This window comes from Cololabis saira, chromosome 19 (genome assembly GCF_033807715.1).
Source record: "Cololabis saira isolate AMF1-May2022 chromosome 19, fColSai1.1, whole genome shotgun sequence".
Taxonomy (NCBI): domain Eukaryota; kingdom Metazoa; phylum Chordata; class Actinopteri; order Beloniformes; family Belonidae; genus Cololabis; species Cololabis saira.
Window position 1 is genome coordinate 14733248 of NC_084605.1, and position 144179 is coordinate 14877426.

A 144179-nucleotide genomic window follows, 5' to 3' on the forward strand; every position below is an offset into this window, starting at 1 on the left:
ACATTTCATGCTTTGTATTTTGCTCCTTTGCAGCCATGAAAACATTGTTTAGTGCAGCTTTAAAGAGAGTAACTCTTTATTTGATGGGATAAACGCACGGTCGGTTAGCATGTGGCTGACTTTGAACACAAACATTGTCACATCCAGCAAAAGCTGGTTCACAGGTGAACTGTTAGGACACGTAAAGCTGACGGAGGTTTGTTGCTTCTAATTCGGCAGTGGCCCTTTTGCCATTTCAGGCATTTACAGAAACTTTAGATTCTGATTAAAACTCACCTGTGTCTGGTTTAAAGGTAGGATAAGTAATTTCTGGATGACTTCATCTGTTGATATTTGAACAGGCTCCTCCCTCCCTTTGGAGAACACTGAGCCCTTCTTGAGGAGCACTGGAGCCCTGGTTATTATGGTCTGTGGGGGAGGTTGCCCCAGAGAAGCCAGTTTTTTGTTTCTTTTTTTGGGGGGGGGGGTACAGTGTATTAATGATAGGGGCAGATAGCGAGGAGATTTTCATGAGTGTGACACAAAGTATTTTTGGTTAGAAACCATGCAGGATTGCTTACCCTACCTTTAAGTAAACATTTTGGCAAAGGGAACATCAGTCGTTAATGTGATAGCTTCTTCTTTTCTGTTTTTTTTTTTAAATATTTTTATCCCGGTTTTTTTCCTCCTACCTAACAGTCCTACCTAACAGCATTGCCATCCTCTACCAACCCCGGGAGGGCCCTGCACTGAGCTCAGGTCTCCTCCTTAACCTGAGGAGTGAGCAGGCCACATCTTTTCATCAGGCAGGGTGGGGTTTCTCTGGCCAGACGTAGCGCGTGGAAGGATCACGTTATTCCGGCCAGATCCTCCCCACCCCATCTGGCGCCCCGGTTGGCCAGAGGGGGCAGTATAGCCCAGGACTGTGTGCATGTTTTTGTGAGGGTAGCTCACATTAGCTACCCAAGGGAACACGGGGAGAATATGCAAACTCCACACAGAAAGGCCCTTTCATCAACCCCACCCAGGGTGTGGGCACTGAAGTCATGGGGGAACTAACACGCACTTCAGCGCCCACAGCGTCCCCGGCGGGAATCGAACCCAGGACCTTCTTGCTGTGAGACGGCTGCACTACCTGCTGCGCCAGCGTGCCCCTTTTTTTTTTTTTTTTTTTTTTTTTTTTTGGGCTCTAGTGGCCCTTTTTTTATTGGAGATGCAGACTGGAAAGGGGTAGAGAGAGAGAATGGGGAAGACATGCAGCAAAGGTGCGCGGGCTGGATTCGAACCCGCGACCGCTGCAGGAGGAGGACTGTAGCCTCAGTATATGGCCCGCTGCTTAACCCACTGCGCCACCGAGCGGCCCCTTTTTTTTTTTTTTAATCACATAACTACTTCTAACCTTCAGCTATGGGTTTAGCCACCACTGCAACCGGATTGAAGAGTCTTACTTACCTCCACGGGGGGTTTAACACCAGGTTAAATGTTAAACCTTAGCTAAGCTAGCAACTGGGCATTTGTCACGTTTGAGGACAAAAGCCAGACGAGTGAGAGCCCAGATATACTTGCAGTTCAGAACGCGTACGCATCATGGCCGCCACGCGTATACTGCGTTCATTTGACGTGTCGACGTGCACGTTCTCAAATAGACACTGAACACTTACGCGACCTGCAGTTCTCGCTCTGCCCGCGAGTGGCGCTGGTCCCGGTCAGATACCAGCTGGCCACAAGTGACGACGTGGAGGTCGCTGGCGCCGTTTCCTTTGCAGAGATTGCAACCAAAGCAATGTTATAATCTCCTCTTCATCCAATGTTGTCATGTTAACTTGTTCGTTGTTCTAATCTGCTACTGCTACTACCGCTACTACTAAATATTTAATCACTTTTCCAACTGTTGCTCTGCTTACTGCCCCCAATTGGTTACCGCCGGTATGACGCACTCTCCTCGCGTACTACGCGAGCGACATTGCAGTTGGTGGTGCACGCGAACGGACGCAAACGCAAGCACCAACAAGCAAGTATATTTGGGCTCTAAGGCTGTACGCTTAAACATCCGAGTCAGTCTCAAGCCACTGACTCGGTGTGAGCAGCCCGTTTGTACTTGAAAGGAATACATTTCAAGAAATGATTAGTCTGCTTTCTCAAATCTCCACCACAGTTTGGCGAGGAAAAGGGCATTGAACCTTTCAGTATGTGTGATGGACGAAGAAGTTCAACACTCTTGTTTTTAATCTTGTTCATTGATTTGGTGACGGGCTGAATCCTGTTGTGATGGCTGTGATCTCAAAAGGGCAGCTTTTGCACCAACCAATCCCTTACAGCTGTTGGGATGGAAGCCCGGCCCATCAGATCGCCCTCCTCCTTTGCACTTTCGCTCACTCCTGTGTGCATGTGTGTGTGTGTGTTTGAGTGTGAGTGTGAGTGTGTGTATCATGCACATTTTTATATGCTCCCTGCTCCATCATAGCAAGAATTTTCCAGTCAGCAGCGGGAGAGCGGAGCAGCCAGCTGTGCTGTCAGTTGTAGTATGTGCTCAGATCTCAAAGACTGTTCCCAGACACCGTCATTCCTCCAGCTTCCCTTTTCAGGCTTTTGTGCCCATAGATGTGGGTGTATAGACAGCCGTCGCCAGGACGCCTATGGCAGGCTGTGCACGGTCCAGGGATGTCACCATGCAGCAGATCCCTCGTCTCTGAACATTGCATGTACGTTGTGTAGAATGATGAAGACTAAAAATAACTGTGTCTGTTTTGATTATTTGGACAGTGGAGCAGAAGAAGGCTACTCCAACTACTGGGACCCAGGAGAGATGCAACGCTCTATAAATATCTCTGTACCTATCCTTTCTAATCCCGTCAACATACACATTTTTTTTTTCTTTTTTTTTCATCAGTAACGCTTTGTGTTTCTATTTTCCTCCATCTGATCCTCACAGTCTCCAACTCTCATGTTGGGACGGACGTATACGTCGAGGATGTGACCCGTATTGCGTGTTATGTAAGTGTGAGCTCATCCGCTGCCCTTCCCCACACATTTCCTTGTTTCCCCTCAAATGAGGTCAAGTGAGGACTGCAGACTCAGAGCTGCTCTCAGCACGCTCCCGTGGCTGAAATATGCATGCGTGCATAATTGCAAAGGAACACATTAAAGGAGACAAACCCTGCCCTTTTTCAAAAGGTGATACGATTTCCTGACGTTTTCATGAGGTGAATGTGACATTTGTTGGTCAAAATGCCACAGAGATACCAGACGAAGACACCCTTTTCAACCAAGTCTTTTTTTTTTTTTAAATATGTTTATTGCTTTTCAGAATTTCAAGATACAGAACAGACAAATTAAAAAAGACCCCACCCTCAAAACAAACAAAACTTGAACAGATTCAGCACATCTTGTAAGAAAATAGTAAAGGTCACAATCACTACAATAAAGTAATTATAATTAAAGAAAACTGTACAAAGTAAAAAGTTAAATAAGTAGTACACACAGCAAGGAGGTTCCCATTGATACATTAGTCTTTTCTTTGAAACCATTGCAGTACAGGCTCCCACATTTTCTTAAACATGTCTTCCCTGTCTTCGTTACAAAGTCTCCGTCTCTCCAGGTGAAGCATACCTGCCATTTCTCTCAGCCACAAATCATGTGGGTGCAGTGTCTGCCCTCCATGTCCGGAGGGTAAGCTTCTCTGCAATCACAGTTCCAAATAGAATAGCCTTTTTTCTGATATTTGTTGGCAAAATAATTATATATTATATTTTATATTGATAAGACAAAGGGGTAGTTGCCCCGAGACAAGCGGATCCAGCTCCCAACATCTCCCATAAGCCATAGAGAAGCAATGGAAAATACCTTTCCAGTATGTGTGATGTTTACTGCATAACCAAAAAGAATGTACTAAATTACCAGTCACAGTCTTGCATCTCTTGCAAAGGGGTGAAACGTCGGGAAAGAAACTGTGCAGCTTTTCTCTAGAATAATACAGTCTATGTAACGTCTTAAACTGTATAAGACAGTGCCTGGCATTCACAGAGCAGTCGTGTATACTTTTCAAACATTCATCCCATACTTTTTCTTCCAATTCTACATTCAGCTCATCTGTCCATGTCTGCTTACAACCAAGTCTTTTCGTCTCCTTTGATAACAGCGAGTTTAAGGGGAAGGAGTGAGCATTTTAACTCCCCACCCCCTCACCTGTGGGGCGTGCCTGTTCCGGCTTTGCCCGACCGATTTCACAAAGCTTTAAGACGAATGAATGACTTTCCCTTCAGGGATCACTGAAGTGTTTTTGAATTTGAATTTAAATATTTAAAGTAGCAGGATATGAAAAGGGGTGGAGTCAAAGAAGTGGAGGCTGGATGAAGCCCTCTGATCTGGGTTATCTCAGAGTTTCAAAGCTGGTAGTAACCCCATGACTTTCCTGGAGTTTTCACTTTAACATTGAAATTCTGAGCCTAAAATATGATGCAAACATGAAGGTGACATGACCAATGAAGTTGTCCAACTCGGACTCCTAAGGGGCAATCCCAATACACCCCCTACTTTCTACCACTAGCCCTCACCCACTACCACTAGCCCTAAAAATAGGTAGGGTCCTTGTAAACTTCCCTAGGGATTGGGACACCACTTGCTACGTCATTGCGTGGTCACGTTCGGGTACGAAAGCGTAGTTACGTTTGCACATACGTCACACCATATCAGGAAGCCGAGAGCTAAAAGCAAGTTTTAATTTCCGCTGTAGCGCTGTTAATATGCCACTTTATTAAGTTTTAATATTTTTTCAGGCGTAAAAGTAACCGTTAAGATCCCCAACCTGGGCTCAGTTTATCCAAATAACGCCTGTTAAGAAATTTGATCCGATATTTTCGGGGGATGTCTAGATCTGCCGGCTCGGGAGCTGATTTATGGTTCTGCGTTAAATCGACGCAGAGCCTACGGCGTAGGGTACGGGGTACAGCACGCGTCGCCGCGTAACCTACGCCGTAGGCTCTGCGTTGGTGTAACGCGGAACCATAAATCAGCCTTTATTCTGGCGATACCTGAAAAAACGAGCAAGCGAATGATTATATACATTCACTGAGTGAATATTATGAAAGTAAAATATATATTTCTCGCTAGAAATGTAATCAAAACGCATTTTTATGCTGAAACTAACTCAAAATATTGATTTTATTCAATAAAAAATAAGAAATGTCCGGAAATGTTGGTTCACTTGTTGGTAGGGATGGGAATTGATGAGATTTTTTTTTTTTTATATTTTTATCCTGATTTTTTTTCCCATTTTATCACCCAGTGCTCCTACCTAAGTCAGTCCTGGGCATTGCTCCTCTCTACCAACCCCGGGAGGGCCCTGCACTGAGCTCATGCCTCCTCTAAGATTTTTACGATTCCAATTCCATTTTCGATTCTGCTTGCCGATTAGGTTCTTTATTGATTCCCTTATCGAATCTCATTTGGGAAAAAAGGACAACAATGAGGGAAATGGTGCTAATATTATAGGCAATGTTTGTTAGTTATTTAGTTACCTGCAGTATCATTAGCCAAGGACATGCTAACGTTGCTGCTGCTGGGTTGAGAATTACTGACGTTCATCCAGTGCGGATCGAAAAACGCGACATTCATTGATTGTTAATGCATGCTGTGTGCGCAAATGTTTTTGCATGTTGGTAGTATTTCCTCCTTTTGACGAAATATTCACTTAGCAAGTATTGAAAGTTGCCCTATTGTCGTCTTTTTTACTGAAATGTAATCAGACTCATGAGCGTTCGTATCACTTGGGCGCCATGTTTACGATTGTTTACATGTTTACTATTACACGTTACGCAACGTGCGTGATGAGATCATTCACGCCCAGCGTTATCGTAAAGGGAATCGTTTGTAAATTTTGCAAACAATTCCAAGGAATTGAAACACTGGGAACCACTGGGTTGTTCAGAACCGGTTCTCGATTCCCATCCCTACTTGTTGGTAACAGAAACACAGACTTCCAGTGCAGCTCGGACTCGTGCCATCTGCACCCGTCCTCTGACGACTGTGGCTCCATCACACGTTAGCAGAATCTGAATCATCTCCTCCTAAATGTCTCCAAGGAGGTGGTGGATGACTTACTTTGGGAAAAAAATAATCTTACAGTAAGCCCATTAGTTTCATGTCCAGGGTGCTGAAGAGTACACACACCTGGGTGTACATGAACACCACAGATGGAAGTAAAACACCGGACTGGACTGGAGAACAGCACCAACGCTGTGGGAGGAGACTGAGCAGGCTCTGCTTTGTGAGGAAGCTCAGATCTATCTGCGAGCACATCTCAGTACCCCTGCAGTGCAGTGGGACGCTGCAGGGGTGTGCCATGCACACACAACCCCACTGCAGCTCAGCTACACCGTGAGGGATGTGAGGATTAGACTGAAGGACTTCCCTGGGTGTGAAGGGGGGCGAGGGCAGACGTCACACACCAGCCTGGACGGAGCAGATGAGCTGTTACTGTAACAGGTGTAGCTCACAGCCACCAGATCTCTTCCACCAGATCCACAGCTGTAACTACTCTGTCGAGGTTCTAAGTCTGAGTCGGGCTGCATCTGACGTCATCACACTACACAACACCGATTGGTCCGGGGTCGGGAGTCAGACGTCTGAGTCAGGATGTGACATCAGTGAAAGAGAGACTCTGACGGCGGCGTCTTGTTCATTTTATTCGACAGGCAATGGCAGCACAAAAGTCTGTTTGGTGATCCAACTCTGAGGTGCAGATGTTCATAAACCTGGTGGCTGAGGAGAGAATTAAAAAGGGATCTAGACGAGCGATAAGGAAAGACCAGATCTACCAGGATCTCTGTCACTTCATAGCTGCTCGCGGCTCCAGCTGACTTTTCAGCAGCACAGAGACAACTAATTTTTTAAAAAGCGTTGCCGCTTGAACCTTCTCTCATTCTTATTTTTTAACTTGATATCGAACACAAGTCACAGACCCAGCAGCACATCTATCATCTCCTCCAGGTTCTACATCTTTAGTGTTGTTGACTTCTTCCTTTAGATCAGGGGTTCTTAACCTTTCTGACCTTGGGGCCCAATTTTTTCAGTACAGAGTGGCCCGGGGCCCATTAAATATAAACACTGTATAGCAGGGGTATTCAACTTTAAGAGTTGAATACCCTTTATACACTTTAAGAGGTCCATTTAGAGAAAATTTACTCAAGCGAAGGTCCAGAACATCATAATAAATATATATATATATATATATATATATATATATATATATATATATATATATATATATATATATATATATACATATATATATACATATATATATATATATATATATATACATATATACATATATATATATATATATATGTGTGTGTGTGTGTGTGTGTGTATATACATATATATATATATATATATATATATATATATATATGTGTGTGTGTGTGTGTGTGTGTGTGTAGCCTCATAGTTGTATCAACATCTGCATCTGACTGTTATATTAAAAAAAGTACATATTTGCCAATTAACATGTTTAACTTGAATTAAACATATTTTTTTCTCTTAAAAATAAAGTAGATTTTATTTTATTTTTCAAATGCTATCTTATTTTATTTCTCTACCAGCAGTTTGAATTTCCCCTTTTCTTTGTTAATTGTCTCAACACATTTTTATACTAAATTAATATAAACACATCTTAACAATTTAAGGTTCAGGTTCAGGTTCTCATATGCATGTGGAGGTGCTCATTGATGAGCCTGAAACGATATTTAGTTTTAATTGTGTTCACTGTGGAGAAAGCTGCTTCACAGCTGTATCTGGACCCAAACATGGGTGTTTTAAGATGGTCAGCTTATTTTTCTGTGACTTCAGTTCAGACTTGAGTGGATATGTTTGATGAAAAACTTTGTGTTTTGTTTCAGTGGCGTTTCACTTTCGCACTTTGAACGCCACGGTCTCTGAACGTATGAGACACTGGTTTTGTCCCAGTGGGAAGACTGAACAGGATGAATTTGTCCATTCCGGGTTGCATATTTAAAAATACAGCGAGGACAAAACTTAGTTTGATTTTACTTTAAGTTATTTACATTAATAAGTTGTCAGGACTCAGTGTGTCGGGTTCATCCGAGCCTGATCAGCTGCGACGGGCACAGCCCGCACCGCAGCTCTCTGGTCGCGCTGCAGCAGTTACTTTCTGATGCTTTTTTGAAAGCCCGAACAGTCCAGTCCAGCAGACACGACAGCCCACGCATCTACATCTACCATCTTTCACCAGTAACGACGGAGCCCACCGCCCGAGCGGCAGCCTCAGCCGACCTCCCCGGCCGCGGGGACGCGCCGGGATAAATGAGCACGCCGCGCTCGCTCGCTCTGGGCGCAGACCCAATTAATCGATCCCTAATCCTGGCGGATCTAAACCTACTCTGTGCAAAATGGAGGATTTTCTCTGTAAATACACACCATTTCTCTTACTATTACACGTACAGCTAGCTGAGTGTCTTCTTCTCCTCATTTGGTTGGGAGTTGCTATGCAGTCCCGCGGCCCTCGCGGCCCACACGTACAAAACTGAAATTTTTTTGGCGGCCCACTAGATGGCGCTCGCGGCCCAAGTGTGGGCCGCGGCCCTATGGTTAAGAATCACTGCTTTAGATCACACAATCAAATACGTCACAGCAGCTTCGCTCCAACCCGCCTACTTCTGATCTGGGTATTGAAAAGAAACGAGGGCAAGTCGAGTCGGGCTGAGTAGGTACTAGTGGAAAAGCGCCAAAATAGTCTAAATAAAGTTGTTCCGAGGACGAGCTCCCCTCACCATCTGCAGACCGGAGACTTTTGAATCTGGAGGACCGAGAGGACGACGCTGAACAAGCTGGGACGTATCACGGCTCACCTCGGCCGCCTCTCCACCACACAGACGACAGAGCTCCTTCTGCAGAAGCCTCAGAGTCTGTTGTGTAATTAGCTCTGTCTGACAGATAATACTCTCCACTCAGCACTTTAATAGACTCCATACCACATGAGCTGCACCATGAATGGCCCTTCTGCACCCACGTCCACTCATGTCATATACAGTGTTTTCATTTGGTCTATGGATGGAACTTAGTCTTTATATTCAGTTGCTTTTTATTCATTATGTCTATGCAACATAGCTACCTGACTTTACCTGAATCTACCTGACTTTACCTGAATCTACCTGAATTTACCTGAATCTACCTGACTTTACCTAAATCTAGTTGAATTTACCTGAATCTACCTCACTCATTTTCATTTGCTGCCACAGAGACCCCAACGTTTTCATTCTGAGCCTGGTCACAGATGGATGTGCATGTGGGGGTAGGTGTCACGGCTGCGGGCCAGTTCAGTGTGAAGGAGATGGCGCTAGCTTCGCCCACACTGTTATTGGTACATTGAACACAAAATGGCCTTGATTGTGGGCCAACACTAATGTAGCTAAGAATATTATTTTTCTGTAACATGACAACATTATGTATTATAAATACAACATAATGCTATCACACTACAATATAAGATATATCTCGTAAGGTATAAATACCTCGGATCAACGACAGAATATAACTTTTTTCATGTGGCATTATGTATTTAACAAACAGAAAAGAAACTAAGTAACCCTTTGGTTGGAGCCTTGTGCTAAACCCAAGAATTGCATGTCAGACCCGACGTTAAACATTAAATGTCAAATGTCAAATGTTAAATGTTAAAGGAGCTTGAGGCAGGATTTATGAAAAAAATTCGTAAACGTTTTAAGTTTTCTAGTAATAATGTCAGATGAAGCGTTCCAAACCAAAACGAATGAGCCCTCTAGTGTATCTCTCCTTTGCCTTGAACAGGCTGTGTGCTGCAAAATGTGCTGCAGTGCTGGGGCCGAGTTTCCCGCGCTGGGCTGCGGATGTGACGTAAAATGGCGTAAAATTACGTAAAATGACGCTGCATGCGCGGTCTCCCCGTTCTCCCGTGCCGGCTTCGCTGTTGGCTGCAGTACCCCCGGCGGCCGTCGTGGTGAAGGGTGGTGCTATCGAGTCTCATTTCTTAAAAGAAGCCTCATGCTCCTTTAAATTTTAAACTTTAAACATTTAACGTTAATGTTAAATGTTTGAAGTCCATGACGCCTCAGTTAGAAGGAGACACAACAAGTAGGATTTGTTTGAAAGGCTTGTGAGCTGAAAGCCTCTTCCGTCTTCAAAGAGCATGGACACATGACTGATGTGCACAAAAGAGCATCTGAACAAACCACGAGACCCTTGAAGCAATGGCCCGTGAATAAATGAGACCAAAGTCGTCCACGGGGGCTTGACTGTAATGCCGGCCGTTGTGTTTGGCAAGAGCTAGACACAGCACTCCGGCAGAAGCACCTGTCGCCCACGGCTAGGTATCGGCACAAGACCTGGGCACCTTGCAGCCATCGAGGTGCATTGATGGAACGTGAGCAGAATGAACGAGTGCACAGAGCTCATGCATGTTTATTAGGGGTGTAATAATATATCGTGCCACGAAATTTTGCGATACAAAAACGTCACGATACGTGTCGTGGAGGTTGACTAGTAACGCGCATCCGACCGCGGCCGCGGCCGCGCGGACCAAAATCTTACTCCGCCCAGAAGAAACTAGTCCCGTTTTGCGGTCCCGTTTTGAGCTCTGAACTTTTACTTATGTAAAGCTGGTGTAGAGTTAAGCCTTACCTTATTAAATTAATCTGGTCGTAAGTAGGATAAACACGGGGACAACTTCTGCTTAGTTCCAGTGTACTTTAATGTCCGCTCAACAGTGTAGGATTTTAGAACATCAACACAGCACCTAGTGCTGTATCACTCCGCCCAATCTAAAACAGACTAATCACTACAGATAAACTGACTAGTGTAATCATAGTCCCTGATTTACATCAGAATATAAAGAATATATTTATAAAATAATGAACCCTGAATTACCAAAATAACCTTCTTAACAAAAATAAATATCCTCTTACACTTATAAGGTGAGCATGAATCAATCTTTTTTATGATGTAAAATTGTATGTATTTATTTACTTTTATTTATTTATTTAATTTTAGTTGTTAAATTTCTGGAAAAGAAAAAAGTCAAATCATACATGAGAGAAACTATTCAGTTTGTGGCAAAATATTTTTACTTGTATGAAACTGAAGATGCATAATGCAAACCTGACATTTACTTTTAGTTCAGTTTGTGGAAAATGGTTGGCTGGCTTTCTTTTTAAATCTTAAACAGTTACAAAGCATTACAAACTGGAACAATAGGGCAAACGCAAAGCATTGTTTTGTATTTTGTGTCTTTCAAATAAAAGAAAATTTTTTTCCAGTCATATGTTCCTCATTCAAGGTTGTTAAAAAAATACTGCTATAATATCGTATCGTATCGTTATCGTGACCTCAATATCGTGTATCGTACCGTATCGTGAGATTAGTGTATCGTTACACCCCTAATGTTTATCCATTCTTGATGTTGGCAGCCGTGAACTTTTCACCGGGACAAACTGAATATTTCCTGCTTCTGACCACGCGCAGGCGCTGAGGAAATAAGGAGGGCACATAAATAGTGTCATTCAGTGTTTGAGCCTGATACAGACCGTCATTTTCACAAGATGCAGATTCCTTTAAAAGATGTGTTTTAAACATGAGAAAAAAAATACATATTTATCTTGATAGATGGGAATTTAACATATTCGAGCTTCAGATGTGTTTCTTAATTTGCTATTTGGGCAAAGAAGCTGGTGGGCTACTTAAACCTTTGGATGTAATTTTTAAAAGATAAATGATGGTAACTCATCATCATCATCATCCTATTTTGGGGTTAGGCTTAGAGACTTTTGTCTGCAAATTATTGGAGTAAGGAAAACAGTATAAATGTCCAACGGAGTGCTGATAACCTGTCCAGTCTGTGCTCATTTTTATTCTAACGCCATGTTTTAAAATGTATGTTAAAAGCAGTTCGTCCTCTGGGCACCTGGCCCGTGCCTCGCTGGTCCCTGTCACATCCGTGCTTAAAAAATGTTTTTTCTTTGCTCCACTTCATTTAAAATTAGCTCTATTGCCACGCCTGTTATGTTTTTCTCGTTCTTTCTTTTGCAATGTGTCAGGTAGACATACAGGTTGATGATGCACCTTTACACCTCCCTATATGTGGATGCCTGGTTGGGGATTCATACTACTTAATGAGCAAGGAGGGCTCTGCCAGACTTTAATCAGTAGGGTTTCATATCATATGCACTTCCTTCAATTATATCAGATTTTTCTGCAGCATTCGTGAATCTGGAATAGGTTTTTCATACGGAAGTGATTTATTTGCACATCAATCCAGAGATTTAACAAAGAATTTAGGAATGAGGTGCATTGAACAGACCATCTGTTCAATGCACCTTAGAATGGCTTTCTCAAAAGAAACGTGAGACCAAAGCTGCTGCCAGACGGTATTCAAAATATGTTCAATTTAAGACAAAGCCATTACAACCTTAGAGGGGAAAGCATATACAGGAAATCAACAATCAGAACCAACACCAAACTGAGATGCACTACAGTGGCAGCGGTGGATGTATGGAATAAATTAGATAGGGATTTGAAATTATGTAGAACCTTAACCTTATTTAAAAAAACATTGAAAAGAAGGATGATTTCTTTATATCAAATTAATGAGTGGTGATGCCTGCTATGTTGAGTTGGGTATTTATTTAATTAGTGATTTGATTTGATTTTTTAAGGATGAAGGTAACATGTAGACTGCACCTTTATTTTTAATTTTTTTTTTAATTTCTTGATGAATCTTTGTTATCCCCATGGAGGCAATTTGTTTTACTGTCAGTCTTTTCTCTTACTTCTTGCTTTCATCTCATTACTTTAATTAATCTTTTTGAGGGTAGGCAAATAATAAGCTTTGCTTCAGCCTACACCTTTTTCGGTCTAGATGGTATTTGTATATTGGAAATTTTTTGTAATGTTTTCTTTGAACAGTGTATTCGTTTTCTTGTTGTCATTTGTATCCTTTTTTTGTGATGTCATGACCGAAATAAACAAACAAACCAACAAAGTTGAAAAGCTTGAAAATGAAAATGATACAAAGAACATCAGCAAGTCTATATAAGAATGGCTGAAAAATAATAATAATTAAAGAAGCCAACGTTTTGAAATGGCTTTATCAAAGTCCAATCCAACTAAAACGCAGCAGTGGCACCTTGAAAGATCTGTATAAATAAATCTCCAAAAACCTCAATGAACTGAGGCAATATTCAAACATTCTTCTACATTCATGAGACTGATAAAACTAAAAAACGAGTACTTCAGTTAGCTGCTGATAAAGGAGGATCTAAGAGCTGTTGAATAATGGTTTTGTGCGTCAAAGCTGCGCCCACCCTATGGAATAACAAAATGAGTTATGACCTATTTTCGGAGTGACTTGGAGCTTTGCTGCCACCGTGTGGCCAGAAGGTGTAACCGCAGCGCGCCTGTGTGTGACGTATTATCCGGCCGAGGCGGAAGTGGAGCTCCTCGGGTCCAACATGTCCGCCGCGCTGCCGTGAGGAGGAAACATGGAAGACGTCGGCGTGGAGGAGCTGTCGCAGCTCGAATACCTGTCTCTGGTGTCCAAGGTTTGCACGGAGCTCGATAATCACTTGGGAATAAACGATAAGGATCTAGGTGAGTGTTTAGTACGTTAGATGTGACGACTAAAACCCAGCTAGCGTGTGTATGCTAACTAGCCCGCTGCCTTGTTTACAAACACGTTTGTAAAGTTTGGTAAAGTCCATATTAACTTGATTTGTGACCCTCACGTTCTAAAGTATGTAGTAAGTAAGTACTCGAAGCAGTGAAATGACGGTGGATCTGTGTTAAGTAAGTCCGTTACCATGCCAACCAGTGCTGGTTTTCAGACCTGAAACAGAATCAGAATCAGAAAAGGGTTTATTGCCAAGTTTGTTAACACGCACAAGGAATTTGTTGTGGTGAATGGTGCAACACAATACAAATATATAAGAGATAGAATGTATAAACAGAAATGTACAATATGTTATTAAACTTTTTATTGAAGAAATAAAGTCAGCCATACAGGATATACATAATCGCAGTATCAATATTAATTGATAAATAAAGTAAAGTAAAATACATTTTTCTTTGTTTCTTTTGTACACCATCAGCACCAGTTATCGGTCAACAACAATAGCTACAGAGTCAATATATATATATATATTTACCTCATGTAAACTGTTTGGCCGTCATATATATTTGTGAACAAAACCCTTGGTTGATAACTGTACTGACAATAATAATAATAATACAAATAATATACAATAATAAAACAAAATATAATTGTAAAACAGTAGAATATTGCATCCAAGTATGGCTCTTATAAAAAAAAAAAAAAAAGGAAAGTTAAGAAAAATAGAAAACAAACAGATGAACTGAACTGAGTGGAGTTAGGAACTGGGGTTTCGTTTTAATTATGTATCAATCAATCAAGTTTGATGTTGTGATAAAGCTTATCCAGTTTTCCCAGAGGTTATCAAACTTGTTCCGTTCCTGTCTTAAAAAAAAGGTTAGCTTCTCCATTTTAAAAATATCATGAACTACTTTCAATATGAGGTTTTTAAAGTGCCGGATATGAGTCTGTACAGAAGTTACTTAGGATGTGCGTTAATGTAACGCATAGGGTCAGGATTAGAATCTTTACGTTAATGTAACGTAGAGGGGGGTGGGGGGGCAGCCATCTAAAGTTTATCACTAAATCTGCCTATTACCACCTAAAAAACATTGCTAGAATTAAGGGGTTTCTGTCTAAACAAGACACGGAAAAACGTATTCGTGCATTCATTTTCAGTAGGTTGGATTATTGCAATGGCATCTTTACAGGCCTTGAGGTTCTGGCGCACAGAGCTCTGTAGCGCCGTCGCTACACTGGCTTCCAGTGAGTCAAAGGATAGAGTTTAAAATCTTCCTGCTGGTCTACAAAGCACTGAATGGTCTTGGACCAAAATACATGGTTGATCTGTTAGTTCCTATGAAGCTCCCAGACCCCTGAGGTTCATCTGGATCTGGTTTGTTGTGGTTCCAAAGAACCAGAACCAAGCAAGGTGAGGCAGCATTCACTTATTCTGCTCCTCACCGGTGGAACAAACTTCCTGTAGACCTGAGGTCTGCTCCAACTGTCAGCTCCTTTAAATCAGGGTTAAAAACATTACTGTTTACTGAAGTGTACTCTTAAATTAAATACTTACCTGCTGTACTCTACTGCCCTTATGTTTTCAGCAACTTGCGCTTTTTATTATTTTACCTTCTTTTCTCATAATTCGATTTCATTTTATTTGTTATTTACTGTCTAATTATGTCTTGCCGCTTTTAATGTTGATCTAAAGCACTTTGAATTACCTTGTGTTGAATTGTGCTATATAAATAAACTTGCCTTGCTCGTTGTTGTTGTCGCCTCCTCACAGCGGAGTTCGTCATCAGCCTTGCAGAAAAACAATCCAGCTTTGACGGATTCAAGGCTCTTCTGCTGGAAAATGGAGCAGAATTCACGGTAAGTGGCTCTGCCCCCGCCGTTAGCGGGTGGTTAGACCAGGACTTGGCCCTGGAGGCGTCTCCTGACGTGTGTTGTGTTTGCAGGACTCGCTCATCAGCAACCTGCTCAGGCTCATCCAGACCATGCGACCTCCGTCCCAGGCGTCGGGCAGCAAAGGTAGGTGCTGCTCCCCGCTCTGCTCGCTGCACGGCTCCTCACCACCTCGCCACCTTTCAGAAAAAGAAATAAGGGACCCCCCGATTTCAGCAGCGCACGCGCCAAAAAAAGGGACATCCCCAAAAATTCTAAACTGCATAGAAATGTATTTATTCTATATGAAAAAACAAAATGCTTTGATTTAAAGTTTAAAGTGCTTTAATAGCATTGAAATTGCATGACTGTACAGACAGCCAACCATACTAGCAACTGAAATATCCTCTGCTCCTATGGTAAATATAAATATAGCCTACAGGTGAAGGTCGGAAAATTAGAAGATGGTGTAAAAGTTAATTTATTTCAATAATTCAACTTAAAAGGTGAAACTTATATATTACATAGTCTCATTACATGCAAAGCAAGATATTCTAAGCCTTTATTTGTTAAAATTTTGATGATCGAATTGTTTATAGATTTCATAAAACATTCAAATTTTCTCAGATTTTTTTATTTGGGGGTTTCATAAACTGTGAGCGATAATCATCAAAATTATCACAAATAAAGGTGTGAAATATCTCACTTTGAATGTAGCTGGAAATAATATATTTGTTTCACCTTTAGTTGAATTTACTGAAACGAATAAAGTTTTGCAATGTATTAAAATTTTCCAACCTTTACCTGTATATTATGACATCAATAAATAACAGAGAGCGAACCAACATATGTTGCTGTCTTTAATAAATCCTGTCCTTTATTTTGTTCATTATTGTTAGTTCATTGTTCATGTGTGACAGACGTGCATGGGACAATTGTGAAATACGGAATAAACTGCGTTCCATATTGGTTCAATATGGAACGCAACTTTTAATTCCCAATTACATAATTCTGAATTTCAAGGGACAGGTGGCAAGCCTTCTCACAACTCTTCATGAAAAGGCCAGGCCCACCTGATCTAAACCTTCACTAATACATGTTCCCCTCCTCCAGATTCAGAGACTTCTTCGGCTAAGCCGAGATCAGAAAAGGACAAGTTGAAGGAGCTGTTTCCTGCTCTGTGCAGAGCAAATGATCCCGCACCAAAGGTGTGTCCACTTTATTTGCACAATATTAATAAACATGTGAAGTTGAAGAGTATTGTTATCATGAATGAATGAATGAAAAAAATGTATTGGTCACCACCAAGCATGAACACTTGGGTCACAACCAAAGGGTCGGGGCTGAAGGGCTGATCGATTCATTTAGAATCTGGTCAATAATTTGATTACTTCTGTCCTTATAAACACAGCCACTGTTGGGCTACGTCAGATTCTTGTGGTTTCATGCAATCATTTACATTCTAAACATTTAGTTGCAGCAGTAACTTTCATAAGACATTTTTGACCTTCCATTCTTTACTTTTAATAAAAGGTTTGGCATGAAATTAATAGATTTCATGAACACAGCTTTTTGGTCAGAGTTAAGGTATTAAGTGATACTGGATACAACAAATGTTGACAGTTCTGGACATTATTTATTTGTTTTGTAGCGGCTACTGGATGAAGATGACGTCAAAGTAGCTGCTGATGCAATGAAAGAACTGGAGATGTTTATGCCCAGTGTTAGTGAGAGCGACAGCAAGGGCAGCAAGCACAAGTGAGATGATTTTGTTTTCTTTTTTATGTTTGTGTATGTGAACTTCTATTTTTATAACTATTTTTGTCTTAAGTAGTGGTCGAGACTCACTTTTCTGCCCCTTTCCCCGCTCTCTCTCACAGATCAGATAAAATGAGGCGACACAGCCGAAGTCGCAGCCGAAGCAGGGACAGGGACAGACACAGAGACCGGGACCGAGACAGAGACAGGGATCGAGACAAGGACAGGAAGAGACGGCACCGCTCCCGATCACGTTCGAGATCCAGGTCTCGCTCCAGAGACCGAGACCGGCACAGAGACAGAGACAGAGATCGTGGCAAGAGAAGAGACCGGTCTTCTCGATGGTCTGATCGCTCACCCAGCCCCAGGAAAGAGCAAGAAAAAGACAGAGACGCTGACCGCTGGAAGGACAAACACGTGGACCGCCCTCCTCCCGAGGAGCCTTCTGTCGGGGATATCTACAATGGAAAAATCACCAGCATCATGCAGTTTGGATGTTTTGTTCAGCTGGAGGGATTAAGGTCAGTATTTAATCACATTTATGCGATTGCAGCAACTTTAACCTGAGTTCGGGGAGGCCTACTGGCTTTGGATGAAATTCTTTCCTAGTGATGCACCGATTGTTCGGTAACCGAAATTGTTCGGCCGAAAATGGCAAAAAAACTCTTTCAGTGTTCGGTGGAATAAGTGGGGGAAAAAACCAAACAATTAATAACGGCGTTGTAAAATAAGGAAATAGACTGGCCGCTCCGTCCCGTAACGTAAACTACATAAATCGTTGGCCAACCAAAAACTAACCCCATAAGAATTTTACCTAACATTCACCAGGAGGTGGAACCAAAACAACATAATGCTGGGAAATTAAAAAAATTTCATTTTTTTATGTTCAATAAATATTTTCTACCTTGTAATTTTGTAAAAGATTTTTTTCTTTGAAAAGCATGCCTAAATCAAATGTATTTGATTTATGCAATGGTGAAAATATTGGCAAAATAAATGAAAAACTGCTGAAGAACCATGTTCGGTATTCGGCCAAGTGTTTATTATTTTCGGTTTCGGCCACAAATTTTCATTTCGGTGCATCACTACTCTTTCCTCTTTTAAATATGCTTTCTTTTCAGAGATCAACAGAATATATCATCTGTCAGGAGTTTGAATACATTTAGCTGCACCTGTAAGTCTGTAGGAGGTTGTTTCATTCGGTTGACAAGCTTCTCCACCTGTTTAGAAAACGATGGGAGGGCCTGGTCCACATTTCTGAGCTCCGCAGAGAAGGTCGTGTGGCCAACGTGGCTGACGTTGTCAGCAAAGGCCAGCGGGTTAAAGTCAAGGTGTTGTCCTTCACCGGCTCCAAGACCAGCCTCAGTATGAAGGTAAGAAAACGGGCAGTTTCTTTGAATTAAAACAAAAAAAGAGGAATTAAAGTTTCTGCTCAGCAGCAGCGTTGGATCTTAATTATTCACATATTATTGAATAACGATAATATACTGAAGACGGTAGTTGATGAATGACTATCGAAGTCTAAGCTAGTTATTTTCCACAAGGAATATTTGCTCGACTTTTATCACCACTGGGTTTTATTTAAGGGTTGTTCGTTAAGGACGAAACTCTCAGAACATAAGTGTGAATCTTGGTTCACGTCATTGCCAGGATGTGGACCAGGACACAGGGGAGGACCTTAACCCCAACAGGAGGAGGAACGTAGGCCCAGAAGGAGGGGAGGAGGTCACTATGAGGAACCCGGACCGGCCGACCAACCTGAACCTCGGCCACGCTCCCGAGATGGACCAGGACGACACGCTGGAGCGCAAGAGACTCACCAAGATCTCCGACCCGGAGAAATGGGAGATCAAACAGGTGTGAGATGTTTGTTTCAGGTTGTTATTGGGTTATATTTTGTTTCTTTAAGTAGTCTGAAAAAAAGCAATTTAATAGAAGCAAAAGGCTGATTTAAATGTGGAAGAGCTAGCAAGAATTTTAAAAGAGGCACCTCTAAGCCCCGCCAATTCGGTCCGAATGAAACGGATTGGTCCAGGTCAAGGAAGGGAAAGAACCAATCAGATGCCTTCATTTTAAACCACTAGAGGAGGTGCCACTTTCAAATCTTGCTAGCTCTCAGAAGTTTCATAGAATAACTTTAAATAACCATTTGTTTTAACTTTGTGTCTGGTGGAGATGAAAATAAAACTGTTTGTAAGACGTCTGTCTGGAAAAAGTAAGCAAACATGCAAAGTTTGTTTACTTTTCCTATTATTTACCTGATGATCAAATAGATTTACCCACCACCTAATTGGTGTGTTTAGAATGAAGAATAATTTATTTACAAGGCTTCATCTAAAAAAAAAAAAAAAAAGAAACCCCAGTTTGTTGTTGGGGCATTGAACTTTAAGAGAACTTGAGCTGATTTCTGCGTTCTCAGATGATCGCTGCCAACGTGTTGTCCAAAGAAGAATTCCCTGATTTTGATGACGAGACGGGGATCCTTCCTAAAGTTGATGATGAAGAGGGTGAGGAATGCTTTTATCTTCCTTTCGTGGATATATTCAACACTTCACATTTTTTATGTTAGATACTCTCACATTTTGTTTTTCAAGTGGTCTACAATTTGTTCATTTTTCGTCGTAGCTCATGTGATTTTTGGGAGTGGGCCGCTTCCTCACAGTCTGTGTTTCTTGTCATGCAGATGAAGACTTGGAAATTGAGTTGGTTGAGGAGGAACCCCCGTTTCTGAGAGGACACACGAAGCAAAGCATGGACATGAGCCCCGTCAAGATCGTCAAGGTACACTCCGATTTCATTTACTGAGTTAAAGGGAAAGCATACTTATTAGGACTAAAGCTGTGCAACGGGCAGAAAAGGGCAGAAAAATGCTATCCTAAATATCATATGTGTGTGTGTTGTATGAAAATAGAGGGATGGATGAGGAGAAATGCTCACGTTGGCATGGCTTAGATTAAATCAGACTGTTTGAATAAACTTGCGTTGTCTTGTTTTTAAAAAATGGCAATACAAATTAAAAAGTTGGTGCAACAGCCAGCCCAGACCTCACCAGAATGATTTATTTTCCCTTAATGTTATGCCGTGTGAAGAACAGACCTTAATTTATCTACATCAGATCTTTTTCTGTGGTAGCGTGGGATTTTTTTTAAATTTATTTATTTTTTACTTTATTTGTATTTTAGTTTTTATAGTAACACAAATATAACACAGATGTACATGCTGATGAACATATGAACAGACAGGATACCAGGGTCGGCACAATAGAGTTTGTCTTTTCTGAGTTAATTTCTTGTTTTCTGTGTTACTTTTCCAACATTTCCACAGAGAGTAAAGGTGACAGGAGGCTTCAATAGGAGTGTGATTTGAATTCAGTCCATATCCTCCTTAGTCCATATTACTCTTGAGCACATAGTTTGCCTTAATATCTGATAAATAGGTGACAAAAAAATAATAATAATGAGGTGCATGTTGTAGTAATTGTTAAAGGAAAGAAAGAAAATGTTCATAATATGTTAACATAGGGCTGTGCGATTAATCGATTTTAAATCAAAATTGGATTTATTAATCAAAATCGATGTTAAAAAAGGAAAATCGGAAAATCGATTTTCCTTTTTTGCAGCTGGCTGCATTACAGACGGAGCTCGTCTAGTCATCTTTGTTTGGTCAAGAAAATTGTAAATGTTGTCACTTTACTAAACTCAAGGAGGATTTACAGTATCTTTCAGTTGCACTTCATTCCCAATAGGGAAATTTGTTTGCTATTTTTCTCTAAAAATAAAGATAAAATATTTGAAACAATTCATTCCATTGTCTTTTGTAGTTTTACCAAAAAAATCGAAATCGAAAATCGGGTTTTCAGAGAAAAAAATCGTGATTTTATTTTTGTCCAAAATCGCCCAGCCCTATGTTAACATAAAAGGTCTTCTTTTACAACATTCATGTGCATCACTCATTTGTACCAATACTCCTTTACAATTGTTACCCACTCTCTTTTTGTTGGTGGTTCTTTGGGCAGCGTGTGATTTTTTTTTATTTTTTTTGTATCTAATTTGATATTCTCTGGTTGGGATGAAGGCGTAGAGTATTGATTGATCAGTCGTTTCCCCGTGTTCCCCACAGAACCCGGATGGGTCTCTGTCTCAGGCGGCCATGATGCAGAGCGCTCTGGCGAAAGAGAGACGAGAGCTGAAGCAAGCGGCGCGGGAGGCAGAGATGGACTCCATCCCCATGGGGCTGAACAAACACTGGGTCGACCCGCTGCCAGACGGTTAGTAATCCATTAGACACGCTCATCAAGTCATATACGCTGCTGATTCTCAAGATATCTGCCTTCTTAAATGTAGGATTTCCATTATCTTAAACTTTTGTTTTTAAAGTTTATTGAAAAGTGTATCTCTTTGGGTTTTTTATTTATTTATAAATATCAAATTGAATTACTAGTGTAGCCAGTATGTTAATCCCCGCGTTATAAGAAGCGTAATCCAGTCCGAAGCAGACGAAAGACTTTCTTCATGCTGTCAGACAGCAGCCTCGGGCCTGCCAGCGCTGGAGATGCTTATCTGGCTTCCTTCAGCCTCCCATCTGGCCGGATGAAATCATCTCGCCATGGTTCAGAGTTTCTGTATGCCCTCACTGGCCCCAAGGTGGTCTAAACAGTTTCCATGAGATGGCATTATCCTTCCATCCTACCATATCCCCCCTGAAAAGGCTGTGATGTCACCGTTTAGTGTTTATTTTCCTCCCTTCTTCCCTTCCTCTGTTATCAAGTGGCCTTAAACACTGTCTTCTTTTACAGTTGATGGTAGGCAGATTGCTGCCAACATGAGAGGCATTGGCATGATGCCCAATGACATCCCAGAGTGGAAGAAACATGCTTTTGGAGGGAACAAAGCGTCCTATGGAAAGAAGACGCAGCTCTCTATCCTGGAGCAGAGGGAGAGCCTCCCCATCTACAAGCTGAAAGAGCAGCTCATTCAGGTTCCTGTCCATCAAAGCCCTCCTGACATGTCGAAAACAAACAAAACAATACAAATATATATACAAACACACACACATACAGCACTTAAGCAGACCTTACAGATCCACCAACATGCTCAAAACGGAGTAGGAATGAAGTAACCACTTATCGAGTCCTACCCCTGAATCTTACATACATTCTTACATATAATAAGACGAGTTTCAATAAGCTTACTTATAAATAACCCATACCTACTTTAATAACTGTTCTATACCGTGATATAATATTCAATTATATGTATATATAAATATAGTCAAAATCAAACAAATCAAGGCAAACAAAAAAAACAAACAACACCCATCATTTAGTTGTGCTTCTATGTATGTATGTATGTACTAATAGAAGTAATTATAATGCATAGTATTACATTATCATTACTTTACTATAATAATACAATGTAATAGAGAACAATAGACAGCAATGGTATAACAATATACTTATATAATATACAATATAGCTATGAGTAGATATGCTATATATACATTGGTTCATATATTTAGCTCCAATTATATACATAAAAATTACTATAAATCTATATATCAACATATCTACATATAACTATTAATCAATATATATTAATAGAGATATAGATACACAAATACTGTACGTATGATAAATAATAATACATTGAGATTGTGGTTATCCCTTAGCTGACACCTGTTGACTTGTGTCCGTCAGGCTGTTCATGACAACCAGATTCTGATCGTGATTGGCGAGACGGGCTCTGGGAAGACGACCCAGATCACCCAGTACCTGGCGGAGGCCGGGTACACCACCCGGGGGAAGATCGGCTGCACCCAGCCCCGTCGTGTGGCCGCCATGTCGGTGGCCAAGAGAGTCTCTGAGGAGTACGGTTGCTGTCTGGGTCAAGAGGTGAGTTAAAGCCGTTTAACGTTAGCCCTTTAATCACTTGTTGCCTGTAACGTACTCTTAATTCTAGAGACACAATACATTTTTTTAGTTTTTTTTTGTTACGGGGACTTCTGATACTGAACTGCTGAATCAATTTATTACAAATACTAACCGATCAGGCAATCGTTGGTACATCATTTCAATAAGCTAAGATACTGCCATCATATGGAGGGCAGTAAATCTGGATTCATCTAAACATTTGAGCCTTTTTCCATCATTCAGTGATCAGTCTTTACATTTCCTGTCAATTGAAGACTTAAGTCATCCCACCGTTTAGTCCCAACACAGTGCTAATTTGCATTACACTACTTTTATTAAGCATTGCGATGAAAGCGGGTTTGATCGTTTTGCCTAAACTTTTAAGCAATCATCCAACGTTATTTGTTCCAGTGACCACAGCTCACAGTCTCGTGAGTTGTTTTGTTAGCTTGATGCAGATCAATAATTTCACTTCTGAAACAGTTACAGTGTGATGTGTCTTTGCTGTGATTGTTCAGTTAGGGTTTAATAACTCGTTTCCTTTCAAGTTCAGGTCTTGTTTAGTTGTCTCATATAATTTCAAGTAATTACAGTGAAATTCTTATGTACCTTCGGTCAAATCAAACAATAAAACACAAATAAAAACAATAAGAACATTTAAAAGCAATATAAGAGGTAGAAATAGGTTTGAAATTCTAATACAGTGCAATGAACTGGGTGCAAGTAACTAAGCGGGTCAGATGGGAGGCTTGAATCCAGGCGGTGAATAGTTCTGGTCCAGGAAGAGCATGCAAGTGATCAGAATGTGGTGTTAATAGATAAATGAACTCCAACCGGTCATCCACACCAATGTCGTTTTTTAAGATGCAGCTGCAGTTACGTTTTAGGTCCTAGTTGCTACGAGAAGCCACGGGATTTAAGAGCCTTCACAATACATTTTCAGTTGGTTTCCATGACGTCGGCCCAGACTACACGGTGGAGCCTTTTCACATTTGTCCTGTTTGTTCTGTGCAGGTGGGTTACACCATCCGTTTTGAGGACTGCACCAGCCCCGAGACGGTTATCAAGTACATGACGGACGGTATGCTGCTGAGAGAGTGTTTGATCGACTCTGAACTGGGCCAGTACGCCATCATCATGCTGGATGAAGCCCACGAGAGGACAATCCACACGGATGTTCTGTTTGGGCTCCTCAAGAAGGTAAGCCAGCGCGACAACAGGTCTCCTGTTTTCATTTTACCTCAAAGTGGAGAACAACAGACTAAGTTTCACGGCTCTGTGAATCCCGTGTGACTGGGAAAGGGAGGGCAACCTGCAGCGATGTATCTCATCCCCTCAATGCAGAATATCTGCTGTTACCATCAGGACGGAGGTATAGGGTACCGGCTCTGCGGACCACCCGGGCCCAAAGATCTTTTATACCCTCTAGTACAGGGGTCGGCAACCCGCGACTCTAGAGCCGCATGCGGCTCTTTAGCGCCGCCCTAGTGGCTCCCTGGAGCTTTTTCAAAAATGTTTGACCTTTTTTCTCTCTTTTTTTTTCCTTTTTTCTCTTTTTTTCTTCCTTTTTCCTTTCCTTTTTTAATCTCCACATTTGGACTCTTTTCTCGACATTTCGACTTTTTTCTCGACATTTCGACTTTTTTCTCAAAATTTTGACTTTTTTTTCTCAACATTTCAACTTTTTTCTCGAAATTTTGACTTTTTTCTCAACATTTTGACTTTTTTCTCAACATTCATCTATCGCCTTTCGCCATTTGTCTTCATTCTAAGGCTTATACAAGACTTTTCATTTTTTGCGGCTCCAGACATATTTGTTTTTTGTGCTTTTGGTCCAATATGGCTCTTTCAACATTTTGGGTTGCCGACCCCTGCTCTAGTATATCTAGTCTAGGACTTCGCGTGGGCGTGAACCCCCGCGAAGTCCATATATTTATGTTAATGTACACCTCGAAGGGCATTATCCCGCTTATACCACGGTCACTTACCAAAAAACATAAATATTAAATCAGTTATTCATGCTTTAATGTCTTTTCAGTTGAAATCATTCATTTTATAACAAGCCACGGCTGAGCGGCTGAGCGGACTATTTAATCTCTCGTCTGCAGCCGTTGTAACCTGGTAAATTAAGTTTTTTTAACAAGCCATAACTCAGTTTCCATGGTAACACCTGAGGGTCTGACTAATACCTGGAACAATCACTACCGTCCCATAAGGTCCTTATGCAACGGACACAGTGTTGACTTCTCCAGTAACGAGGACGGACCAGAGATACGACTTAGCAACGGGAGATCAGTAACAAACAGTGAATATATTTGTTTCAAAGAATCAAAGTCCACAGATAGTTTCCTAAATCGATTTATTAAGCTACATATATGATCAACCATTCAAAAAAATAAACGTTTCATTAAGTTACAAATATCAATCATTCAAATAAATAAACGTTTCATTAAGCTACAAATATCAATCATATCACTCATGTCACCGTCCTGCTGTAGCCGGCTCTTCTCTGAATCTCCGTTGCCGTGGTTACCACCTGGCAGTTGATCCAGCGCAATGATATTAAAGATATCAGGCTATTTGACCGAACTTGTTTTCTAGGTGTAGGTTATCACTTTTAATGAACACCTGCCAGCCAATCAGAATCGAGTATTCACACAGACCGTGGTATGTTATTGTATAGTGTTGTAATATACTGCACTTAGTCGTTCTATGACGAATTGTCTTGTATATTGTTCTGTTTTATGTTTTGTATTCTGACTGCCACAGATGCAAAAATAATTTCTGAAAGGACAATAAATTAATACTAACAGGAACTATTTCCTGAGCATTTCTTTGTTTTCTGTTTGTACTCAGACCGTACAGAAGCGCACGGATATGAAGCTGATCGTAACTTCAGCTACGCTCGACGCCGTCAAATTCTCCCAGTATTTCTACGAAGCACCAATCTTCACCATCCCAGGCAGGACGTATCCCGTGGAGGTTCTCTACACCAAGGAGCCCGAGACGGACTACCTGGATGCCAGCCTCATCACCGTCATGCAGATCCACCTGACGGAGCCTCCAGGTGAGTCTCTGACAGAAACACACGCACGCGGCTCCTTCGGCAGACTCCTAACACTCCCCCGTGTGTATGTCCTCTCCGCTCAGGTGACATCCTGGTCTTCTTAACGGGTCAGGAAGAGATTGACACCGCCTGTGAGATCCTGTACGAGAGGATGAAGTCCCTTGGACCTGACGTTCCTGAACTCATCATCCTGCCAGTTTACTCTGCGTTGCCCAGTGAGATGCAGACCAGGATCTTTGACCCTGCACCCCCAGGCAGCCGAAAGGTACCGCTTCTCTCTGTTAAGACGCTTTTCCACTAGAACCTACTCGGCTCGACTCAACTCGGCCTGGTTTCTTTTCCATAACAATTCAGCACCTGGAGCAGAAGTAGGAGGTTGGAGCGAAGCTGCTGTGACGTATTTGATTGTGTATCTAAATGAAGAAGACAACACTAAAGATGTAGAACCTGGAGGAGATGATAGATGTGCTGCTGGGTCTGTGACTTGTGTTCCATATCAAGTTAAAAAATTAGTGAAAGAAGCTTCAAGCGGAGACGCTTTTTTTGTTTGTTTGTCTCTGTGCTGCTGAAAAGTCAGCTGGAGCCGTGAGCAGCTATGAAGTGACAGAGCTCCTGGTGGATCTGGTCGTTCCTTATCACTCGTCTAGATCCATTTTTAATTCTCTCCTCAGCCACCAGGTTTATGAACATCTGCACCTCAGAGTTGGATCACCAAACAGACTTTTGCTGCCATTGCCTGTCGAATAAAATGAACAAGAAACCGTCAGAGTCGCTCTTTCGATGATGTCACATCCTGACTCAGACGTCTGACTCCAACCCCCCGACCAATCGGTGGCCTGTAGTGTGATGACGTCAGATGCAGCCGACTCAGCCGCTTAGAACCTCAGCAGAATAGATACAGAAGAGTATCTACTCGGCACGTTAGACCCCTAGTGGAAAAGAACCAAGGCGAGGCGAGTCGGGCTGAGTAGGTACTAGTAGAAAAGCGCCATTAGTAATCTAACATGATGCTGATGCTTTACTAAAAATGTATTCCAGACCCGTCTTAAGTAGTTTTCATGGGTGTTTGGCATCGCTGGTACCAGCGAGTTTGCAACGCCTGCTGTTCACATCTGCTTATGTAGTTATCTCTGCCGGGCACTAGCTGGCCATTCTGTCTGTCTCTCCTTTCTCTGTTCTTCATTTTCCCTGTCTGTCCTCTTTTCCTGCTCTGCCCAGTCTGTCCTCCGACAGGAGGATTCCCCTTATGATCCAGGTCCTGCTCAAGGTTTCTTCCCTCCTAAAGGGGAGTTTTTCTTGCCACTGTTTGGCTTAAGGTTTTTCGCCCACTAGGGGAGTTTTTACCTGCCGGTGTTTGTTATGTTTATGTAATAATTGCTCGGGGGTCATGTTCTGGGTCTCTGGAAAGATCCTAAAGACTAAACATGCACCGATTGATCGGCAACCAATCGGTATCGGCCGATTATGCCCCTATCGGTTTTGTTCTCACAATATTAGTTAAAAGCAGGCCAATCCGATGAAGTTTACAACAACAACCCGCCCCCGGTGCGTGTGTTCCCACATCTCAGACCCAGGTCTCCTAAGGGGGCGTGACCGGCTTCGTCAGTACAGGAGTTTTACAATGTCTGAAAAGGACAAAAAATTAGCAATTTGCAAAGTGTGTGGAAAGGAAATACCCCGAGGATGAATGTTATCAGCTTTTTTGTGTTGAAATTCTTTTATAAGACATTTGAAAGTTTCTCACATCATGGAGTATATTGAGTTTTCAAAGTTGCCGCCAAGGCAGAGAAAGAGAAGGAGCAACGCGGCTAACTCCGCTGAACGTAACAGAGACCTATAAACGACAGCAACAACAGCAAGAAAAATAAAGAACTACATCGTAAGGTGATGGATTCATATGCCTTGATCATCAGCTGCTTTCTGTTTTAGAAGACATCGGGTTTAAACGCGACATTAGCTGCTTGGATCCCGGTATGTGCTGCCGAGTCGTAAATATTTCGCTGATGAATATCCGCCAGAGTTATACCAACTATATACAGTCACATCCAACCCTAACCTTAACCCTTATGCAGGACGACAGTCGTGTCAGTCGCTTCACGGGTGACATTTGGAGTTCTAGTGTGAAGAGTTGCACTTCACTACAAGGGTTTCCTCACACACGGTGGATGCTATCGCTAAAGTTTTCACAAAGCTTAATAATACATAAATTCATTTTTTATTTTAAGATTTAGTTCCTTTTTCCACAGGAAAACTAAGGTTTATAGTTTACTTAATTAATTAAGAGAGTGACATGTCTGCTGTTGTGTGTGTTGTACACATTTATTACCACAGTAATATGGAGCTAGAACAGTCTCATAATTCACAAATGCACAGGACAAGTTTTACAAATGCACGGACCGATTTGCAAATACACACACCGTTTCACACGTGCACAGGACAAGTTTTACAAATGCACAGACCGATTTGCAAATACACACACTGTTTCACACGTGCACAGAACAATTCACACGTGCGTAGGACAAGATACACAAATGTATTTTTGATGCACACACAAATATAACCTGATTTACACATGTTTTTTTGTCTGTGAGCTGCGCTGGATTTGTGTGTGAGTTTTGAGACTCTCCTGACGTGACAAGATCCACACGTAGGTTTTTTTTAACACGGAAGGATCTGCAACCAATCAGATTAAAGGGGCGGATACACCTGCTGTTAGAGCTGCGTTAGCGCTGGTTTGTCGGGCTGATCAACCAGAGCCGTCAGGAGACTGCACTCCAAGTCCTGCCGATGCAGCAGCTGATGAGAAACAGCGGAGATATATATATATTTGAACTACAGTCTTTCAGGAGAACAAGCCTGTTGACGGGGGTGAATATTGCTGCAGTCTCGTTCTGGCTCTGGCCGTGGGTGGCGCTGGTCCCGGTCAGACCAGCTGACCAGGGACCAGACACGGAGGTCAGAAACAAGCAGCTGTTATCCTCACATTTATGATGTGACATCGCCACCACACAGAGACAAACATGTGTCAAAACAGCGGTGGCAGATCAACACATTCCCGGTGCAGATAGAGTCATGCATGGGAAGATGCAGCCGTGATGATGCTGGTCGGGGTTTAGTCCACCGATCATCAAACATCTGAGCTGATACAGAGGTTCTTCGGTTATCAGTCGACTGATACCGACGTTACTCCAGATATTTGGGTAAATTAATCTCCTGACATGCGCGTGCTGCTCCACCTGGCCGCTGCTGCTCGTGAGCTGCAGCGCAGCAGCTCTCTGCTGTCTGTCTGGTTCTGAGATGAATCAGCGGGACAGTAATACTTCGTGAAACCAAACGGAGCAAATATATAAAAATCTCCGCTGTTTTTCATCATCAGTTGCTGCATCGGCAGGACTTGGAGTGCAGTCTCCTGACGGCTCTGGTTGATCAGCCCGACAAACCAGCGCTAACGCAGCTCTAACAGCAGGTGTATCCGCCCCTTTAATCTGATTGGTTGCAGATCCTTCCGTGTTAAAAAAAACCTACGTGTGGATCTTGTCACGTCAGGAGAGTCTCAAAACTCACACACAAATCCAGCGCAGCTCACAGACAAAAAAACATGTGTAAATCAGGTTATATTTGTGTGTGCATCAAAAATACATTTGTGTATCTTGTCCTACGCACGTGTGAATTGTTCTGTGCACGTGTGAAACAGTGTGTGTATTTGCAAATCGGTCTGTGCATTTGTAAAACTTGTCCTGTGCACGTGTGAAACGGTGTGTGTATTTGCAAATCGGTCCGTGCATTTGTAAAACTTGTCCTGTGCATTTGTGAATTATGAGACTGTTCTAGCTCCATACAGTAAAGCTTAAGCTAGTAAGCTACACGAGTCCAAGTCGTCTCTAAGAATCTCTAGAGCGTGAAATATTGCACTTTGCCTCAGCCTGAAATAAAACAGTCAATTCATGATACTTTCTCATCTCATAATTTTTATACCTAATAATACAATGTCAGTGTTGTGTACATGAGACAACAATATTGAAGAATTTATGGATTTCACGCTGTGATCGGTGATCTGCAATATCGGGATCGGCAGATACTGATTTTGGTAATCGGTGATCGGCCCTCAAAAGCCTGATCGGTGCATCTCTAGTAAAGACAACTTGAATTGAATTGAAACGCAAATATAAAATGGCTTTTGTTCCCTTCTTCAGGTTGTTATTGCTACAAACATCGCAGAGACGTCTCTGACCATCGATGGAATCTATTACGTCGTGGACCCCGGCTTTGTCAAGCAGAAAGTGTACAACTCTAAGACTGGCATTGATCAGCTGGTGGTGACTCCCATCTCGCAGGTACTACGACTTGCATTTCTACAGCAAAATAAATATATATATATTTTTTTATCGGGGTGCTGAGATGAATCAGGCGATAACGGTTGGTTTGGATTTCAGGCCCAGGCCAAGCAGAGGGCGGGTCGTGCAGGAAGAACCGGCCCCGGCAAGTGTTACAGGCTGTACACGGAGAGAGCGTACAGGGATGAGATGCTGACGACCAACGTGCCGGAGATCCAGAGAACCAACCTGGCCAGCACTGTGCTGTCTCTGAAGGTTCGTCTCTAAGAGTTCCCCTCGCTCTGAGCGGGAGCTGGTGTCGGCCAAGTTCAGTATGTTCAGATTCATCAAAGGTACAGAGTAGAGGGCTGCGTTGGGATTGGGTCCCGCAAATCTCGCCGGAGATCGGGATGTAGCCTAGCGACAAGATGGAAATCAATGACGTGGAAAAGAACCTCAAACAAGGTCTTTACAAGACAAGGCAAGTCAGATATTTGGAGAAACTGCGTTTAGGGTCTGTGGCGCATCTTGGAAGAGAGACGCAGGGATTGGGAACGCAGTCTGTCAGCAGCTTTCTCTTCCTCCACAGCAATATAATGGCCAAGGGATTCATTTGTTAAATTAATTTGTTTAAATTGTCAACTTTGTTCATTTTATGTTATTTATTAGTGTTATTTGAGCCATTCACAGCCTACGCTCATTGATATATCCCTGTGAGGAACCAGAGCGGCCCCCCCACGTACAAGGGGACAAGGCAAAACTCGACCTGGGTGAAGAGGTGTAAAAAAAAAAAACCTTGCAGAGCGTAGAATGCCAAAAAATAAGGCTTTTTATTGTGTGCCAAAAAGCAAAAAAACCTACAGGCGAAGGCAAAAACAGTATTCTGAAAAAATGGCACATGGGGCATAGCCTGTCAGCCAGCTACCTCCATTCAGCAGACTCCCTTCTGGTATGCAGCTGCTGTTTATAAACCCAGGCAGGGTGGAGAGGTTGATTGGACACAGGTGTGCCACAATCAGCAGAACCAGGCACACCTGTGTGCTGCTCCCCCGCAGACCACGCCCAATCCTCCACTCTGCCACACACATTAAAAAAAAGTCTGGTGATGGTGAGAAGGGGAGGGGTTGCTCACTTTCTCACAATCCCCAATCACATAATTGATGCGTGTGTGAAAGGCAAAATAGCTTGTGCGATGATGAATTTGCATCTAATCTTCAGTCAGGTGGCCTATGAACTGTCAATTATCCATCAAGCTCCACAATGATCATGTTAACATTAAATCAGATAGATTTGTCTGGGACAACATTTCTCTTGCGGGACGAGAGCAGATACAAAATCAGTGCATGTCTATTATTGTGCGGGCATGAACTCTGAGTTTTGCGGGAGCACATGGGAGTGTAACGGTGATGGTCGGAAATTCAGCGGGATGAAGAAAACAGTCCCGCGCAGGGCTCTAGTACAGAGAGTAAACCGTTATTGACTCTGTGGTGTCTCCACCAGGCCATGGGCATCAACGACCTGCTGTCCTTCGACTTCATGGACGCGCCTCCCATGGAGACTCTGATCACAGCCATGGAGCAGCTCTACACCCTGGGGGCGCTGGACGACGAGGGCCTGCTCACCCGGCTGGGTAGAAGGGTGAGGACGCTTTTACTTGTTCCCCTCGGCTGGAGAAATGCACTCCAAAATATTGACATCACTACTCGTGTCTTGAAAAGGAAACAACAGGAAAGAAGGGCGTTTGCTTGAATGATAATTGCAAACTGTTGTCTCCCAGATGGCGGAGTTTCCTCTGGAGCCCATGCTGTGCAAGATGCTGATCATGTCCGTCCATCTGGGCTGCAGTGAGGAGATGCTGACCATCGTGTCCATGCTCTCTGTGCAGAACGTCTTCTACAGGCCTAAGGTACAGTAATCCCTCGCTAGAACGCCGTTCACTTTTCACGGTCTCGCTGCTTCACGGATTTGCATTGTGCATTGTGTTCTGCATTCTGATTGGCTAAATACAGGGTCTGCATTGACGTGACTTCCCCACTGGACCACGCCCCCTTACTCGCACTGAGTGGCAAAATACAAGACGGGATAACAGCCAATTATGGGCTTAAATTAAAGGCAGTGGGACTTGACAGTGACCCGTACAGTTACCCCAAGAACCAGTGGTCCATGGACATTAATATTTGGCCACAAATCGAGTTTCCTGATATTTATATACTTAATTTCTACGCCGGGGAAATACACGAAGCAAAGCTTGAAGGCATTTAAGCACTTCCTGTGAAGCACTTTGGTTGTGGCTCAGCCGTTTGTATATGTGCTATACAAATAAAATTTGACTTGACATACTAAAGTCTTGACGCTTGGTCCTACTTCAAGGCAGGATTTGTTGGTGAAATTAAAGTAATGAGGACACTGAACTTTATGATTTGACCGTTTAACGTTAGCTACCCAAAGATCCAACATTACCTGATACAAAATGGGAACCGCAAATCCACGTTTCGGTGCCTGGAATCCAGTTGTTTCTGCAAATTGCAGCGATCCATGTGTCAATAACGTTGGTCGCTTAGCAACAGTGCTGAGAACGGCCAATGAGCTTCAGCGAGCAGCTCAAGAACGGGACCCTTTGATGAATCGTTCATTACAGTTCTCAGATATAATCGATGGTTGCATGTCGGTTTATAAGAATCTTTTTGGCCAGAAGAAAAAAGAGCGACAACGACCCATAACTATGTTCTTCTCTCGAAAAAACACTCCTGCACCGCGAGCTTTAGAAGAAAAAGATGCTACAGAGCGAGTCAGGATGCAGCGACAGTCAGAGCAGTGAACTACGCGCCAGTCACAATTTGTCCTACTGTACAGAATCATTTTTCATTTTCTCCGTTCAAATCCAATTACTCGGGTCGCAGTGGGGCTGATCTCTGCTATTTGATCCCTTGTATAATAATTGTAAAAAAAAAAAAAAAAAGAAGTTACTTTGCGGATTTCACTTACGGGTTCTTTTTGGAACAAAGCCCCCACGAAAAACCAGGGATTACTGTAAATACGAGAGATGTTTCTGTCGAGACCTTTAAAACTCCTGCGCTCAAGAGGAAGCAGAGTTTTCTAGAATTGCTCTGTTTTGTGTCCCAGGACAAGCAGGCCTTGGCCGACCAGAAGAAAGCCAAGTTCCACCAGCCGGAGGGAGACCACCTGACCCTGCTGGCCGTCTACAACTCCTGGAAGAACAACAAGTTCTCCAACCCGTGGTGCTACGAGAACTTCATCCAGGCCCGCTCCCTCCGGAGAGCTCAGGACATCCGCAAGCAGATGCTGGGCATCATGGACAGGTAGAGCTCACCCACAGTCACATGACAGGTGAACCAGGAGGACTCCCACTGTATAACTGATCCCTCTTCCTCTTCAGACATAAACTGGACGTGGTCTCTTGCGGCAAAGCGACAGTACGAGTGCAGAAAGCCATCTGCAGTGGTTTCTTCAGAAATGCAGCCAAGAAGGATCCTCAGGAGGGCTACAGGACCCTGATAGACCAGCAGGTGGTTTACATCCACCCCTCCAGCGCGCTCTTCAACCGCCAGCCTGAATGGTACGAACACACCGCACTACTAAAGTGGCTTTCGTCAACGAAAATTATGACTAAATATCATCGTCAATGAACCTTTATCACCTGAGGGAGACGAGACGCAACGGAAATGATGGTCATGTGTAATTAAATATATAATTAGGGCTAGGAATTGATTCAAATGTCAAGAATCGACTCGATTCCGATTATCACGATTTGATCCGATTCGATTCCGATATTGATTTGGGTTAGTGTTATTAGCTGTTGCATGATTTATATGACTGTGTAGTTATACAACATATTAATACTAGTATAATATTGAGATTCAACAGCAAGTATTGGCAGCTAATGATGCTGTAAGGACCAATCACCTCCCAGAATGCTGATATAACTGCTTTCAGAAACATCGTGTGGGTCAGAATTATCAAACAGATCCAGGGCAGCAAACAGAGAAGGATGAAATCAGTTTCATTTTTTCCCACGTTCCGTTTTTATTTTTTCCATTTTCGGTCTATTTCGGTTTTTGATTTTTGAGAATTTGATTTTTAGCATTTTATGCAATTGTAACCCCAAGAAAGTATATAAAGTAATGAAATATAGACAATTTATGCAATTATAACTGAAAACTTTAATGTTTTCATACCTTTAAACATATTATTCTCTTGTCCAACAAAACATTCCTTTTTTTGGCATAAACCAAAAAATACCAAAAGTTGTAATGTAATGTTGAAAAAAAATTGATCTTTAGATATATGAATCGATTTTTAGGAATTAATATGAGAATCGATTTAGAATCGGAAAATCTTTTTTTTTTTTTTTAATTTTCAATTTTTTTCAATTTTGTCGGATTCCAGCCGAAACGTGGATTTGCGGTTCCCATTTTGTATCAGGTAATGTTGGATTTTCGGGTAGCTAACGTTAAACGGTCAAATCATAAAGTTCGGTGTCCTCATTACTTTAATTTCTACAACAAATCCTGCCTTGAAGTAGGACCAAGGGTCAAGACATTTGTAAGCCTTCAAGCTTTGCTACGTGTATTTCCCCGGCGTAGAAATTAAGTACATATAAATATCAGGAAACTTGATTCGTGGCCAAATATTAATGTCCATGGACCACTGGTTCTTCAGGTAACTGTACGGGTCACTGTCAAGTCCAACTGCCTTTAATTTAAGCCCATAATCATCTGTTATTCCATCTTCTCCACTAGTTGCAGCCATTTTTGCTGAAATTTGCCACTCGAGTAAGGGTCCAGTGGGGAAGTGACGTCAATGCAGACCCTCTATTGTAAAATGGGTTTGGCTAAATACAATCTTTGACTAAAACTAGACTAAAATGGTACTGGACAATTCTGACTAAAATAAGACTAAAATGCTCAGACCTTTTAGTCGACTGAAACTTGACACGACTAAAAGGAGAATGAACGTGACTAAAACTAAAATGATAGCTTGACCCAAAGACTAGAGACTAAAACTAGAATTGAAACAGGCTGACAGAAACAACACTAGTCTCTACACATCTGAAGAGGAAGTGGATGGGTATCTAACTTGTTTTGTTCCTTTCTCCCAGGGTTGTGTACCACGAGTTGGTGCTGACCACCAAGGAGTACATGCGGGAGGTGACCACCATCGACCCCCGCTGGCTGGTGGAGTTTTCTCCGGCCTTCTTCAAGGTGTCTGACCCCACGCGCCTCAGCAAGCAGAAGAAGCAGCAGCGCCTGGAGCCGCTGTACAACCGCTACGAGGAGCCCAACGCCTGGAGGATCTCCCGCGCCTTCAGGCGCCGCTAACGTGGCGTGATGTCATAGCGTACTGGACGCGGCTGGTTGAAGGGTTCCAATCAACTCTGAGCCGTTGGTCACTCCTTTTAAAGCTCTTAGCACGTAAACATCCCAGATTCCCCGTCATGTCTGAGTTCATGCAGGAACTTGCATGTGAGTCTCTAAAAGCAACTTAACATGTCACGAGATCAGTTACAAAAGAAAACCTGGAGACAGATGTTTCACAGACTTCAGGGGAGATTTTTCTTTTTTAAAACAGCGGCCTATTTATTTCTTTTCTGTAAATTGTAGTCTCAATTTGACCCAATTAAGAACCTGAGGGATTTTTAGTCTGCGTTCTACTGAACTTTTACCATAAAAACATAGTTCAACACGTCTTATGTCTTTTGTAAAATAACTTCATTCGTCAGTGGGCCAATGAAATGATTAAAAAGTTTGATTAAAAAGCTGTGAATTGTTCTCTTTTCTGACCCGGGCCTTTGTGCTGCTTGAGGTTCTTATAACATGTAGTTAAATGTAACCAATACTGTAATATTAACGTTAATGGGGGGATTTAAGAACTAAAATAGTTTGGTCTGAGGCTCCTACAGGACTAGAGACGACCCGCTCAAAAACCCAGAAACTGGGATGTTTCTGGTACTTCAGAGTTCCAGGCTGCTGTGAATTCACAGACCCAGACCAGAGCGGGTTTAGGAGCTAATCCTTGTTTATTTTCATCCATTGCTATTTGGAGGAGGCATGAAGCTTTTGCTCGTTTCACCAGTAGAGGGGGGCACAGTCGAGTCAACCTGTGCAGCTGTGGCGGGAAAGGCTGCCAAGACCCTTTTTTCTTTAAGAAACATTTTTATTAGGAGGGTTATGATACTAAGCATCCACAGTAATACAGTGATGGTCTTGAGAGCCCAGCAAAAATATGACCAATTCTTTAAAAAAAACACATTCATGCTTTTATTATTCATCAGCCCCACTTTTGAAAGGTTTGGTGCCTTTTTACGTTTCACTTTGCTCAGAAGAAGAAGACGCCAGACATGAGTGATGGATTTGGCTCCTGAAGCGCAAGTGTTCTGTCGATCCATGCTACCCGTCGAGAACTGCTACATTTTGTTTCTGTGCACGCGCACAGTCTATTTTCAAAGTTTGATTGCCCATAATTTCTTGCATCCCTTCAGTCCACGCTGAAAAATATTGTGATGTTAGATTTTGCCCTCTGTTCATCTAATGTTTTTTGAAATGAAAAAATTGAGACAATTTGTTTGTTTGTGTGCCTTTACTTTTATTTCTTTTTATTTTATACTTATTATCAATCCAAAAATAGTGATTACAAACTTGATAAATTGAGGTGTAAGTATGCTGACAGTCATCCTACAGTGGCAGTGAGTTGATTAGTCGTCTTACCTGAATGTATTAAGTGACGGGAGCATTATTTGATAGGATGTTACTAGACTATCAAATTATGCTACCCCTGAAATATTGATTTAAAATTGATAATATATGGGATGTTGAGTATTTGATCCTTCAAAATACACGACCCATGACATGAATTGCATTACACTTTGTGAACATTATACGATAAAGAGAAAAAAAACTATTCTATCGCTTTATTTGATATTCAGTCATTCGCCTTTATTTAACCAGGCAGGTCATTAAGATCACGTTCTTATTTATAATGACGGCCTGGCAAGCGACAAGGACCACTTGGGGGGGAAAAGGAAGTGGGCTAGGGAGTAAAACACAGTAAAATTGTAGCTCTACAAAAGGTAGAAAACCATTAGTTAGCATTTTTTGATAAGGTAGCAAAAATCGATAGACAGAGGCTATCGGTTAAAGCCTGATTTAAGGTTCTGCGTTAAACCAACGCAGAGCCTACGCCGTCGTGAACCCTTCGGACTTCTGTCACTCCATTTCCCCGCGGTGCAAAACCCCCCCAGAGCGCTAGTTGATACTTTGTTTATCTTCCGGCTTTTCCGGTCACAGTGAATCAAAGAGATAAGGACAACTATTGTGCAAAAAACCAAAATAACCCCCAAAAAATAACACAGACACACAAAGAAAAGAGCGCTGAAAGTTCACGACTGCTTCACGAACCGGAACCGGAAATGCGTTGCTACCAAGCAAACCAATCACAGCCCTCTCTCAGTCTGTGTTGGGTCTGCGTCTCCTCTGCGCCTAGTTACATTTTTTGGGAGGTGCACGTCAGGCTACGGCATAGGCTACGGAGAGCCTCCCGCGTAACCGCTGTACCCTACGGTGTAGGTTTAACGCAGAACCATAATTCAGCCTTTATGCGGCGGTAGCATTTTTCTACGTAGCAGCAGAAATGGACAGAACACCCAGCCAGGGGCCAGCAGGCCTGTCCACGTCCCCACGTCCCCAGAGTCCAGCCCTGGCTGCGATCGCTTCACCACACTCTTCAAGGGTCCATGAAACGTTCCTTTCTTACGGAAATTACACTTCCATCCAGAATCTGGAGGGGGAAAAAAAGGCAAAACTAATCAATTTTATGTCAGAGATGTTCAATTTCAGATAATATTATAGTGTGTTTCCTGTGGCACAGCTGGAGATGATTATCAAGCTTTACCATAAGTCCACAGTAAACACACACGATGCGCTGCAGTCATCTGTAGCCTGAAGGGCATCAGGGCCTTAAATGTTCTTTCCACTCCTGGCCACCACCTCTGAGTCATCGTTTGATTGGAGAGTTAAAATTAAAAAGAAAAAAAAGTCTTGCCAGGAAGTATTTTATCATGGCAATTTATCTTGATGAAACTAAATGGAAAACTGCAGGCGGGAGTACGAGGACTGCTGGAACTGAACTGGCGTCCTTCTGGTCTTCATCTCCTGCACAGTGACGGCAGCTCCTCTGCACTGTGTTTCAGTTCCTGTTGATCTTCCTGGGTGGACGGCTGCCACATTCGGGCGGAACCAGTGGAACCAGCGGCCCAACAGTACGAGAGCATTGGACATGCAGAGGACTTCCTCGTTTTCAGGGCCACACCTACTCATCTGGCAAATGACTGAACAGAAGAGAGAAAAAGCAGCACTGTTTAATATAGGTCTGAATCCTGGTTTCCCTCCTGCAACCGATGATCAGGCCGTGGTGGTGGAGAACCGGGTTCAGGGCTGCACCAACGTCAGGAGGCTGCGTCTCCTTGTTGTGGACGTGTTAGTGGCATCAGTGGTTCTTTTCATCCCCTGATGGAAATTTCCTGAATCTGTCTCGTTCTCTCGACATTGTGTGACAGTTTGTTCCAACTCCACCGTCTGGATCAGAGCAGCTTGTGTCTGCGCTTGGTCTGACGCAGTTGTATTGAACAACAGACATGCGCATCATTGCACATATATTTATTGATATGCACAGACTAGTACACATTTAGGTCTGTAATGGAACGTGACTGTTGATATTTATAAGGGAAAAAACGAAAAAAAAAAAAAAAAAAAAACACGGCCCATAGCGCAAGACCCTGGGTCCGGGGATCTGGTCACAGCCAAGATGGAGCTCACCGAACCGAGGACTGTTCCTCAAGCATATGTATCCGTCCGTCCGTCCCCCCACCCACCCTTTCTTTCTTTCTTTCTTTCTTTCTTTCTTTCTTTCTTTCTTTCTTCTTTCTTCTTTCTTTCTTTCTTCTTCTTTCTTTCTTTCTTTCTTTTTCTTTCTTTCTTTCTTTCTTTCTTTCTTTCTTCTTTCTTCTTTCTTTCTTTCTTTCTTTCTTTCTTTCTTTCTTTCTTTCTTTCTTTCTTTCTTTCTTTCTTTCTTTCTTTCTTTCTTTCTTTCTTTCTTTCTTTCTTTCTTCTTTCTTTCTTTCTTTCTTCTTCTTTCTTTCTTTCTTTCTTTCTTTCTTTCTTTCTTTCTTCTTCTTTCAAAGAAAAACAAAAACAGCAGGTAATCATATTCTTTTTGATTCAAAGATAAAAAATATGACAATGTTGCTAAAAAGAGAGAGAGAAAAAAGAAAGAAAACCCACCTAACTTAACAATTATCAGGATATTTCTTCATCAAACTGGCTTTTATTATTCTTTTAAATGTCTCACTCCCAACCTGGAGAGGACATCCCAGCCCGTTCTGACGGATGGATGGCATGTTGGTGTATTTGGATGACAAGCAACGCGCTGAATTGATTGCCTTTATTAAAAGTTATCCTGCCCTGTTTTCAGATGTGCCTTCTCACACGCTTCTTTCAGTTTCAATATATGTTGGACAATCATATTGCTGAGCCATGTTCTTCGAGTTGGGCATCACTGTGTTTGTTGGTCGGTAAACCGGACAACACTTTGTACTGACCATGTACTGACTTTCGTAAAGTTAATAACATTACAAAGCCAGATGTGTTTCCTCTTCCACGCATGGAAGATTGCATAGATCAGGTGGGGTCTGCCACTTATGTGAGTAAACTTGACCTCAGGAAGGGTTACTTGTGGGTTCCCCTGTCTAAGCAGGCACAAGAAATGTGTGCTCTTATTACACCTTCTGGTAAGGGATCAGAAAATGTAATACCCTAGTTCTGTGTGTTCTTACTGATTGTCTATTCTGCTGCTTAGTTCTGCTTGCTCACTACTCTCTTAATTTGCTCTTAGGATCCGGGTTGCTGAGAGTGGAGGATGGATGTAGAGGTGGAGGAGTGGAAAGATGATGTGCTGGGACCACATTCTTTAGGAGGGGGGTGTGACGGCCTGCCCCTCTCCCTCCTGATTGGCCATTCTGCTTCCTGGATGGAAGTTGTGGGCAGGTCGTCAGCCCAATTGGCCTCACCTGTGTGTGTGTGTGTGTGAGCCAGTGCTCTCTAGCCCTGCAGCCTTGCTCTTGCTGTCTCTTTCTGCTGACTGGTTCTGGGTTTCCACCTGCCATGGGGATTCTTTCCTCCTGCATACAACACTTGCACTCACCCACACACAGCATACATGACTGACACTCTACATTTAAACCTACATATACTTTTTGGTTTACTTTGATTACATTTTTACTTGAATGTTTTATTGAACTAATTTCAATTGATATGATTTACTAATAAAATTATATTTTTGAATTTGGTACTCCATGTGTGGACTCCCTCTTTGTCACTAACTGGCCCGGTTTGTGACTATTTATATATTTACCGTATTTTCTGGACTATAAGCCGCTACTTTTTTCATAGGTTTTGAAAAAATGCAGCTTATACAAAGGTGCGGCTATTCTGTGGATTTTTCTTCCACCACTCGGGCGCTCTAACCGGAATTAGAATAAAAACTAAGACAAAATAAATGCAAAGAAGAATACGCTACTTCTTCTTTAGCAGATAGAAGTAGAAGCAGATTTCAAACAGATAAATAGATAAATAGATAAATAAATACTGGTTATTTTCTCTTGTTTCTGTCCCGTTTTAATCAGCAAAGTTGCTGCCGTGTTAAAAGACACTGTTAAGAAAGGATCTATTTAGGTACAAACATGTACATCATTTACAGTTCAAAATCCTTCTGTACGTGTAGTAAATATCTAATCTAACAACATAAATATCTGCGGCTTGCATATCTTTTTTTTTTTTAAATAGAGTGGATGCGGCTTATATACAGGTGCGGCTTATAGTCCAGAAAATACGGTATATGTATATATATATATATATATATATATATATATATATATATATATATATATGTATATATGTATATATATATATATATATATATATATATATATATGTATATATGTATATATATATATATATATATATATATATATATATATATATATATATATGTATATATATATATATATATATATATATATGTATATATATATATATATATATATATATGTATATGTATATGTATATGTATATATATATGTATATATATATGTATATATATATATATATATATATATATATATATATGTATATATATATATATATATATATATATATATATATATATATATATATATATATATATATATATGTATATATATATATAATGTATGTACAGCACTTGGGCAGACCTCACGGATCCACCAAGATGCTCGAAACGGAGTAGGAATGAAGTATCCACTTATCGAGTCCTACCCCTGAATCTTACATACATTCTTACATATAACAAGACGAGTTTCAATAAGCTTACTTATAAAACACCCATACCTACTTTAATAACTGTTCAATACAGTGATATAATACTCAATTATATGTATATATAAATATAGTCAAAATCAAAAGAAAACAAAACAAGCGCCCAGCATTAATTTGTGCTACTAGGGCCGCGTTCAGACTGCAGGCAAATCTGATTCATATCTGATTCCTTCTCATATCCGATTTTCAGGGCTGACTGTCCACACTGTTTTTAGCAAGTGTCCAAATCGCATCTGGCTCTGTTCAGACTGGGTCACATCATTGACTGATCTGACGGGTTGCCGTAGCAACGACGTCGGAGCGGAGGCGTCACCCAGCGCGTGTATTGTGTGAAGTCATGTAATTGCGACATGGGTCTGGTTTGGCGTCGCATAGAGTGACGTCACGGACAGTCAAAACCGATCTGAGTGTTTGGAGCTGTTCAGACTGAGACGCATCTGTCCAAATGCGATAAGGATCGGATATGAAACTACCTCCCGGGGGTGGTTTCCATCTGGTTTGCAAAAATCGGATCTCATGCGGTTTGGGACTGTTCAGACTTCAAAAGAGTCATCCAGTTTCAATCTGGATTGGCTAAAAATCGGATATTGGCTGGCAGTCTGAACGCGGCCTATGTACCGTATTTTGACGACCATACGGCGCACCGTGTGGAAAGGCGCACCCTCAGTTTTGTGTCATTTCTGTATTTAAAACACACACACGGCGCACCGACCGAAAAGGCGCCGTCTACACACACGGAGTGCCCGCCTTACAAAAACACACACACACACAAGCATACAAGTGCGTGTATTTATAAATAAAGCGGGAGCAAAACCTAGTTTGATTGTACTTTAAGTTATTACATTAATCAAACCGATCAAAGTCTTCATCCTCCGTTTCTGCATTAACAGGTGCGCTACAACAGTTGTCAGGACTCAGCGTGTCGGCCTTCATCCGGAGCCTGATCAGCTGAGACCGGGAGAACTGATCAGCACTGCGATGGGAACGAGCTCTCTGGCCATGCTGAGCAGCCGAGTCACTTTCCCATGTCGGCTTTTGCGAAAGCTCAAACAACAGTCCAGCCCAGCAGACACGTCAGCCCACGCATCTACAATCCATCAACAGTAAGCGACGGAGCCCGTCGACCGAGCGGCAGCCGACGCGTCCCAGCCCGCGGGGACGCGTCGGCTGCCGCTCGGGCGGGCGGTTCCTCCGGCCTTCGGGCCCCCCTTCCCCCTTTAACTTATCATGGTGGCCTCAATTACGTCCACCTTACAATAATAGAATGGGCGCATTGCGTCATTGGGCGCGCGGCTCATTAAAAAAAAAGACGTTTATATGTCAGCAATGGTATAACAATGTACTTGAATAACTATATAAGAGTAGATGTGCTATACAGGACTGTCTCAGAAAATGAGAATATTATAAAGTTCTTTATTTTCTGTAATGCAATTAAAAAAACAAAAATGTCATACATTCTGGATTCATTACAAATCAACTGAAATATTGCAAGCCTTTTATTATTTTAATATTGCTGATTATGGCTTACAGTTTAAGATTAAGATTCCCAGAATATTCTAATTTTTTGAGATAGGATATTTGAGTTTTGTTAAGCTGTAAACTATGATCAGCAATATTAAAATAATAAAAGGCTTGCAATATTTCCGTTGATTTGTAATGAATCCAGAATGTATGACATTTTTGCATTACAGAAAATAAAGGACTTTATCACAATATTCAAATTTTCTGAGACAGTCCTGTATATACGTTGGTTCATATATTTACCTCCAATTATATACATAATAATTACTATAAATCTATATATCGAGTCAACATATCTACATATAACTATAAATCAGTATATATTAATAGAGATATAGATACACAAATACTGTACATATAATACAACTCAATATAAATACCTACATATAACATTGCTGGCCCGCACCTGCACAAATCGGGTCTGGCTGCTTTCCAATATTATGAAAGTAAACGTTAACACCAGTTTGGAGGAGAGGAAGCGAGGCCTGCGTTGTGATGGATATACTGTGAAATTTAATAAATTATTTCATTAATAGATCTTTCTATATTGCTTCATCCTGTTGAGGATCACCAGGGGGCTGGAAGCTGCACCAGCTGCGGAGGGGAAGGGTTGCAGACGGGCCTGATGTGGAGCTTTGGAGGGTGTAAGTACCCGGATTGACCAGCAGGGGTCGCACTTTGACTCCCAGCAGCAGCAGAGGCCAGATGCTCGTCCCCCTGGAGCCCAGTCCTCTTCCAGAGTCACTGCCGTCTAGGTTTGTGTGGTTACTCACTCCTCCAGGAGATCAAGAAATGGAGACAGCAAAGTGCTTCGATAAGAGGGATCTCCTCTTAGATGCTTATTTCACAAAAATGACAAGTGCTAAATAATGATTGGTCCATTAAGGACTTTATAAATCCCTACTGGACATGTTTGGTCTTTGGCGGTCGACTTTCATTTTCATTTCATTTCATTTTTATTTATTCCATATCATGGAAATAGTTCACATATGTTCCATTCCATGATGGAAAAGGGGCAAGAAGAAGAAAGCCTTATATACCAAGCCCCTTTCTCAAAAAAAATAAAACAATTCATATGAAGATGGTCTGTCCGTCTGTTCAACAATCACTACTTATATAATACCAAAAAAAAAGAAATAATGAAAAAACAAAACAAAAAAATAAGAAAACATACACACTAACTCACCAACAATATAAAAACAAAACAACAAAATATATTTTACCCGTTAAATTCATATTGTCTAATTGTGTGATTTTTATACAATTTCTTGAACTGGTGAATATTTTTACAATCCTTTAAATCAGTTGTTAAGGAGTTCCATAATTTTACACCACATACTGAAATACACATTTGTTTTAAAGTGGTGCGTGCAAACGGATGTTTAAAATCAAATTTCCTCCTATGGTTCTTATCTTCTGAACTAAACACAAAAAAACGTATATTTTCAGGCAATATTCTGCTTTTTGCCTTGAACATAACCAATAAAGTCTGTAACTCAATAATATCTTTAAATTTAATTAATCCTGCATTGATAAAAAGTCCATTGGTGTGTTCTCTCGCCTCTCTTGACTTCTTTTGTTTGTTGATTGAGTTGTTACAAAAGTATTTTATAAAGATTATTCTTATTACACGATTGAACTGCTTTTCTTTTTTTCCTTTTAATCCTTCTCATAATTACGTCGCTCTTTAGAGGAAACTTTCTAGACCATTAACGAGAATCCATAATATAGAAGCAAACAGCTCATCTGTGGTCTGTTTGGGACCTTGTCCGGACAGACGGAGGGTGATGGGATCTCATGTATTCCTATTTTCTGTTGATAGAAACATGCTCCTGAGTCAGAGAAATTATTTAAATCACAGATTCATACCCAATATTTGACGCAGTGTTGCCCCAGGGCCAGAAGACCGTGGGTTTACAATCTAGATTTTGGGCCTTGTCCCCGGCACACAGAGATTCCTTCAGACTCTGACTCTTTAGGTGATTTAATGTACGTCTTCAACGCTTGTCCTGTGTGTATTAGATGCGTAATGGTTCTGCTGACTGGATCCCAACCAGCTTGTCACAGGTCTGTCAATGGTCCAGTAGTTGGAGCCAGGTGTGTTGAGGCAGAGCAGCGTGTAGACATGCAGGGCGGTGTGAACACCTCTGCTGCATGATGGGATGTTCAACGTCAGATCAGTGAACCTCTGCCCATCTACTGACTCTCTCAGACTCATTCAGACTAGGGATGGGCGGTATGGACTAAAAAATGTATCACGATAATTTCTGGCATTTATCCCGATAACAATAAAAATGACGATTAAAAAAATACCAATTCAACTCCATCTTTTTAACTATAAATCTATCTCGCTCTCAGATCCGCCATGTTTGTTACACAAAAACATCATCAACGGGAATTTATCCTTCTTTCTTTCTTTCTTTCTTTCTTTCTTTCTTTCTTTCTTTCTTTCTTTCTTTCTTTCTTTCTTTCTTTCTTTCTTTCTTTCTTTCTTTCTTTCTTTCTTTCTTTCTTTCTTTCTTCCTTCCTTCCTTCCTTCCTTTCTTCTTTTTTCCCCTTCCTTCCTTCTTTCCTCCTGCTCTCTCCTTCCTTCTTCCCTTCCTCTTTTCTCCCTTCCTTCCTCCTTTCCTTGTTTTTTCCCTTCCTTCTCCCCTTTCCTTCCTTCCTTCCTTTCTTCTTTTTTCCCCTTCCTTCCTTCCTTCCTTCCTTCCTTCCTTCCTTCCTTCCTTCCTTCCTTCCTTCCTTCCTTCCTTCCTTCCTTCCTTCCAAAAATCAGCTTTACACAAAAACATCATCAACAGGAATTTATCGTTTTTACAGCGAGATGACAAATTCTTATCGTTCATCTTATCGTGAACGGTTAAATATCGTCCATTCCTAATTCAGACCCGTTCGTGTCACTGGCCTGTCGTCAATGAACCTACTTATGGCACTTTTCCACTAGTTCCTACTCGGGTCGACTCATCTAATCTCAGCTCGACTCAACTCAGCCTGGTTTCTTTCCCACTACAATCCAGCACCTGGAGATGTAGATGTAGAACCTGGAGGAGATGATAGACGTGCTGCTGGGTCTGTGGCTTGTGTTCGATACCAAGTTAAAAAATGAGAGTGAGAGAAGCTTTAATTAAGCTTACATTTTTTTTAGTTTTTCTCGGCGCTGCTGAACAGTCAGCTGGGAGCCGTGAGCAGCTATGAAGTGACAGAGCCCCTGGTAGATCTGGTCGTTCCTTATCGCCCGTCTAGATCCCTTTTTAATTCTCTCCTCAGCCACCAGGTTTATGAACATCTGCACCTCAGAGTTGGATCATGAAACAGACTTCTGCTGCCGTTGCTGGTCGAATAAAATGAACAAGAAGCCGCCATCAGTCTCTCTTTCGATGATGTCACATCCTGACTCAGACGTCTGACTCCAACCGCCCGACCAATCGGTGGCCTGTAGTGTGATGATGTCAGATGCAGCCGACTCAGCAGCTTAGAACCTCGGCAAAATTGATACAGAAAAAGTATCTACTCGGCACGTTAGACCCCTGGTGGAAAAGAACCAAACCGAGTTGAGGCGAGTCGGGCTGAGTAGGTACTAGTGGAAAAGCGTCATTAGTTAGGAGTTGCTCCTCCTGGTGTTTCTCATCAGAGCTACTTACTTTTTCAACTTTTTGTTTCCCGTGTCCAAACCATGTTGCTCCCACCAAATTCAAAATGAGCTACATTTTCAATAAAAGAATGACATTGCTGTGTAGGGTTGCCACCCGTCCCGTAAAATACGGAATTGTCCTTTATTTGAGAAAAAAATGTTGCGTCCCGTATTGAACTAATACGAGACACGATTTGTACCGTATTTTCATTAACTTTTACACCATATTCTAGTTGAATTATTGAAATAAATTAACTTTTACACCATATTCTAGTTGAATTATTGAAATAAATTAACTTTTACACCATATTCTAGTTGAATTATTGAAATAAATTAACTTTTACACCATATTCTTCACCTGTAGGCTATATTACATCTGGGCTGATATGGACATACATAGCATATGAGGCTATTTCAGCTTCTATATGGTTTGCTGTCTGTACTTTCATGCAAGTTCAATGCTATTAAAGCACTTTAAACTTTAAATCAAAGCATTTTGTTTTTTCATATAAAATAAACACATTTTTATTCAGTTTAGAAGTTTTGGGGCTTTTTTTTGGCTCCTGCGCTGCTGAAATCAGGGCATCCCTTATTTCTATTTCTGAAAGGTGGCAACCCTATTGCTGTGCGTTACTGGCGTAAGTAGCGTTAGCTCGGCTCTGCAGGCCGAGCGTTGCACGGTCGAGGTGTCTGCCACCGTTGTTGTTTCTCCGCTCATCTTCCAACCAGCTGGTTCCCAGCACCGAGAGGATCGGCTGTTTCTGAGGAGGGAGCTGCAGACGTCTTATCTGCCCTTCCCGCCGCTGCTAGCGTTTACGTTCGGTGCAGACAGCCCCAGCTTTGTCTGGGAAAAAAAAACACTTTCATATCTTGATTTGACTTCCTCAAGCGAAAAACTCTCACCAGACTAACATTAATCATCCATCAGCTGTCTCGTTGGAATATTCTTGGCAATATTCGAGCTTCCTTCCTTTGGGAAAAAAAAACGCTCCACATTTCAACCCAGCACATTAGATAACGTGACGTTTGCTCCCATTATGACCGTCATCAAGCTGGAAGACGGCCATGTTCGGCTCGAAAGAAAAACACAAAAACAGCCCGGACTCCCATTTGAGTATCATTATGGGTATTTATTATTAATCAATCTCTTCAAACACAGTCATGTTTAAGTATTGAATAGGCCTCAGATGTGAGAGGAATGCAGCTCTTAAAAACAAAGAAAAAAAAATCCCTAATGAGATTAATTTAAAACAGAAACACCGTAGCCTTATATACAAGTGGAGGGGGTGGACATGTGCAAGAGGTGCGAGGGGTTGCATGGTGTGTATGATGGGTCGGTACGACAGGAAGATGTCAGACGGCGGGGCTGGTGGGGGGGGCAGGCGGGGGCCGGCTCTAGTACATGTAGCCTTTGGAGTAGGGCTGGGGGCCCATGTTGGGGGGGGCTTGTTCGGGGGGGTAGGGGACGCCCTCGTCCAGGTGGGACAGGGGCACCGTGTCCTCCTCGTTGACGTAGCGCTCGAACTCGGCCTTCAGGCTGGGCCGCTGGTTGTCGGGGAAGGCCAGGGAGATGAGGGCTTCCGGCTCGCACACAAACTTGTAAACATAGCGCTCCCCGGCCACCTGCAGAGAGACAGAGGGGGGGTTCGTTAGACGGGAACACGGGACGCAGCTCGGCCCTGATCCGGCCGCCGCTGGCTGCTAATAATAATAATAATAATAATAATACATTTTATTTATAATGCACTTTACATTACTGAAAATCTCAAAGTGCTCCAATTTGATAATTAAAAGGAAACAGAAATAATAAAATCAAGATTAGAGATAAAAGGGATAAAAAGTCATTACATATATACCCTGAAGACTTTGGTGCAAATGCAAAGAAAAGAAAGCTCAGATTTGTGTTTGTTACAAGTCAAAAGAGTAATAGCCTTGAAGTGGAAGGATGTTCAGAGTCCTAATTCCACTCAGTGATTAAAAGAGATGTCTTCACACCTACTATTAGAAAAACTAACATTCTTAGAGGTAAAGTTGAAGAATGTAATGACATGTGATCACCCTTTTTACATTTTATGGACAATCTGCCTAATGATTCTCATGAACAAAGATTAGATGACAGTTAATTGCTGTTTATTTTCAATGCCCCTTTTCTTTTTTTTTTTATATTTATTTTTTTATTGTGGCCACAAAAATTCCAACAATATTCTTACATCATCTTTTTTCTCTATTTTTCCCCTCTCTTAACATAGGTTGTAAATTTTCAATACAAAGAAAACAAAATGGATAAGAAAACAAAAAAGAAAAAGAGGAAAAGAAAAAGTCATGGCCATAGATTTATATTATCATAACAAGAACCAATTGAACATGGGGGGGTCTCCACACATCACATTTCTCAAAAGTAAAATAAAATGTAGAAAATTATTCAGCAACGCAATGATAAGGATAATCAGCAAAAATCTGATCTTATATGTTTGACATAACCAGTCCATTTAGACCACATCTTGTAAAAATTCTCAGTTTGTATTCTGAGAGAGAAGGACAATTTTTCCATGGCATATATATCTCGAGACACATCTAACCATTCTTCTATTGTAGGTGGATCTGGTTTTAGCCACCTTCTTGAGATAGTCTTTTTACATGCAGCCAAGAGTATAAGCAAGACTTTTTTATCTCTATGATCCCATCCATCAAAAGTGATATTCCCCAGATACATGGTGTCAAATCTATGAGGAATATTTATCCCAAAAACAGCTTCCAGATGACAATGTATCTCTTTCCAATAGTCGGATAGGACTGGGCATTCCCAAAAGATATGAAAGTGGTTAGCTTCACTTTTTCCACAAGCTCTCCAACAATTTGTGTTTGGTATTAATGCACGTTGCTGCAGGGGTGTAATGAAAAATCGTAACAAATTTTTCCAACAATATTCTCGCCATGTATTTGAGCATGATGTCTGCCACTGCAATGTACATAATTTCAGCCACTCATCTGCAGTGAGAGAGATACCACATTCCTTTTCCCATTTCTGTTTGACATACAGTGAATTGTGGGAACTGGCTTCGCGAAGCCCACAGTACAGTTTGGACACCACCTTGGTACATATTGATGAATTACTTGCTTTCTTAAACACTTCTAGCACTCCCATCTTTTCTAACTCATGTGTCCCAGCTATGTTTTCATTAAAATGGTGTCTGACCTGGAGGTACCTATAGAAGTCCTGACGCTGTAAACCATGTTCTTGCTGTATTGTTGTAAAAGTCTTAAAAGTCCCTTTATGCACAAAAGTGGAATAGCTTGAGAGGCCCATCTTACTCCATGTCTTAAATCTGGAATCTAACCTATTTGGAGAGAAATCAGTGTCAAATGCACACCATCTCAACATTTTTAGGGCCTGATCCATATTGCAGAGTTTCACTGTCTTTTGCCACGTCTTCAGGGTTATATTGATCCAGGGGTTATTGTTATCTAACATGTTATTTATTAATTTATTGTCTGCTATTATAGCTGCTAACGGAATCCCTCGACTCATCCTCCGCTCAATGTCCATCCATCTTGCAGAATATGATAAAGTGCACCAACACACTAAAGGTCTTAATTGTGCTGCATAATAATAGTCTCGCAAACAGGGGAGACCCAAACCTCCACGTTCCTTGTGCAGCTGTAATGTTTTATATTTGATCCTAGGTTTTTTACCTTGCCATATAAATCTCGATATCTGTTTATCCCACTCCATAAACTGTTTTGTGGGTACTTCGATTGGAAGAGTCTGAAAGAGGTATAACAGTCTCGGAAGTACGTTCATTCTTATAGATTCTACTCTGGAATTCAGGCTCAGAAATGGGATGAGGCTCCATCGTTTTATATCGGATTTAATGTTCGTGTTTAGAGGACCATAGTTCAAAGTAAACAGTTTTGAGGTATCCCTGGGTAAATTAATACCCAGATATCGTATGTAGTCCTCATCCCACTTCAAGTGATATTTCTTCACCAAGGAAGCAGGAGGGTCATAATTAAATGTGAGCACTTGAGTCTTTTGAACATTCAATTTGTATCCCGAAATTACACCATATTCTTCTGAGAGATCCATCAATTTAGGGAATGATAAGGTGGGCTGAGAGAGGTACACTAAGACATCATCGGCGAACAGGGCAAGTTTATGTTCATCAGAATCAATATTTATTCCTTTAATGTTGTGATTCTGCCTTATCCGCTGACTCAGGGGTTCAATGAACAATGCAAAAAGCAGGGGAGAGGCTGGACACCCCTGTCTTGTTCCGCGCTCTAATATAAAGGGTTTTGATAAGGCACCGTTGACTTTAATTCTAGCAGAGGGGCTGTCGTATAAGGCTTGGAAAGTCTCAATAATACATTTGTGAAAGCCAAATTTTTCCAGTACTTTATATAGAAAAGATAATCTTACAGAGTCAAAAGCCTTTTGAGCATCTAAACTTAAAAGCATGGCCTCTGTGCCTTGTTGCCTGATATGATTGATAATATGAAGGGTCCTTCTCACGTTATCTTGTGTTTGTCTGTTGCTAATAAAACCTGTCTGGTCCGGATTAATTAAATTGGGAAGTAACTTGCCTATTCTTCGTGCCAATATTGATGTGAAGAGTTTATAGTCTACATTTAGGATACTAATAGGGCGATAATTACTGCATTCAAGTTTATCTTTTCCTTCCTTAGGAATTAATGAAATTATTGCTTCTCTCCATGAGGGTGGAATTTTCTTTTCTTTTAGAACCCAGTTAAAAGACGTTAATAATGTTGGGATCAGCTTCTCTCGCATAGTTCTGTACCAATCAGAGGTGAAACCGTCCGGACCTGGTGACTTATTTGCCTTCAATCTGGAAATGGCGGAGTTTAATTCTTCACTTGTTATTTCTGATGTTAATACCTTATTTTGTTCTTCGGAGATGGAGGGTAAATCAAGAGAGGCCAGGAATGAGTCTATATGGCAGTCATTATTAATATGTGGTTGAGAATAGAGTCTTTTGTAGTACTTTTCAAAATTCTGCTGAATTTCTTCCAGTCTATGCTCGATTAACCCAGACTCCTGATTTCGTATTTTAGGTATGGCATTATCTGCTTGTTGTTTTTTTAGTTTATATTACAAAAGTTTCATCGCCTTTCCCCCAGCCTCATAATACCTCTGTTTCAAAAATATAAGTTTTTTTTGTATTTCTTGTGTTCTTATCTCATCTATCTCACTCCTTATTTCTTTCATTTCTTGTTTCACTCTGTCATCCAAAGTATTAATATGGACCCTTTGCCAAAGCTTTAACTTACTCTCCAAATCTTGAAGTTTTTGTCTTCTTAGCTTATTCATATGTGAGGTAGTGGAAATGATTTTACCCCGCATAACTGCTTTAAGTGTGTCCCAGAGGATGACTGGTGTCACTTCCCCGTTATCATTTAATTCTAAAAATGTATTTATTTCTGTAGTCAGGTAATCTTTGATCTGTGGATTGTTCAGGATGTTTGAATTTAGTCTCCATGATGTAGCTCTCTGAGCCCTGTTCAAGCTCACGGATAGAAACACAGGACTATGGTCTGAAATGGACATACAGCCTATATCACATCGTTCTATTACATGTAGGTCTTTACTGAAGGTAAAAAAGTAATCAATTCTAGTATAAACTGCATGTGGCGACGAATAATAAGTATAATCCTGACTAGTAGGATAAAGTTCTCTCCATATATCCACAATTCCCAACTCCCTCATCAAGGCCAGGATTTTATTAGTTATAAGTTTTATTCCTGACTTACCACTTGAGACATCTAGTTTTGGATTTAAATGCATATTAAAGTCTCCACCACAGATAACAACCCCATGTGCCTTTGTTGCCATCAAATCAAACATTTTCCTATAAAAAAACCAGTCACTACCTGGGGGAGCGTACACATTTAGAAAAGTGACAATAATACCTTCCAGTTTACCCGTTATCATTACAAACCTTCCCTCTGGGTCTGTGAGTTCTGACATGTGTTCATAGTTCACCCCTCTTGATATTAATATAGCAACCCCTCTTTTGTGTCCAGATTTGTAAGATGAAGAATATACATGTTTAATGCCCATTCTGTTTAATTTAGCATGTTCAGTATTGTTAAGGTGAGTTTCTTGAAGGTAGGCTATTTGGATTCTCTCTTTCTTAAGATTAGACAAAATTTTCCCTCTCTTGACTGGGTTATTAATCCCGTTCACATTATGGGAAGCTATTCTTATGCTTACCATTTAATTAACAACAAAAATTCTGTCCTTCATTTGTGTGTGGAACATCCCCCGAACAGCATAGATATAAACTGAACTTTCAACAAAAATGTAAATGAAAAAGAAAAACAAAAATGTAACAAGATCTTCCACGTTGCAGGTCTTACTCGTGACCTTGTACCCGATGGTAATGGGCAGTTCTGAAGGAAAACCTCCTGCTCCATTTGGAGTGGGAGGGCCCTCACACATGACGTCACAGAGAGGCTCTATTGTCCGTGGTTATCCCGAATCCCGTTTAATTACTATCACCTTGTCGCACAAGGCGCAAAGAGTCATCTTTCTTCTAACTCGGCAAAAACAAACAAAGCACAAACTCACCATGCCAAAAAGAGTCTCTTAGAAGAAATGACGTTCAATGCCCCTTTTCTTGTGACTTTGCTGTTCTTATACAGGAAATGGGCTAATTATAATTGCAATTGACAAATGCATTGTATTGTATGTATATATGTATTTATACCTGCATCTTTTTTTCCCCCTTGAGTTAAGTCTTTTTATTTTCTTTTATTCTTTACTTTTGATTATTATTACTATTCATTTTATGCATTCACATATTTTCTGTCAAGCACTTTAGCTGAGGACCTTGAGAAAATCAATAAACAGAATTTGAAAAAAAAAACGGGATAAAAAGTCAAGACATGGCAGAAAAGAGAATAAAACAATTAAAAACAGCAACTAGGGAAACAAAAAACAACAGCATTGTTTAGTGATTAAATGCTTTGCTAAAAAGTCTGAAATCTAAAAAAAATCTGCTGTCTGCAGATCCCTGTCAAACGAGGCCCCTGCACTCTACTTTCTGGTATTCTTCCTAATTCATTATAAATTCCTCTTTCGTGGCAAGAAAACCACTTCACAGTTGCTCGTTTTCTGTATTAGTTTGCCATAAAATGTGGTTTTATCGTCATCTACAGTTTTTATAGACCTGCTGCTCAGGAATCTGCCGTTGACGTAAACTCCTAAAGTTTTCCTAAACCAAAGAAGCGTTTTAAGGGATCGTTTCCAGGAAAAGGAGACTTAAGGTCACACACAAAGCTTAATCAAATGAATTGTAACATATGACCCTTAAAATATGGGGTAAAAAAACAAGCTGGGGTGTTTTGTACCTTTTGCATGATTCCCTTCTCGTAGTAATAGCGCAGCGAGCGGCTGAGCTTGTCGTAGTTCATGGCTGGACGGTTCTTCTGCATGCCCCACAGCCTTGCAACCTGGCGAGAGGAAACAACAGGGTTTCATTTTTTCATTTTTCACTTTATTTTGTGTAGAGGGACATTGTACATTGATAAACTTTTTAAAATGTAAATATAGAGGGAATGCGCATGACGTCACAGATGCGACTTCACAGCGGGTTACGCCCACTGAGTGTCAGAAAGACTGAGTGGCAGCGTAGACTTTCAGTTTGAGCAACTCGAAAACATCTAAAATGGGAAAGAGCTGTTGTGCGATCGACTGCACTCATAGATTTAGCAAGAAATCAGAGTTATCATTTTACAGACTGCCGAAAAATAAGCTTAAGAGAGAGAAATGGATCGCTGCAATTTACAGAAACAACTGAATTCCAGGCACCGAAACGTGGATTTGCAGTTCCCATTTTGTATCCGGTAATGTTGGATTTTTGGGTAGCTAACGTTAAACGGTCAAATCATAAAGTTCGGTGTCCTCATTACTTAAATTACTACAACAAATCCTGCCTTGAAGTAGGAGCAAGCATCAAGACTTTTGCCTTCAAGCTTTGCTTCGTGTATTTCCCCGGCGTAGAGAATAAGTACATACTGTATAAATATCAGGAAATTTGTGGCCAAATATTAATGTCCATGGACCACTGGTTCTTCAGGGTCACTGTCGAGTCCAACTGCTTTAATTTAAGCCAATAATCGGCTGTTATCCCGTCTTTTCAACAGTTTCCCTACTAGTTGAAGCCATTTTTGCCACTCAGTGCGAGTAAGGGGGCGTGGTCCAGCGGGAAAGTGTCGTCAATGCAAACCCTCTATACCCAATTGTAGCCAAAAGGCTAATTTGCATTGGCAGCCCCCCTGCAAGACTCCATAAAAAGATACAAGCAACATTACACGACACACAATATCAACAACAATTAAAAATCGCACAACACTGCAATTGTTAATACAATAAACAATCAATGATCACAGATTTGAGATGTTTGAAGCCATTCCTTGAGATTTCCCTTAAAAGAAGAGTTAGGGACAATCCCTTATTGTAGATGGAAGGCTGTTCCAGATTTTCCCGCCTGCAACAGATAACACATTCATCCCAAAGGTGGTTCGTCTGTATCTCACAGTCACCTCTATCACACGCCCCAGTGTTCATACCACCCGCAGATTTCCTTCTGAAGAACTGTTTCAGCGGCGCTGGTGCAAGACCATGAAGGCTTTTGTACTAGGCCTGTGTTGAAAAGATCAATTTTCCGATTCTAAATCGATTCGTATGTCTAAAGATTGATTTTTTTTCATCATTACATTACAACTTTTGGTATTTTTTTGTTTATGCCCAAAAAATGAATGTTTTGTTGGACACGCGAATAACTGGTGCCATGTTTTTGCCTTTGCCGTTTTAAAAAAATGTTACAAGTATGAAATGAATGTGTTTTTTTGTCTAAGATTTTTAGTCCTTTTTTATAAAGGGATTCAATCAGCTTGAATGCTGTGGAACATGCTAATGACCAGCTAGGTAGGCAATAGGTAGGCAAGGTTACTCTCAGCGTTAAGGGTTCACGATCATATGGCAGCTTTTCAAGAGTCCACTTTAATAACAGGTCAGGATGAATCCTTCAGCCTCTAAAGAAAACATCCCTGGAAATAATCCCACAGGTGTGTAATTCAGCGCCGTGACCACTGAGCGTCCTCACTCCCAAACCCAACCTGCCTCTGTTGACTCGGACCGCGTCAACAAGCCAAGAGCAGGGCGAGTCCCCACATGTGGATTCACTTCCTTTTTTTATGTAACCTATTACCACTTGAATGCAGCCAGAGTCCCGGCGTGTTTGCAGTGAAACAGGAGTCGTGGCTGGTTGTCGGAACACAGCCGTAAAAACCCAGCGCCAGCTTGAAATTAAACTCCGAGCCCGACCGATGACGAACTCCCACCTCCAGCAGAGGAGCGGTGTCTCACATAGGGTTGCCACCTTTCAGAAATAGAAATAAGGGACGCCCTGATTTCAGCAGCGCAGGAGCCAAAAGAAAAAAGCCCCAAAACTTCTAAACTGAATAAAAATTTGTTTATTTTATATGAAAAAACAAAATGCTTTGATTTAAAGTTTAAAGTGCTTTAATAGCATTGAACATGACTGTACGGACAGCCAACCATACTAGTAACTGAAATAGCCTCCTATGCTACGTATGTCCACATCAGCCAAGATGTAATATAGCCTACAGGTGAAGAATATGGTGTAAAAGTTAATTTATTTCAATAATTCAACTAGAATATGGTGTAAAAGTTAATTTATTTCAATAATTCAACTAGAATATGGTGTAAAAGTTAATTTATTTCAATAATTCAACTAGAATATGGTGTAAAAGTTAATTTATTTCAATAATTCAACTAGAATATGGTGTAAAAGTTAACTTATTTCAATAATTCAACTAGAATATGGTGTAAAAGTTAATTTATTTCAATAATTCAACTAGAATATGGTGTAAAAGTTAATTTATTTCAATAATTCAACTAGAATATGGTGTAAAAGTTAATTTATTTCAATAATTCAACTAGAATATGGTGTAAAAGTTAATTTATTTCAATAATTCAACTAGAATATGGTGTAAAAGTTAATTTATTTCAATAATTCAACTAGAATATGGTGTAAAAGTTAATTTATTTCAATAATTCAACTAGAATATGGTGTAAAAGTTAATTTATTTCAATAATTCAACTAGAATATGGTGTAAAAGTTAATTTATTTCAATAATTCAACTAGAATATGGTGTAAAAGTTAACTTATTTCAATAATTCAACTAGAATATGGTGTAAAAGTTAATTTATTTCAATAATTCAACTAGAATATAGTGTAAAAGTTAACTTATTTCAATAATTCAACTAGAATATGGTGTAAAAGTTAAGGAAAATACAGTACAAATCATGTCCCGTATTAGTTCAATACGGGACGCAACATTTTTTTCTCAAATAAAGGACAATTCCGTATTTTACGGGACGGGTGGCAACCCTAGTCTCACACCACACCCGCCCGGGCGAGAGGGGACTAACTCCAGCTCTGCTGCAGCAGTGCAGGACAAAGTGGTGGTGGGGGAGGCCGGGGGGGGACGCTGATGAGATTCACGACTCAGGAAGACAGGTTGCGTCCCACAGTGGCCGCGCAGCCGGCAGCTCCGTCTGATCCCTGAGTGGCTCTCAGCCCTAATTGCTCCTGTAAAATCTGAGCCCATTCATTTTTAATGTACAGTAAAAAGATAATGGAAAACACAATAGGGGCCGTCCGTATCAGAAGCCACCCAAATGGACGCTGTCTGTTGTGTCCAATCAAACTGCAGACTTAAACATTGTGAAAAATGTCTGGACAAGACTGTTGGACGTTTCAGTGACCAGCACTTTATCAATTCAGCAATTCTTGTGCTGAATAAGGACCGGGGGAAGTAATGGACGAGGAAAGAGGCCAAATCCCACTCTGAGTGGACCTTTAGTGAACATAAATCTCCTGTGTTGGTTGTAACAGTTAACTACCAAAAGTTGATGTTATAATGACCAGGATTTTTTATTTTATTTTTTTTCATTGTCTTTTTTTCTTCTCTGCATGATGCTTTTCTTTCTTTTTAGCTACTTTTATTATTGACTCACTTGTCTTTTAATTACTTTTATATTGATATACTTTTATATGTCAAGAAGGGTATATACTGTATATACGTATTATTGTTGTTATTAGTATTATTATTGTTATTGCTATTTTTATTCTTTTATATATTGGATATTCTTATATTGCAAGAAGGGGCCGGACTAGATAAGCATTTGCTTCTTCCTGTCCCTTCTTGAACAAAACTGGTTGTGTTTTATTATTGTTGTTGATGCATGGTGTTTTTATTTTATTTTATTGTTTTGTTCAAGATGAATAAAGATCAAATCAAAATCAAATCAAAAAAAAGGTGATCTCATGATCTTTATCAATGCTTTCTTTAAAATTATAAACATTTGAAGGGAGATTTCCACACGCTTCCTTCAACTTCCACAACTTTTTCTAGTCCTAGTCAAATATGGAATTGATATCAGACACGTTTGGATAGACTATGCACATGAATTAATGGTATAAATGGTTGATTTCATCAGTAACGAGTTGCTCTTAAACGCCTTTTAAACGCAGAGTCGGCCCCGCCGCGAGGATTCCCAAGAACCAGATGAATTATGAAGGTATTCATCTACGGAGCTCAGCCTGATCTGAGGTGTAACCTTCATCAACCCGTGAACGCTCCTCAGTCTCGCCTCTCCCCTCACTTTTTAAGCATTACTGATATTTAAGATGTATTCCAGAGAGAAATCAAGCTCGGGTCCGTTCCTGGGGGAGGACTTTCATCAGGCACCGACACGACCAAACGGGAATTAGTGCTTAGCACTTGGGGCAATCCTGCTGTATCAAAAAAATAATAATTTAATCCTCTGACAAGACCTAAGTGAGTCTCTACAGACAGATAAAGACATTTGAAGTACGTGTACAGGAAATGTATAAAAAAAAGAGTGTTTATACCTGCATCTTCTGGTATATATAACTACGCTCAACAGACACTAAAGGAGGAGCGCTCTTGGCCTCTGCTTCAAACACTTGTTTGTCATTAATATAACAGTACTGATCCATTTCAGGGAAAGATGAGGCCATAAACTCTCAATTATTTTCCATTGTCTTTCAAAACTGATCCAGTTTACGTTGTTTTGGCCACTAATGAGAGTTTCTGCTAATATGCCGACGGTGGTCTTCCTGCTACAGCTGTTTCCCTTCCTGCAGTACTTTTATTCCCTGCTTGTTTACACACTTCGTTGTCAAGCCCAGGAGTTGACATGTTCCTTCTCGGCCACTGGGCTCGTTCGAGTCACGTTTCCATCACCCCTAGATTTGTGCAAAGAAGTCCTGTAATGGGAACGGCTCTAATTCGAAAAAAAAACTTTATTACTCTTCCAGGACGTGGTTTTTCATCAATAATCCACTTTTTTCACAAAAGCGTGATGGAAACGGTTTTTGCACATTTCAACATCTCTGGCTGCGCTGGATGTGACAGCGGTCAGTCCAAAGTCATCAAAGTGAGATGCACATAACTACCAGAAACAAGGAAAAAAAAGCAAAAGATTGTTTGGCAGATGGGGGAACAAATCACTTCCCACGGATGACGGGGGTTTTCATACCGGCAGTCGGGGCTCGAGAGTACGGAAGAGTATTAGGGCCATGCAGGAGAAAACATATTTGAGAGGGGAAGATTTTTTTTTTATTGTGCACTTCGAGAAAAAAGTCGAAATGTGGAGATTAATGTTGAAATACAATTTAAAGAATAAAGTCGAAATTTTGCCTTTTTTCCTCAACATTTCCACTTTATTCACGAAATTTCGACTTTTTTCTCGACATTTCGACTTTTTCCTCGAAGTGCATAATGAAAAAAAAATCTTCCTCCTCCTCTTTCTCCTGCCTGGCCCTAATACTCTTCCGTACGAGAGTGAGGAATAAAGTCTTGTTGTGAAAAATATGCAAAACACTGATTTTCAAAGATGAAAATTGAGTTTGGTGAAAAAAAAAACCTTTTTCTAAGATGAACTCCTGACTTTAACAGGAAGGGGACGCACCTCTTCGGGTTCGATGAGCTTGAACTCCATGCCGCGGCCGGTCCAGGCGATGAAGTGGGCGTTGCCCGGGTCATCCAGAAGGGCCACCAGGAACTGCCAGAGCTGCAGGGAGCCGCGGCGCTGGTAGGGCGTGCTGTCACGGAAAACACTGCCCGCCTCCTGCTTTACCTCGCCTGGATGGAGAACAGAGAAGAGGGTTCTGTGAAAAAATGGCCGCAAAGCTGCAGAATGTGACCAGCACTGGAGGCAGATCCGTCACTCTTCTGGTTTACTCCCAGCCCAGCTGATGTGCAATCCGATACGTTTTAGATCACACACAAAAGCATTGGACCATTAAGATTTGATTATTAAATTATGGTCTGAAGCACTTATTAGGTTACATATGCAAACAAGAGACGTCTGACCCATAACAGCTGAGAAATAACTCAATTCTAGCCATGCTGATACTGATGCTGATGCTTCGTGGTTTCATACTCAGTACTCGAGTTGAGGGGGGATGAGGGGGGATGGCATCCCCCCTGAAATAAAAACGATAAAAATCATCCCCCCTGTAAAACTGCCATCCCCCCTTTCCATCCCTTGTGTCATTTCATCAATGAATGTGGTTTTACTGCTATTTCAACATTTAGAGTCATCACCAGAAAAATAACACCAGAAAAATAACTTATTTGACCATTTTCACCGGTTTCAAGTCAATTTTCACTTGAAATAAGTAGGAAAAATCTGCCAATGGGACAAGATTTATCTATCATTACAAGCAATAAAATCTTGTTCCACATGCAGATTTTTCTACTTATTTTAAGTGAAAATCTACTTGAAACAGGTGAAAATTGTTGTTTTTTCCAGTGATGAGTCTTGTTTTAAGTGTAATGAGATTTTTTTTTACTAAAATGAGACATTTTAACTAGAAATAAGACAAATATTCTTGTTAAGATTTTGAGTTTTTGCAGTGATCCATTTTACTTATCCTGTGAAGGACAGAATCAAATTGATAAGTTCAGAAAACTGTTTTTTTATTGTGTTTTGATGTATTTGATATAAGCCCACTAGCCCAGTGGATATTTAAAGCTTACAGAAGGCTGCATTTATCTTCTGCTATGTAATTCCTGCAGTATTTCTGCAGGTGTTTTGGTCAGTGCTATTATTTGTAATATATTATATTATTTGTAATCAGCACAAATTATCTGTCCCCATATGATAAAATCCACCATCCCCCCTGATTTTTTTTTTACAACTCGAGTACTGTTCATACTGAAGGGAGCTGAATGACTTTAAAAAAAATGCAGTTGTGTATTGAGTTGAGCCAGACATGGTGAAAGGTGGAGGAGAAAGAGTTAAACGTAGCACACAGAGAGAAATCAAGAATCAGATGCTTGCTATTAAGGACAGACAAGAGTAAACGCAGCAACGAGCACCGATCCGTGTTCGGATTGTTGTTGTTTACGTGTCACCGGATATGTTGTACACAAGTGTGGGAACACGAGGAGCACAGCTGAGTTACTGCTGTCGCCTCCCACAGAACCCGAGCATTTTTGTGTAAAGCTGATTTATGGTTCTGTGTTAAATCCACGCACAACGTGTAGGAAGGAAGGAAGGAAGGAAGGAAGGAAGGAAGGAAGGAAGGAAGGAAGGAAGGAAGGAAGGAAGGAAGGAAGGAAGGAAGGAAGGAAGGAAGGAAAGAAAGGGGAGAAGGAAGGGAGAAAACAAGGAAAGGAGGAAGGAAGGGAGAATAGAGGAAGGGAAGAAGGAAAGAGAGAGCAGGAGGAAAGAAGGAAGGAAGGGAAAAAGGAAGGAAGGAAGGAAATGAGCCTGAAAGAAAGAAAGAAAGAAAGAAAGAAAGAAAGAAAGAAAGAAAGAAAGAAAGAAAGAAAGAAAGAAAGAAAGAAAGAAAGAAAGAAAGAAAGAAAGAAAGAACGAACGAACGAACGAACGAACGAACGAACGAACGAACGAACGAACGAACGAACGAACGAACGAACGAACGAACGAACGAACGAACGAACGAACGAACGAACGAACGAACGAACGAACGAACGAACGAACGAACGAAAGAAAGAAAGAAAGAAAGAAAGAAGGATAAATTCCCGTTGATGACATTTTTGTGTAACAAACATGGCGGATCTGAGAGCGAGATAGATTTATAGTTAAAAAGATGGAGTTGAATTGGTATTTTTTTTATCGTCATTTTTATCGTTATCGGGATAAATGCCAGAAATTATCGTGATACATTTTTTAGTCCATACCGCCCATCCCTAGTGCAGATGCAGGTGCAGATGCAGATGCAGATGCAGATGCAGATGCAGATGCAGATGCAGATTCAGATGCAGACTCAGACTCACCTTCGAACTTTTCCGGAACCACACGGGAGTCATTTTCAAACGGATAGCCTGAGAGACAAGGAGAGAGAGCACATGTGGGCTTCGTGTACCAACCCAACCAAAACACAAGGATGCATTCACGCACTAATCCAATAGGTGTTCCCATAAAATCTGTACTTTTGCAACGGGGACTGGATCTCACAGTGCAAGCATCCGGAAGTTTTAAGACGAATGAACTTTGGGCTTTTAAAGAGTCTTCTGAGATTTTTTAGGCTGAATATCATTGAATAACATCTGAATTGCCAAAAAAGGTCCAACAAACAAAGGGAGCAAAGGGAGGGGTTGTTTTCCTTTTTGCTGGGGAACCAGTGTGCTTTTTCCAGCAGTTATGTTTATTCAGGGATTCTTGAGGCAGGGGTGAGGCGAGAGCCCCTGCCAATGGAAACATAGACACGCCACTGGTTAGCCAATGAAAACACGGACACTCTACGTTGGTTAGCCAATGACCACAGAGCTCCAACCAGGGACGGCTCAATGCAGATAAAGCTTTAGGGATGGAGGACATGTGGTACATCACACAACTGCAATACAGCAGCATTGCTGTGATTCTTTGTGCTCATTAGAGGGGATGTATTATTTCCACTTTTTAAAGCAAGTTGAAACCTTTTCGTCATGACGTAATTAAATGTTTTTGACTTGTTAAGGTCAGAATAACACAGATATACACTACAACAGCTCCCTTTTCAGCCATAAAAATACAGTTGGGTGGAGACGGAGACGGTCTGACAATGGCCACGGTTACATGATGTTTTTTAATTCGGAATAAATTATTCCAAATTAAATAATTCTGAATTAAACTATTTTCCTTCGAGTTTACATGGAAATAGTAATTCCGAATTGAAGTTTACATGGAAAACACGTTTGATCGGCTTTATCCAATTCCGCTTCAGAACCCTTCCCGCTTCGTTGGGAAGGGTTCTGATTGGATAGGGGGGCGGACCGGAAGTTACGTCTACCGGGAGAAAAACAAACTTAGCCGCTTAGCGGCTACAACTTTGAAAAAGTCACAATTTTTATGTTTCCTGCCATCTGTTCTTTTAATTATTTCCAGGTCCTGCAAGCTATTTATTAAATAAATCGTCTCTGCTCTTGACCACCGTTTACTGCGTGCTGTACGGTGGCCGACAAGGGCCAAACGCACTGCAACGGCCTAACGCGTCTCAGTTAAGGAAAACGGCTTCAAGTACAGAAACGATTCAAATTCACAAACTCAAAACGAGGTACAAAAAGAGGAACGTGGTGCAAATGAAAAAACGTGCTGCACGGGATGTAGAGAGAGACCGATTTGCAGCCTTGTATCGTCTGGTGTAAAATATAATAAAGAAACGTCTCGTAATGTGCAGCGTTGTACAGTGATATAAACATCATATATATATATATATGATATATATAGTCAGATAAAAATCACATTACTGTTCCCGCTGTATGTTTAAACCATGGATGTAAACACTGTGGTTCAGTCAGCTGTTCGGTCTCTGTTACACCGAGAGCGCCCCCTGCAGGTTTGGAGCACTTCCGGTTGTAGTGACCGGTTATGAAGCGTTTTTCTTTTGAAGATGGTTTCTTGTTTTAAATCATTTTGTGTTTTGCATCGTTTCTCTATTTGCAGCGCGTTTGACGATGCTGCATTTGTCTTTGTTTTTTGCAGCATGTTTTTTCATTTGAACCACGTTCCTCTTTTTGTACCTCGTTTTGAGTTTGTGAATTTGAATCGTTTCTGTACTTGAAGCCGTTTTCCTTAACTGAGACGCATTAGGCCGTTGCAGTGCGTTTGGCCCTTGTCGGCCACCGTAGTGCTGCCATCTTGAAACTTTCTTTTGAAAACAAGCCCAGCGCGGAATATAAGACAGACGTGCAAGGGAACGAGCAGCGCAGAAAGACCGGAATTAATTTAAAGCGGAATGAGTGTATACATGATCGCGGAATTATTCTATTCGGAATTAAAATCAGAATAAACCAGCCACTTACTTTGGAATTAAGTTTAATTCGGAATGGCCATTTTCATTTGGAATTAGGTGTTTACATGGTAATTTTTACTCATTTTAAATCGGATTTAATTTTAATCCTGAATTAAAGAGGAATTAAACTTCCCATGTAAACACACTCAATAATCCAGGGAGGATGCAGAGGTCCACGCAGTAAAGGTCAACTAGGAAATGGAAAAGCAGGTTACCTTCGTTGCTGTGCTGGGGGTTGGGGTAGCCCTCACTGTGGTGGTACATGGAAGGACATCCAGGCACATCTGTGAACAGACGGAGCAGCAGGTACAGGTCAAAACACGTGGTCGCTAAATGTCAGACGTGAACACAACATACACCAACATCTGGTAATATTTCTCATCTCAAAATGTCTACTCTCCGCCAGCGGGGCCGACCCGAGACGCTGGGTGTATTATATGGATATGATGCTGTCAGCAGCGCAAGGACAGACGCGGCGTTTATCATATCGCTTCTCTGGCCCCTGCTGGTATTTTTAGGACATTAGCGAGCACCTTCAGCAGACCAGAAAAGTGCCACGGTATACAGTGTCTGCACTTTGTCTGGGCACATCACAGGCCGACTCAATAGCTGCTTTCACCGAAATAGATGTTACCTTACTCCTCCTAAACCTTCACGCAGACCTCTCTGCAGGCTGCAGCACATTTAACGTGTCACAATGCTTTCCGCGAAAGGTATTGTGCTCGGTTTCCTCTGGCTGAGCCGCTCACCTTTGTGTGTGTGTGCTTTTCAGTCTGCAACTGCCTTTGCACACAAAAACAAGTGATTCACAGTCTATTCAGTTTTTTTTTTTAGGCCATCTGTCAACTGTATCAATGAGAAGAGCAAGTGGATAACAACAGAAAGATGCTGCTCTCCGCCTGCGGCCCTGGCCGTGACTCAGTCCTGGGGAATGCAGTTGCAGCGCTGTGGACGCGATAAGATGCCACAGGGGAAAATCAAACCCTCCATTTCAGGGCAGCAGCACTCGATCATACTGTAAATAATACGTCTGCTCGCGAGGGCGGGCTCCGAACGGGGAGCGATGGGTAGGATGGGTGTGAGAGCACCGGGGTTAATTGTGCACCGCGTGGCACAAGCATTTTGTGTCTTTCATGCGACACAATAGCGGTGATTAAGCGCTGGAATGTCAATTTGTATGTGAAATTCGGTTTCATTCTTTACCCTGCTTTTAAAAGCGGACTGCAGACCTGTGGCATTAGACCATCATTGTTGCAAATTGTGCAAGTCCTAATGTGCCATTTCCTTAAATACACCCCTTTTATCTGCCTCATTACCATTTTCCCATTACGTGTTATGACCTTAAACTTCAGGGATGTGTTTTCTTTCCCACTTAAATGGCTATTTAACTGGATGACATCATAAATCAACAGCGTTGCCATTAGAAACGCCCGTTTTGCTCGAGGGGGAATCTGTTCAAAAGCTCCAACGCAAAAAAAAAATGTAACCACATTTTACTTTTAGGTGATGGCAGATTCCAATTTCTCATTTCCAGTCGAGTTTCAGTGGCTTTTTCAAGACTGCCTGGAATTCAAAGACCAAGTTTGAAACTAAACACATGTGTTTTTATGAGTTTATAATTATGTTTATCATTATTTTGCTGTTACTTGGTGAAGACACTTACAAAAACAGACACCACACAACAAAACCTGACTAAAACAACTTTTACGCGTCATCCGTCCACATTTAATCACTCTTAAAACATGAATGCATGTAAATAACATTCGTGATTATTTTCTGAAATACCATATTTTCTGGACTATAAGCCGCACATGTATATAAGCCGCATCCGCTCTATTTAAAAAAAATAAGATATGCAAGTCGCAGATATTTATGTTGTTAGATTAGATATTTACTACATGTACAAAAGGATTTTGAACTGTAAATGATGTACATGTTTGTACCTAAATAGATCCTTTCCTAACAGTGTCTTTTAACACGGCAGCAACTTTGCTGATTAAAACGGGACAGAACCAAGAGAAAATAACCAGTATTTATTTATCTATTTATCTGTTTGAAATCTGCTTCTACTTCTATCTGCTAAAGAAGAAGTAGCGTATTCTTCTTTGCATTTATTTTGTCTTAGTTTTGATTCTAATTCCGGTTAGAGCGCCCCGAGCGGTGGAAGAAAAATCCATAGAATAGCTGCACCTTTGTATAAGCTGCACGGTTGAAAACCTATGAAAAAAAGTAGCGGCTTATAGTCCAGAAAATACGGTACTTTAGTATTATCTAAGACCAGGAACTCTGCATTTTAAAGGATGAATAAAAATCAGAAAGGTGTCCCTGAAAATACATTTTAGCTGTCCGTAGGGACAACCGACTCACAAACTTTGAGGTAACACCACCCTGTTGCTTCGTCTGACATCGCCCAAGTCTGGATATTTTTTCATTAATGAACCATTCAGATTTGCTGGGGGACTGTGACATCATAGACCCAGTGAAGGGTCTGGCCACGCCCCCTTTACCAGCTGCTATGAACAGAGCTGGAAAGATGTGACTGATAAAAAGATACACTGCATCGCTTTGCTACTTTGACCAAATCATGGCAGGAACACTTTATTATGGCCTCCGGACGTTGTTTCTTAAAAAAACCCCAACTTTATCCCAATTTCCCTACATCAGTCAAGCATCATATGACAGAAATCCCATTATGAACGAATGTTTTCGCCCTTTAAAAAAAACCAAATAAACAAAGAAACCCTGGGCTTCCAGTATCTAGCAAAGATGACGCAGACGGGTAAATCTAGGTGGAGCAGATTTTTCTGTTTTCAGACACGATACCCTGTGAAGGCTTTTTTTTCCCATAATAAACCAAATATCCCCGTCCAGCTTATCTTTCAGAAAGGTAAGAAAAACAAACAAGCCGTGGTTACGGTTGTTTGGAAAGCGCTTTTAAAGGGTAAATAAAGGGTTGAGACCTGTGGCACGCCCTGGACACGAACACGAGCGCTTGTTTGATCAGGTCTCATTAGTTTTATGCCAAAGCAGCAACCCCTGTGACCCTGGCTCTCTGTTGAATCAGTGGTCAATGATAAACTCTGATCCGTTGTGTCCGATCGGCCTCTGCAGTCGGTCAAAGTGGTATCGGGGACGCCTCGAAGGAAGCCCCACCAAATTCAACCTCCTGACAGCTATCTGCAGAAAAACATCCTCCTGTACTTTCCCCCTTTTTCTCTCTCAAAGTTGCCTGACTCCGAGGCTAAACTAGGGTTGCCAACTCCCTGAAAAATAAATAAGGGACACCTCATCAACCCGATTGCCTTCACCCTTCCTGGCGTGGTGAATTTTTTAGCCCCTTTTTTTGTGAGTAAAACGATTTTTTAACTATTTGACTCGAACCTGAATTGAATTAGATGCATATTTTTGAATGCCATGAACACATGGAAAACAAATTATTATCCAGCAATTCACTTTAATACAAAATAACAAAATGAACTGAATAAAATAAGTATCTTTCTTAAACAGAAACCTGTCCTGCTTAACTTAAGATTGTATCCATTTTTATAAAATAATAGAAAGAAAGCAGAACATCCATTCTGTAATAGTGCACATTTTTAGTGCGATAACAAAAGTGCAAACAGAAAGTCTGTAGAAAACATATTTGTGCCTCAAAGCCTTTGAGGCACAAATATGTTTACAAGTTTTCTTTGACTGTAGGCTACAGTTGTAGTAAAACAGAAAAAAATAACTTGTGAACTCAACAGCTCAAAGCCATTTTCCATTGGCATTTTATGACTATTTTTTGACTCTCACAGTAATACGGGACAAAATGCCTCCCTTTTCAGGTCCATACGGGACGTACTTTAGTTTATAAATACGGGACGATTACGTTTTTCAAGGGACGGTTGGCAACCCTAGGCTAAAGCCACTCCTAAGCGTGCGTGATGCTAGCACAGCGAGACAGGAATGTGCACCGACGGCAGCTCTGGTGCAGGTGAATGAAGACAGAACGTACACTTTTCTTTCCCAGAAAGAAGCAGGCGAGAGAGTGAGTTGTTTGCTCACCACTGGCAAGGCTTGTTGTTAAAGTGCATGAGCAAGCTAGCCGTACCCCCCCTCCCTGCACCCTCTCCCAAAGCCTCGGCCAGTGAGGGGTTCGTGTTACTGCGGCCACGCTCATTTTTCCATTATGAGTTCATCTGCCTGCAAGAAAAAGGAAGCTGCCGGTGCAACCTGAAACCCTGGAGCACTCCACCAGGGAGTCTAGTCTTTCCAGTGCCCTCCATTTTCTCAATGAAATTCCTCTGCCTCTCTCACAGAGAGCAGCGGAGGGAGAGAGGGAGACGAGGGAGGAGGGAGGGAGGGAGGGAGGAGCGTAGCCACAAAAAAAAGGAAAAAATCTTTTTGCTACAAAGTGTCAGAGAGTTGAAAGGAGGAGTTCTGGAGAATGAGGAGTCTTGATTCAGAAAAGGAGCTTGTTTGCCTTTTGGACATTTTGTTCTGCAGCTGGCCGCGCTCACGAGCGCCGTTGGTTCAGAGGAAACGCTACGGTACACCTGAACCGTACTCTGTCAGGAGTTGTGTTTCAGGTCACCAGTAGGAGCGTATTTAGCACCTTTCAGTGAATGTGGTACACTTATCAGTGTTGGTGGTTTTCACAGTTTCACATCTCTGCAGTCAAAAACAGACACAATTAAAAGGTTTATGTCCTTTTAAGTATTTTCAGTGTTGTCGAGGAACAACTTTAACAATTAAAACAATCAACTTGCTGCTAATATTTCTGCTGGCGGACTCATTTAATTTAAAAAGGGGGAAATGATGGAGTCCTGCTTTTTCCGACCTGTGAAGGAAGGATGGACGTAGCGAGCGTGACTGCTCTTCTAAACTACTGGACAGACAGGACTGCACTTTATTTGATTGTTTGGATGATATAATAATAACCACTTTATTTGTCAGTATACATGGAAACAGTGAAATGTGTCCTCTGCTTTTAACCCATCACTAGTTAGACTAGTAGCAGTGGGCTGCCTTTATTCTGGCACCCGGGGAGCAATTAGGGTGAAGGGCCTTGCTCAGGGAGCCAAGGTGGTAGGGTTGCCACCCGTCCCGTAAAATACGGAATTGTCCTTTATTTGAGAAAAAAATGTTGCGTCCCGTATTGAACTAATACGGGACACGATTTGTACCGTATTTTCATTCACGTTTACACCATATTCTAGTTGAATTATTGAAATAGGTTAACTTTTACACCATATTCTAGTTGAATTATTGAAATAAATTAACTTTTACACCATATTCTAGTTGGATTATTGAAATAAATTAACTTTTACACCATATTCTAGTTGAATTATTGAAATAAATTAACTTTTACACCATATTCTAGTTGGATTATTGAAATAAATTAACTTTTACACCATATTCTAGTTGAATTATTGAAATAAATTAACTTTTACACCATATTCTAGTTGGATTATTGAAATAAATTAACTTTTACACCATATTCTAGTTGGATTATTGAAATAAATTAACTTTTACACCATATTCTAGTTGAATTATTGAAACTTTTACACCATATTCTTCACCTGTAGGCAATATTCTACATCTTGGCTGATGTGGACATACGTAGCATAAGAGGCTATTTCAGTTGCTAGTATGGTTGGCTGTCTGGACAGTCATGCAAGTTCAATGCTATTAAAGCACTTTAAACTTTAAATCAAAGCGTTTTGTTTTTTCATAGAAAATAAATACATTTCTATGCATTTTAGAAGTTTTGGGGATGTCCTTTTTTTTGGCGCCTGCGCTGCTGAAATCGGGGCGTCCCTTATTTCTATTTCTGAAAGGTGGCAACCCTACAAGGTGGTATATTTTGGTTGCCATCTTTGGGGCTTGAACCTGGGTCCTCCAAGCCCCCCTCTGTAGCCACTAGACTACCACAACGGTAGGATAGGTTGTACGTCTTTTTTCATTATGCACAAGTATGTTAGCGTTCATAAACTAAGCTGATGAGGTATTTCTAACAGATTTGAATATGGAGCCGGGGGTGGGACTCACCGGGTTCGTAGGTGTAGTCTGTGGGTTCCTGCTTCACCATCATGTGAGCTGGTGGGAAACGGTGCGAGTGTGGATGTGGGTGTGGGTGTGGGTGTGGCCGGGGGTGAGATCCATGGCCGTGCCCCGGCCCGTGCCCAGGCCCGTGCCCTGGCCCTTGTCCTTGCCCCGGCCCGTGCCCCGGTCCCGCCATGTGAGCCGCACGCTCGTACAGCGGGTCCAGGTACTCCTGCTTAAAGCTCTGCTGCAGGTAGGACACGCAGGGGTCAGAGTGCTGTCGATGATACCCGCCGCCTCCTCCGCCCCCGGGCCCCCCGCCGCCTCCTCCAGGTCCGGCCGGGGCAGATGGCATGCGCTGAAAGGCCTGGCCCGGCGGGGGGAACTGGGGGCACAGGGGATCCCCTGAAGGTCCATGAAACCTGGAACTGACAGATGAGACACGGCTGCTCAGTTCAGGATGAGCTTCACACGGGTCAGAAAACACACAACATCTTTCCAAACTTTAGTGAAGATATGGGAGAAGGAGTTGGGGATGGTCTTTGAAGAAAATACTTGGTTAAATATATGTGAAAATATACATTTTCCTTTTACTAGTAATAAAATTAAAGAGGCTAATTTTAAATTTATTCACAAATTTTATTTAACTCCAATTAAAATGCACAAAATTTCAAACGATATCTCTTCAAAATGTCCAAGATGCAAAAAAATCGATGGAACATTTGTAGATATGTTTTGGGAATGTGATCTTTCAATAAGTTTCTGGAAATCAATTCATTCCTTCACACAATCAGTATTAAAAATTAATTTTGATTTAAGCTCCAATTTGTATTTATTAAATGACACACTGGATCTTCAGTTAGACCGGAAAAAAACCAGGATATTAGTTATGGTCACATACTTCGCTAAGAAAGGCATACTTTTACTTTGGAAAGATGATTCCCCTCCAACTTTCAAGTTTTTTTTGGATCAAATTTCAGTTTTTTTACCATTGGAAAAATTAACTTTAGAAAAATACAACCGTGCTCATATTTTTCAAGAATTTTGGTTCCCATTATTCTCAAAACTGGATAATTTTTCCAAAGGGGACCAATGATGGATATATATATATAGTTTGATATCGCTGTTGCTGCCATTATATATTTTTTTATTTTTATTTTATTAAATTTTTTTTTTTTTTTTTTTTTTTTTTTTAATATTTATTTAATTTTGTTCTCCCTTAATGTATGTTTTTTTTTTTTTCCCCTAGGGTAATTATGGGGAGGGTAGGAATGTGGGTATAATAGAAATCATGCATGTGAAAATGTGAATTGTGAAAATTATTGTGAAATAAAAAGATATTAAAAAAAAAAAGAAAACACACAACAAGTCTTGCTAGCAGGGTCACCTGGTGCTGATGTGGTAGCTGTTGCTGGGGAGGGGCTGGGACGTGGCGGCTGGGTTCAGGTAACCCGCATCGGGCCGCCCGGCCGCAGCCGGTTTGGGGGAGTAATGCTGTTGCATGGGAGACATGGGGGTCCCGGGGCAGGAGCTCTTCGCCCCTCCTGCAGCCCTTTTCTGCTCATAGGCACTATAAACAAACAAACAAACAAAGGGCATGAACATGGCAGCAGGATCGAAGCGGTAAAGGGCGGCAGTTGTCGTCATCAATAGAACAAACATAGCTAATGGGAGTTCTGTCAATAAAGTTTGGTTTCAGCTGCGTCGGCTCACGTGTGACAGCTGGACAGGTCCCTGAAAATGAATTTGATGGCAGCAATGACAAATAAAAACCGTGACGTGGGAAACAGAAGGGTGGAAAGGTCCCCACGGTAAGAATTTGTCATCTCACGGTAAAAACGATAAATTGAGGAAATGAGAAAGAAAGAAAGAAAGAAAGAAAGAAAGAAAGAAAGAAAGAAAGAAAGAAAGAAAGAAAGAAAGAAGAAAGAAATGAGCATGAAAGAAAGAAAGAAAGAAAGAAAGAAAGAAATGAGCCTGAAAGAAAGAAAGAAATGAGACAGAAAGAAAGAAAGAAAGAAAGAAAGAAAGAAAGAAATGAGCCTGAAAGAAAGAAAGAAAGAAAGAAAGAAAGAAATGAGTCTGAAAGAAAGAAAGAAAGAAAGAAATGAGTCTGAAAGAAAGAAAGAAAGAAAGAAATGAGCCTGAAAGAAAGAAAGAAATGAGACAGAAAGAAAGAAAGAAAGAAAGAAAGAAAGAAAGAAAGAAAGAAAGAAAGAAATGAGTCTGAAAGAAAGAAAGAAAGAAATTAGCCTGAAAGAAAGAAAGAAAGAAAGAAAGAAAGAAAGAAAGAAAGAAAGAAGAAAGAAATGAGCATGAAAGAAAGAAAAAAAGAAAGAAAGAAAGAAATGAGCCTGAAAGAAAGAAAGAAAGAAATGAGCCTGAAAGAAAGAAAGAAAGAAAGAAATGAGCCTGAAAGAAAGAAAGAAATGAGACAGAAAGAAAGAAAGAAAGAAATGAGTCTGAAAGAAAGAAAGAAAGAAATGAGTCTGAAAGAAAGAAAGAAAGAAAGAAATGAGCCTGAAAGAAAGAAAAAAAGAAAGAAGAAAGAAATGAGCATGAAAGAAAGAAAGAAAGAAAGAAATGAGCCTGAAAGAAAGAAAGAAAGAAAGAAAGAAAGAAAGAAAGAAAGAAAGAAAGAAATTAGCCTGAAAGAAAGAAAGAAAGAAAGAAAGAAAGAAAGAAAGAAAGAAAGAAAGAAAGAAAGAAAGAAAGAAATATTCCCGTTGATGACACTTTTTGTATTGGTATTTTTTTTATCGTTATTGGGATAAATGCCAGAAATTATCGTGATACATTTTTTTGTCCATACCGCCCATCCCTAGGTACGAGAAACTAAAATAAGACATCTTTGAACTAAGAGGTCTAACTGGAAACAGGTCAGTGACGGATCGGCTGTTCAACGGGATTTTGAGATTTTGAGACCAATCTGCATAAAAAGCATAAAAAGAGCTTGGGTGTTTTTATCAGCTGCAGTACGTGCGATTATCAAAGGTTTCAGAGAAATCTCTGTGTGCCGGGGAAAAGGCTGAAAATTGAACAGTTCACTTCCTTCCACAAGAGCAGGTTAAAGCTCTCGCGCGTCAAGAAGAAGCGTTACGCAAACCAGTGACCCAGAAACGAATCAAATAGACGAACGGGAAGACCTGTGGCCAGATTCATCGAAATTTGAAATTCTTTCTTTCAACCACTGACTCTTCTAAACGAAACAGGAGATGGACAATCTGGCTTGTTATCAGAACCCAGGTCCGAAGTCTGCATCTTTAATGTTATAGGGGGCTTTAGTGCCTATGGAATCAGCTGCTCGGACATCTGGAGAGGAAACATCAATGCCGACGGTAGTTTTAGATCTTATGTGCCGTCCAGACAGTTAGTTTCTCTCCCGGAAGGCCTAAATCTCGGAGAAAGTCATGGCTAAGTCACATGCTGCATCCATTACGAACGCGAAGCTTCAGAGGAGACGGGTCCAGGTGTGGAACCGGTCTGTCTGCAGGCCAGATCTTCATCCAATTCAAACCATTTGATGCTTCAAAACATGAAAAATACAGCACATAGGCCTTGAGCCTTATACCAGACAAGACCGGGACAACCCACCTCTCTCAAAACTCCATCAGCCATCTTTTTGTTTTTAGTTGTATTCCTGCCATCAAATTCAACATTATTTCTTCCTGAAGATGGTACTTTTTATTTCCTGTTGTGAATTAAACATGGGACTAGGGCTGGGAATCGATTCAAATGTCAAGAATCGATTTGATTCAGATTTTTAAGATTCAGAATCGATTATCACGCTTTGATTCGATCCGATTCGATTCCGATATTGATTTGGGTTAGTGTTATTAAAACAGTTTTTTTGAGCTGTTGCCTGAATTATATGACTGTGTAGTTATGCAACATATTAATAATAGTATAATATTGAGATTCAACAGCAAGTATTGGCAGCTAATGATGCTGTAAGTACCAATCACCTCCCAGAACTGCTTTCAGAAACATTGTGGGGCAGAATTACCAAACAGATCCAGGGCAGCAAACAGAAATCGGTATGAAATTGGTTTTATTTTTTACCACATTCCATTTTTATTCTATTTCGGTTTTTAATTTTTGAGAATTAGGTTTTTAGCATTTTATGCAAATGTAACCAAGACAGTATATAAAGTAATGAAATATAGACAATTTATGCAATTATAACTGAAAACTTTAATGTTTTCATACTTTTAAACATATTTAAAGGCAAAAACATGGCACTAGTTATTCTCTTGTCCAACAAAACAATCCTTTTTTGGGCATAAACAAAAAAATACCAAAAGTTGTAATGTAATGATGAAAAAAAAAAAGATATTTGATCTATGAATCGATTTTTAGGAATTAACATGAGAATCGACTTTGAATCTGAAAATCGATTTTTTTTTCAACACAGGCCTACATGGGACCACTGGATGAGATGAAGAGAGAGGTGAAGTCCAAGAAATGTTTTTTTTTCTGTTGGTGTGGATGCTGGGACAGCGCGGATACGGCAGGGGCAGCCGTTCTGTGAGGGGAACCTGTAGTACCTGGCGTAAAGGCACTGCTCTCCACTGGGGTAGCTGAAGCTCTGCTTGTGGCTGCAGGACTGGCTCGGGTCGGAGCCCGGACTCTGCGGCTCCTTCTTGATAGTGACTGGAGGACTGTGAAATGCCACCGCTGTGAGAAACAAAGCAAAACAGAAACAGACGTAAATGTAGGCTGTGGACACGCCTCTGCGACGCAAACTCGCCCCGATGCCGACGTTAGCGAGCTACGGAAGAGTATTAGGGCCATGCAGGAGAATAAATACTTGAAAGGGGAACATTTTTTTTTATTGTGCACTTCGAGAAAAAAGTCGAAATGTCGAGAAAAAAGTTAGGAGAGTCCTAATACTGATAACTACACCGTCTTTATGAGCTAAAAGAGAAAGAATTTCTTTGTTACTGAAGCCAATTCTGAAGTACAGTTTCACCAGTTCATCTATAGGCCTACGAGGCATTTTGTAAAGACAGTCACATGCGCTGTTTGTTATAGTCTCAGAAGGTTGACTTTATTCTCGAAATTTCGCCTTTTTTCTCAACATTTCAACTTTTTTCTCAACATTTCGACTTTTTTCTCGAAATTGTACTTCAACATTATTCTTGACATTTCGACTTTTTTCTCGATATTTCGACTTTTTTCTCAAAGTGCATAATGAAAAAAAAATCTTCGTCCTCTAAAATATTTTTTTTATTTTTCTCCCGCCTGGCCCTAATACTCTTCCGTAGCGAGCTCAAAGGCAGAGGCTTATTTCTCTGTTTGCGCAGGAATCTCTTTCACGTGCAGACACAGGGCCTGAGACAGACGTGCATAAACACACACTCACATAAACACACATGCTCACACACGACTGCATTCCCAAAGTGTCCTCGCCCACTTTTCTTCACCGTTCCAGACACAACAACAGGCAAAACTTCTTCCGTCAGTTCGGCTGAAAGCTCAACAAGCGTCCAGGTTAGAGAGAAGCGTCTGGACCGATGAAAGAACCTCTCACAACCCTGATACAACTGTTTTATCTTACACTGTAAAAAAAAATCTGTAACATTTATGGAAAAACACTGGCAGCTGTGGTTCCCAGAATCTTTCTGTAAAAAAATGCAGTAAAACGTTTGTTTTACATTACGGTAAAGTACTGTTAATTTACAGTAACAACTGGCCTTTATAATAGTATTATACTTTAAAATTTTAAACATTTGCCATTGAAAAATACATGTATAGACTGTACATTTAGTTGTTTTTTTTTTTACATGTTTTAACTGTATATTTAACACATAAATAAACAATATTTTACAATGTTGGACATTTAACAGAGAAATACCTTTATATCTACTATAAATAAGTCAAGCTTGAAAACCTTTTTATTTACTGCTGTACTTCAGTTTGTTTTATTCTTTTTAACTGATGTCTGTCTGTATTTTATTTTTGCCTTTTGCCTCTTTTCTACACTGGTACTTTTAAATTTGAGTTCCAAAACGTAATCATATCTTAAATATTGCAAATTCTGTTTGGGTTAGAGTCCTTAAATCCTATTATGTTTTATTTTATTGTATTTATTTATCTTATTAGTAGTAGTAGTATTAGTATTAATAATTTATTTTTTTGTTTAAACTTTAAATCATACTGTTTTAATGTCTTTGTGAATCACTGTGAACCAGCCTGTTGTTGAATTGTGCTATAGAAATAAACTTGTCTTGCCTTCTATTTTATGGAAAAATACTGGCGGTTGCCTGAATTTTTCTGTAAAAAATGCAATACAACTTTTCTTTCCTTTATGGTAAAGCCCTCATTTACAGTAATACCAGCTTCATAACAGCTTTATAACAGCTTTAAAACCGTGTACAATGAAGAACAGAAGATGTGAGAGGAGCAGAATAATCTCCTGGAGCCACAAGGCCCAAAAGTTTAAAGATGTTTTCATACTTTTTTATCCTCCTTCAAAGGTATTTAATCTCTAACATACTGAGCTGTCTGTCAAGCTGGGCTGCCGGAGGGGACCTTTGCCTCGACGGCCACAGAAACCACCCAAAGTGGAGCTTCAAACTGTGCAGAGGGCTTGTGTTTATTATGCGAGGGGAGGTTTTCACCCGGAGAACTGTACAGGATGTTTTTCTGGTCCCGACAGGGTAAACAGCAGCAGCTGTGCACTTCCAGCTGGGGAGGCATGGATTTACGCGTGCGTGCTCACATGCACGGGAGCGTGCGTGCGAGCATTAGAGAAGTTGGCGGGCTGCAGAGGGCGTGGCCGCGCTGAGAGCTCGGCCCAGGTAATTACACGGCAGCGTCGTCCATTCACAAAAAGAAGAGAAAGCAAAAGAAAAAAGAGGTCTGGCTGACTGAAGGGAACCAGAAATGGAGGGGAGACAAGAAAAAAAGAGGAGTCAGTGGCGTGAGCAAAGAATGAGAGACAGTAAACCGCATGCAATCATGACGACCTGTTTTTGGGCTAAAACTCTCCTGAAGCTTTATATATATGTATATATATATATATATATATATATATATATATATATATATATATATATACATATATATATATATATATATATATATATATACATATATATATATATATATATATATATATATATATATATATATATATATATTTTTTTTTTATATATATATATATATATATATATATATATATATATATATATATATATATATATGTATATGTATATATTTTTATATATTTTTATATATATATATATATATATATATATATATATATATATATATATATACTGTATATGTATGTATGTATGTATGTATGTATGTACATACATATCTATTAATCTCAATATATATTTGGCTATTTTCATTCATTTAAATACCCCCCACACACTTTTGGTCACTATAAGCTAAAAAGAAAAAAGAAGGGTTACATTTGGATTTTCATATTTAAGGATTTCTGCTTTAAAGGTTCCCGCTGATGTTTATTAAGTGCAGATACATGAAACGATACACCACCAACCAAATGGAGCCGCTCATCACCTCGGCCTTCCTATTTCTGGTGTGTGCTCACTCTCCCATGGCAGGCAGGCAGGTGAGGAAGTGTTGGCTTTAGCAGAGGATCAACGGGATTAGAGAGCATTTACCCAGATTTCCCAGACAGACGCGATGGGGATTCCAGCCTCCTCCGAGTCTGGGACAGCCCGTCTCCCTCTGCACCCAGGGTGGCACATGACAGCCGCTCTAATAATACCAGTGTGTCCGTCTGTTGACGGCCCCCTCTCTCTCTCGTGCACTGCAAACAATGCTCGGAGAGAGCACCCAACTGCACTGCAGCGCAGGCCAAGTGGAGCCACTAATTGATGGGAATATTGCCTTTGATGCTGCAGGATGTTCTGGCCTCAACGGTGTCAGCTCTGTTGGGAGGTGGGGGCTGGAATATTAATTAATCTGCTAAATGAGCTCCAGACAGTTTGTTGTGCTTGGGCATTTGCCCACAACTTTGATCGCTATTGCATGCGTTTCCAATTAGACGGAGCAGGATGAGGCTCTGGTGAACAAATGCTCCGAGCGTGAATGAGGCCGCACTTGCAGCAGAAACCACTGACGGTTGGAGTAACGTGAGCCTGAGTATAGCATGACAATCACACAGGCCGTGGTCGTGATAGGTTGTTTTATGGTCTTTGGGAAAGTGACTTAGGAGCGTACAGAAATTTAATAGGTTTCACAAAGTTTCATTACGCCCAGGTGGGTCGTTTTTGTGTCACAGAAATACTGAGAAACGAATGCAACAAAAACAAAGGTTTTTGCTTTTTGGTAAGTGGTGGTTTTATGGATTTAAGGTTTTGGAATACTAGCATGGTAGGTTGTTCGGTTCTCTACTCCTACTTAGGTTAAACCTATTTAGCTGCTTCTTAATGTAAATATCTAAATCAGCCAATCACGTAGCAGCAACATTTCGATGTGGTTAACACAGCCTGTTGAAGTTTAAAGTTTAAAGAAACAGGACCTTGAATGTGACGGGCCAGTGCAAGTATTTCAGACTGTAGATTACATGGATTTCCAGCGAATGATCCAAAAATAAGAAAAATATTCAGTGAAAGGCAGTTCAGTGAAAATGCCTTGTTTGTTTGTTTTATTTAAGATCCCCATTAGCATTAGCAACAGCATTAGCTATTCTTCCTGGGGTCCAACAAGGTCCACCTTGTTGATGCTAGAAGTCACAGAATTGTCTCAGTTTGAGGCGATAAAAAGCAACAGTGACTAAAATAAATTCAAACTTTTGCTGCTTCCAGTGAGTCTCAGATAGTAGTCTGAATGTGGGTCAAGTAACAATAAAGCATCCTTCCCGCCTTGTTTCGATGATTCGGGCTCGCCACTCAGCGCCATCAGTCAGTGCGTTTACATGGGAAGTTTAATTCCTCTTTAATTCAGAATTAAAATTAAATCTGATTTAAAATGATTAAAAATGACCATGTAAACACCTAATTCCGATTGAAAATGGCCATTCCGAATGAAACTTAATTCCCAAGTAAGTGGCTGGTTTATTCCGATTTTAAATCCGAATGCAATCATTCCGTGATCATGTATACACTCATTCTGCTTTAAATTAATTCCGGTCTTTCTGCGCTGCTCGTTCTCTTGCCTGTCTGTCTCCATGACGCTTATATTCCGCGCTGGGCTTGTTTTCAAAACAAAGTTTCAAGATGGCAGCACGCAGTAAACGGTGGTCAAGAGCAGAGACGATTTATTTAATAAATAGCTTGGAGGACCTGGAAATAATTAAAAGAACAGATGGCAGGAAACATAAAAATCATCGACATGATGTTGTCGTGTTGCTGCTTCAAAAATAAAATCAAAACAAATCCAAAAAGGATGCTAATAATGTGGTCCTCCATGTTGTTGCTAATCGAGTAAGTTTGTTTTCTTCCGGTAGACGTAAAGACGTAAAGACGTAAAGACGTCCGCCCCCCCTTATCAAATCAGAACCTTCCCAACCCCCAGACCTTAAGTGGAATTGGATAAAGCCGATCACACGTGTTTTCCATGTAAACCTCAATTCGGAATTACTATTTCCATGTAAACTCGAAGGAAAATAGTTTAATTCGGAATTATTTAATTCGGAATAATTAATTCTGAATTAAAAAACATCATGTAACCGTGGCCAGTGAGAGGGAATTTGTCAAAAACACTTTGTGAACGGCTTATCAGAACTTGATGCTTTCAGTGCCAACATTTAATGACAGTTGATGTCAGGAAAAATGCAAATAAAGGTTTTGTGTCCAAATCATAAAGCGGTTGACTTATGAATGGAGGATGCCTGATTGCATGAACCAGATTTATGCTTTTCAGTCCAAATTTCATTTTATTAGTTGAGTCTGGACATTGCATCCTTAAAGTAATACCACTAATGTGTCTTAAAAAGTAATTGGGAAATAATCTCATATCCAGATCTGTAATTACAAAAAAGTAAAACAAATCCTGGTCTCCAGCAGCAATCAAAGCCTCTTCTGCACGTTACAGTAAATCTCTCCCTCCAGATGATGTCCGGCGGGCTGCTAAAGTTTATAAGGTGCTGGCGGCCTTGTAAACGGATCCGAGCAGAGTTATGCTCTTCATGTTCCTTTCTCTTGCAGCTTTTATTTGGGGCGATATGACCTTGTCTAACTGTTTTGTAAAAGGTTATAACACCCTCTCGCAGAGATTCTCATGTTTCACGGGTTCTTTTTTCCCTCACAGAGGGGAGGGTCGCACGCAACGTGGCCATCCCGAAAGGTGTTTGGCAGTAAAAAGACAGGTTCGGTACACAATAGCTGTCGCCTGCGTGGAGAAGGAAGCCTTGAGATAACCCAGGCGTGTTTACACTGAGGACTATGAGAGTATTTATGCTTTTGCCCTGTCATGTACGCTCCCGCGCTGGACGTGTGCATGCTCTCCTTCAACGCTGAGCCCGATGTGACAGATTCTCACCACCTCCTGAACTGACAGGTCAAAGGGCTCCTCCCAATTCAAAGATCACCTTATCTCCTCCTTTGCTATTTTGAGGTCTGTTTTGGGTGCGACACACAGAGGTGACCCCCCAGCTGAAGGCCGGGTGGAGACGTTTACATATGTAAATGTAGCCTCTTAGAGGGGGAGGATGCGGGGTGAAAGGTGATGGTCATGGTTGAGTGCTTTAGGAAGTAGAAGGATCATTACAACGGGAAGGTTCCCATTCAACCTACCGCAAACAAATCACGTGAGCAGGGATGGCACCCCCCCCTCACTCTTCTCTGAACAATGGTCCCCTCAGCTCAGTCACACAGACGTGGTGTGAAAATGATAGGAAGTGTTGAATATTATTGGATTCCAAACGAACAAAGTTGATCAAGAATACTTCTCTATGAGCGTCTAAAGACAGGGAGTCAAAGTCAAGGGATTCATCGCTCCTTCAAAGCATTTGACTAAGTCAACGAAACATGGCTAGGAACTCTTCCATCTAATTTTGGACAGATTATTTCCTACCATTAAAGGCCTTAGTGTAGGGAAATCCAGTCTGAAGACAGGAGTGCATCTGGAGAGTCTTATGCTGGATGTTTATATGCTGCTTGGCCGAGTCTTAAGCCTCTGGAAGTCTGCAGGCTCTCTAACAATAACTCATTAAACATCAGCCCTGATGTCAAACAGGGTGACGAGAACTTGCGAAAGTGCAGAACATGCAAGCGTCACGTAAATACGGACTCGACAGGTCCCATTATGTTACCAAAAGTCAAGCTACAGGTACCTTCTCTGGGCTATCTGGAGATCTGGTTCATATCTGTCCCAATATGTGTTGTACAAGTGCAGCGGCACGTGGCCTCGGCATGAGGCACAGATGCTTTTGATATAACATGATGCCTCTGATACACTAAAAGAAAACTGGAGATGTAGACTGAACCTGATTGTCCCAGTCTGGCCAACTGATTCCAATCTGGGGTGAAGGAACGAGACAACAAGGTTGCCAATTGTCCAACGAAAGGTTTGAAAGGTTACAAAGAAGGTTAGCAGTCGACATGGGCTGTGTGTGAAAGTATCTGCTAAGCTGAATGGACCTGGTGGAGGCGGGATGACAAAAAAGCAACTTCTACAGTTTTCTTGGAATGACTTTGCCAGTTTTTTTTCTGAACTATTGAAGGTTTTTCAGCATTAGCAGATTACAGAGCTTGATTCCATCCACGTTGTCTGAATGTCCTTGTCCAACTATGAAAAGTTTGGTTTAGTTGGATTTCAGTCAAACTAAGATGCTTAAATGTGTTTTAAAACTATGAATATGGCATCAATGCATAATTGCTCTTATTGCTGCATTGTTTGAAGGACAACACTTCGCCCCCATCTACAGAAAGGCGCTTTCTATTCATGCAAACTACAAAGGAAATCTGACCATCGTATCGCACTGGAGAGTAGCTAGCAATCCAGACGTACCGCTAGCAAACTTACATTTGCTCTGCAGGTACGTCTAGCTACCATCTGTTGGTGCTCATTAAATATGCTCAGAAGTCTTGGGGAGCCAATCAAATCAGTCCCTGTAGAGTAATGATGGCTTTTCCAATGACTGATGTTAAGTGACAACTGCGTTCTCTCGTCTTGCCATAAATACTTGCAAACATAGTGGCGATGCACGTTTATAACCGCTCTAACTTTCTGCAACCAACAGTCTCTATATTTTTAATTAAAAAAAGACATTTGCAAAAAATTGTTGCAAGGCCAAACTGTATGTACAAGTGTTAGGGTAATAACTTCTCGCAGTGTCTGTTAGATCCAAAGGAGCCAGTTCACACAGAAAAGTGTATGAAACTCTTTTTTTGCAATGTCAGAGGACAGGTTTTCCTCCTCTTTTGAATTGCCAGAAAAACCAACACGTGTGAGCATAAGGGAGTTTGTGTGAACCAGACCTTTCCAATGAAAGTATTTTTAAATCCTAGTTTCAGTTGTTGCAGTTTGGACAGTACCTACTGATGCCTACAACTTCCTTTACTAGCTTAAATGATGGTGCAGGGACATTTCACCGCCACATGGAAAGAGGTGTGTTGCAACAGCTGTATGACAATGGCCTTAATGCACAGGTCTGGTAGTTTGGCTGGTTTTTCTCTTCCTTTTTTTATTAAGGTTAGACAAAAAGAAGAGAAAAAAATACTGTTGTTATAAACAACTAAAAAGATCCTGATATACCAAAAATAAGATGAAATTAAAGCTGCAAGCAGTGATGAACGGGCCTTGTCCGATGTCCGATGACACCACCCATGACTCTTTATGTCAAACCATTCAAAAGTTATGGCAGAAAAAAGGAACTATCAAATATGGACCAATCAGATGAAAGGGGGGGAGGGCTTTTTGGCGTCTATCGTCACCACGGTAACGCTTTTGACTGAGAAAAGTAATGCGCGTCGTCGCAGGATGGAGACACACATTTTGATGTATAACACACCTGGGTGCACGTTACGGTTCGGGTCGTATTAACAGCCGAAGAAATAAATTGCGCCAAAATTACATGACTAATTCAAAATGGCCAACTTCCTGTTCGGTTTCGGCCATGGCGCCAAGAAACTTTTCTTTAAGTTGCGACATGATACAGGTGTGTAGCGATTTTCGTGCATGTACGTCAAAGCGTATTGTGGCGCCCCCTAGTTTTCTAGGGGGCGCTGTTGAGCCATCTTGCCACGCCCATTAATGCAAATCATTAAATATCAAATTTTTCGCAAGGCCTGGCTTGCGTGCAAAATTTGGTGACTTTTGGGGCACGTTTAGGGGGGCAAAGAGGCCCTTGTTTCGTCAGAAAAATAAAAATAACGAGAAAAACAAAAATTCCTACAGATACAATAGGGCCTTCGTACTGTCAGTGCTCGGGCCCTAAATATACTTTACATTTGTCATGAGACTACACAACTATGGTACAACTTGTCTTTTGCCAATTTAAAACAATACAAATCACCATCTCTAACCAAACCTTTTTCATTCCGGAGCATGAATGAAGGATAATAAACCTTTTATCAAAGATATATTTCCTTATATCTCAAACCAAAACCAAACCTGTGTTAAACCAAAGTAGATCTTTGAACCTGTAACATCCAAGATCAGAAAGCTTTCACAGTTTTGGCCAAAGATGAGCCACGTTGCTCAAATGTAGCAACAGAACCGTGGAAACTGGATCAATCTGCAAAACAATGTCTGCTCAGCCAGTATAGATAACCGACAGTTACAGTGTTACAGAAGCACATTGCTATCAAAGATTCAAACAGTTATATTCATCAGGCACTAATCTGAAATGGACAAATGTGTGGTACTTTTGCTGAGTGGGTTATAAGTTAGTGGAAACATTCTGGATAAAATAGCGCTCAGAGAAACAGATAATCAGGGAGAGAAAGGAAGCGAGACGATACAATATGATCCAGACCGTTTCAAATGGGGAAGCTATCCAGTCATTCTGCCTGCGCTTGGAAACATGTGCTGGACATGTGTGTGTGTGTGTGTGTGTGTGTGTGTGTGTGTGTGTGTGTGTGTGTGTGTGTGTGTGTGTGTGTGTGTGTGTGTGTGTGTGTGTGTGTGTGTGTGTGTGTGTTTGTATGCACTTCTCAGGTCACTGCACAATCAGAACGACCAGGAGAGACACGAGCAGCCTGGGCAGCACCAACACACTCGTCATCAACCCTGAGAGCCAACCGGGCCCGGAGCCGCTTCGGCCTCTGCCCGCTCTCAGAGCCCACGAGCGTCGGATCCATTAGCAGACGACCGCTCCATCTGATTTACAGATCTGATAATGGCCCAGGCTGCTTGAATATTTAAAGAATCGTTGTCAGATACTTGCAAAACAAGCCCGACGAGCCGGATGGACGGCTCCCCGGCACCAGCGAGACGGGGGCCGTCCCTGCTCGGGTTGGTGCTGGCGTGAAGACGCCTTTGCTCGGTCATGTTGTGTTGGCCAACAGGATGTAGATGTGAATGACACTAATCATGAGAAAGGTGTTTCCACAAGCAGAATGTGCAGAGATTTTAGTTTCACTTCCCTTTGAACAATTTCTAACAATTCACAGCAGTTATTCGTGAGTACGGATGGCTTAAAAAAGTACTTTCCAGATTCTTCTTTCCTACTTTATGAATCATGTACAGTTGTTAGTTTTTTTTATGTTTATCACTCACACTTTAAAAGTGGCATGTGAATAAAGAGGCTTCCCGGAGAGGGAAAATAGACATTTAATCAACTTCGTACTTTCTTGGGTTATCAAGACATCAAACCAAGGCGGTAAATATTCTGCCATCTCATGTTTTCCCTGTTGTCCAATTCACTTTCAGCTGTGCAGCGTTAGCTTTTAACAAACGGCCGTTAAGAAGGTATAAATCTGCCTGCGGCGCCACTGGTTAGTGGGCCTGATACAATACATCCGTGTCTCAGGACACGTGCGGCCAGAGGGACATCCCGTCACAGATGAGAGCTGGATGTAATTAATCTAGCACAATATTGACTCCTCACTCTCAGTCCCTCCGCCCTCGATATAGCTGTCCCCCTTTTAATGTTTAATGCAGCCATCGATCAGCCCCCACACTGTTACTGAAATTATCTAACGAGCTGCCCGCCCAGGTGTCAGGGACGCAAGGGGTATGTGTGAGCGGCCTTTCCTGTGGAAGGACGAGCGCCTGGTTCAGGCGTCTCAAGGGGAAACCAGTCGCACGATGACGGCGGGGATCTGCTTCCCGCAACCTCCAGCCCGCCCATCTCCCCTTCTCACCCTCACCCCTCCATCAGGATCTCAACCGTAACTCTTCGCAGCACATCTGACCCTTTCTTACCCCTCTCCTTCCCCCGTCTACTTTCAAGCTGATTTATCTGCGCTTTATCTTTTATCAAGTCATCCATCAATCCTCTCCATCTCCTTCTACTCCTCTCCTGGATCAGTGGGGATCGATATCGCCGTACGCTGGCTCTCAGCTCACTCTACACACCTTCTGTGTCAGCAGGCTACTATACGATCACCCCCCCGGCCCCTCCGGCCCTGCACTCCACTCACATCCTTTACGTGTTTAGCGTGTTGACATGGTTGACATGGAAGTGGTAGCAGCTCCTAAACTAGAGAAACCTTCTCATTTACGTAGGTTTTGGTAATGTTATTCCATCAAATATGACATTGCATCGAAACTAAGGAGGGAAGTCAAGTACCCAAGGAAAATAAGCGGTGATTTGATGTGCTACTGCTACGGAAGAGTATTAGGGGAAGATTTTTTTTTTATTGTGCACTTCTAGAAAAAAGTAGAAATGTCGAGATTAATGTTAAAATACAATTTCAAGAATAAAGTCGAAATTTCGTGAATAAAGTCGAAATTTCGCCTTTTTTCTCAACATTTCAATGTGTTGAAATTGTATTTCAACATTAATCTCAACATTTCGACCTTTTTCTCGAAATTGTACTTCAACATTAATCTCGACATTTCAACCTTTTTTCTCGATAAATCTTCTGATTTGTTGAATTTCTGTGTCTGGGGCCCCGGTAAACATCTACTGCTGCCTGTCAGGAGCAGAACCGAGAGCTTCAACACGAGCTCCATGTTGGGGAACACGGTGTCCACATGAATCTCTATAATCTACCCGCCTTATTTCCGCTGGCGGGCCCACTGACATCATGACACGTCACCGAAAGGCGTCCTTGCAAACACGCATGGCCCCTTTAGTCTGTGCCCCAATCTGATCCATCAAAACAATCCCCACTTCATAACAAAGCCTCAATTCAAGCACCGTGGACACAGAAGAGCACACCATGTTTACTTTGGTAGACATATCAGAGGAGAGGACTAATGGCTGCTAGCTCTCACAAAATGATGCATGTATTGGAAAAAGTGTCACTGAACCGTCTGGAAAGTTCTCCGTAGAAACACTTTAGAAAAGGGCAACTGCACCAATCCAGACCAGCAGCTGCTGTTTTAGAGCACCAGCAACTTCTAGGACATTTTGAAAAAGGCATACTATTCTGATGGTACATGTACTAGTTTTCCCTGCTTTAGGACACGTGTCTAATGATCTAATGACTGCATATTTGATTGCTTTAATGGTGGCATACCAAGCACTAACGAAGACCACAGTAAGCAGTAGCCTACATTTTACATACGTGGTTATATGTAGTTTGGAGTATACCGTTTTAAAAACAAGCCCTATAGGACGTCTATTACTCCACTAAAAGAGTCAAGCGAGATGGCCTTTGGTCATAATCTTATGAATCTCAGAAGATTACAACTATGTGACATTCAAACTGGTTGTATTGTTCACGGAGACGAAAGATGTGACTTATTTAATGGAAAAGCAGACGCTGCCTTTTCCAAGGAGATTTACTAGCGATGAGTAGGTTCAGCATTTTGTCAAAGAACGCTTCGACAGCAGGCGGAGCCCGTAACTGAACTGACGACCTTTCGACTGGAGGACGACCTCGCAGATTGTTTTATTTTAAGTATTTTCTCACTTCTTTTGCAATTTATCTGCTGGAAACAACCAAATCGGTGTTGCTGGAAAAGTCAGCATTACAGGACGTCAAAAGTGAATCTGCAGTTTTGTTACGGGATGCTTGCCTCCTTCAGCAGGAGGGACATTCATATATGGAAGCTTGAGTATGCAGCAATGGTTCTCTAAAAAATATCTGCCTTTGAGTATAACTGCAGAGTTTTAGGCCACGTTTACACATAGCCGGGTATTTACAAAAACGGATATTTCCCCCTCTACGTTTTGAAAAATACCATAATTTACACAAACCCGCATAAATACATTGTTAAGGGGTGCTATGAACATGCCAAACCTACAGGCGGCAGTGTAATGAAAAGCATAGAATCATGCTAGCCAATTGGAATCCTGGAAAAAAACGTCAACAAATGACACAAGTAACTTCCAATTACTTCCAAGATGGCACGAGAGTCTTTCGTTTGGAGTGACGGAGAAGTGGAGTTACTTTTAAGTGTGACGTTAGAATATAAAACAAGTAAAATACAAGAAAATATTGACGGTGGCCAAACAAATTGTAAACACAGGTCGCACACATGATGCTGGTGACGTTTCTGTCGCATAATGTGATGTTCTGAAGCCTAAATGTCAGTTTCCCTCTGTTTACAAGTAGAGATTGGCGGTATGGACTAAAAAATGTATCACGATAATTAATGGCATTTATCCCGATAACGATAAAAACGACAATACCAATTCAACTCCATCTTTTTAACTATAAATCTATCTCGCTCTCAGATCCGCCTTGTTTGATACACAAAAACGTCATCAATGGGAATTTATCCTTCTTTCTTTCTTTCTTTCTTTCTTTCTTTCTTTCTTTCTTTCTTTCTTTCTTTCTTTCTTTCTTTCTTTCTTTCTTTCTTTCTTTCTTTCTGGCTCATTTCTTTCTTTCCTTCTTTCTGGCTCATTTCTTTCTTTCTTTCTTTCTGGCTCATTTCTTCCTTTCTTTCTTTCTGGCTCATTTCCTTCCTTCCTTCCTTCCTTCCTTCCTTCCTTCCTTCCTTCCTTCCTTCCTTCCTTCCTTCCTTCCTTCCTTCCTTCCTTCCTTCCTTCCTTCCTTCCTTCCTTCCTTCCTTCCTTCCTTCCTTCCTTCCTTCCTTCCTTCCTTCCTTCCTTCCTTCCTTCCTTCCTTCAAGTACCTTGTGCATCGATTTAACGCAGAACCATAAATCAGCTTTACACAAAAACGTCATCAATGGGAATTTATCGTTTTTACCGCGAGATGACAAATTCTTACCGTGGGGAATTTTTTCGACGGTATATCGTGAACGGTAAAATATCGCCCATTCCTATTTACAAGCAAACGTGAAGACAGAGTCTTTGCAAATCTCCACTTTGGCCCGAGTTTTCAGAAATGATCGTTTTTGGTGACTTTGAGCTTCGTTTTCGTGTAAACAAACGGCCAAAACGCATGAAAACACCACCGTTTTTGCTACGCGTAAACGGGGCCTTAGTGAGCCCCTCATTTCCTTCTTTTATAGCATCTTTGGTCTGTGTAGCACTTAGGAGGAGGTAACGTTCCAGCTGCAGAGAGCCGTCGTCCGAGCGAACAGCGACACAAGCACGCAGGAGCACCGCCGCGTTCGTGAACGTGGCGAGGATGCACCGACGCATCCAAACCCCACTTTCCCTGCACAAACACCCCCCTGGCCCTCCTGTAATAAAACACACACACTGCTGTCCATTCACAAAGCCCTGCATCCCCCCCTCCCTCCCCGGCTTTGACAGGGCTGTTCTGAATCAACACGGAGGAGAAGTTCAGCTCTTACTTCCCCATGGGAGCTGTAAAACGATGCCTGGCCGTTAGAAAAAGTCATTTCAGTGGATGGATTTTTAAAAAAAAGAAAGAAAAAAAAGGTGATTATTCGTCGCTGTAAAGTGTGATTACCTCCTCAGTTACCTTGTCGCTTTAAGGACCCATCTACGAGTGTGTTAAAAAGAGGGAAATAAAAATGAGGAAACCAAAAACACAGCGACACTCAATAAAGAAAATGCAAAGTGCCTTACATGGAGTTACAGGGATGAATAAAATAATGTCAGTGGCAGGAAGACAAAGGCAGACGGGCCCCCGGTTCAGAAAAGGTGTTGTTAGTGGTGGAATACCTCATGTCAATGTCATGAATGAAGGTTTACTCCCCTTCACTCAATGTGCTGCCTCAGCCAGTCTTTCACAACCAGCCCATTCATAAAACTGCGGCGCTGTGTGTGTGTGTGTGTGTGTGTGTGTGTGTGTGTGTGTGTGTGTGTGTGTGTGTGTGTGTGTGTGTGTGTGTGTGTGTGTGTGTGTGTGTGTGTGTGTGTGTGTGTGTGTGTGTGTGTGTGTGTGAGCACAGCAGGCCAAGTGTGGTTGCATGTGCATGCACTCGCAAGTACACGAGAGGTTGTCAAAAGAAATCATCTGCCCGCGTGCAAGAAATCAACCGTTTTACCCTCAAATGAAACAAACGCTGCAACAAACCGAGTCATTGAGGACGCAGGGCTCCCCGGACTCCCCGGAGCGGGGAAGCGGGCATCTGTGCCGCTCTGGCAGGCACCTGGATGTTTGTGCACACTTTGTTGCATAGCAGCTGTATTTTGGAAAACGGAGAACACAGGGCTGCATGTTTTCTCTTTCTGGGCGGGGGTTGGGGGGGTCGAGTCGCCAAACCGGCAGCCGTGCTCCAAACAGGGCCCGATAGGACCTGTCGGGATCCAGGAAAACAACCCAAACAAGGCGAGGGCTGTGGAGCCGTGACAAAGCAGAACACGCTGAGCCAGAGACACGCTGCAGGGAGGACTCAGCCAGCGCTGACTTACTGGAACCCTTCCGTCTTTTTTTCTCCACTCTCTCTCTTTATTTCCCTCCTTCTGTCTTAGGCCCCCGTTTACACGTAGCAAAAACGGTGGTATTTTCATGCGTTTTGGCTGTTCGTTTACACGAAAACGAAGCTCAAAGTCACCAAAAACGATTATTTCTGAAAACAGAGTGGAGATTTGCAAAAACTCCGTCTTCACATTTGCTTGCAAACAGAGGGAAACGGACATTTAGGCTTCAGAACGTCACATTATGCGACAGAAACGTCACCAGCGTCATGTGTTTACAATTTGTTTGGCCACTTCCTGTCATTTGTTGATGGTTTTCTCTAGGATTCCGATTGGCTAGCATGACTTTATGCTTCTCGTTACACTGCCCCCTGTAGGTTTGGCTGCTCATAGCACCCCTTAACAGCGTATTCATGCAGGTTTGTGTAAATGAAGAGATTTTGCAAACGATCTGATGTAAACGTAGAGGGGAAAATATCAGTTTTTGTAAATACCCGGCTATGTGTAAACCTGGCCTCAAACGGCAGGAAATCTATCAACAACATTGAAGTCTTTTTCAGTAGTCTCCCAAATCAAAACCTGAACCCGAGCCTGTTTGTTTGAGCTCTTTCGCAGCCAACGCCACACTTTTTAATGCACGTACGATAAAAACGCCTCACAGCTTTCCAACTTTTTAGAAAACAAACAAATACAAATCTTTTACATTAAAAACTAACTGTTGCGAAGCCTCCACGGCAACAACCTCGTGAGACCGACCGGGGACCTGAAGTCCACAGGTAGAAAACGCATGCAGAGCGATTAGATCGGTCGTGAAGGAGAGCATTTCCTCTCCCTCTGCTCTCGTGGCGTCTGTCTTGTTTTTTTTTTGTTGTTTGTTTGAATCTTACTCTCTCTGAGAAGCTCTGCGACGGCGTTCTATAGCCACAACTTCCTATATAATTACTGCAAGGCACAAAGCTAAACAATCGTCCCACACAACTCTGAAATCACTGGATTAGTTCACATCTTGGAACACTCAACGTGTGTGTGTGTGTGTGTGTGTGTCTGTGTGTGTGTGTGTGTGTGTGTGTGTGTGTGTGTGTGTGTGTGTGTGTGTGTGTGTGTGTGTGTGTGTGTGTGTGTGTGTGTGTGCAGAGGGAGGTGGGAGTGGGGGGGTGGCGGGGGCGGGGGTCCCGCTTCTAAAAACCTGACTTAGTTTGTACAGACACAGGAAGGGAGGGAGGGGTCTGGAGTATCCACTCGGAGAGCAGGAGGGGGGGGTGGAGGGGTTCTGTAGTACTGTAGGAGCTTTTTTATGAATGGAGGCTGAAGGAGAAAGAGAGAGCTGCAGAGGACTGGCGAAGAGAAAGCAGGAGACGGAGAGGGGAGGTGGAGGAATGCTCGGGGGGAGGGGGGGCACACTTCCTTTTGCGCACGCAGGGAAGAAATTTATGAATGGGTCACATCTCTCGAGCTGCTCCAAGTGTAAACAACATACTTGAACAAAGGAGAACAAGCTCTCCGAAGGCAAAGCCTCAGTAATCGCTCCAACTGGGGCTCTTTAGTGCCTCCGACACTCCGAACACATTCAGAACCGAGCAAGTGACGCATCCAAATGACTTCTGCGGAAGCGTGCGAGATACTTGGAAGGCACCTGTACACTTTTCAGACAAAGGGAAATGACAGAGAATGGGAGGAGGGTGACCTCCGAAAGGGGGAACAAACCCCTTCATGGCCAGACGACGCTCATGTTAGATCGGCAGGGAGAAAGCGGCGTGCCGATATCACCGCTAGATTGGAGACGTGCTCAGGCAGGTCAGAGGGGACATTAAAGCTGCACGTCTGCGTAAACTGTCCTCGGTGGCAGCCTGAGGACAGAGCGCGCTTGTTAGCCACGAACGAGGGGAGAATGAACCAGACCAGATACATTTACCAGATGTGCAGGTATTGCACAACCTCTGTGTTGCCCCCTCCTCTTCCTTAATCTTGCATTCCAACATGTGTTTTTGCCTCTTTTTTTTGTGTGTTGTTCCTCTTTCGCTGACTGCCTCTCCTGCCCCCCCCCCCCCCCACCCTCTCCGTTAGCGCTGCCACACCCTAGCAGGTAACAACTTGATTCAGTAAACAACGCTGTTTGATTTCAGCAGGGTGCAGCTTTCAAAGCAAGTGCAAGCTTCAATTATCCTCCGGTCACCTCGGATTAGGGCTTCGCTTCTTTGTTTTGTTTTGTGAGTTTCGAAAAACAGGTGAGTCACTTGTTTTCGAGTTTACCAGACGTGGGAAGCGACGGGCTTCTCGAAAGGCAGCGATCTCGGAGGTGAATGTACTTAAAGCTGCTTGTCAGCTTCGCCGCTCTGTCAGTCAGAGCTGAATGGAGACGGACTGAGATCAGCAGGGACTCTGTCTGTCCACGCAGGAGTGTCTCTGCGGTGGATGAGCGGGCTGCCTGTCAAACTGAAGCCTCCCTGACCTTGCAAATCAAACCCGGGTCAGCCGTTAGCAGAAGCCTGACAGCTGATTGGGTGTCAGGCCAGCGGGTTAAGTAGACATGACCCCTCCGTGCCCCGAGGTTCATCTTTACTTCCTCCTCCCCATTGTTGGCCAACAGACAGGCCCACTGTTGCACAGGGCATGTGTCACAGAGCCAATGACCAGTTGTGACTCGGAGTTGGTTAAGTTACACGATGTTTGCACACAAAAGGACGCAGGGGTTTCAGTCGGAGGAAGTGGGTTTGATTGGCACCTAAAGCTGCCAGTTTGACGCTGGTAACCATTTCAGTGTCGGCGGTGGAGGACGGAGAGGCCTGCCGCCAGTTGAATAGGACAGGGAAGGAAAAAATAAAAAAGCGAGAGAGAGAGAAGTGTTTGTAGAGCGACACGGACTCCCACCCAGGTTCTCAATCACCATTGTTCAGGCCGCCGACCAGAAAAGAAACCCATTCAAATAGAAGCTCAGTTGTGCAGCCAAAGAATTTGCTTCTCAATCTTTACACCTTCCGACGTGCACAAAGGGCCGTGTTTGTACCTGGGCCCTGAATCCGTCCGTACTGGTTTCCTGGGGCGTACCCATTCACTCTTTCAAAGGCATGCAAATGGATGACGGAAGCACATAATGCTGGCACCCAAGTTCACTCAGCGATGACCATGCTCATGCCAGAAGGTGATGGATTATGGGTATTCACCCAGCAGAGAAGGACTTCCATGCAGTCCTCCAAAGAAAACAGTAGTCGCGCTTCCATCACACTTTCCCCCAAAAGAAATACGCAACCCTGAATTTGTGACAAAGGTGCCGCTGAACGGGTCGGGGTTTCCGTTGGAGGGTGTTTCTCTTTTTATGAGGGAAACTCTCCGAGTTCTCTGTCCATATCTCTGTAACTCATCCTGCGAGACGTTTCTTCAAAACAATGAATGAAAGAGATCCGGGCTTTGAAGGAGATGGACAAAAATACCTTTAGTCTTTGACAAATTATAGCGGCCGCCGCTGTCGCTGTTGAGAAAACGGTCAACAGAAGACGAAGGCAGCAGGCGATCAGTAAAAGGATTGTTCAGAGGTTAAGCCCTTCCGTGTTATAGCACAGCTACATCGTATCAATGAGGCCAAAACCGCTGGAGCCCACATTTTGATGACTTTAGATGGAAGTGTTTCCATTACACTTTCAGAACCAACTGGACCGCCGATGTGTCTGAAGAACCACCTCATGCACGTGTTAAAAGGTATTTGAGATATTTGAGGCATTCCAGTTGCAGGGTTTATTCATTACGATCCAGGTCCTGCTCAAGGTTTCTTCCCTCCTAAAGGGGAGTTTTTTTCTTGCCACTATTTGGCTTAAGGTTTTTCTCCCACTAGGGGAGTTTCTACCTGCCATTGTTTATGTAATAATTGCTTGGGGGTCATGTTCTGGGTCTCTGGAAAGCGCCTAGAGATAGACGCTATATAAATAAAATTTTATTGAATTGAAATTAATTGAATTCAGGTTTTCTTATGAACGCAAAACGAATACCTAAATGGAGGAATTTTGATTGAAAGTTCGCCCACAGAACGGTTCAATGCAAGATGCAAAAGGAACGACAAACAAGGAAACGAGAAGGACTATTTTAAATATCTTAGCAATTTCTTTTACTTTGCTCTTTGTCTACAACAACTTCCGTCTTTTTGGTGGAAGAGCGAAGCGGAGGGACCGCCTGCATCAACGGCACAGCGAGAGTAGCCCGGGCCTCGGCTTTTGAAATTGATTTTTTTGTGTGACTGCTCCCAAGTGGCACGACCACTTCCCTTTCAACACATATAGAGAACAAACAACCATCACTCGCTACCATTCGACTCGAAACGGCTCTTTAATGTTTACTTTTCTATTAGCGACGGCATCCCTTTGAAGTAGGGCGGATCAGCTGATTATTGCCGCCATGGGAAACTGCGCTGAGACCCAGACAGGACGCACAACCTCTGCTCGTGTGTGCTGAGCGTTTATTGCCTTGAGTAGAAACGCAAAAGGCTTTCAGGGCTGACCGCTGGTTAATCCATCTGTGCTCTCCATTAATAAATGCGCCCAAATTCATGATTTATCCACGTGATTTGCAGACTGAGCTCACAGACGAGTCGCGTCTTCAATTTCTCCATTTCATGCCCACAGATTTGTAAATGGCTTTCAAACAGCGTAAGAAGACGAGGAAGTGTGTGAGTGAGCAGGACTTCAGCAGAAATGTCCACCAGAGAGGATTTCCCACACTAGTTAACAGTATTTCCACATTGCAATATTTGTTTCAGATTAGCCCACTAGAGTTTTCGCTGACGTGGAAGTGAGAAGCTGATTCCCGAGCGTTTTGGCGCTAACGCGCACCCGTTGCTTGTATGCCTCTGGTCAGAGGTTAGATGTTAAGTGATGACAGTGTTTTATGAGCTTCTGCTTTTATTGCTACAAGGCGGCTGAAGTCTCAGATGGAGTGGGAGAAGATCCTTTGAAACAGTGCGTTTGGCCGGTTGGCGTGTAAGAACGTTTGTAGACGTTCTTAAGAAGATGTTCGCCAATAAAGCAATTTGAGGACAAACAAGCTGTTGTGTGTACAGAATGAGCCAAGAGCAAAACCACACATTTCAGAAAAAATACATTTCAGACTACAAGACATAGTTTTGTGGGTTTTTTTCCACATATTTTTGTATGTTGCCTGAAACATGAACGACTTCACCTCTGGATGCATTAAAAAATAGTGTTTTGTATTGTTGTGTGTGTTTTTAGATTTTTGTGGTGCTTTTGTTGCCATGTTCGTCACAATTACATCACGCGCTGGATCTTTTGTGCCAGACACGCAGCTGCATAACAGACATGTTCACAGTTTCGAGAGGACAGAAAATGGAAATACTCACAATTCTCAGAATGGAAATCAGGAACAAACTGCTCGTCACTGTCAGGAACTTGAGCTGAAATGACATCATGAAAGAAGAAACAGTTTAAGACTTTCATATTTTAAACAAGACTCTGTCCTCGCTCCATTCCTCCCTTCTCACTCCCTCTCTCCTCCATGAAACTGGAGTCTTCGTTCAGGTGACCTTGGCTTCATGATTTTCTCAGCATGCCAGCACTTCTTTCATCGATTCAGGAGAACAAGAAGCTCCTGAATGACATCGCTGATATCAGTCCACCAGCTTTTAGTATTTCGTAGAGGTGACAACCTTTAATTTAAGCTCATTGATCCAATAGAAAACACTCACGTTGAGCTCGAGTTTAGTGCAGGTTTTTTTCCTCCTGATTTCAAACTTTTTGACTGAAACTACTCACAAACGGTCAGGTTTGGCCTCTGCACATTCTGCACGGTTCCACTGCGGAGATGTAGACGTACGAAACAGGTTGTTCTGGCCAAACCAGCGAGGAAAATCAGTCAAGCTGTGTGACAAACGGGTCGTTTGGATTGGACTTCCTCGTCCCCAAAGTGTTGGAGACTGAAAGTTTAAGAGCAGTCTGGATTTCATCTGCTGCGGCGGCAAAGAATCACTGGCAGTCAAAAATAGACGAAGCCAGAAAAACAAAGGAAACAAAAACTTAAAGCAGGTTATGGTTAAAGACGATTTGTCATCTGGCGACGATTTCTAAACCGACACAAAAAAGTGTCCTGTCCTCCTAAATTATTATTGGTTGCATTTCAACGACTGACACAATATCCAGCAGTCTCACATCCAGGAGTAAAAATAGCTGAGTCAATACAGTGATCTGTGTGTGATATTACTTTCAAAGGCCCTGATGAGGCAGTCGGGCTGAAGAAGCAGCCGGCGAGGCCGGGTCCAGGTGCCGCCGGGCCGGACGGACGCTACCCAAACGCTTTCCTGGGTTTTTTTTGTTTTTAAATTCCTTTTATTATCCTTTTGGAGTCCCACATGCACGCTAAAAAAGCCCTAATCATTTCACTGCCGTCACTGCCCCCCAGGGGTTGAGAGGTCAGATTTACCCACTAAGTTATAAGTAAACCATTATTGTGCTTAACATTCATTCATTTAATGGCCCGACTGGGTTTTTTTTTTATGGGTTTTTATAACTTGAGATTCACACTGGCATCATTGTGCAAATGAGGAAAATTTGATGGCCATTTTTAAACATTGTGATAATGAGCAACGAAAACAGATCAAAAGTCTTTGCTTGTGCAGTAAAACGTCTCTTTTAATTGCCGAACCCGCCGTGACTCTGCAACACAGCCCTTCACCCAAGCCTCATTCAAGTCTGACCCAGCATTCAACCTCCGCAGCCTCATTTCTCTCCCCTCACTGACTGGGTGAAACCAAAGCTCGCAGACTGAAAAAAAGAGGAAATAAGAAACTCAAATCCACTTTCTTGCCCTCACAGTCTTCCTTCCTGTGCAGAGGAAACGGGATGACTCCATTCTGAAGCGCGTTCTGATAAACCTCACTGATTTCTTACATGAACCATGCATCCCCTATGATTCACTCCCACGTAATAATATTAACTCCTTTTAACTTTTCAGTCTTTTGCCCTAAAGGGGGACGACAGAAGAGTATTAGGGCCAGGCAGGAGAAAAATAAAAATAATATTTTGGAGGAGGAAGATTTTTTTTTCATTATGCACTTCGAGAAAAAAGTCGAAATGTCGAGAAAAAAGTCGAAATGACGAGATTAATGTTGAAGTAAAATTTCAAGAAAAAAAAAGTCGAAATGTTGAGAGAAAATTCTCGACTTTTTTCTCGAAATTGTATTTCAACATTATTCTCGACATTTCGACTTTTTTCTCGAAATTGTATTTCAACATTTCGACTTTTTGTGCACAATAAAAAAATCTTCCCCTCTCAAATTTTCTCCTGCATGGCCCTAATACTCTGCCATTGCCGTGACGCCGTCGTGAACCCTTCGGACTTCTCCGTCACTCCATTTCGCTGCGGTGCAAAACCCCCCCAGAGCGCTAGTTGATACTTTGTTTAGCTTCCGGCTTTTCTGGTCACAGTGAATCAAAGAGATAAGGACAACTATTGTACAAAAAACCAAAACAACCCAAAAAAAAAATAAATCACAAACACACGAAGAAAAGAGCGCTGAAAGTTCACTACTGCTTCACGAACTGGAACCGGAAATGCGTTGCTACCAAGCAAACCAATCACAGCCCTCTCGGTCTGCGTTGGGTCTGTGTCGCCTCGACGTGTAGTTAAATTTTTTGGGAGGTGCACGTCAGGCTACGGCGTAGGCTACGGAGAGACTCCCGCGTAGCCGCGTACCCAACGGCGTAGGTTTAACGCAGAACCATAATTCAGCCTTCAGTGTGACGGAGGAGAGGGCGATTCTTGCTCCCGCAGACCCAGCGAGCCATAATCTCCACCAGTTTCAACGCGTTCAGAAGGGAACGCTCTGGACCTCGCCAAGATGCAGGAGAAAAGGAACGATGAGACGTTATCGCAACCTGTTTGTGTCTGCACACTTTCCTGTGTGTGTGTGTGTGTGTGTGTGTGTGTGTGTGTGTGTGTGTGTGTGTGTGTGTGTGTGTGTGTGTGTGTGTGCTGGTGGATGTGACTTGCTTCCAGGAACACCTCACCAGGGGCTTTGAGATGCAAGTCAGCACAAGAAGGAAAGTGTGTTTATGTGAGCACGGATGCATGTTCTCCCCGATGCTTCCAGGCACCTTGAATGACCCCCCCCCCCCCCCAGTGGGAGATCCTGGGAGGAGCGAAGCAGCCCCTAGTTATATAAACCTAAAGGCCAAAAAAAGAGACAAGACGTTACACGCTCCTGAACTCTTGCCATTCACAGCTTCACCCTTCCCGTCTCTCTCCTGCTTCCGCTCTGCTCTGGCAGACAAGGAGAAAAAAAAAAAACTCCCTCCAGTAAACCACCTTTTACAACTGTGGTGAATCCCTCACAACTGCAATCAGTCATGATCAGGTCTTTAATTAATGCGACAGGAAAGGAAAGGTCTTAGGAAGGGAAGCCAGAGCTGGGGGTTAAATATCACTTTTATCTTTCTGTCCTGCGTTTATTTGCCTCAGAAAGACTCAACACTGAACCCCCCCCCCCTCCGGTTTCTAAGTTCAGAACATCATACAATGTCTCCTTGCAAAGGTTTATTCATCACCTTACAGAAAATGGAGACTTTCATTGATGTTGTAGCATCTCGGCGCACATGGCGCAACAGCACAGACACTCTCCAGAAACAGACGCAGCCGCTGCATCGGACCCCAAAAAGTAAAGAAAGAACACGCCAACGCTGGTTTCTGGCAAGACTTTTTCCACCAACGCGGTTCCAGTGCTGGTTCTGGGCCAGCACCAAATTTAGAACCAGTTCCTCATCTTCTGACAGCCCACCGCAAGGAAAGCACCAGGTCAGAGCAGGGAAAGCTGGTGCTGCACCGGACGAGGAGCAACCGCCGCTTACATCAGGAGCGGCAGGGTTTGAAACGACATACTCCAGATCCACTGATACTCAAACAGAATATGCAGCATGCAAACAACTTTACAACCTGCAATATGCACAAACTTTTCAAAGGGTGTGCTGCTCCTCCAGTTTCAGAACCAACGACTGCGAACAGCATTATTAGTCAAGGATGCGTCGAGCCAGTAGAGGAGAAACTAAGAAAAATGGATTTGCAAAGAATGGACCCCAGAATCAAACTGTTGGACCGCCGCTCATGGACCTCACCCAAAACTGCAGGTATAAGGATGATTTGTAACAGCGTTCATTAACGCCAGCCAGCGTTGGAAATGCTGCTGCCAGCAGCTACATGAGACGAAAAAGAATAAGAAACAAGTAAACAAGGGATGCTGCTTGTGTCTGTGTTGATTTATTAACATGCAACGAGGTGGTAGCGACTGAGATTAGAGGAAAACCCCGGCTGGACACGCCAACAAGGCCTTAACCAACACGTCTGTCCATCTATTGTTTGTTCTTGTAATCTCCATCTTCATCGAGTGTACGAGCAGCTGAATGTTTCTGGTCCGGATGAGTTGCTTTCATGGGATTTATGTTCACATGAGAAAGTTCGTGTTGGCCAACCTGAGTACTTCTCCTACTACAGGAAGGGTTTTTTGGCCCGTAAAGGTTCCTGAAGGGCTGTATATAAGTCAGACCACTGTGAACTGGCTCTGATGTCAGCTCAGGACCAGCACCTGTAATTTTGCATCGTATCTGCAACTTTAAATGCATTTCCCCCCCAGAACCTCCAGACTGGCCCTTTTCCACTAGTACCTACTCAGCCCGACTCGACTCGCCTCGGTTTTGCACTTTTCCACCAGGGCTGTATCTGGTCGGGGGGTCGGGAGTCAGACGTCTGAGTCAGGATGTGACATCAGTGAAAGAGCGACTCTGACGGCGGCTTCTTGTTCATTTTATTCAACAACGGCAGCGCAAAAGTCTGTTTGGTGATCCAACTCTGAGGTGCAGATGTTCATAAACCTGGTGGCTGAGGAGAGAATTAAAAAGGAATGTAGACGGGTGATAAGGAACGACCAGATCTACAAGGAGCTCTGTCACTTCATAGCTGCTCATGGCTACCAACGGACTTTTCAGCAGCGCCGAGACAAACTAAAAAAAATTAAAAAGCCTTGCTGCTTGAAACTTCTCTCCCTCTCATTTTTTAACTTGATATCGAACACAAGCCAGAGACCCAGCAGCACATCTATCATCTCCTCCAAGTTCTACATCTTTAGGCCCTGTTTACACAAAGCAAAAACGGAGGCGTTTTCATGCATTTTGGCCGTTCGTTTACACGAAAACGCAGCTCAAAGCCCCCAAAAACGATCATTTCTGAAAACTCCGGCCAAAGTGGAGATTTTCAAAAACTCACGTTTGCGTCTAAACAGAGGAAAACGGAGATTTAAGCTTCAGAACGTCACATTATGCACCAGAAACTCACCAGCGTCATGTGTGCGACCTGTGTTTACAATTAGTTTGGCCACCGTCAATATTTTCTTGTATTTTACCTGTTTTATATTCTATATAAAAGACTCTCGTTCCGTCTTGGAAGTAAAGCCTGAATTATGGTCCCGCGTTAAATCGACGCAGAGCCTACGGCGTAGGGTACGCGGCGATGCGCGCCGTACGGTGTGCGTCGCCGCGTACCCTACGCCGTAGGCTCTGCGTTGGTGTAACGCGGAACCATAAATCAGCCTTAACTGGAAGTTACACGTGTCATTTGTTGATGTTTTTTCCAGGATTCTGATTGGCCGGCATGACGTTAACAGCGTTTTCATGCGGGTCCGTGTAAACGAGGATATTTTTGAAAACGTAGAGGGGAAAATATCCGTTTTTGTAAATACCCGGCTACGTGTAAACGTGGCCTTAGTTTTGTTGTCTTCTTCGTTTAGATGCACAATCAAATACGTCACAGCAGCTTCGCTCCAACCTCCTACTTCTGCTCCAGGTGCTGAATTGTTATGGAAAGACACCAGGCCAAATTGAGTTGAGTAGAGCCGAGTAGCTACTAGGTACTAGTGGAAAAGCGCCATAAATGTCGCACCTCTGCAGCTAGATACCCCGAGTGGTCGGGGAGAGAGTGGACTTTGGCTGAAGTAAACTCCTAAGTGCAGCCCACACAAACCAAATCTGGTAATACAAATAGGCTCAGACTTTGAAGTGACACCCATTGTTGCCGTTTTATTGGCTCTCGTCTTTGTCTGCGTAAGACGCTGGTGTGAAGTGAATTTGCAGCTTTTTGACGCTGCATGACAAAAGGTGCCGAAGCCAGTGTGGATGTGGGACCGTTTCCCATAAACAGCTGCAGGCTGAGAGAGCAGGTTCCTCTCAAAAGTCTGCCGGCACGTCGTGCAGACGCAGCCGCAGCCGCCTCTGCGGCGTCTGGCGGCCTTTGCTTCACGTCTCCAGCCGGCCAATCAGCAGTGGGCGTCACTGTGCTGCTATACGGTGGTGCAAGTGGCCCGTCATGCTTCAAAATGAGAAATAAGGGATGGAGCTGCGCTGCTAACAGACCAGTCATTCACTACGTGCTGAGCTGTAGAGTGGAGGATCTACAAAGAGCAAACATTTCTTTCATAAGTGGAGATTCTCTCCCGACACGTTGGTTCGCAAGCGCCAGCAAAAGCAAAATGGGATGAAAGTAAAAGTTATAGTGTAGACCACTTCCATCCAGGTCCACATGCAGGGACACCAGAGAAATCTGACGCCTGATTCCTCCTCTTTTCTTTGCTTTTGGTGAGACATTAGATCACGTTAACATTTATACAAGTGAATCCTTGTTGGAACTTTAGAGGAGAAACATCAATATTAGCAGGTCTGTTGAAAACACACAGACAAGTGAAACGTGACCCTGAATACACACCTCTGCAGCTCGGTTAAATATACTCTGCTCATATTCATATTTGAGGAAGACCTGGACTCTTAAATTGTGGGGTAAAAAAATATATAAAAAATAATCTCAGAGATACACATCCATTTAAAAATGACCAACAGCATCGGTGATTCTATTTTAAACTCTAACAAAAGGACAAAGCACACCTCTCACATTTAGGAAAAGTAATTTTTCAGTCTCTGGATGCTTCGAGGCCGTGCATCGCATCGGTTTGACCTCCAACAAACCTGGTAAACAATAGCTTCATTGCATTGACTTATCAAAGATACTCATTTTGCCTTTATAGCACTTCTAACTCTCTCAGCTCAATGTTGAGTTTATTTGCACTAAAAAGAGCCTTTGGACAACCGATGGAACAGGGAACAACAATATATGATGTCTTTAGAAAAGAGGGGGACCAGAATGGTCCTGACTTCTTCTGCCATACTGTGCAGCCCTGCAGGCTCCGGCGCTCAAGTCCCTCTTGTTTAGAGCTGCATATGTCGGTTTCCAGAGCAACTGTGATGTCACAACTTGTACCCGCATGCTTTCAATTAAAAGTTAAGGTGAGCACAAAGAAACAGGCTTCTTTCAGCATGTAAATGTACAACCGCCTCAAGGTATCAGACGTTCCAGAGCCGTCGCACAGAGGAACAACACTCTTATCACAACCAGGCTTAAACTTGTGTAGTTTGTCTTAATGTTAATTATCTGTTTTAATGTGTACGTACTAGGGCAATGTGCAATGCAACACGCGCTTTATATGTCACTAGGGATGGGCGGTATGGACTAAAAAATGTATCACGATAATTTCTGGCATTTATCCCGATAATGATAAAAATGACGATAAAAGAAATATAAATTCAACTCCACCTTTTCAACTATAAATCTATCTCGCTCTCAGATCCGCCATGTTTGTTACACAAAAACGTCATCACTCATTTCCTTCCTTCCTTCCTTCCTTCCTTCCTTCCTTCCTTCCTTCCTTCCTTCCTTCCTTCCTTCCTTCCTTCCTTCCTTCCTTCCTTCCTTCCCTTCCTTCTTTCCTCCTGCTCTCTCCTTCCTTCTTCCCTTCCTCTTTTCTCCTTTACTTCCTCCTTTCCTTGTTTCCTTCCTTCCTTCCTTCCTTCCTTCCTTCCTTCCTTCCTTCCTTCCTTCCCTTCCTTCTTTCCTCCTGCTCTCTCCTTCCTTCTTCCCTTCCTCTTTTCTCCTTTACTTCCTCCTTTCCTTGTTTCCTTCCTTCCTTCCTTCCTTCCTTCCTTCCTTCCTTCCTTCCTTCCTTCCTTCCTTCCTTCCTTCCTTCCTTCCTTCCTTCCTTCCTTCCTTCCTTCCTTCACGCTGTGCGTGGATTTAACACAGAACCATAAATCAGCTTTACACAAAAACTTCATCAACGGGAATTTATCGTTTTTACCGCGAGATGAAAAATTCTTATCGTGAGCAATTTTTTTGACGGTAAATCGTGAACGGTAAAATATCACCCATTCCTATATGTCACACAACTTGGATACTCTCAGTACCATAATATCACCGGTATTTTATTATTGTAATATGCATTTTTTGCTCAAGTCACTTTAAACTCAAGTTACTTTAGATACAATCCATGCTGCTTTTAAATGCTGCTAAATCTACTTTGCTATTATGTATGTTTTATGTTTGTTCCCTTGTTTGATTGTATTGTTTGACTGTTTTATGTTTTCTGTGTGGAAACTAGCATTTCTGCTAAAACCCGGTGCATTAACACTGCTTAATGTAGTGTTCATTAATATGCATTGTCCCGTCTAAATAAACTTTGATTGGATTTGAAAGAGCGAAGGTCACTCCTCGTGGGGCGTTTATCCTTCCAGCAGATCCGGCCTCACTGTCCTGCCGCAGCGCTGGCCCTCATCCCCCCCCTGGAACCCTGCAAACAACCCCCAGCTTGTGTTCCCCCCCCCCTCCTCTTGACATACAGTATAATTACTGGGTTAGAGCTCACATATGAAGCCTGGTAGCTGACAGTCGCCGCTGACTGGGCCTCATTTCATCACTCTGTGCCTTTGAGTGACACAAGCCAAACAGGCCGTTTGTTTGCGTTGGCAGCCGCCCGGCACTCACGCTACCTGCCAACATGGCCAAAATAGGATACGCTCACAGCTAATAATGTCCCTTCTGTGCTCACCAGGGCCGCTTTGAGGGGCAGGGGGCAAAGGGGGGCGGGGGGCGCTGGTATGATTTATGAGCAGATGTGTAGCATTAGAAAGCATTTCTTTGGAATTCAGTAAACCTGGATGCCATAGATCTTCTATGGAGGACTTTTGTCCCGAGCAAACACGCCACCGAACCCCCATGAACATCTTAATCATCACAGGAAAGCACACTTCCAGAGGAAAAAGCAGCCTGCAGGCAAGTCTCACCTTCTGTGAGCCATGTCTCTTGTAGTTGGCTTAAATCCTGGAAGAGATCTGAGCAGAGACAGAAAAAAAGAGAGAGTCCATATTCAGTCATTGCACACCAGAAAACAGCCAATTATCACGTTTTAATGGCATTTTTTTCATCCTTGTATCAAAAAAATGCACTTGCTGGGACTCAGGCTGACATGTCTCTGGGCTGATAGACCATGACGTGAACACACATTATTATTAGTCTCAAACTGAGAAGTTCCTCCTCTTTACCTTCGGATTCCTGAGGGGGTAATTCTGTGTCCATGAATTTCCTCTTTGCTGCCATCAATAGTCTATTTAGTGGCCCATTTCCTTGCGACTTCTGCAAAAACGCATGGATGTCAGAGAGAGAGAGAGAAGTTAGTAACAAACCCTAACCGTGCCAAAACAGTTCAGAGCATTCTTTTTCTTTCATATATGAAGTGGGACAGCAGTGAGACGCAGCTGACACAGCTAGGGTTGCCACCTTTAGAAATAGAAATAAGGGATGCCCTGATTTCAGCAGCGCAGGAGCCAAAAAAAAGCCCCAAAACTTCTAAACTGAATAAAAATGTGTTTATTTTATATGAAAAAACAAAATGCTTTGATTTAAAGTTTAAAGTGCTTTAATAGCATTGAACTTGCATGACTGTACAGACAGCCAACCATATAGCAGCTGAAATAGCCTCCTATGCTACGTATGTCCATATCAGCCCAGATGTAATATAGCCTACAGGGGAAGAATATGGTGTAAAAGTTAATTTATTTCAATAATTCACCTAGAATATGGTGTAAAAGTTAATTTATTTCAATAATTCAACTAGAATATGGTGTAAAAGTTAATTTATTTCAATAATTCAACTAGAATATGGTGTAAAAGTTAATTTATTTCAATAATTCAACTAGAATATGGTGTAAAAGTTAATTTATTTCAATAATTCAACTAGAATATGGTGTAAAGGTTAATTCATTTCAATAATTCAACTAGAATATGGTGTAAAAGTTAATGAAAATACGGTACAAATCGTGTCCCGTATTAGTTCAACACGGGACGCAACATTTTTTTCTCAAATAAAGGGCAATTCCGTATTTTACGGGACGGGTGGCAACCCTAGACACAGCAGCAGTAATAAGTAGGATTTGATCAGAAATGGGAGCCTGGGACAGCAGGGCAAACATGATGCGGCGCTGAAAACAACACGTTTGTCAGCGATCGTGGAAAAACAAACGCGCGGAGCAGCAGAAAAAGTGGCCGTTTGGCTCCCACGGGCGCGATCTGCAGCCGACTGCGAGGCGATCGCGCTGCGATCCGCTCCGTGGTGCCTTTTTGATAGTTTTAAAGCAGGTTGACAAGACAATTTCCTAGCGCAACCAAAACTCGTGCAAACGTGACGCCGAAGACAAATGGGAAAAACAAGAGAGAAGGGAAAAGGCAAAAAAAAAAGTGAAGTTAAAAAAGAGTTGATCCATACATACATTTGCTAATGTGTAAGGCACTTGCTGATCCAGATATCCATCCATGTTATAATCCATCCGTTAACCGTTTGTGGTCATCTGGGCTGAGTGAGTGGCTCCACGCAGCCTGCAGGGAGAGGAGGCTTGTGAATGGAGCTGCGTGGAGGCTGCATGCATAATGAGCTCCATTCACAAAAAATGCCGAGGGGAAGTGATGGCGAGTGATTACCCAGCGGGCTGCGGCCCTCTTTACAAATCTCTTTGTGTGTGTGTGTGTGTGTGTGCGTGTGTGATGCAGGGGCGAAAATCCCGGGGGGGACAGGGGGGACAAGTCCCCCCCATTAGTAAAGCTGTCCCCCCCTAGAATAATTTGAGACAGAATTAATAATTTTGGAACAATGCAGGAGTATTTAGTAGTGATGCACCAGAATGAAAATTTGTGGCCGAAACCGAAATCGAAAATAAAAATAAACAGTAAAATCTCATTAGGCTACACTTAAAACAAGAGTCATCACCAGAAAAATAACTTGTTATTTGACAATTTTCACCTGTTTCATGTAAATTTTCACTTGAAATAAGTAGAAAAATCTGCCAAGGCCACAAGATTTATCTTCTCATTACAAGCAAAAAAAATCTTGTTCCACTGGCAGATTTTTCTACTTATTTTAAGTGAAAATCTACTTGAAACAGGTGAAAATTGTTTTTTTTTTCCAGTGATGAGTCTTGTTTTAAGTGTAATGAGATTTTTTTTAACTAAAAATGAGGTATTTTAACTAGAAATAAGACAAATATTCTTGTTAAGATTTTGGGTTTTTGCAGTGTATTATGTCAGATGTGCTGTATTATTGCCACCTTCCACCTAATACCATTGTTTTGTATTACTCTAAGAAAGGTATTCTGCCTGTTTGCGAGATAGAGATGAAAATGTCAACATGCTGTATTAAAGGAAGGCTAAAACTTTTATTCCTTGTCCCCCCCTGGATTTATTCTCTAAAATGTTACTGTTTATTGTCCCCCCCAACTATGAAACAGGATTTTCGCCCCTGGTGTGACGGACAGCGCTCACTTTATATCCACAAACTTCACAGGCAGTTTCACACCTCATGCAAACACATGTTTATGTTTATTCATTTCATTTTATTCTTTATTTCATTCAAAAAACAAAACAATATAAGACAACTATTTTGATACTACCTGGACCTGCACCAGCAAGACCTTCAGTGGGGTTTTTTTTTATTTTTGGTGTTTTTGGTCAGGATATACATTCTCAATGTAACATTGTATTTTTATATTCTTTGTGAAAAATAATAAAAAAGATTTGAAACAGAAAAAACAAAACAATTTAATACAAACACAAATACAAATGTTCCTAACTTATGAATGAAAAGGGAGCAGAACGAAGAAGAATCTTATCTGATCTGCCCTTTATGCGTGCAAAACTGCTTCACCCATTCACAAAACTGGTATTAATTAGATTTTGTTTCGTACTTTATATTTACTTCCCCCCCCCTTTTTTTTTTTTTTTTTTTTTTTTGCCACGTCTGCCTGATTGTGGCTGCACTTTCTCTCGGAAACAGCGTGAGGGGAAACAGATGTTTTTGTCGGAGCCCGAAGCCCCTTCGCAGGGCGAAAGTCGTCGACTGGCGCCGGCCGGGGAGGAATAACTTTCAGGGGAGTTTATTCAAAAAGCGTGGGTCTTTTTTAGCGCCAGCTGTGCTGTCATTTCTCCAAACAGACAGGATTTCGGTGATAATAATATGGAGACTTGCTTTTCCAGCTCGGGGCCAGCGCTCGTCCGTGATTGGTGGGCTGCAGCCTCCGAGGGCTCGGGTTTCTCGCCTTTGTCCGGGTGAATGCACTGACTTATGAATGAAGTCTAGCTTCCCTCTCCGGGCCAATCAGAAGCCCGGAGAGCGGGCGCCTAGCAACCGTGGGCGGAGCCTTCGCCGCGGCAGCCAATCAACTCCCGGTAGACTGCGGGCTCTTCTACTTGATTTTCCAGTTGTTTTTCATTCACAAAAAAGAGGAAGGACGGGGGGAGAAAAAAATGTCCATTCATAAAAACTTGCCCTGGCACGAAAAACCTGACATGTTATTCGTCTCCTGCCTGTGGAACCTAAAGGAACTTTGTTTATCTCACTTCACGGCCCTACCCCTGTACTTATAGCAGGCAGGGAGGGAAAAGACGGCTCAGGCCCTCCAGGAGTCTTGTACATCAAAATAAGCATTCAAGGTGACGCACTTCAGTGCAGGAATATGCATTCTTGTGGTTTTAAGTCTACACCACAGGAAAAACCACCGGATTTGAAGTTCTTCATGAAGCTTTGCACACAACAGCATCGTGAACTGCCTGATGCTTATTTAAGCCATTTTGCTTCTCTAAAGCTACACGGACAGATTACAGGCAAGAGGTCTGGCAGGCAAAAGTGCCCTGAGACCGCGAGCGTAAGCTCTTCATGGTTCTCATAACTACTGGAATAAGTTCCCTTCTTTTTTGTGTACGTACCACAGGCACTAAAGGTGGTTAAACGGGTTTAAATGGGGCTTTTCCTTGCAGTTATATCTGTGTGAGCACCAGAAGCTTTTGAGCACAGCAAAAAAAAAAAAAGAAAAAAAGGACAGTACAAACTATTTGTGAACAGATCTTCGTGAGCAAATAACAGCCCACCTCTGAGCGAATGCAAATGTTGTTTTTTGTGCTTTAAAAAAGCAAATATAAACCTCTGCTTCCGATCAGGCGTGTCTGCACTAGGGATGGGCGGTATGGACTAAAAAATGTATCACGATAATTTCTGGCATTTATCCTGATAACGATAAAAATGACGATAAAAAAAATACCAATTCAACTCCACCTTTGTAACTATAAATCTATCTCGCTCTCAGATCCGCCATGTTTGTTACACAAAAACGTCATCAACGGGAATTTATCCTTCTTTCTTTCTTTCTTTCTTTCTTTCTTTCTTTCTTTCTTTCTTTCTTTCTTTCTTTCTTTCTTTCTTTCTTTCTTTCTTTCTTTCTTTCTTTTTTCCCTTCCTTCCTTCTTTCCTCCTGCTCTCTCCTTCCTTCTTCCCTTCCTCTTTTCTCCCTACCTTCCTTCCTTCCTTCCTTCCTTCTTCCCTTCCTCTTTTCTTTCTTTCTTTCTTTCTTTCTTTCTTTCTTTCTTTCTTTCTTTCTTTCTTTCTTTCTTTTTTCCCTTCCTTCCTTCTTTCCTCCTGCTCTCTCCTTCCTTCTTCCCTTCCTCTTTTCTCCCTACCTTCCTCCTTTCCTTCCTTCCTTCCTTCCTTCCTTCCTTCTTCCCTTCCTCTTTTCTTTCTTCCTTCCTTCTTCCCTTCCTCTTTTCTTTCTTTCTTTCTTTCTTTCTTTCTTTCTTTCTTTCTTTCTTTCTTTCTTTCTTTCTTTCTTTCTTTCTTTCTTTCTTTCTTTCTTTCTTTCTTTCTTTCTTTCTTCCTTCCTTCCTTCCTTCCTTCCTTCCTTCTTTTTTCCCCTTCCTTCCTTCTTTCCTCCTGCTCTCTCCTTCCTTCTTTCTTCCCTTCCTTCTTTCTTTCTTTCTTTCTTTCTTTCTTTCTTTCTTTCTTTCTTTCTTTCTTTCTTTCTTTCTTTCTTTCTTTCTTTCTTTCTTTCTTTCTTTCTTTCTCCCTTCCTTCCTTCCTTCCTTCCTTCCTTCCTTCCTTCCTTCCTTCCTTCCTTCCTTCCTTCCTTCCTTCCTTCCTTCCTTCCTTCCTTCCTTCCTTCATGTACGTTGTGCGTGGATTTAAAGCAGAACCATAAATCAGCTTTACACAAAAACATCATCAACAGGAATTTATAGTTTTTACCGCGAGATGAAAAATTCTTACCGTGAGGAATTTTTTTGACGGTAAATCGTGAACGATAAAATATCGCCCATTCCTAGTCTGCACACTTGCTCAACATTTATTGGCCCAGATGACGAAAGGACATAGTAAGAATGGATCAGAACCTTCAAGTAGAAAAGAAATGAATAAATAACCAACAATACAAAGTCATCCCTATGAACCGTTCCCAGTTATGTCCTACAAACCTAAACACGTCACAGAGAAACGGTGAAAGCCTAAACCTGCGGTTGGTCCGGTCAGCTTGTGATGGGAAGTACGACTGACCGCCTGATACCTTCCATAGCCTTCCTGTTTTGGGGCTGAAAACAACCAGAGAGAGAAAAAAAAAACCACCAAGGCATGTTTCTCATCATCCCCAAACTCTCAGGGATCCCATAAAACCGTTACAAGTGTGTCTCCGAAGACATGAAACAAGGTTCACGTGGGATTTATGTCACGTTTCACATGAAGATGACGTTCAAACATATGACAGGAAGCATTTTAGGAGCGCGTGCACCTTCCTCTTCCTCTTCTGATGCTCTTCAGTCTCATAACAGGGGGACTGGGCAGGTTACTTCCTGCTTAATGATGTTTAGATACACATTTAGATACACACAACAGCCCATAAATAATACATCAGGTCTAATCTGTACAGCCGGCAATGATAAGTTTGACTTCAGTGCAAGGCAAACTCAAGGAAATGTAACATTACGGTTGTTTAGTCGCTGTGTTATTCAGTTAAAGCCACTCTGAGACCTTCTTTGTTACCATGTAGGTGGACACAGTGGTTCTTGAGCAAGAGTTTGTTCTCTTCTGCGGGCAAATTTCATTTCCTTAAGATGATTTCCATCACAAATTGTGCAATTTTGTTGTGACACCATCACAGCTGTCGGAGTGATGTGTTTCAGTCGGCCCTCGTCAAGCCTATGAGGCGCAAGGTCGACTTTTAACTGTTGACATTGAGGACATCTTTTGAACACAGCCCGATGCTTGCAATCGTGAAAACATTATCTCCGTTGCCAGGGTTACGGTTGCTGCCTCAAGTGGTGGTGAAGACACCCGCATTTCTGTAAAAAGGTCAGAGATTCAGTCCCTGACAAACAACAAAAGCATAGCGGCCCTGACAACGCTGTAAACAACAACACGGAGACAGAAGTGCTGCTGGCTTTGTTGTCCTTGGTGTCGGCTGTTATGCAGCTAATTCCAGCATTTAACAACACCGCAGCGGCTTACGTGCACGGGAGGGGTGGCATTATGGGAACAATCTGCATCAAAGGGTTTATCCAGCAGTGTTGTGGATGAACTTGGGAAGAACCCATTACTGGTGGGATTCGTCCATCAGCGGTGACCTCAAGGAGCAGGGACAGAGCTCCCCCGAATCCACGTCAGTCCTGATCCACTTCCGTCAACACAGTTTAATCAATCTATGACTACGTTTACATGCCTTTTTCAGCGTCTTCAAGCGGTGCTTGATCTGGTCTGGCGTTCGTACAAATCCTCCTTCGCGCAACGTTTCGCTCACCTTTTTGTAAATCTCACTATCCCGGTACTTTCTACCGTCTACAAATGACAAAATGTTCATATCTTTCATTACATTTATGAAGTGATTAGTCTCCTCCTCATTCTAAAAGTGTGGCGTGGTCTTGCGTTTCACCATGTTTATAAGTACTTCCTGGACTCAAAAGACCAAAGCTGCGTCCGAAATTGCATACTTCCACCCTAATGAGTATGCAAAATGAGTGTGCGTGATTTTTTAGTGCGTCCGAAACATTAGTACGTACTCATTAGTATGCTCTATCCATACTCATTCCGGAGAATTTTTTTAGTGTGGATTGATGGACACTAGCCAAGCAGAAACTTCCCACAATGCAAAGCAGCGGTGTTTGGTTGCTAAGTGATATGTATATGTCATAAGTATAATATTAAGTATAATAATATTATTATATAATATTAATATTATAATATTCGTATTTAATAATATTATATAATGTCATCTTGTTTCGGCCAGAATAAACGGGAAAGAGCGGAGCGGAGCGCTGGTACTGCTGCTGTGAAAGGTTACCATGGTAACAACTCCCCACCCTCCCTACGGCAGGAAGTGCCGTGTGCGCTCTTAATAGTACGTCCGAATTAATGCACACTTCTGATATTAACTCAAAAGTGTGCCGAATTTAAGTGTACTTTTTAGTATATACTTTTTAGTATGGCATTTCGGACGCACCCATAGATTCCTTGCGAAAAGAACGTGCAGAAAACAAATTCTTTTTATGGGGATATCCCGTTAAGGCTGAATTATGGTTCTGCGTTAAATCAACGCAGAGCCTACGCCGTAGGGTACGCGGCTACGCGGGAGGCTCTCCGTAGCCTACGCCGTAGCCTGACGTGCACCTCCCAAAAAATGTAACTACGCGTCGAGGCGACACAGACCCAACGCAGACCGAGAGGGCTGTTATTGGTTTGCTTGGTAGCAACACATTTCCGGTTCCTGTTCGTGAAGCAGTAGTGAACTTTCAGCGCCCTTTTCTTCGTGTGTGTGTGATTTTTATTTTTTTGGGTTGTTTTGGTTTTTTGCACAATAGTTCACTGTGACCGGAAAAGCCGGAAGCTAAACAAAAGTATCAACTAGCGCTCTGGGGGAGTACTCCACCGCGGCGAAATGGAGTGACAGAGAAGTCTGAAGGGTTCACGACGGCGTCACGACAGCGTCACGGCAACGGCGTAGACTCTGCGTTGGTTTAACGCAGAACCTTAAATCAGGCTTTAGGCGTATACATGACCAAATATTCGGGTTAGAAAAGGAGTAACCCAGGGGTCATTTTCGGGTTTTAAAAAACCGGAATATGAGCAAATTCCGGTTATTCAAAGGGGTTATTGGTGTTTACATGGGCGTGCGCAACCGGGATATTGCTAATATTTCGGTTAGAAAAGGGTTGTTGACTGCATGGAAACGTAGTCTATGGTTACAGCGTTCCGTCCCCACGCGTCTTCAAACTCTGGGTTTCTCGTCGGGTCCCAGAGCAGCATGGAAGTCCTGGATGAGGAAAAATTAGCCTCCAGACTGCACCGCAGAAACCAGAGGGTCATGTGACCGGATGCTTCGTCCATCGTTTCTGGCGGTCTACGATCCTTTTTCTTTTTTTATTAGCAAAATTGAACAAGTTTACAAACAGTAATGGCATGGTACAATGTAGAAAGCACGTAGGTAAGCAACAGACAGTACACAAAGTAAGATGGAGAGTGAAAGGAAATATGGAAATTAAATAATACAAATTAAAATAAATAAAAGAAAAGAAAGGACAGCTAGGTGTACTTTGCGAGATTAAGTTCCTCGTCTAAATTGCAAAGTTTCACAGCATTCTTCTTCTCCATACACTTTAACGATGAAAAATAGTGACATAGCTCCTCATGAAAAACATAACAGTTTGGTTTTACTTTCATGAATCTATTTTTTAATGTATAAAAAACTTCCCAAGAATGATTATTGTGTTAATTGCCGAATCATGTTTTGGGTCTTTTACAAGTATACCAAACAAAACATTTTCTTTTGTTAGATTAGAGAAATTGACAAATTTAGGGAACAACCAGTCATACAAATCTTCCCAGAAAGCATTAGAAAATGTACAATCATAAAATAAAATCAGTTGTTTCAATATGTTCATCACAAATAGAGCAGTTGTTGTGGTCAAAATTAAATCGATGTCTTAAAAATTCAGCAGAGGGCTATATTCCATTAAGAATTTTAAAATGAACTTCCTTCACTTTTGGTGCAATAGGAAACTTAAAGAATTTTGATCTCAAGCTCTCAGGTTCTTTATTAGAAAAGAATGACAAAATTGAGATTCTATTTGACAACCAGTCTACGATCCTACCAGGGTCTTGGTCTGTGATGGAGACAACATGGAGAAGGTTGAGCATCATGGGAAGCCAACTCTTGTAGGTCTCATATCACCGGTTCAAGCGACACAACAAGACACGTTTTGTGCCCATCTCTACCTCAGATTTGTGTATATCCAGGAAGCAAGAACACACGGAGGCACACGTCGAGCACTGGAAATCTGCAACAAAAACCACAAACGAAACACGAAACCGACTCGGAGCCGACCAAAACACGAGCAGCAATCAACCCAAATCTCGAGATTTAATCACAGTCTGAGCTAAACTACCGTGACTAACTAACCCCAAAAACTACAGAGCAAGCATGCAGGTGAACAAGCCAATGTGTATGTCTATGTGTGTGTGTGCGTGTATGTATATGTCTGTGTGGCTATGCGTGTGTGTGTGTGTGTGTGTATGTGTGTGTGTGTGTGTGTGTGTGTGTGTGTGTGTGTGTGTGTGTGTGTGTGTGTGTGTGTGTGTGTGTGTGTGTGTGTGTGTGTGTGTGTGTGTGTGTGTGTGTGTGTGTGTGTGTATGTGTTATTAAAACCGTGAGGCGGGGAGTACCGGGCCACGTGGGACAATGTCCCCTACGCCCCGGACACCCCGCCCATCGCCTGTGTGCGTATGAATCGTGTAGGGGGGGCTGGTTCGCTTTCAAAAAGATGCCAGATGATTCGCTGGACAGGATTAAAGTTATTTGCTTGTACTGTTGATTTGAAATTAATTACCATCGAAGTACGTCGAGTCTCAAATAACACTTGCAGCCAAACACATGACCGATGCAGAGAGCGCACCCCCCCTTGTCAAAACCAGACAACGCTTGATAGATGTGAGGGAAGGAGGCTGGTTCTTCACCTGAATACATTAGATGAGCAAAGAATCTGAAGTATTTGCTATTTATAGCCTAACTGCACTTTATAGGTTGAGTTACACTTCCTGCTGTTACATGTGCAATTTATTTGTTTGTGATTTATTTTTTGTATCACCTTGTTTTGATCCCACTTAGGAGAAGGGGATATTTTTTGAGCCTTTTATTTTCCTCCATATGAGGTTAGACATAATTACATGGAAAATTTAACTGACCAATGCACTTCTTGTACAATGTTTGTGATGTATATGGTTCATTGTTTTACATTGAGCTGCTTAAAAAAACAAGGAATCTTAAGTTAGTCTTTACAAGTGTAAAGTTGGGGACTACATTGTGTTTGTATTTATGAAGGAATGTTACATTCAGGTCAAAAGCTTTTTTGTGGAAAGTTGAATAAACAGTGGCATAAAGCAAACATATTTGCCCTTTCTCATGTTGTTAACAGTATTAAAAACATAAAAAAAATACCATAAGGTAATTTAGAACAGCAAAAAAAATGCGTGAATAAATGTGCGATTAATATGCGATTAATCGCGAGTTAACTATGGACAACATGTGATTAATCGCGATTAAAGAAATTAATCGTTTGACAGCCCTAACATATATACATACATATCAATTTTTTTAAATTATTATTATTATAATTTTTTTCTAGGAGAAATGATGTTTGAGAGGGGAAGATTTTCTTTTATTGTGCACTTTGAGAAAAAAGTCGAAATGTCGAGAATAATGTTGAAATTTCACCTTTTTCTCAACATTTCAACTTTATTCACGAAATTTTGACTTTTTTCTAAACATTTTGACTTTTTTCTCGAAATTGTACTTCAACATTAATCTCGACATTTCGACTTTTTTCTCGAAGTGCATAATGAAAAAAAATCTTCCTCCTCTAAAATATTATTTTTGTTTTTCTCCTGCCTGGCCTCAATACTCTTCCGTAAGATTCACCTGCGTGTGTCGAATGCAATCCAAAGACAGTGCAACATGACTCATCATTAATTTTGCATAATATTGTCAAATTCTTGCTCGAGCTAATGAGAAATTGCTTATGACAAAGCGCACGAGCCCCCCCATCAGCTTCTATCACAGGTCCAGGCTTTGGTCAGTTAAATACCCACTCAGTGATGCTCTACTGTACCGACACGATGATGCTGTTACAACCGAAGCAAGATTTATGACATCTTTAGATGCTCCAGGATGATTTGCAAAGCGAAGAGCGCGGCCATTGATTGCCTCGTATGCATTTTATTTAAAGAACACACACACTCACCCTCGCACGGGCCGCGGTGAAAAGCATTGTGAAACCCATTGTAATAGTCATCCACCCATGAGCCTAATATACCGTCGTCAGCAAGGAGATAAGTACTGACAGAGACAGAGGGGAGACATGTGAAGTTCAGTGCAGCGCTGTAGAGTGGACTCAAAGTGCTTATTGATCAACGCTGGCTGGGCTTGATGGATGGATGAAATGTTATTACAGCCTCAGCTGTTGTAGTCGTAGAGAGACACAGGGAGATGTGTTGCAATGGAGGTCAGGGAGCGAAATACCCTCTCAGGACAGAAAAGTTAGAGTAAATATCCAAAATAATTACTTAGAAGAAAGGGAAAGACTACAGTGAGAAAGAGAGGCTGGAGGGCGAGAGGTCTGCGGGGGAGGGTGTCGTTAGGAAGGCTTGGCGACAACACCTCTCCGTCTTCCCTCGCTTCCTCTCTCTGAAGCTTTTAGTCTTCCTCCCTCCTCCACCCTTCTGCTTCTGATAAGCTGATGGTGACTGATAAACCAATGGAGATTACTGATAATACAAGGACATCACACAGATTTACAGGAAGCTTCGCCCACCATCGAAATGCTCTCATCCGTCAAGGCTCTTTTGGTTTGTCATTTTAAACAGCAAATATATTTTAAAATCAATTACAAATAATAGAATATAAGAGAGGGATTTTTCAAATCAAAACTTGATAACATTTCTAAGTTGTGAACAGTTTTGTGAACGACCGTACTGTTGTGAAATCAAGAGGTAATGTCGGCGCTGACTGAACAGCAGAGCAGCCCGGCAGAGCAGCCCAGTATTTATTTATTTATCTATTTCAGATCCCCATTAGTTGCTGCCTCAGCAGCAACTATTCTTCCTGGGGTCCAACAGTACAAATATACATTTCTAAAAAACTTTTACAGTACAATATAAAATGTTAGTTAAACAGAATAAAACAAAGTAGATAACAAGTACAAAGAAAAAAACAACTAAAAAGAAAAACAAGACAAAAAATAAAAACTAAAGATAATAAGAGGCAGAAAACAATGAAAAAAAAGAAAATGAATTTTCCTAAATGAAAAAACGAAAATGAAAAAAACAAAAAACCAAAAACAGATAGATTAAAGATAAATCCAAGTACAACTAAAGATAAATAAGTGCATACTAAATGAGGCAAATACAAAAACAAAAAAACGGCTAAAACCATTAGACACGATCTAAAACAACCAGTTTCTTTTGAACTTCCTTTCTTAGTTTCCTCTTGAAGCCAACTCTGCCACTAGTTGAAATAAGATTTTCTGGAAGTCTATTCCAGTAAGTAACTGCCCTGTACATTACTGTTCTTTTTAGTGCATCGGTTTTAGGTTTGGGCAGGGTGAAAGGGTGAAAGGGTGAGGCCCAGTAGAGCGGCCCGGCTGAGCGGCCCGGTACCAGTACCAGTCTTCATACAGGGGGGTGCACTATCTATCTAGAGCGGCCCAGCTGAGCGGCCCGGCTGAGGGCCCAGCTGAGCGGCCCAGCAGTCCTTCTGGAGCGTCCTCCCGCTTCCTTCAGATGGGTTCAGGTCTGACGCTGCTTCCAGACACAACTTCCTCGTCGGTTTGCTGCAGAGAACGAGAGGGAAAACGTGACCTCGTAGATCTTAAAATACAGTAAAATAAAAGTAGCCGCTCTTCAGACTCATTTGTACTCCACAAGCATGATATACTGAAGGAACTTATTTTAATGCTCTTTAAAGGGGTCATCGGGTGCAAAATACACTTTCGTGGACATCCTTTATTAAATCAGGCTGTATTTAAATGATTAGTGGCACAAGCTCCTCCCACGAGAGTTGATTGACAGGTCTTGCCTCAGACCTGTCCTGAGTGAGCTGTCAACACAGTCCATTGTTTTCAGTGACTGAAGCGCTGGATGTCATGATGAACACAACATCATTTACTTCCAACATCTGAGCCCCTGAAAAAGAGGGGTGGTATGTCTTTTTCCTCTTTCTCTCTTTTTTGCTAGTGAGAACTTTACCGAGAACAACACATTTTCACTGTTTCTTCCTGCACCAAACATGCACCAAATTATATGGCAATATGCAGAAAAAAACTGGCATATGGTTTGAAGTCTGCACTTTAGAGACAAGTTGAAAGGGAGACTCAGCGATGCTGCGTCTCACTGCTACTTCGTTGTAAATCGGTCATGTGATTTGGACACGCCGGCGCATCCGTGGACTCCAGGGGGTTGATATCTGGCCCTGTATGCTACCATGGCAAGGGCGTATCATGGCAAGGACGAGTGTCCAGATCGCATGAGCTGGCAACAGGGGTGCCACAGGGATCGGTGCTGGGCCCTCTTCTCTTTTCACTATACACCACTTCACTAGGTGAAATCATCAGCTCTCATGGGTTCTCCTACCGCTGCTATGCTGATGACACCCAGCTCTTCCTTTCCTTCCCACCTGGCGACATGGCCGTCTCAATGCGAAAATCGGCCTGTCTTTCTGATATCTTTGCATGTATGAAGGACCGTCACCTTCAGCTAAATCTGTCCAAGACTGAGCTCATTGTCTGTCTAGCCAGTCACTCCTTACCTCCTCAGATAAGCGTGCAGCTGGATTCCACCACACTAGTGCCCACATCTTCTGCCAGGAATCTTGGTGTGATGTTAGACAGCCAGCTGACCTTTAAGGACCATGTTGCCTCGGTTTCCCGGTCTTGCCGTTTCGCTCTTTACAACATCAGGAAAATCAGACCCTACCTGACAGAACATACGACACAGCTCTTGGTTCAGGCTCTGGTCATGTCACGTATTGACTACTGTAATTCCTTGTTGGCCGGCCTTCCTGCGTGCTCAGTTAAACCTCCACAGATGTGCTTGTAGTGGAGCGGCTAAGAGTGGATTTTAGGCAGAATCGTGCATTTGGTGATACAAGCATGAAAATTGGCATGAGCAGTCTCCATGGGTCACTTGACAAGAAAATTGGTCGGGCCACTTGATATTTCAAGTTGGCGGCCATTTTTCAAGATGGCCGCCACCTTGGTCGATCAATTAAGTGATGTAATTGTTTGGTTGGTGATATAGACATGAAAATTGGCATGAGTAGTCTCCATGGGTCACTTGACAAGAAAATTGGTCGGGCCACTTGAAATTTCAAGCTGGCGGCCATTTTTCAAGATGGCCGCCACCTTGGTTGATCAATTAAGTGATGTAATTGTTTGGTTGGTGATATAGACATGAAAATTGGCATGAGCAGTCTCCATGGGTCACTTGACAAGAAAATTGTCCGGGCCACTTGATATTTCAAGTTGGCGGCCATTTTTCAAGATGGCCGCCACCTTGGTCGATCAATTAAGTGATGTAATTGTTTGGTTGGTGATATAGGCATGAAAATTGGCATGAGCAGTCTCCATGGGTCACTTGACCAGAAACTGCTCACAGCCACTTGAAATTTCAAGATGGCAGCCATTCTTTGAGATTGCCACCTGGATCTTTAAATAATATATTTTCCTATGTTAATTTGAGGTCCTAAAAAGGCCAAGAGTGGATTTTTTACTGTATTTTGTCTAACTCCTCACCCTTGACCTGTCCGATGTGGTAAAACCTGCCAGGAGTTGCCTCCTAACGGCATAGCTCTCAGGGTTCAGGGAAGTGCACAAGCTCCCTTACCACGACAAGGTAACAGTCACAAGGGAGGTTTTTTTTTTTTTGGTTTTTTATTTTATTTTTTTTACCTAAATGAACAGACAGTAACGTTGTCAAATAAATACTAAGGAATTGAGAAACAAAAAGGAAGATTATTAAAATGGCCAGCTTTGGTGCTGAATGGATAGCGCTCCAAAAAATAATTGAACAATTATTTACTGAATGGCAATATTGGCAGATCTAGATGCAACAGCAGCTCTGACTGACATAGCCGTGGAACCATGATAAACTGAAAATATCCCTCACAAATAAAAGGTAGAGGGGCTGACATTACAAAGTATCTCCTCAACTAAAAATATCTCTCACTGGTAATTAGCCAGTAGAAAAAAATACTAAAGAACTAAACTAAAAATGCGATTAACTGGTAAAACTGAAGACAAACTGATGTGGCCATGGGGAGCCGAGCCATAGGTCTACACCTGAAAACACAGGTGCCAAGGGGGAGTAACCCTGGCAAAAAGAATATGTAGATAGGATCTAGCAGGGGCTACTAAACAGACATGTACAAGTGAGTCCATATCTGAAGCACTTACACCTTCCAGTACATGCCTTGGTGCACCCGCATTTGGTCAACTCCCAACAACTCTCTGCAATAGGTGGAAAAGGAGTCCAAAAGATTTTCCATTCCTCATCTTGTTTTATCCATCCCCAGTCAGATGGGCTTGGCATTTGTGGTTGTCGCTTTAATGCCTGTCCCCACACGTATCCAGCCTAAATAAGATGCACGTTTGGCATGCTCTTTGAGTGCTGCTTGAGTTGGTGGGATCAGGTATGGTCTTTGCTTTCTGGCAAAGAGATCAAGCCTCGCCTCATTCACAGTTGTGACATCGCTGGATCTGTCATACATTAGCACAACAAATCTCTCCAAAGCTTGCAGGTCGCTGTCATCCACTGCAGAGGGTTCTGTTTTGCAAGAGCATAGAGTGGCTGGTCAGCAGTTATGACAGGCGTTTGTCTTGGATTCAGGAATGCCGCTGTATCACTAACTTTGTCCATGACATGCTTTACTGTTGCAACAGAGTGGGCTTGGTCTCGGAGGAGGGGAAGCAGTGATGTAATGCTGACTTTAAAATCCAGGCTCCTCCGTTGGGATGCATGATGGGCTGACCATGTTATATTGGCAGAAGCATCGACTGCTTGGGTTAGGCTAACTTTCTCCAGCCAGTCAAACTCGGGTGCCAAGTTTCTGTTGAATACAGTGAGGTCTGGTAAAGGTAGGTTGGCTACAGGATGGGGCTCTGGGTTTTTCTTTCTGAAGAAAGCTGGTTGGATATTCGAGAAGGATTCAGGAATTTCAGGAACTTTGCTTGGTCTGTCATCTGAAAGTTGGAGTGGTGGCCTTATCTCACCCTCATTGTTAAGACCTGGATGTTGGAACATGGAAATACTTGTACCATGAAAGGATGTATGTGCCGTTGTTGCTGTGGGATTATGGTCAATGTTGTCCATAGCAGATGTGGTGAAGAGTCCCTTTCTCAGAATCGGTGGGCCGACAACCCCCATCCACCCAAATGCTGGTTCACCACAGATTCTCCTAGCAGTGCGGAAACCTCCAACACCCTGTCATAGGAGATGCATATCCCATTCTCATGAAGTAGGTCAATGAGTTGTCGCTTTCGTGTTTTAGCATACACCGCCATTCCAATGTAAACAGCAAATGGAGTTTCACGGTCTCTCGAGTGCCTATGGGTTGCTGCACCATCTTTGCACTTAGTTTTGCAATTGTATAATCTCTAGTCTAATTTACCTGTAATCACCAAATCAACACAAATGTACTTTTATGCCTCAGTGTTAGAGGTTTTTTTCATGGCATAAAATTGTTTTGGCATCATCCAACACTTAAAAAATAATGACTCTAAGTCCTCTCTAACTCTAAGGAGTTTGCATGTTCTCCCCGTGCTTGCGTGGGTTTTCTCCGGGTACTCCGGCTTCCTCCCACAGTCCAAAAACATGCATATTAGGTTAATTGGTGATTCTAAATTGCCCGTAGGTGTGAGCATGAGTGTGGTTTGAGCATGGTTTGTGTGTTTATATGTGGCCCTGTGATGGACTGGTGACCTGTCCAGGGTGTAACCCCTGCCTCTCACCTGAAATGAGCTGGGATAGGCTCCAGCAGACCCCGTGACCCCGCAAGGGATAAAGCAGGTATAGATAATGGATGGATGGATGGATGGATGGATGGATGGATGGATGGATGGATGGATGGATGGATGGATGGATGGATGGACTCTAAGTCCTCTTTACTGAAAAAAAAATGTATATGGGAAAATTGATCTTTTGAGGATCCAGTGGCGGTTCACAGCAGTTTCCATGCTTGTATTTGCCTAAATGCTTCAAAAAGGTGGTGGCCATCTTGAAAAAATGTCCGCCATCTTGAAATCCCAATTGGCTGTGAGCGGTTTCTTGTCAGGGGAACAATGAGACCGCTCATGCCAATTCTCATGCTTGTATAACCAACTTTACATCACTTAACTGCTCCACTAAGGTGGTGGCCATCTTGAAAAATGGCTGCCATCAAGTGGCTGGTAGCATTTTCTTGATAAGTGACTCATGGACACTGCTCAAGCCAATTTTCATGCCTATATCACCAACCAAACAATTACATCACTTAATTGATCGACCAAGGTGGTGGCCATCTTGAAAAATGGCCACCAACTTGAAATTTCAAGTGGCCCGGACAATTTTCTTGTCAAGTGACCCATGGAGACTGCTCATGCCAATTTTCATGCCTATATCACCAACCAAACAATTACTGTACATCACTTAATTGATCGACCAAGGTGGTGGCCATCTTGAAAAATGGCCGCCAACTTGAAATTTCAAGTGGCCCGGACAATTTTTTTGTCAAGTGACCCATGGAGACTACTCATGCCAATTTTCATGCCTATATCACCAACCAAACAATTACATCACTTAATTGATCGACCAAGGTGGCGGCCATCTTGAAAAATGGCCGCCAACTTGAAATTTCAAGTGGCCCGACCAATTTTCTTGTCAAGTGACCCATGGAGACTGCTCATGCCAATTTTCATGCTTGTATCACCAAATGCACGATTATGTGACTTATCTGCTCCGCTATTGTGTTGTTCTCTCAGATATAAGTCGCTTTGAATAAAGGCGTCTGCTAAGTGGCAGTAGTAGTAGTACCCTGCCAGTACATAAAAGGATAGATTAAAGGGAAATTAAGTCAACCAACCGCTCAGAAATGTCCAGTGCCAGCCTACATGGGCGAACTTCTTCGGCGGCCTCGTCTCCGTCCGGTCTGACTCCGGTTCAAACCGATACGGTTCCACATATGTGTCTTTAGAGCATCACGCTGCAATAAACTAGCTCCTCAACTGTTGTCAAGGCAACACTCCACTTGTGTTGTGTCGCCGCGCCCCCACAGAAGAGAGGGGCGGGGCCAGCAGAGCTCATTAACTTTAAAAGGCAGATGTATGAAAACAGGTTGATTTATGAAGAGCTTATTCTGACGAAGTAAAAAACGTTGTTGAGAATTTTGTATCAAAGTATTTTAGTAACTTTTCATTACTAAAGAATCCTATTTATGGTAAATGGGCATCCGATGACCCCTTTAACTCAATAATCCCATGCACTTGGTGTTTTAGATGTGGTTAGGTGACTGCATCCCGTAACCTGTCACTAATATGGCGAGAAATGTCATCCTTAAAATAGCAGCGAGTAGTTTTATTTATTTATTTATCTAGTACGCGATTGAAAGCAGGTTCCACTGTTGCACGTTGATGTTCAATCGATCCCTCTGCACGTCTGCACAAACATTGAAGCAATCTGCACACTCACATCGTTCCCTCCATCACAACACGCTTGGAAAGCTTCTACTCTGAAGCAGAAGCTAAACAAGACCCAGTAAAAGCGGTTTACATGTATGTGTCATCTGTTCATGCTCCAGGAGTCTTGTGGATTTGGTCAAATGCAGTTTTGTAAACCTCAGTTTTAGCTCGTTGTTCCTTTTAGGTGAAAGAGACTTTCTCCAGACACGATACTTCCAAACAAACAAACCATTGTTATTTAACCGTTTAACGTTAGCTACCCAAAAATCCAACATTACCTGATACAAAGTGGGAACCGCAAATCCACGTTTCGGTGACTGGAATCCAGTTGTTTCTGAGAATTGCAGCGATCCATTTGTCTTTCTTAAGCTTATTTTTCGGCAGTCTGTAAAACAATAACTCTGATTTCTTGCTAAATCTATGAGTACAGTCGATCGCACAACAGCTCTTTCCCATTTTAGATGTTTTCGAGTTGCTCAAACTGAAAGTCAGGGGCACGGTGGCGCATCAGGTAGTGCAGCCGTCTCACAGCAAGGTCCTGGGTTCGATTCCCTCCGGGGACGCTGTGGGGGCTGAAGTGCGTGTTAGTTCCCCCATGACTTCAGTGCCCACACCCTGGGTGGGGTTGCGAAAGGGCCTTTCTGTGTGGAGTTTGCATGTTCTCCCCGTGTTAGCATTGCTACCCCGGGTAGCAATGTGAGCTACCCTCACAAAAACATGCACACAGAACTGGGCTATACATGCCCTCTGGCCAACTGGGGCGCCAGATGGGGTGGGGAGGATCCAGCCGGAGAAACCCCACCCTGCCTGGTGAAAAGATGCGGCCTGCTCACTCCTCAGGTTAAGGAGGAGACCTGAGCTCAGTGCAGGGCCCTGCTGGGGTTGGTAGGAGCACTGGGTGATAAAATGGGGGAAAAAACCGGGATAAAAATATTTAAAAAAAACAAAATAAAACGCTGCCACTCAGTGGGCGTAACTCGCTGTGAAGTCGCATCTGTGACGTCATGCACATTCCCTCTATAGATAATGAAGGGCGAGATGGGTGCTTTAATCACCCTTTCCATTTCAGTGTGCTTCTCTGAGACATTTACTTAGCATTAATTATGTCTTTCCCTCTTGGCATTGACTTACACTCATGACCAGGAAACTTCTGATGTGATCTCTCGTGGACAAAATATCGAAGTAAAAGAGTGGTTACTTTCTTTTGCACACGACACAGAAGACCTCGCCAAAACACATTGCAGCTCAACTCACCGCAGGGATGAGAGTCACTTAGCCAGAGCGGATGCTCTCATGTGATATCATGGACGTCTCACTCGGTGGACGAGCCATGCTGCTGCTGGGATGTGAAGCTGGTCCAAGTGGCTTTGATGACAGCGCCAGATGGCTACTTAGCCTTGAAATGATAAACAATGACTTTATATCGCACGCTGCAGTGTTTATCTCAAGTTTTACAAAATGTCAAGACCTGGTGAGGACCAGATGATTTTTATTCTTATTTTGTCTTGATATTTAAAAGCTAGGAAACATGATATGATGCTGAAATGAAAGAAGCAACAGAGCTGATTACTGAAGAGCCAAGACACTGAGGGTGGACGTTAAAAGGCTGTTAAAAAGCTCCACAGAGCTTCACAGAGCTCAGGGTGTAGAGTTCAGCGATAATCGTCGGTGCATTTGTTGCTTCCCATTTGGTGATGTTTAAATATCTAAGGACGATTCCCAGCTTGGTTTTATCTGGCAGTTACAACATGTCATGAAACAGATGACTATGTTTTGAAAGCGAAATTAATAAAGTCACATTGCACTGCAGATGAAATGCAAGTCACTCCAACGTCTGATTTTATGATTCGTATAAAATGACAACATGGACCTAGAGTTTGAAGCCGCCGTTCAGCCAACGAGCGCCTCCTCGACATTGTAATGAGATCGGTTTTATACATTAGTGTAAAATAAGAAGCTGTGTTTATTGGCATAATGTGCTTGCAAAAGAAGTTAACGGCTATGCTCTTTCTTTTTCCTAAATCTTTCCACAAGTCTCGTTGAAATGGCTGTTTAGCCAAAGACTTTGATGGTGGGAATGTGGGAAAACCACTCTCCTCCAAACCGATCTTAAATGCATTGTGAATGGTTCAAACTTCCTTAAAGAAAAGGTCCTGTTTCTTTGTTATAATGTAATATTGTTGGGTTCTACGGCTGTCAAACGATTCATTTTTTAAATCGCGATTAATCGCATATTAATCGCACATTTATTCACAAATTTTTTGCTGTTCTAAATTACCTTATGGTATTTTTTAAAATGTTTTTAATACTGTTAACAACATGAGAAAGGGCAAATATGCTTGGTTTATGCCAATGTTTGCCAAAGCTTTTGACCTGAATGTAACATTCCTTCATAAATACAAACACAATATAGTCCCCAACTTTACACTTGTAAAGACTAACTTAAGATTCCTTGTTTTTTTAAGCAGCTCAATGTAAAACAATGAACCATATGCATCACAAACATTGTACAAGAAGTGCATTGGTCAGTTAAATTTTCCATGTAATTATGTCTAACCTCATAAGGAGGAAAATAAAAGGCTAAAAAAATATCCCCTTCTCCTTAGTGGGATCAAAACAGGGAGATACAAAAAATAAATGACAAACAAATGTTGTTTGTAGACTTGTCCAGGCGCCTTTTTTGCAAGCTGCTATCCAACGTTGTCTGCTTTTGACGAGGGGGGTGGTGCTATTACTGCATTGGTCGTGTGTTTGGCTTGCAAGTGGTATTTGAGACTCGATGTACTTCGATGGTAAGTCATTTCAAATCGAGTACATGCAAATAACTTTAGTCTTGTCCAGCGAACCATCTGGCATCTTTTTGAAAGTGAACTCGCTTTTAATTCACCATCTTTCCTCGCTTTTCCAAAAGGTTCACCCAGTAGTCCACCATACCTTTCCTCAAGCTACGGAGCCGTCAACCGCCAGAAATTATATGATGTGCATTTTTTTTTTATCCTGCACGTTAATCGTGTGTTAAAAAAGTTGTCGGCGTTAAGAGGACGTTAAGTTAACTCGTTATTAACGCGTTAACTTTGACAGCCCTAGTTTTCTCATTACTCTGTGGCACCAGGAGATCACTGAAACAATGACAACCCTGATGGGCTGTCACTGAGTTAAAACTTGCCCCGAGTATGGAACCAGCCTGCCGCTCCCACGGGCCACACCAACTGGAAAGTGATTCTTAATGCAAACACTTATTGTGTGAAACACCAGCCAGTCTGGGAGCAGGTCTTGTCCCCTTCTGGCCCCAGTGGCCCCAGAGACACATCTCTCCCAGTTTCTCTTCTCAAGGTGACTGAAAATAATCCAAGTTCACAACTGTTTCCTTACTGTAGCGCAGTGCCAAAGCTGGACCCGCGGGGCTGCCTCGTGTTCTGCCTGTGTGAAAGTCACAGCGGCTGATTTACGTCCAGGAGACTATTTCCTATGCAAACAATACGTACCTCAAAATAACCCATTCAACATGGTGCCTGCTATGTTTGTTTCTCGATTTATTTTAAGCGCTTCCTTCGGAGGTCAAACTGGATTATTTGAACTTGCAACCTTCCTGAAAAGATGCCATTGTCTGGGGTGTTGAAGTACTTCGTATCACGGTGCTCTGAGCAGGCTCTCTCCAGCACTTTGATCAGGGCCGAGCCCCCGAACAGCAGACGCGCCGTAGTTCAGCCTGTGAGTTGACAGAATCGGATGTTCATTTGCGAGCGGTTGCCGGGTTTGGAGTTGCAACTCCCGGCGTTGGCTCAGACTGCTGCAGAGGACTGTCTCTGCCTCACGGGTGAACTACAGAACTGTGTGGAGGGATCCCCACCCACGCACCACCCCATGGAATTCCTGGCACCCCAGACGCTCGATCCCTGCCCACCTCCAGCTCCAGCTGTCAGTCAGGGGGCATGATGATGATAAACTTTTATTCCAGACACAAGGGTCCATAAAATACATACAAAAACACACATTACATTACAGACATTACAGAGGTGTACAGTTCCAGACTGTTTTCATTAATAAAAAACATATAAGCATTGTCTCCAGTGTTTCCAAAAACATGATGTAAGCCTTGTATCGCTTAGTGTGATGTCTGTCAAGGCCCTGATTAATTCATTCATGAGTGTCGGTGAAAACAGAGAGCAAAAATAAATAACTAAGCTCTTTATAAATGTATTTCTAAGAAATGCTGCATACGTCTATTATATTGTAGTATTATTGTAAAGTAATGATAATGTAATACTATACATTATAATTACTTCTATTATTACATACATACATAGTAGCACAACTAAATGCCGGGCGTTGGTTTTGTTTTCTTTTTGTTTGCTTTGATTGGTTTTGTTTTTGGCTATATTTATATATACATATAATTGAGTATTATATCACTATATTGAATAGTTATTAAAGTAGGGGTGTTTGGTTATGTGTGTTTCATAAGTAAGCTTATTGAAACTCTTGTTATATGTAAGAATGTATGTAAGATTCAGGGGTAGGACGCGATAAGTGTTTACTTCAATCCTACTCCGTTTCGAACATATTGGTGGATCCGTGAGGTCTGCCCAAGTGCTGTCTTGCCTTCTGTCTACAAACATATATATGTGTGTGTATATATATATATATATATATATATATATATATATATATATATATATATATATATATATATATATATATATATATATATATATAAAACTGAAATATTTAGCTCAGGTTACCATCAATTTATACAAAAATGCAAATGAAATCATGCTCAAAATGGAAAGTAATTGTTAGTGGCCAGCTGAGCTGGTTTGGTATACATCATGCATGTTCCTGGGTTCACCACCTACCCTGGAGGTTATAAATGCTAATTGGCACACACCTGTGATGGCCACATTCACTTGGAGAGCAGGTCAGCTTGAGCAGGGAGGAAAGGGGAGCAGAGAAGCAAGTAAGTTTTAATTTGTCTACCATGCTGTTTTGGTTTGTTTGTTTCTAGCATGATTCATGTGAAGTGTTTTTTTGTTGTTTTTCTTTCAAGTGCAGTTTGGTTGGGGTACCTGTTGCCAGTCACTGTTTAGATATGGAAAGTTTGCACCCTTGGTAGGCGAAGCGAGGTATGTGTGTGGGTTTTAAAGAAAATGTAAACGTAAATGTATTAAAGTGTTAAATGTGTAAACTTAAGTGTTTTAACATGTGCAAATATTGTTAATTTGTTATATTTGTTTTTTAGTTTCACGGTACTCGATGGAAAAATAAAAGAATTGTACCAGTTGAACTCAACGCAGTCTTATTGATGCCAAGGGCTGTAACAGTAATCTTAGATGGTCATAACACAGCTGGAATATTTAACTCAGGATACCATCAGTTTACACGCTCTTACAAAAATGAAATTACTCTGCGATTGAGCCCGGCATACTGGATGCGCTGGTATGGGTAGATTGAAAGAAATACACTACATTCACAAGGAAATACATATTGTACTATGCGTATATTTAAATTGTGTTCTTTGTTGAATTTTATGCTCCTTTATGTAGGCTACCACTTTGTTTTCAAACATCCGTAGGATGATCATTCCCAAACTTATAATACCGGTACGTAACATTTTGATCTGACTAGGAATTTTGTAAATTGAAATGTTAAATAAAGTTTATAAAAAAAAACAACAACATTTTTTTTTTTTATCTGACGTGTTTCCGGTTTCTGCTAAGTGCTGTCCCATTCTTATTTCTACCATTTGGAGCCCTCACACCCTCTCACACTTAATCACGTACATCTGACGTCACTAAAGTCTGTGAGGGTTCAGGGCTTGAGGGTTTAGGGTGGAGATTGGAATTCAGCCACAGTGTAGCAGTGTAACGTAAATCATGGGTGCCAAAATGAAAACCATACATAGAATAATAAAACTAAATATATAAAGAAAATCTCCCCTCCCTTAAACAAAACATGACAATAAATCAAAAAATGGCCTAAAAAGTAATGACAGAACAGAAGAGCAATGTAAATATCAATGCAAACATAGAAACCCAACAGAAGAAGTCAAATAATTGTACAACAAAAATGTCTAAATCATAGAAAGGATGAAAGGTCAAAATCCTCATTGAGGCCAGGGAAGCTGGTGGCCCTCAGGACATGAATCCAATAAGCCTCTCTCTGCTTGAGGCGCCTGACTCTGTCCCCACCCCTCGCATCGACACTGATGACCTCAATCCCTGAAACTTGTAAAGAAGAGTCATCTGTGTGTTGTGCCTCCATATAATGTTTGGCCATTGGGTAGTTCACATTTATAGTTCGAATGGCATATTTATGTTCAGCCACCCTGTCCCTCAATCTTCTTTTTGTAAGGCCTACGTAAAAACAACCACAGATACATTCAAGTCGGTATACAACATGAGTAGTGTTACAATTTATGAAGCTGGAAATAGAATAGATCTTGTTGCTGAAAACATCCATAAAAGTGCCCGTTTTAACCATATTATCACAGCATTTACAGTCAGTTACCACACGGAAAATTGCCCTTTGGTCGACACACAGGTTTGTGAGCAGGAAGGTAACTCTTCACCAGTTTATCTTTGATGGTGGGGGCCCTTCTGAAGCTGATACCTGGCGGTTCAGGGAACACCCGTTTTAAAGAGGGGTCACTTGATGTCCCAGTTTTTCTTTATAATGCATTTGATCTGGACAGCTTGTTTACTGTAGCGAGTAACAAAGAAGGGTTTCTGAACTTGTTTTTGTTTAGGTTTAGGGCTGAGCAGATCCCCTCTCTCCAGTGATGAAGCTCTGTTATGAGCCTTAGTCAGAAGCTCAGATTTATACCCCCTCTGTTTAAAACGCTGCTGCATGTCCGTTGATTGATTTAAAAAGTCTTGATCAGAATCACATATACGCCTTAATCTTTGCATTTGTCCATATGGGATATTCTTAATGAGCCACGGCGGGTGAAAACTGTCTGCATGCAATAGAGTGTTACGGTCAGTTTTCTTTCTAAAAATGGATGTGTGCAAGTAACCATGGTCATCTTTAGAGACCTCTAAAAAATTGATGACTTTAAGGTCATATTCTAACCTTTTCTGACCCAGAAAATGATAGGATTATGTCATCTATGTATCTGCCCCACCATACAATTTTTTCTTTAAATGGGTTGTGATTTGAAAAAATGTACTGTTCTTTATATTTGTATTTTATTTTTTTACTTTTTTGTATAGAGGGTATGCATTGATGTCACTTTCCCACTGGACCTCCGTTACTCGCAGTGGCAAAAATGGCTGCAACTAGTGGAGAAGACAGGATAACAGACGATTATCGGCTTAAATTAAAGGAAGTTGGACTCGACAGTGACCCGTACAGTTACCCGAAGAACCAGTGGTCAATGGACATTAATATTTGGCCACGACTCGAGTTTCCTGATATTTATATGTACTTAGGCCCAGTCCCAATCCCCCCACTACCCCTACTTTTCAGCACTACCCCTACATTTTGCGCGTTCCCGTGAGGGGAGTGGTGTCCCAATTCCTCTTTGCATGTAGGGGTAGTGGGCATAACAAGGGGTAGGGGGTATGAATCTAGCCTTACAGATCGAGGGTTTTCAGATGCGCACTAGTGACCGAGGGCTAGAAAAATTTCCTAGAATGCTTTACGTCATCATTTGTAGACTGGATAAAAAAAAAAACATGGCGGACATTTCTTATTTTTTTGTGAATAAAATCAATATTTTGAGTTAGTTTTTGCATAAAAATGCATTTTGATGACATTTCTAGCGAGAAATATATATTTTACTTTCATAATATTCACTCAGTGGATGTACATAATCACTCGTTTGCCCGTTGTTCGCGAAGATCTCGTCAGAATAAAGGCTGATTTATAGTTCTGCGTTACACCAATACGGCGTAGGTTACACAGCGGTGCGCGACGTACGTCGTACCCTACGACGTAGGCTCTGCGTCGATTTAACGTGGAACCATAAATCAGCTCCCGAGCCGGCGGCTCCAGATATACCCCGAAAACATCGGATCAAATTTCTTAACAGGCGTTATTTGGATAAACTGAGCCCAGGTTGGGGATCTTAACGGTTATTTTTACGCCTGAAAAAATATTAAAACTTAAAGGAGCTTGAGGCTCCTTTTAAGAAATGAGACTCTCTAGCGCCACCCTTCACCACGACGGCAGCCAACAGTGAAGCCGGCACGTGAGAACGGGGAGAACGCACATGCAGCGTCATGTGACGTCACATCCGCAGGACAGCGCGGGAAATTCGGGACTGAATTGCAGCACATTTTGCAGCACACAGCCTGTTCAAGGCAAAGGAGAGATACACTAGAGGGCTCATTCTTTTTGGTTTGGAACGCTTCATCTGACATTATTACTAGAAAACTGAAAATGTATACGGATTTTTTTCATAAATCTTGCCACAATCCGGCCTCAAGCTCCTTTAATAAAGTGGCATATTAACAGCGCTACAGCGGAAATTAAAACAGCTTCTAGCCTGCTTCCTCTCGGCTTCCTGATATGGTGTGACGTATGTGCAAACGTAACTACGCAGTCGCTTACATACCCGAACGTAAACCACGCAGTGAAGTAGCTAGTGGTGTCCCAATCCCTAGGGAAGATTACAAGGGCCCTAAAGTTTGTGGCTTCATTTTTAGGGCTAGTGGCAGTGGGTGAGGGCTAGTGGTAGAAAGTTGGGGGGTGTATTGGGATTGGCCCTTAATTTCTACGCCGGGGAAATACACGAAGCAAAGCTTGAAAACAAAAGTCTTGACGCTTGGTCCTACTTCAAGGCAGGATTTGTTGGCGAAATTAAAGTGATGAGGACACCGAACTTTCTGATTTGACCGTTTAACGTTAATTACCCAAAAATCCAACATTACCTGATACAAAATGGGAACTGCAAATCCACGTTTCGGTGCCTAGAATCCAGTTGTTTCTGCGAATTGCAGCGATCCATTTGTCTCTCTTAAGCTTATTTTTCGGCAGTCTGTAAAACGATAACTCCGATTTCTTGCTAAATCTACGAGTACAGTCGATTGCACAACAGCTCTTTCCCATTTTAGATGTTTTCCAGTTGCTCAAACTGAAAGTTTACGCTGCTACTCAGTCTTTCTGCCACTCAGTGGGCGAAACCCGCTGTGAAGCTGCATCTGTGACCTCATGCGCATTCCCTCTATTCTTTTTTATTTAACATGCATGTTCGAAATAAAAATCTTCAAATTCGAATTCAAATACGTCCCTTTCGCTTGTGTGTGCGCACCCACGTGGGCAGAAGGTCCTTTTCCACCCAGGAACCCCTTCTCCATTCCCCCACGGCTCTGCCCCGTTGCTGGGTGCCTGCTTGTGTATAGTCGCAGTCAGGAAATGTCCGCGCTGGCATCTGACGCTAGCTGGTGCGCCAACCCGAGCGTGCCTCCTAGCCACCTGCGGCCCAACCTCCCCGGCTGCAGACACTGGCCCGCTTGTTTGTTCACCGGCCAGTCCTCGCCGTTCCCCCCCTGAAGCCGGGCCTGTCTGGCCCGTCCCGGGCCTGGGGAAGATCAATCAGGTGAAGCACAATAGCATTTATAGGAGTGTTTTTGACTGGTGGCCCTGTAGAGGAGTGGCTGCCATGCAGCTGCACCGGCTCAGCTCTGCTGCCAGAAATGCAAAAACAAAGCTGACTCTAACGCCCCCCCCAACCCCCACACACACTCACACACCCGCTGTCTCCTTTTGCAACTGAAAAAAAACAACAACCTCTTTTCAACAGAATGAAATTACACTTGATTCAACAGGTTGCATCAAAGGTTCAGTACACATTTGAAAGCATTAGCTATATTCAGAGGATATACTGTATGTATTACCACATCTTGAATATTTATGACATCTCCATCAACACTGTGGCTTTATTTCATAGTTATAAACTGACGAAAAAATCTTGAGAAGTTAGTTTGTTCAAAAAGTCTCCTTTTGATCTTAAAAAGTTGGAATTTGGTGCTGATAATGACCTCACACTCAAGTTTACAACGCTCCGACACAAACATCATTTCTGAAGAATGCACATAAAATTAGGCTATGCAGCTTGTTAAAGTTTTTAAAACGGGAATTTCTCAGTCCATTTGTATCTCAGGCAGGCCTTACATATACGGATGCTGGTTGATGTATGACCGTTGGAGGAAGACCAAAAAACAGACAAGGCCTAACGACGTCGTAAGCAGCACCCAACGCTGCTGATTTTTCTCTTACTCGGTATCAGCTGTTCTGCTGCTGAAACTGCGTTTTAAAAAAAATAAATAAATAAAACTGCATTGCTTGTATGTGAAGGTGGAAATCTAATATGAAGATTAAAAATGACTTCCAACTGACGTTTTAAGTGACTACGTGTACATTCAGCCAAAAACCCTTTTCTAACCGGAATATTAGCAATAACCCGGTTGCGCACGACCATGTAAACACCAATAACCCCTTTGAATAACCAGAATTTGTTCATATTCAGGTTTTTAAAAACCCAAAAATGACCCCTGGGTTACTCCTTTTCTAACCCGAATATTTGGTCATGTATAGCCTAACGCAGGGGTGTCCAAAGTCGGTCCTCGAGGGCCGGTGTCCTGCATGTTTTAGATGTGTCCCTTTTTGTATCAAACCGTGATACAAGGAGCTTGGTCATCAACAGAGCTATCCAGACTTTGATGACAAGCTGGTGACGACCGTTGATTTGAATCAGGTGTGTTGATGCAGGAAACAACTAAAACATGCAGGATTGTGGCCCTCAAGGACCGACTTTGGACACCCCTGGCCTAACGGGATATCCCCATCAAAAGGAACAGGAATTTGTTTTCAGCGCATGTTCTTCTCGCAAGGAATCTTGTTCTTTTGAGTCCAGGAAGTACTTAAAACATGGCGAAACGCAAGACCAGAAGGAGAGCAATCACTTCATAAATGTAATGAAAGATATGAACATTTTGGCATTTGTAGACGGTAGAAAGTACAGATATCGGATAGCGAGATTTACAAAAAGGTGAGCGAAAAGTTGTGCGAAGCAGGATTTGTACGAACGTCAGACCAGATCAAGCACCGCTAGAAGACGCTGAAAAAGGCGACTTCTACTGGGCTGTTCATTATCCGCCGTGCTGCTGTTATTGTTGTTGTTTTGGATTTAGATACAGGAAGAAGAAGCGGAAATGACGGGAATTGCGGAAATGACGTTCTCCGCGTGTCGCTGGTTTGATCGAGATATCCCAAATGATTACAATTACCATGTATACAGTGAGAACCCTGTTTGCTCACGCATGTAAACAGATTATTCCCAATGTTTCAATAACCGGAATTGACCGTAACCCGAATTTTGACTAGGGGTTGGCGATTGTTCGCACCAACAGTTGCCAACCCTTGACATCAACCATTTTACGAGCTAAATATGTTTCCAAAATTTGGATGCCAGTCATCGACTGCTTTTATTGTCAGTTGTGTGAAATAAGACCTGGAAACAGGCATTGTGGCATAGAATTGTCAAATTGGTTTAATTCACCGTACGAATTGTTACAGATTACTTTTGTAATACTGCAGTTTTGAATACTTTATAAACACGCTCCCGAAAGCTATTTCAACTGTGCACGTGACGCTTTCCGCAAATATTGGCTACATTTGTTTTCTTGAAGCACTGACAGCTCATAATTCATAACCGGACATGGAAGTTAGATGTTTGTTTGGTCTGAACAACTTATTTATGTAAGGTGTTTGATCCGCTCTGATCAAACCAAATGATAAACACTCGGTTATTAAGAACAGTCCATCATTTGCTTTAGTTTTACAGTGGCGATTTATATATTTATATTTCAACATTATCAACCTAGAATATGATCCTTTTTGTCATTTTCATTTATTTTGTGGTGTTTGGACTCAATGGTGCTTATTCATGTAAACATGCGAGCTCTTAAAGACACCTGCAACTTTGCATGCATTCATGTTGAGATATCGACACCATAAAAAAGGCCCGTTTGACTGGCCAGAGGCATGTCAAGACGACCAGAGTGTTGTGGGAGGAACTGCTTTGTTCTAAAAGCGGGATGGCTTTAAGAGGACACAGAGGAGCCTTGTTGAAGTCTCCTTCTGTCCTTTCCTTGCCCGCTGCTCACATAGTGCTGGGTTTTAGTAAACCCTCCTATTGTTGCCACCAGGACCCTCTTCACACACATTTCCATTTATATCCCATTTTCCACTTCATTTCCATACTAATTTCAGAGAACAAAAAAAAGAGAAAAAATCCCATGTTCTGGCATTTATAGTAATGCAGCTGGTTTATCTATCCATACAAGGGGAAAACCAGGGGGTTTGGCCTCGCGGCATGGCCTCCTCTTCATCAAAACTCCCTTTGTTGAATCAAAGGCGCGACATGTTGAGGGTAGGACTTGTTTGGCATAGTGATAATAAAGATGCCTATTATGGTTTTAACATAAAGCCATGGTTAGCGCTGACTTGGAAAAACAAGTAACAGATTAATAACACGTTATTTTAGCCTTTTGGAACACTGTTCCACATTTTCGGTTGGGGTTTCATGGTTTTGCAATCCTGTATTGCACTGTTTTCACAAGGGAGCCTGTCTAATTTTGTTGGATTCCTGCTTGTAATGACTCTCAATCCTTGTAAACTCTGCGGTGTAAACAATGCCTCCAGACCTTTCCACCAAAACAACATGTTTGCAGGCCCGAATGAGTGGGTGGTTGTGTTTAGTTTAGGTTTATCCGGAGCTGGGAGACATGATAACTCAAGATCACTCAGCGCGACTGCAGATGTCCTGCCATGGGGGTAAGGCTGAATTTAATATGGGCTAAGTTTATGGAAAAACCGCCCTAGGGACTTTTTTTTTTTTATGTTTATTTGTTCAAGCTAGGATGAAACTGGTCTAGTCGAAATTGTAGTTGAAATTATTTTGAAAAAAAAGAAGGGAAACCATTCCAGGCTATTCTCAGGGAACATGAACCCCATGACAATTTCTCTGCCAAAGTTCAACTCAACTCAATACTAATTTATATAGTGTCTAGAGACCCACAGCATGACCCCCGAGCAGATATTAAAGAAACAATGGCAGTAAAATACGTAAAAACAGTGTTATGAGTGCTGCGGGAGTCCCTATTATAATCGCTACAGCCGAGAGACAGAGAAGGAAATAAGCTAGGCGGCCGGGCTACTATATCAACAATTTACCACAAACTCACATTTTCTTGCTGCCAGTGTGTGTCTGTGATTGTTCTAACTGTAGCTACCTGTAAACCTGCTCCCTGACCATGATGCAGCTTTTGGCGGCCCGGGGATGAATCGCTGCTAACAACAGGTTCATCTCCCAAAGGAGGAAGATTAGGGCGAACAAAATATGCATCTAGCTTGGGCAATTTGGCTTTTTCTTGCTCCCTTTTTTTCTTTTTCTTTGCGTTTTATCGCTCCACTTTTGTGTTTCTAACTCCCGCACATGTTTAGGCTGTAGGATTACTGCGCTCTGTTGACAAGTGATCGATGATGACTTATGACGTTGATAAGACGGCTATTGATGACGAACGATTTTACCCAAAATACATTGGGAGATTCACTTGCAATTTTTGTTTTAATGTTAACTGTGAGTGTGAATATCTCAGAACAACATATTATACAATGCTTTATACCTAATATGAATCAATTTGGAACCAATGAACAATTGGGCCCCAGGCCGGGGGAGTACCGCCGCCCCAGCCCCCCCTGACAGTCAGTATGGATTCCGAAAAACCCGGACAACACCACAAGCTTTAACTGAACTCGTTGAAGTAACCACAAATTCCATAGATGATAAGAAATACACAGTTGGTTTATTCATTGATCTAAAAAAAGCTTTCAATACAATAAATCATGAAATATTATTCAATAAATTGGAACTATATGGGATAAAGGGGTGTGCATTACAGTGGGCCAGAAGCTACTTAAAGAACAGGAAACAATTTGTGAAGATGGGAGAAAATCAGTCACAATGTTTGGACATTGAGTGTGGAGTCCCCCAGGGGTCAGTGTTGGGTCCTAAACTGTTTATCATCTATATCAATGACATATGTAAAATATCACAAATATTGAAATTCATACTATTTGCCGATGACACAAACATATTTTATTCTGGTGAGAATTTACAGCAACTTTTGGACAATATTACTTCAGAATTTGGCAAAATTAAAAAATGGTTTGACAATAACAAGTTATCATTAAACTTGAACAAAACAAAAATTATGGTATTTGGAAACAATAAAAACAATCAAGCATAGGTACAGATTGAGGGTGTAAACATTGAAAGAATAGATGAAACTAAATTTCTTGGGGTAATTATAGATGACAAGATTTGCTGGAAATTTCATATTAAACACATCCACAACAAAGTATCTAGAGGCATCTCAGTTCTGGACAGAGGCAATTCCTGGATAACAAATCACTCCACATTCTGTTCTGTTCCCTGGTTTTGCCTTATCTAAGTTACTGTTTAGAGGTTTGGGGAAATGCAGGCCAGAGCTTCAGGAGCTGAATGCTGCCCTGCAGTCCCACCCACTGATCATCCCAATGTCTGCGGTTTACGCCTGTTTATACAGTCATCCCTGTAATACACCAACAAACCATCTATCAGTCATATGTGCTACCTGGCTAGCCTTTGGCAAGAGGGTCCCTCATTATGATCCAGGTCCTGCTTCAAGGTTTCTTCGCTATTAACGAGGAGTTTTCCTTGTCACTGTTTGGCTTAAGTTTTTTATCCTGCTAGGGGAGTGTTTATCTGCCATTTTTTAAAATTCAATTCAATTTAGTTTAATTTATATAGCATCTATTATGATACAAGTTGTCTCTAGGATGTTTCCAGAGACCCAGAACATGACCCCCGAGCAACTATTACATAAACAATAAAATAAAACTCCCCTGCAGCTGATCATTGCTCAGGGGTCATGGTCTGGATGTCTGGAAAGTGCTGAGAGACAACTTGTGTTGTAATAGACACTATATAAATGAAAATTTTATTGAATTCAATAAGTATACAAGATTTCAGGTTTTTAACTCAATTGGTTCATGTCATATGTGAGAATTGTAGCGCACATTTTTTATGAAGTTGCCTGAGATTTAGTGAAATGTACTGATTGTCCATACCAAAGGTTGTCAATATCAAGGGCTATTATGTTTCAAAGTTTTATTTAGACAGGACAATGCATATTCATGAACACTACATTAAGCAGTGTAAATACACCGGGTTTAGCAGAAATGCTAGTTTCCACCCACAGTCCCCACAAACAACCAGACACACTCACACTCACACCTACGGGCAATTTAGAATGATCAATTAACCTAGCATGCATGTTTTTGGACTATGGGAGGAAACCGGAGTACCCGGAGGAAACCCACGCAAGCATGGGGAGAACATGCAAACTCCACACAGAAAGGTCCTGCTGGGCCTGGGAGTCAAACCGGGAACCTTCTTGCTGTGAGGCAACAGTAACCACTAAGCCACCGTGCTGCCGTTAACTTCTAAAAGCCAATAAGTACCTTTAGGTCATGCCCAAAGATAAGTTTCGAAATGGTCAATGTGATCAAAATGATTTTAACAAATTTCCACCAGCATGGTCAGTAGATAAAATATCCCAAAGAGTTTAATGACAGAAATTGACAAAAATAGTAGGATAATGATTTTCTTAAGATATGAGACAAAATGCAAATCTTCAGATTTTCTTATGAAGGCTCTTTGCAGTCATTTTAGTGGTCAGAGATATTAAGGGGTCCTAAACTTTTGTATCAAGTTTAGTGTTTGCATATCATATAGCTTTTGCTTCCCAGACACTTTTAGGGCAGAAACAAGGTGAGGGCATTTATAATACTTCTAACAAAAACCAGAGGAGATTTCTAGCAGTTTTGCTGCTTTGACCCTCATAATTTGGCTTTTTTTTTCACCACAACATGAGCATGAACAAACAAATAATGTTAAATATTTTCTAAATTTCACTCTGACTTTCATGCTGATTTTGTTAGTTTTGAAAAGAAAAGATATCCGCTGTGTTATCTGATATGGTTCAATAACTCATCAGTGGTTTACAATCTGAAAAAACTCCCTGTAAGAACTAAGACTTGATCTTAGACCCCAGCATGTTTATTTTTAAGAACACAATAAAAGTATGAGCTGAGTATTAATGGTCCAAAAAGTGCCCTCAGGCACTTACTGATTTCACAGTAAGGCAGTCCCAAGCCATCTGGGTCTTAATGGGAGGCTACACTGGGGTGGACTTTGTCCTCATACTGGGAATATACTGAGGTCACTGATCCTAACAAATAAACATGTACTGTGTGCCCTGCTTTATTAGGGAGCTGTTTCTTCATACAACAACCTCAAGGAGTAGCTAAACAGTTTATATCTGGAAGCAAGCCTCTTACAGAAAGTCATGTGGAAAAGGAGCACACCCTCCCTGAGATTTTGGGTAGAATCATCATGTGGTTGTTACCATGAATGAAATCAGAGGATATATTACACAACATCATTATTTACATCTCAGAAACACTGCCAAAATTCAGATGTAGTGTGTGAAAAATACACCCTTACTGCTTCCACAGAGAATAAGATAGTTAAGGCTGAATTATGGTACTGCGTTAAATCAATGCAGAGCCTACGCCGTATGGTACGTGGCTACACGGGAGGCTCTGCGTAGCCTACGCCGTAGCCTGACGTGCACCTCCCAAAAAATGTAACTACGCGTCGAGGCGACGCAGACCCAACGCAGACCGAGAGGGCTGTGATTGGTTTGCTTGGTAGCAACGCATTTCCAGTTCCTGTTCTCTCTCGGTCGCCATTGTTCACTGTGACCGGAAAAGCCGGAAACTAAACAAAGAATCAACTAGAGACGACGAAAACAATAAAATTGTTGTAATTCCGGCACATTGGAGGGTTTTCGAGCATGAATCGCCTTTTCTTTTCTCCGGAAAAGAACGCAACCCCCTAGCGCTCTGGGGGGGGTATTGCGTAGAAATAGAGTGACGGAGAAGTCCGAAGGGTTCACGACAGCGCCATGGTAACGGTGTAGGCTCTGCGTTGGTTTAACGCAGAACCATAAATCAGGCTTTAGTAAATGTTTTGGAAGTTTGCAAGCAGGTGTATTTTAACACAAAGCCATTAAGAAAAGAAATAAGCCATTACCTTAGAAAAGCAATCATTGCTGCCCTCCAATCTGAGAAGCGTTATGAGGCAATTTCCAAGCAGTTTGGAGTCCATCGTTCTACAGAGAGAAGGATTATTTACAATTATTACCATCATACTTAAACTTGCCATAGATGGTGTGAAATGCTTGGTATTGACATAAAAACAAAAACAGAAAAAAAAGATTAAGATAAAATATAAAATAATAATAAATAATATAAGATAAATTGTAAGAATGTGAAATGATGCTTTAACAGTCCTGCCTACCTTGTATGTTGGAAAAGTAGAAACTGGTTAGGTGAGCAGCAGTTTAATTGCGGAGGTATTTTCCTCCTTACCAGTTGCAGTATGACATAATACTAACAATAGCCCATTGAGAAAACGTGGGCCCCTAGGAAGGAAAGTGCTCTCCTCTCAGGTAACTGCAGTGAAGTCAGGCCTCCGAGCCTCACGTCAGGGTAGAAAGTCAGTGATGTTAGAGGCAGTGAGATCATTTTTCCACAGAGTGGAGAGATGGTCAGTGTAAGGGACACCTCTTTTTGCAATTAGGGAGATGTTATTTGTCTCCCTTTTTTTCTCCCTTATCGACCTACTTACTTGCTTTTCTAATGTATATATGCTAGTTAAGTATAATTGCATTTTCCCACGACTGTCTGACTTTGCAGGTTAAAGAATTCAAGCACATGCCGGAGGCTGAAACTTAGCTGAAAGATTCAGGTTTTGTTTCTGGTTTGTTAAAGGAGATGTTTTGAGCCTGTTGCACTGTTGGCAAGCATCCAGCTTATTCGTCTTCAATTTAACACGCACTACAGAAAATGAAACGTTTGGGCCTCATCCGTAGCTGTGCTCTAAATTGAACATGCTTGCAGTATGAAAACGAGCATGGTTGTACACTACAATGTCAATATTTATCCTTTACAGTCAGTATGACCCACATATCAACTGGGGCACATACTAAATTGAGTTCATATCCACTTAAAAACTAGATTAATTCACTTTAATGTATGTACCCTGCTATTCACCTAAATGCAGTTGGTATAGATTGCAGCAGGCCTGATCCTAAAGCTGGTATAGACGATAGATGGATGGACATAAAACATGAAGAACATGTATTGAATCCCTTTGTCATTAAAACATGCATAAGGGAAGTGACCTTGATTTGGCTTTTGCTGGAATTATAATTATTGACAAGCACTGACACTTTAAGGAACGTTTTAAGGTACAGGGACCCACAAGACATGAATGTTTACCTTTATAGCCGTAGACGAACTACTAAAATCTGCCATATGATTTTACAATTAAACAAAAAAGGCCAGGAGTTAAAAGCAGACACCATGTAAGTACAATTATTTGGCAAAAATGAACATCACCGAATGTCAAAATCTACCCATGATGTTATACTGATGTCTGAGGGGAAAATAATGTATTAAGTCAAACACCCAACAGTTCATAAACTCGTGTTAAAGTACCAGATATTGTAGCATGAAAAAATAGATGCATAGCCCAAGATGACTGAAAATTATAGCTTGTTTTTGTGCATCATGTAGGGTTGCCACCCGTCCCGTAAAATACGGAATTGTCCTTTATTTGAGCAAAAAATGTTGCGTCCCGTATTGAACTAATACGGGACGCGATTTGTACCGTATTTTCATTAACTTTTACACCATATTCTAGTTGAATTATTGAAATAAATTAACCTTTACACCAAATTCTAGTTGAATTATTGAAATAAGTAACTTTTACACCATATTCTAGTTGAATTATTGAAATAAATTTACTTTTACACCATATTCTGGTTGAATTATTGAAATAAATGAACCTTTTACACCATATTCTAGTTGAATTATTGAAATAAATTAACCTTTACACCATATTCTAGTTGAATTATTGAAATAAATTAACTTTTACACCATATTCTAGTTGAATTATTGAAATAAATTAACTTTTACACCATATTCTAGTTGAATTATTGAAATAAATTAACTTTTACACTATATTCTAGTTGAATTATTGAAATAAATTAACTTTTACACCATATTCTTCACCTGTAGGCTATATTACATCTTGGCTGATGTGGACATACATAGAATAGGGGGATATTTCAGTTGCTAGTATGGTTGGCTGTCTGTACAGTCATGCAAGTTCAATGCTATTAAAGCACTTTAAACTTTAAATCAAAGCATTTTGTTTTTTCATATAAAATAAACACATTTTTATTCAGTTTAGAAGTTTAGGGTCTTTTTTTTGGCTCCTGCGCTGCTGAAATCAGGGCATCCCTTATTTCTATTTCTGAAAGGTGGCAACCCTAGCATCATGGTGTCCTCAAGAGTGTTGACAATACATGAAATCACACCAAAACCGTTTCAATAGACTGTAAAACACAATGGACGAAGCAGTAGGTAACGTGGCCCACATCGACAGGAGGCAGTTGAGGTGGTCTTGAGCATCTGGCGATGATGCCCCCTGGATGCCTCCTTCAGGAGGTGTTTCAGGTATGCTGAACCAGGAGGAGGCCTCCTAGAAGATCTAGGACAAGCTTCAGAGTTTATATCTTGCCTGGGAGCACCTCAGGAGGAGCTGGAGGAGGTGGCTGGATAGAGGGAGGCCTGGGCCTCTCTGCTTCGGCTGCTGTCCCGTGATCCCTGTAGCACCCTATAATGTAATAATTTCCTGAAAATGTAATAACGCTTGAAAATGCAATAAAATTTGCACTTAACTCAATCGAAAATGTAATAAAACCCAATAATGTAATAACTTCCACAATAATGTAATAACTTCCCCAATAATGTAATAGAATACCCTGACTGACATTGTAATAACATTTTTTCCAATAATGTAATACCTTATTACATTATTGGAAATTTATTACATGGTACCCAAAGTCTGCAATTTAACCCAATTGTCATTCTGGTGTTTCAAATCCAGCGTATATAACATTCTTAGATACTTAAAACACAAAATGTAGAACTCTGGACTGAAAATGAACATATTTATTACATTATCAATTTTGGAAAAAAAAAAGACCCACCTGAAAATGTAATAAATTCCCAATAATGTAATAAGGTATTACATTATCGGTAAAAATGTTATTACAATATCCGTCAGGATATTTTATTACATTATTGGTCAAGTTATTACATTATTGGACTTTATTACATTTTCGATTGAGTTAAATGCAAATTTTATTACATTTTCAGGCGTTATTACATTATCAGGAAATTATTACATTATAGGGTGCTACAATCCCACGTTGTGTTAGCGGAAGTTAACGAATGGATGTGGATGGACGTCCCTGTGTTTTGTTGGAGTTGCATTTTCTACTTTTCTACTTGCTATTTTCTACTACCTCCCCCCCGGTGTTTGCTGGTGTGTTTTCTGAAACGTGGAACTCTTTTCTTTGGCTTCACAGAGTCACTATACGTCACCCTCTTCCCCTTTTGAGATGGCATCAGTGCTCTCATTTAGGTGTCATCAAGACAATAAACACACTCACCTTTACTGAACTTTAATAAAAAACCAAGCAGAATAAAGTTTGTGGTCATACTGATACACACTAGAGACCTCTCTGGTCGTCTGCTCTGTGAACAGATTCATATGTTTGTTGTCCTTCCTGTGTTCCTGATGCACACGCTAAAAGATATCCTTCATGTACTTTCATGTTCCTGATCTTATTCTAACCAGAACCAGAACCCCAAAGATAAACCTTTGAACATCTGTTTGAAGTTGTGCGGACGGGCCATACTGTCAACACAAAGAAACATCCATACTGGTTTCAAATGCACGCACACACACAA

General features: G+C 41.8%; 2 protein-coding genes across 2 annotated transcripts; one reads left to right on the forward strand and one right to left on the reverse strand.

Moving 5' to 3' along the window:
* The first annotated feature begins 13458 nt into the window (after window positions 1-13458).
* On the forward strand, window positions 13459-36338 carry dhx8 (DEAH (Asp-Glu-Ala-His) box polypeptide 8). Its single transcript, XM_061708965.1, has 23 exons — window positions 13459-13617; window positions 15408-15493; window positions 15580-15652; window positions 16619-16713; window positions 17157-17263; window positions 17386-17784; window positions 18492-18636; window positions 18914-19120; window positions 19683-19770; window positions 19947-20044; window positions 21383-21530; window positions 22059-22240; window positions 22959-23153; window positions 24186-24371; window positions 26028-26238; window positions 26322-26503; window positions 30432-30572; window positions 30672-30827; window positions 32052-32189; window positions 32329-32457; window positions 33675-33871; window positions 33949-34128; window positions 35671-36338. Exons 1-23 carry the CDS (start codon window positions 13509-13511, stop codon window positions 35888-35890), a joined length of 3672 nt encoding a protein of 1223 aa, XP_061564949.1. The 5' UTR covers window positions 13459-13508; the 3' UTR covers window positions 35891-36338.
* Window positions 36339-48238: 11900 nt separating this feature from the next.
* On the reverse strand, window positions 48239-106144 carry etv4 (ETS variant transcription factor 4). The gene is made up of 12 exons (XM_061708967.1): window positions 105950-106144; window positions 104726-104816; window positions 104468-104515; window positions 95665-95718; window positions 75088-75217; window positions 71928-72110; window positions 70547-70968; window positions 64729-64797; window positions 62517-62564; window positions 60178-60350; window positions 54501-54602; window positions 48239-48752 (listed from the first exon to the last, which is right to left on the reverse strand). Exons 1-12 carry the CDS (start codon window positions 106004-106006, stop codon window positions 48525-48527), a joined length of 1605 nt encoding a protein of 534 aa, XP_061564951.1. The 5' UTR covers window positions 106007-106144; the 3' UTR covers window positions 48239-48524.
* Window positions 106145-144179: the final 38035 nt, after the last annotated feature.

Coding starts and splice junctions, on each gene's coding strand:
- etv4 (XM_061708967.1), bottom strand. CDS start 106,006: ATGGATTATAACATGGATGGATATCTGGATCAGCAAGTGCCTTACACA. Junction 104,817..105,949: donor TGCCTTACACATTAGCAAAT/GTATGTATGGAT, acceptor GCGTTTTTGCAG/AAGTCGCAAGGAAATGGGCC. Junction 75,218..95,664: donor TGATTTCCATTCTGAGAATT/GTGAGTATTTCC, acceptor TGTTTCTCACAG/CGGTGGCATTTCACAGTCCT.
- dhx8 (XM_061708965.1), top strand. CDS start 13,509: ATGGAAGACGTCGGCGTGGAGGAGCTGTCGCAGCTCGAATACCTGTCT. Junction 21,531..22,058: donor GGTCGACCCGCTGCCAGACG/GTTAGTAATCCA, acceptor CTTCTTTTACAG/TTGATGGTAGGCAGATTGCT. Junction 30,573..30,671: donor TGGTGACTCCCATCTCGCAG/GTACTACGACTT, acceptor TTTGGATTTCAG/GCCCAGGCCAAGCAGAGGGC.